This window comes from Siphateles boraxobius, unplaced genomic scaffold (genome assembly GCF_051911475.1).
Source record: "Siphateles boraxobius isolate OS27281-9 unplaced genomic scaffold, OSU_SipBor_1 130, whole genome shotgun sequence".
Taxonomy (NCBI): domain Eukaryota; kingdom Metazoa; phylum Chordata; class Actinopteri; order Cypriniformes; family Leuciscidae; genus Siphateles; species Siphateles boraxobius.
Window position 1 is genome coordinate 18395943 of NW_027508734.1, and position 144179 is coordinate 18540121.

The 144179-nt window shown below is 37.4% G+C and overlaps 5 protein-coding genes across 10 annotated transcripts in view; 3 read left to right on the plus strand and 2 right to left on the minus strand.

Moving 5' to 3' along the window:
- Nucleotides 1-570: 570 nt before the first annotated feature.
- tspan18a (tetraspanin 18a) lies at nt 571-33855 on the plus strand. 5 transcript variants are annotated; one of them, XM_077228348.1, is made up of 10 exons: nt 630-813; nt 2371-2426; nt 16788-16872; nt 30406-30501; nt 31031-31225; nt 32032-32106; nt 32192-32290; nt 32377-32538; nt 32883-32966; nt 33196-33855. In XM_077228348.1, exons 3-10 carry the CDS (start codon nt 16870-16872, stop codon nt 33241-33243), a joined length of 762 nt encoding a protein of 253 aa, XP_077084463.1. In that variant the 5' UTR covers nt 630-813; nt 2371-2426; nt 16788-16869; the 3' UTR covers nt 33244-33855. The 5 variants fall into 5 exon arrangements, with proteins under 5 accessions (XP_077084466.1, XP_077084464.1, XP_077084463.1 ...); XM_077228350.1 differs by having other exon boundaries at nt 16788-16863; XM_077228349.1 differs by lacking the exon at nt 2371-2426 and having other exon boundaries at nt 614-813; nt 16788-16863.
- Nucleotides 33856-37064: 3209 nt separating this feature from the next.
- On the minus strand, nt 37065-39665 carry LOC143737241 (uncharacterized). 2 transcript variants are annotated; one of them, XM_077228357.1, is made up of 6 exons: nt 39057-39663; nt 38830-38900; nt 37908-38090; nt 37761-37822; nt 37382-37522; nt 37065-37105 (listed from the first exon to the last, which is right to left on the minus strand). In XM_077228357.1, exons 1-6 carry the CDS (start codon nt 39218-39220, stop codon nt 37094-37096), a joined length of 633 nt encoding a protein of 210 aa, XP_077084472.1. In that variant the 5' UTR covers nt 39221-39663; the 3' UTR covers nt 37065-37093. The 2 variants fall into 2 exon arrangements, with proteins under 2 accessions (XP_077084472.1, XP_077084471.1); XM_077228356.1 differs by lacking the exon at nt 37065-37105 and having other exon boundaries at nt 37331-37522; nt 39057-39665.
- A 109-nt stretch (nt 39666-39774) lies between these two features.
- Nucleotides 39775-66233, plus strand: ext2 (exostosin glycosyltransferase 2). Its single transcript, XM_077228352.1, has 15 exons — nt 39775-39955; nt 40710-41050; nt 41145-41368; nt 41599-41688; nt 43785-43901; nt 43985-44180; nt 45894-46033; nt 46449-46542; nt 50798-50929; nt 55722-55911; nt 59985-60151; nt 61473-61616; nt 61904-62032; nt 64345-64427; nt 65217-66233. The coding sequence occupies exons 2-15, from the start codon at nt 40736-40738 to the stop codon at nt 65353-65355; spliced, it is 2160 nt and encodes a 719-aa protein (XP_077084467.1). The 5' UTR covers nt 39775-39955; nt 40710-40735; the 3' UTR covers nt 65356-66233.
- A 1038-nt stretch (nt 66234-67271) lies between these two features.
- alx4a (ALX homeobox 4a) lies at nt 67272-90349 on the minus strand. Its single transcript, XM_077228353.1, has 4 exons — nt 89693-90349; nt 76164-76477; nt 72398-72526; nt 67272-71183 (listed from the first exon to the last, which is right to left on the minus strand). The coding sequence occupies exons 1-4, from the start codon at nt 90036-90038 to the stop codon at nt 70866-70868; spliced, it is 1107 nt and encodes a 368-aa protein (XP_077084468.1). The 5' UTR covers nt 90039-90349; the 3' UTR covers nt 67272-70865.
- A 47913-nt stretch (nt 90350-138262) lies between these two features.
- The window catches only part of caprin1a (cell cycle associated protein 1a), a 14554-nt gene continuing 8637 nt past the window's right edge, over nt 138263-144179 (plus strand). The window contains exons 1-6 of the mRNA XM_077228359.1: nt 138263-138423; nt 139116-139247; nt 140565-140627; nt 140729-140815; nt 141010-141248; nt 141319-141401. Coding sequence (XP_077084474.1) covers nt 139116-139247; nt 140565-140627; nt 140729-140815; nt 141010-141248; nt 141319-141401 — 604 coding nt within the window. The 5' untranslated portion in view covers nt 138263-138423. The remainder of the gene's footprint in view (nt 138424-139115; nt 139248-140564; nt 140628-140728; nt 140816-141009; nt 141249-141318; nt 141402-144179) is intronic.

Here is a 144179-nt window from a genome sequence, read left to right on the forward strand (position 1 = left end):
TTTTTTTGACGAACTGATGCTGAAGTAGGCCCTACGTGCGCTAGTATCTTATGTTTTATATTTGGGGACTAGATGAGGAGCTGAGAACCAATAGAAAAGTGCAATTGCAGAGATTGTACATTCTTTATTAAGGAGAGACAATTTGGTCTCTCGTCTTTTCTGGACTTTATGATTTGCTCACCTGCTGTTCATGTAATATGTGACTCATCTGTCTACAGGTTCATAAAAATAAAATCAACAGTGTGAATCTTTACTCTGAGAAAAATAGTTTTTCACAAACCATGTAGGCTACAAATATGCCATAAACATTAGACACCTGATAAGGTGGTCTAGGGGGTTGGGTCTTAACTGGAGATTTAATGACTTGATTTAGAGACCACATAAATAGGCTATAGCTACACATTAAATCACTGTCAGATATATATATATATATATATATATATATATATATATATATATATATATATAAAACATGATAGGATATAGGTAAAGCCATATAACAGCCTCTTGATTTTGTGTGATTTGCAGGGCAATTCGTCACCATTATATGGAATATAAAGAATTAATGACAGGAGGCGTGAAGGTCTAGTAGCAAAACGCCCCTGGCCAATGTATGTCTGAGCAGAATCACACAGCGAGCTGCAGTAAAGTGTTGAGTGGAGTCATGATTCAGTGCTGTCGAAAAGAATGAATAAACGGGGCGAGACATTCACAGAGCAATTGAATGAATCCTAAGAACGTTTTCACCCTCTTGGATAGCGGAGTTTGATTTAAGTTCGCTTGTACCTAAACGCGAGGATACCACAAATCACGGTAGGTGTTTTAAACTGGACGCTGAGAGCATCAGATCACTGTGGAGACGCGTGTGTATTTCTGACGATCTGAAAGTTTTGCGATGACATAGCCTACTGTTGATAAACAAATACGTTTGTTAATTTTTAATTAGCGAGTTGCATCTGGCAAATTTAACTATAATACTGTCAAAGAGAAGATCGTTTGAAGACCCCAAATATTACTAAGGATTTTGTATTGGACGTGAAGTTCTGTTTTACTGTAGGGTAGTTTAAATCGACGACCTTACTGTAAGGGGACATTTCACGTTGCCCCATAGGTGTATGTGCATATTGTTTGGATAACAATTACAGTAGGATTGTTTACATGTTTAATCACCTGTAAATATTACAGCTATCTGTTTGCACTGAACACATACATTGAACAAGGTGGGAGTGGCCACGTGATGTTTGGGTGTAAGTAACCAAGTCATTTGTAATCTTGTAGATGGAGCTATTTTGTTCTTTGGAAGGAAGGATGTGTTTGTGGCTGAAATGACTTGCAATCATAGCGGGAGGTATACTTCTGCCTTGGTTAAGTTGTATAATCATATTTGGCACTGGCAGCTGCCAAACCTAATTTCATGTTGTGCATTTGAATTCAAACCAGCCATGTTTCTCCTTTTTTATACTATTCCCATTGCTTATATTTTCAGGTAAAGTGGGACAGATAAAATACAAAATCATCAGCAGGGATTTTAAGTTTATACCAAGTTTGATCACTGCAATTTTAGAAGTGAAATATTTATTATATATTATACAAATTTTTTATATAATAAGTGACAAAAGTGAGATTGAATAGGTACTGTATAGGTATATGCCAAAAGAAAATAATACACAGTATGGTTTTGTGGAAGATAAGCTGGTTTGTTACTGGTGCAAGGTCTAACCCATTTTATGAAAGTCTTTCTGGTCAATCTGCCTTTCCAGCTGGTAGTCACTGATTAATTATCTGGATAATCTTGGACCAGCTAATGGCCATAAATGTTCAGCTTGATCCTACTAGAGATCTAAAACAGGCTACCATCAGAAGTCTTACTCTAGCTGGCATGTGATCTCATATTTGTACAGCTCAACTACATTAGACTATTATGAATTATTCAAGCATTAACTGTTTTATGACAATGATCGTAATCCCTTTGATCAATTTTATTTATACAAATTACTATAGTACTTGGTGATTGTTGCTTGACAGATTCTACAGACATGATCCCTGCTGTAAGCCATGTCACACTGTAGGATCTCAGTTGTCTTTAATGTCAGACTATATGACAATCAACATTAGTTAAAAACGGTTGCACGCAAGAAGACTCGTCCAGAGTTTTATATTGTCAATCCGTGACACGTTCAGTGACATTGAGAGAGATGTGGGATCGAAATGGTGGCTAGCAAACCAAAATGATCTCTAGCGTTAATTTTGATCATGGCTTGTCTTGAAAAGAAAAATAGAATAGAAAATGTGTGTGGAGTTTGTTGTCACACTAATTGTGTCTTCAGGTTCTTTGCTCCTATTATTTTTTTTATTTGATGGTTGTCGTAGGAGAAGCCACTACAGGACTGTGCCTCAACTTCTGACATGGCAGAATTTCATCAGCGGTAAAATTTTATCGCAATGGTCATTAATCAGCTGTCAGCGAACATGTCAAACTAGCAATCAAAGACTACAGATTTTAGCCTACGATCAGAGGAATCGTTTAGGATTTGCAAAACTAGTCTCAGACGGCCAAAATCATACAGTGTGCACCAGGCTTAACATGTTAAGGCAAAGTACTTATGTAATTGACCATTAATTCATCATTTAAACCCCATCATAAAAGATGATGTCCCATTTCTGGCGTACACACTACACAATTTCAGACACCCATTCTTCAGTACTCCTAATACCTCTGCAATATGTTTTCATTCATGACACTTCTGTCACAAATCCCTGCTTCCAGAGATTCAGTGGCCATTTAAACTTAAGGTAGATGTCAGGAAAAAATCCCTTTTACAGCAGCAAGAGCCGTCATCCCCTTGATATCTATTGCTATTCATCCTCTGGCTTTAGTTAAGTCAGGGAAAGCCACTTTAAAGAAGCAGTCACACTGGGGAGGAGCTGATTGGCAGGTGAGGGACTGATTTGGAGGCAGCGGGATTAGAGAAGTGTCTGAAAGAGAGGAGACGAGAAGCTAGGTCAGGACCTGATTCCCCTTCAGTGATTAAACCGATTAAATGCAGAGAAAAAGAGGGGCGTGGAAGGGTTGACGTGCCAACACAAAGACTTTTCTCGCTGTGTATTTGCTGTTTACAGCATAAAACCTAATTCACGTATGTCCATCAGAAACAATTGCACTTTAAAAGGGGCTCAAACAGTTTAAGCCAATTATTAAAAACTGTCAGTGTCGAAAGCTGTTGGGTTTAGTCGGGCTTCATGGCTGGCAGTGGGAAAAGAAGAGCAGATCAGCACCGCAGGCGCAGCGGTATACCTGTGATGCTAGTTACTGTACGAAATAGGTTATAATGCCTACTGTCTTTTTTCTTTATCTTGTTTGCAAACATTCTGTTAATGCTAGTTTTCCTCTGTCATATAATTGTGGTTAAATGTCTGACTAAAAAGAACATAGCATTACTGAACCATATTGGTAGGGTCTGTTATTTTGTATTCAAGATGATAAATAAAATATTGGGTAAATCATAAAATATTTATTAAGGGATTATTAAGCATGATGGGTGATACTGAGGAAGCATTTCTGACCACATAAAGTCAGCAGAATTGTACATCCATTTTTTTATGTTCTAAATAAAAAAAATATTTAGTTGTGCAATTTCCCACATGGAAATTCTCTTATGTGTTGGATAAAGCTCTTTTTCTGGACCAATTAAAGGGACAATCTGTAATTTACTCAGCTTAATGTAAGTTGTAATGTATATAATGTAATGAAAGTTGACATTAGGTAGAATTAGAGCCTCAATCACCATTCCATTTTCATTGGATCTGCATTATTCTAATGAAAGTGAACGGTGACTGAAGCTGTCATTCTATCTGACATCCCCCTTTGTGTTTCATTGACGTCCATGTTTGGAACAATGTAAGGATGTGTAAATGACAGAATTTTCATTTTCAAACATTCAAATGCTGGCCACCACGCTAGGGTTGAGCAATATTCAGAATTTAAGAATTGGAAGTGGAATTTAATGAACTACAATTCAACAGAAATGTAACAGGTTATGTCATTGGCAACTGTTTTTCCTCCCTGGTCCATAAATTTGTCAAAAATAAAGTAGTGTATTTGAAAAATTAAGGACAAATTTCTATAGAAATAGATTTATCTGTCTGCATGTAGGGCTTTTTTTTTTAAATATTCCAACAATGTCATCATTCAAAGTTTGTCTTGATGAGCACTCTCTACACTTATTACAGTTATATTTCAGTTCATTTTAATATTCCTTTCTTACGATTTAAAGAACAATTCTGCATCCTTTTTGCTTCCTCAATTTAAATTCAGGAATTAAATTGGAATTGAAAGCATTCTCAACCGTACAACCCAGCACCATGCAACATGTCAGAGCACATGCCCTTCCCACCAGGCCACGTCTCAACAAAAAATAATTCCTTTGTCCGCGACTCCACCTGTGAGCATTTGTGATGTTTCTTCCCCTGCCATGATCAATGGCGACCCAGGAGATCCCAGATTTCAGCTTGTAAAGGCTGTACATTGAGGCCGCGTCTGGGCCCATCTGAAAAGCTTTTGAAGCTTCCGTATGTGGTTGAGAATGTGGATAAAGCGCACAGGTGTCTGCGCTCATTTCTACTTTCTGATGCGAGTCAGGGACCTGCACCATGCAGTGCAATGGCTAATTAGAAAGCAAAAGAGAGACAACATTTTATTTCACAAGGCAGTTCTATCATTCCACGCTGCATGTATGTGTAGACTGCTGTCTTTGTGAGGAGTCATGGTGAAATGTCCAGGAACAAACAGAAGTCCCATCTGTACCTGTTTTTCATCTGCAGTCAAAGCCTTGCTGCCTTACAGAGGCAAAGTATTTGACTGCATTCCGGTGTTACTTTTGTTCCAGAGCTGTATGTATATAAAATGTATTTGTGTACACACACACACACACACACACACAGACACACACACACACACACACACACACACACACACACACACACACACACACACACACACACACACACACACACACACACACACACACACACACACACACACACACACACACACACACACACACACACACACACACATTAGGACCTCAATTATATTTTACATGTGCTGTACACTCTTCTGTAGGGTTGGGTATCGGTTGGGCTTTATCCGATACCAGTACCCACTCGGTATTTTTTAAACGGTTCCGGTGCTTAAACGGTTCTTGAAACGGTAGTTAAGAAAACGAAACCGCACACACTTTGTCAAAAATAATACCCTTTTAATTACAGGGCCAAACTGGACACAATATTAACTTAAATCTTTAAACAATATAAATACAAGTAACATATGGTAATAGTAAATAAACCAATATATAATAAAATTCACATTTACATAATATCAAATAAAACAATATTGTATCAAACAATGTAATAATACTGGAGATTAATAGAGATTACTACCAGGGTAATCTAATCTCGACATGGCTACAGGTTCCCATGTTTTGTCTGCAACCAGTCATGTAAGTTTGGTATTTCGTTCCCACTGCGTCTTAAGGCTGATTTATACTTCTGCGTCGGACATACGCCGGAGCTTCTACGCCGTAGACTACGCATTGGTTTTAATTTATCCTTCTGCGTCGTTGTCCGCGTTGACGCACGCAGAGGGAGCATGTGAAACCCGAGGGAGTGGTTTGAGCAGACCAATCACAGCGGTTGCGTCCGCGTAAAATTGACGCGTTGTTAAATTTTTGGAGAAGTGCACGTCAGGGTACGGCGGAGGGTACGCGTGCTACGCACAGCCTACGGCGTAGCTACGGCGTAAGTTCGACGCCCAATTTATACTTCTGCGTCGAACTGACATCCAACGCGAATAGAGCGTCAAATACGCGTCTATCGCGTCTAGTTAGACGCTTGAACATTCGCTGGAGTTAAATTTTTTCAACTTGCGTGGAAGACGTTCGCGGCAAACGCGTCGCCCAATTCGCGTCATTCGCGACGCCCGGCGCGAATGATGCTTCTATTCGCGTCTTTGCATTGACTTTGTATTTAATCTACTCACGCAAATAATTAAATTCACGCTCGGTGTGAACACACCATAAGGCTGCGCTCACATATAGCGCCTAAAAACGCGTAGAAAATGCTAAAGGCTCATTTATACTTCTGCGTCGGACCTACGCCGGAGCCTCTGCGCTATACACTACGCGTTGGTTTTCATTTATACTTCTGCGTCGTTGTCTGCGTTGACGCGCAATTACACATGCAGAGGGAACATGTGAAACCCGAGGGAGGGGTTCTAGCAGACCAATCACAGCGCTTGCGTCCGCGTAGAATTGACACGTTGTTACATTTTTGGAGAGGTGCACGTCAGGGTACGCGCGCTACGCACAGCCTACGGCGTAGCTGCGGCGTAAGTTCGACGCAGAAGTATAAATTTAGGCTTTAGGTGCACCGCGTTCTCCTTTTTCCAAAGCGCTTCCGCTCTGGAGGCGTCTGTCGTTGCTTAGCAACCATCAGCTGCGCTCTCCGTTACAGCAAGGAAAACGCTTGCGGCATTCTGAAAAGTTCTGATGTTTTTATCTCGATGCGGCGCAGACGCGCTTGGAAAAAACCGAGCGTGTCGCTTCCATTATGAGTGCGCATACCGTGTGCCTACATTTGAAATAACGAACTTGAGCGCGCAAAAGACGCGATATGTGAACAGGCCCTAGCGTCGAGGCGGCGCCTGCGCCATCAGCCAATGGATTGGCTTGATTCTATATGGGCTTCAGACAATCGACACTGTTACCCCTTTTCCACTAAAAAAAGAACTGGTTCGGAACTGGTGCTGGTTCAAAGTTTGTTCGGAGTTGGTTCAACTTGCGAACCTTCTCAGAACCTGTTTGTTTTTCCACTGACTAGAGCGCCCCCAGCAAACGACGTCATTACGTCACCATACGTCTTAGCTAGAAACGCTTGCAAGTACAACATTACTTGGGATTATCTCTAACTTGTGTACCAAGAAGGCTTTAAAAACAATTGAAATATGTCATGTGGGTGACGGATGAACCCAGGTGCAGACAGTATGCAATCACTGAACGTTTATTGTAGACAGAAAACAGGGGAAAACAAAACCCACTAGGGTGTAAAACAAGGGCAACTGACGAGGGAAGGCTAAACTAGACTAACACTTGACAAACTAGACTATAAACTAACAACAGAAACAGGATCAGTAATACACTAGACAAAAATTCACAAGGTAAGTTAGCAATGACTCACACAACGTATGACAAAGTCAAACAATGAACCGACCCAGGACAGCAAACACAAAGGGATTATAAAGGGAACACTAATGACAAGGACAGGTGAAACTGACTAGACTATAATGACAAGACGAGGATAAGGGGGCGGGGTTACGTGACGAGACAACACAAGCACATGGCCCAAGCAGAGGCCATGTGCTTGTACACAAAACATGGGTCTGTCATGATTCTGCCACTAGACCAGAGAAATCAAAAAACATGGCAGGATCATGACAGAAATATGTAAGCCGTTTAATATTTTCTTTTGATATCTTTTTGATTAGTTATATGCCCCTTCTTGTCTTTTTTCTTTCCGTTTATTTGTTCTATAATGTGACTGTTTTATTCTTTACTTACATAATGTTTTCAATAAAAAAAAAAAAATATATATATATATTTAAAAAAAAGCTAGAAACGCTTGCGCCAACTTCAAGCATAACAATTACAATGGCGGACTACATCGTGTTTCTGCAAATGTTTCTCCTGGCTTTGCGATCCGATATGGTCAGAAAAGATTTTTAGAGCACATCTAAACCCACCCCCAGCCCCCGCCGTAAGCATGACGTGGTAAAAGAACGGTTCTAGTCCAGCAAAGAGTTGGTGCCGCTTTGGAACCAGTTTTCCTGGCCGAGAACCGGTTCTTTGACTGTCGAAACATAGAACTGTTTCGCGAGTAGGCACCGTCTCCGAACCGGCTCTCAAAATGCTTTGGTGGAAAAGGGGTAAGAGAGGGCGTTCTTCTGACCATGGTTCTGACGCGTAATTTTACACGTGAAATGCAGCCAAACCTTGGAGCGTTTTGTCTTCGGTATCTTCATTAATCCCCTCGCTATTAGCAGACGTTCGTTCCGGGACTCTCCCGCATATTGATAACGTCTCCCTGATGCCCGCAAATTAGATAAAATCTCCCGGAATCTAGAGCGAGCGAGCAAGAGCGCGCATGCGAGACAGAACAGACAGTGCCCCAAACCAAGGAGAGGGAGAGAGCGAGAGACCTTGCGTGTGTGCGCCTCATGACACATAAAGTCAGGCACCGAAATCAGGCACCGAAATTTTCGTTCTTATTCGGTCTGGTTACTACCGTTTATGTCGGAACCTGTTCCCTATTGGAACCGCGTTTCGGTACCCAACCCTACTCTTCTGCTTGTCAATCAAGTTTTAAAATTAATGTGGCTGGACTAAAAGTCTTGTTTTATTTAAAAAAGGAAAAAGGACCATTAACTGCACATTCTGAAGTCAGTTGTTATGGTTCTTTGTCGATGTCTGCGGCATAATGAACCATGGCCAGGTGGTGCCAGAAAACCTTCTTTCAAAAACACTTTGATACGGCAGGATATTTAGCTTGTAATATTAGTAAGCCATGTCCCTCCCTAATTGTTTTCCCTGACAGACCTTTTTTGGTATGCACAAAATTAATTCCCAAGTTAAATGAGTTTTGTACATCAATGTACATCTCCCAAAGCTTAGAATTAATATATTAAATTTATTACAGTGATGGTGTATTATTGGTGTTGAAAACAGTTGCGCTGCTCAAAAATTTGGTGACAACCAGGATTCTTTGATGAATAGAAAGTGTCATATCAAGTCGCAGCAGTTTAATGATTTGACATCTTTCGTTTTCTCGCTTTGACTGGACTTTATTTGGTCCCGTTACCTGACAACTATAATAGAGACTCATGTTTGCTTTCAGATGATCTAGTCTATTATGGATATAACGCAACATTAAAAATTCTGTACTCTTTTGTCTGAAAAAATTATAAATAACAACACTGACCTAAAGTGCAAAGAGGCAATTACACATAAAATTAAATTATTTTAAAGTTAATGCAGGCATCACAACTATAATTTACAATATGAAAATGGATGTTCATTTTTAGATTTACTAAAGAACCATGAACATTACCATTAATAATGTCCATAGCCTGGGCTATTATGGCTCTCAGTATTTTTTAGTGATGCATTGAAAGTTTTGGCTGAACAAATTAAAATATTTTTGGAAGGCCAAAATCATTGACTGGAAATTGAAATGAAAGATGATTCTGTCTCATTTGAGATATAAACAAGACTTTATTTTAAACCAAATATAAACCAAACTTTAAATAAACCAAACTTTTATTTTTATTTTTGTGCATCGCTACTTCCTATTCTTACTGCATCCCTTTATCACTAATCAGTCAGTTTCACAAATCGACATCATAAGTCTCTCCACAAACCTCTGCCCTGGCTCGGTAATGGTCCCAGTCTCCATAATTGTCCACTTTTATGTAACCTGGAAATTTGAAAATGGCAGCACTCATGTTATCCCACAAGAATATTTCAGCAGCAGCATATTTCCGTCTCTTTTTTTTGCACACTTGCCTTTTTATCTGCTCTTGTTTTTGTTTTTACACCATTGTTCTCAATATGCATATAGACATCTTGTTTATATCTCCAATGAAACAGAATCATCTTTAACCCTTAAACAGGCAAGAGTGGAAAATGCTAAGCAAAAATAATTTCATGTCATTTTTTATATCATCTGGACTTAAATTAAACATATCCAAAAGAATTTTTAAAAAATTTGATATATTTTGGATTTTATGAGTTGTGTCTCCTGAGACACGTTGCCTGATTAGGGTATAAAAAAGGACCAAGTCATTAATCTGTTAACTGTTACTGCCACTGCATGTTTAAAACAACTATATCCCATACTTCACCTGATCTAATGTTGAGAAATGATATATGATTCGAAAGCTTACAAACTCAAGATTCAGCCTGTGGAACCCGTTTTGAAATTGGACGTTGCGTTACCATAGAAACGGTACTCTAAATTATTTTATCGGGCTCCTCCCCTTTTGGGCATCGTCATTTTTCATAATTTGAGATCAAAACCTTTTCTAATCTTGACAAAACACATCTTGTCTGAAAGGTCTGAGTCTCAAGGTTCCATATTTTGTGACAGAATTGATATTTGGACAGAAATGTATTAATTTGTTATGGCAGAATGCATACAATTAAATTCAATGGAATGTAAGTCACCCGGTGGCTATATTTAGTATTATGCCTAAACAAAATCTTATGGGAACTTCAATTTTTGTGACATCAACTTCAAATTTGGAACACAACTTGGTTAGATATATGGCTTTGATTTTATAGTAATTTTATAGTAAAAAATATTTAGTAAAATACATATTTTATAAAAAAGAAAAAATATTAAGTACAGTATATTTGATTTAATGTAAGTTTAAACTTCCATAACTTTTTCATACTTTCATTTTTTGAAGTGCTTTCACTTCAACAATAATCTGCTGACTGTTTTGTTTAAAACAAGAACAAACTTAGGTCTATATTCCAAAGCATTCTTGAATTACAATCATTTAAGTTTGAATAGTGCATTTTAAATAGAGCTAGTTTAATCCCTTTTTTATACCCTAAACAGGCAACGTGTCTCAGGAGTTACATACATTTCAAAACGTGCTAAATAACAACATGAACAACAAATTACTTAATTTTCTCCTTCAGCACCTTAAGACAATGTTCACAATTAATGTTAGCAGTATTCTTTTTTTCAGAAGAAAAGTAAGTTTAATATATATTTACTTATCTCAAAATCTGAATGTTCTGCACAACTGGCAGCCATGTTGGATTTAGGTCAGGCTGACTAATTGATCACAAAAAATTTGAAGCAAATTATGTGACCAGCATACTCAAGACAGACCAGGCTGTCATAAGTGATAAAAGGATTTGATGAAAAAATCGTTCTTATGCCCCAAAAAAAGACAATAAAAACGATGTATCTCGTGAGTCACGTTGCCTGTTTTAGGGTTAATTCCAACTTGGCTCCCCTTGTGGACTTAAGTGATGTTAAAATTAAAAAATAGCACATCCATTAACCATAAGCTTGAAGTAAAAGCAGAAAGAAAAGGATTAGGGGTGAGGAACGGCTTTCCACAATTCATTAGACATGCTGCTTTACTGCTGTTCACTGTGTCCTACTGTGCTCTTATAAAAGGATTCATGTTGGTGAAGAGAAACTCTTTGTAATGATCGTGAGGCCCAGATGGCTTGATTGAGAGGGACATGTTCACCTTAGAATTTCAACTTGTCCCGACCACATGCTATATTATACACCAATCCTTCATGAATCCTGTAGAAATGGAAGCGGTGGTCCAATGTCCTCCTTGTAATTTCAGTTGTGTTTTGTGATGATGATTATTGATTGTTATGGTACTGCAACCTTCAGTTACGTACCTATTCTAATGATTTAATTTTCCATTCATGAAGTGGCTTGAACTCTCTCCCAGGGGCCGTTTATTGGGTAAATGCTGTTTACTGTGAGGCTGGGCGGAGTGAAGTCAGAGCCACTGCCTTTTGGCCAGTGCAGTAATAAACCACATCGACTCCCTCTGGAAGTTTAAATGTCTCAGAAAATGAAATACGGTGAAGAAATCTGGCCATGCAGTAAATAAGTCTAAGAATCCGTGTCTGCGCCTTTTCCTTTTAGGTATTGCTTCTTTGTCTTTATTATTGTCTCATGGCTGCTAGTTTAGTCTTTCATACTGGCATCAATCGAGTTGTAGTAAGTAGAAAATGAAAAGTCTGTAAATAACAAGATTTTCATCCTCTTTCTCCTTCATTGCTGTTCTGCAACCTTTTGACCATTTTATGTGTATCCTCTCATGATATAAGCTTAATATGCATACAAATATCTTTAGTGTAGGAAAGTTATGCACTTTGAGAGCTTGATGGACCATTGACTGCTGTTATGTCCCTATGTGTTTAGGGGATTGGACGCAACATAAAGAAAGTGGAAATGTAGTGAAGAGATTAAGTTTTTGTTTGATATATTTTTGTTAATTCAATAATACTGAAGGATGCTTAAGAATGTGGTGCTCTCACTCCATTTTACACATTTTACTGTTTAAATCCATTCTACTGAATGATTTTCTTCTGAAGTCAGTGCAGAAAATGTGAAAAATGAGTTCTGTAATACGGTCACGGACTCAGCCGTACCATCAGCGCCAGATCCTGCAACTCCTTCACTACATGTGTTAGACTTACCCGACTCTTTACCTGTGTTCCTGGCAATCTTCACCTTCTCTTCTGCCCCGCAACCATCCTCTTCAGTCCCACAATTGGCTTCCTCTTCAGTCAGTTCACCTGCTGAAAGAAAAAAGAGACTATTATATCCAGCTAAGTTACCTGCCTGAATTCCATACAGTGCCTTATGTTCCTTCGTTATCTGTTGGTGAAGTTTGCTTCACAGACTCACTCATTCCGTTGTCTGTTCCCCATCTGTGACAAATACCTGTACATTATCGACAGTAACCGTAATGGGAATTGTACTGCTAAATGGTAATGGGATATGAATGTTCAAAGTCTCATTACTATTTTCAGAGGAGTGATATACATTTTAAAATTGTATTTATTTATTTGCACACAATATATTGTTATGCCTGTTCTGGGTTTGAGTTTGGTTTGAGTTAGTTTTGCACTGTTCCCAGTTCTGTTTCCTTTGTCTTTGTTCATCTGTTGCTATGGTTTTTATTTACCCACCTGGGTCTAGTTAATTATCTTGTTTAATCCCTAGTGTTTGTCTGTGTATTTATAGCCCTGTGTTTCAGTCTTTTTCAGCTCTTCTCATTATTACTGTGGTTGTTCTGCTTATCGTGTTTTTGTTTCCTTTGAACCTGATAAGTTTTTACCTGAGTTTATTTTGATTAAAAAAACTGCTTGCAAATAGATCCAGCACTTTTATTTACGTCTTCATTCAACCCCAGAATGACATGTATAACAGCCCCCATTTTTACATTTATATTGGTTTGTAAAGCCTTCAGTTTGCATATTGTTTGCAGCAGAAAATTTGCCAAGTTGTTCTACAAAATTTATAGAAATAATTGAAAAAATAAAGTTGAAACCGCTGCTAATTAAATCACAGCCTTTTGCTTTCTAAGGCCATATTTTGACTTTGATTTAGTGAATATTTAGATCAAAATTATTAGATGAATTGATTTAATTGTGCAATAGTTGGGTTATTTGGATGGGGGAATGTAACTGCACCGGGCCTGCAAGAAGATGTTGCACATTTTTCTCCCTTTAAATTTTTGTATATTTTAATGAACCGATTTCAACAGCTGGCCAACAAGTTGATTGCCCCATTGGGAAAGCCATGGTCCTGGTGCTTTGACTTGTCCATCCTTGAAATGTTTTTAAGTCTCTTTTATAATAGCACACCACCCACACTGAACCACTGCAGTATCCAGTGACTTCATGCCAAAGGAATTGTTGAGCCGGTCATTGTTATTGAAACATCCAAGAGACTGATGAACTTAATCATCATTATAGCTACTTGTGTTTTATTTGTTCACATGCTGTTGAGTGGATTTAATAAATATAAAGAGCATTGTAGGGGTGTTATGTCTGAGGGAGGGGATTAAGAGAAGATTTGTGTGTATTAAGACCTTGCAGGTGTAATAAGTTATAAAATATTACCTAAATAAAATATACACAAGATTTTAGCTATACGTATAAAAAATGTTATCAGCCATGCATTCCTTCATAGGTTTGGTTTGAAGATCAAAAGGTATCCCATTCCTAATACAAAAATGATAACATAAAAAAAGAGACTAGTCTTTTCTACGGCAAAGCTGGACAAATGGCCTGATTCTGTCTCGTCAGGAGTGTTTCTCAAACAGTAAGCTTCGGTTTTGTGTATGGGACCCCAGGTACTGTATAGTAGCCGAATAGCTTTGTGCTCAGTAAGTGGAAGGATATGGGTCATGATTGATTCCGTTTGCCCCTGCAATACTGGAACGGACTCTGGAGACCGATAGAGAAGCCAGGCCCCTCAGTGTTTTTGCCATGTTCTTTGAAGGTACTGCACATAATTGAGTCCTTGGGGTATAGAGCTTTGCCTTCAGTGCCCCCCTTTCTTGCTTAAGGTTTTCTCTGATATAGCTGTCATCTGAAATAGCAGACACTGAGCTTCTCAAAACCTGATCTGCATTTGACCATGTATTGTTTTACCATGTATCCCACTTGTATGGGAAAGGAATCCTTACAAGAAATCTAGTGGTATCGGTTTAAAAAAAAAACTTTTCTCTACTATTTTTTTCTTCATTGAGGTCGACCTGACCAAGGACAACTCGTTCCCAGAAAACCTTTGGGAGGCCTTACCTAAATGCTAGATATTTAAGCTTGCGTTAAAGTGCAAACAGTTTCTAGTTGCAGAATAGTGTTCAGACAGATTGAATGTCTGTCAGATCTGTCCATCAAATGACACTGAATGGTGCTGGCGTAAAGCAAAGCACATGATGTGATTCCCAGTGCACATAATATCAAACTCTTAATGGGTAGGCTGTTAGTAATCTCATTTATTTCTCTTAATCAGTAGAGGTAACATTTACTTTTTGCACTTTTGCAGTCAAGCTGGTTAGAGTGGCACAGGAAGAGTCTAGAGATGAAGATGGAACGCTGGAGGTGTTGGTTGATCCTAAACAGTGTTGTTATAGTGAACTAAAACTACTGAAATATTTTATGAAATAAAATATAAATATTTGAAGAAAATACTTAAACTTAAAAAATCTTGAATAAATATTGCATTGGCAAATAGCTGAAATAAATTTAATTTGAAGTACTAAAATAAAAACTGAAAAATAAAAATAAAGCTATATAGAAATATAAAAAATAAAAGTTACTGACAAAACCACATAACAAAATGTAATTTATAATTATAATTATAAAAAATATATAAAAATAAAAGCTAATTAAAAAAATATGAATAAATACTATAATAGTACATGAATAATCCTAAAATAGCATTGGTCTTGAGGGCATTGGTAGAATATGAGTTGCTTTCTGTTGCACAAGGATGATTCACCTTCCTTCTATCCTATTTATCTTTACTATCTAAAAGTTCCATACTGGCCATTAACAGTTTGCTCTATTTTGTCACATTGTTCTAGGCCATAGCCTGAATCTGTCACATGGTGTGACAGGTCATGTTGCATAAGAAATCTAACAAGTGCCTATTTTTTGGAGTTTGCCAGTGTATGCTATTTTTCTGGTTGTAGCATAGTACACTTCAGCATGTTCATCTCTTGTACATAAGTTAATTTTCAAAAAACAAACTATAACACATTAATTTCACAATTAGTGACATCACTTATCTTTTTTTATTTTTAGATATGGTAATGGTTTTATTAATCAATAAATTAAAATTAAATTAAAACGTACAATGACCCAAATAACTGTGTTACGGTAATATTGTTAAAGTTCCCAACCATCTGTAGTGATGTGTTTTATGCTAAAATAAAAAGTCATATCCCAAATGCACATTTATATAAGGGTTAAATACCTGTGTAGATTAACAGACACTCGTCATTTGAGCTACTGACATGTTTTCTGCCCAGTTGAGCTGAATCAAAACAGTCTGACTCGCTTTTAATATATTATGCTATTTTTTAAAATTGCCAATGTAGCCCTAATGGCAGCTGTACAAGTCTTAGTAATGAGTGCTGGTTTGTTTATTACATTTGTGATGAGTTAGTCATCACACTGTGCTCCAACCATGGTAAAGTCAATGTCAATGTGCCACTCTTTCTCAATCATCGTTTCTCACAGTTTGTGAAGCATGGCAGGCTGTGAAGCCAGCAGAATTGAACGGCTCCTGGAGGATGTAACTCCACTGTGCAACAGCTGGAAAGTTACAACAGGCAAAGATCGAAATGGCTGTGGAGCAGAATTAATGTTCAGGAAAAAGCACGTTTCTTTTTCAAGTATCTTTTATTAGATTTTTTTTTTTTTTACAGGATATAGATCTTAAGCTTGTTCTTTTGCCTCCCTATTCTAGTTCTTCTAAACATTTCATTATAACCCAATTTGATGTGATCTTGTCGACTCTGCACCTCAGACAGTTTTCTGCGACATTTTATTAGGACTCCATTTTCCTCTCTGTTTGTATCCATGGAAACAGATGAACATTTCAGTCCCTTAGTGCCGAACTCCCCACCATGGCTAATATGCTCTTGATGCTCTGTGCTCAGAGGGTACAGGTTGACAAAGAGTGTTCTACAGTGCATTAAGTACCCGAGACATAAGTGCCTTATATTGTTTCAGTTGTGTGGCCTCCTGGCTGATAATCAATGTGGTAATGATATTTTGTTCCTTAGAAGAATTGGTCATGTGAAGCATCTTTAAGCTTGAAGGTTAAACTGAATAAACTGATTGTGATGGCCTCTGGAGAAATAATTATTTCTGTGAGTGCAGTCTTTTTTCATATTAGCCACCAATGGTCTCAAGGTCACTGGTCAGATTATAAGCATGAGGCCTCTGTCTTAGTTGGATGCCCTTGTTGTTGCAAAAGTGATCCAAGCAGACATCTAGCTGATCACACTTAAAGCACTAAAAGGATGCATGAATACTAATAGCAAGATGGTTGCAAGATTTCAAGAGAGTTGAAAGTATGAGGTCTCAGTAACAGTGTTTGCTTGTCATGTATTTCATGCCATATGAAATAATGATTATCTTCATTTTATGCACATTTATTCACAGTTTCAAAGAAGAAGTGTGTAGCAGATTTCTGAAAAGCAGTACGCTTGCCATCAGCTGAAAGGAGAGACATATACAGGTACATATGGTATGGTGATTTTTGATAATTTTTAATCATGCCATCAAAATCCGGCTCTTGTTACTAAGGTCAGCATGAAAAGGAATATTCACTTGGTTCTTAATTTTAACCTCACATTTAAACCTGTGAATGCATCCTGTTTGTGTATCCCAACCACTAATGCTACAACTAGGGTTGTCAAAAGAACCGGTGTGGTAACAAGTCGATCCTGACATTTTAAAAACGTAACGACACCCGCCTTTCTGCAGTACTGGAAGAATCATGTGCTGGGTTAATCTGGTACCCGCTGATAGGAAGCTGTTTTCAAATGTCCCCGTCTATATTTGTGTTAGCACTTTGTGAAGAAGGTCAAAGGTCTCTATTTACAACGTGTTTTTCCAGTGTTGAGAATCACTATAAAAAAAATTGCTCTTTGGCTGTTCATGATCCAATCAAGGACAGTGGTTCCACGTGGCTGAAACAAGTAAAACCCAATAAATCTTGATAAATCCTGTGATCTACAGAACAAACTAAATATAACTTTTCTTTACACATGTGATGTTCAGTGTTGGCAGTCTAGAAGTGATGCAGGTTTCATCCAGAGAACTACCATATAGTCGGGGAGCTAAAGTCTCAAAAGCTCAATAAAATGGGTTGAACCTGACATGGTCTGCCATACTTTTTATTTGTGTTTTTTCTGTTAACTTTGACCCTAAGAACCAATAATTGGAGAGTCTGCTCTGCCGGAAATATCGCGAATTTTTTTTTTGGCCATTTTAGTGTTTGCACCCTTTATTTTTTATCAGAAAAATGTGAAAAATGATTTTTTTCCTTAAATCCTCAGTGGATTGGGTAGGCTGTCAATAAATGCATTCCAGATACGCAGAACACATGTGCTGACAACATCCACTGAATAAATAACTCTTAAAACACATTTATACTTGATTTTGCATCAATTTAATGCAAAAAAAGTAGGCGTTTTCTCACTTTTTTCCAATATTTTCATCTTTACTTCATTAGCAATCAACTATTACCCTAAGTTATGACATCAGTCAATATGCCATTCTTTTCTCCAAACAGTATACTCATTCCACAGAAAAAATTATAAAAATCCAACCAAAATCAATAGATCTGTGATGATTTTACTACTAGTTGGCGATCAACAGGCTCAGAATCTCAATAGAATTTTAGGCTACTCTCAAAATTTTGAAAGACATACTGGATATTTAAAATCGTCATGAAACGGAAGTTGAGATTGTCCTTTTTTCCTTATTGTGACGTATATCCGAGTGAAACGGCTTCTGAAATTTGAAAAAAAATGTAGGGCGGGGCTTGATTTCGTCCTTCTGGAATTAATTGGATCGTTGGAGGTTGGGCGTTGCTAACAAAATGGAGGCAGATTTGAATGCCAGTTTACAGTCTGTTGTGGAGGATTTCTCTCCACCGGACTCATCCCCGTTACCCTACCATGAAGCATTTTTAATTGAGGAAACCGACGATGAGAACGAGGACGAGCAGCCAAATTTTCCGTAAGGAATCACCCCATATTTATATGAGCCTCCTGTGAACCAAGATGAGGCGGCTGATAGTCATGCCCTCTAGTAATAGATTTTGACCAGAAGAGAAGAGAAGTCGTTTCAAGGGGGGAGGGAAGGGTAACGTATTTGATTAAAGATTATAAGGGTACATGAATATATAAGGGTTTATTTCAACAACTCTCAATTTAACATGAAGCAATCACATTTGAACCAGAAATCTGATACAATGGTGATAAATAAAAATTAATTGTTTAAATAACAATTTCTCTGTGAAATTGTACTGGTATTGATACCAACTACTGAAATTTTGGTAAAGTGACAACCCTTGCTACAACTATCCATCTAAGTATTCATCTTTTAATAAAACCCTCATCCTCCATCGGTTGTTATTTTAATCTTGGTTTCACAGTGTTCCCCAATGTAATTTAGCACACTTTCCATCTCCCTCAACAGTTTCTTGGAAAAATCAATTGTTTGTCTCTAATGCTTGTCATGCCATATTGACAATATAATAGCAAATGCTCCTCCTAATCTTTTAAAGTTGGCATGAAACTTACCATTGTCTTTTCTTCCCTGTTGTGACGTATATCCGTGTGGAATTGCTTCTCGGACGATAACAAAATGTAGGGTGGGACTTGATTGGAATTGATTGGATCGTTGTCGTTTTCTACTTGCAATCATTTTGTGTGAGTGAAAGGTTGGAGGGGAAGGATTGAAACTTATCTGGCTATTGGACAACTTATAACATAAAAAAAAAGATTTGTTCATTTTGATTTCATGGTGACTGAAGGTTTTACATGCAATTTTTCCTAGTTACATACAATATGCAACAAAGTGGAATTTGCTTTCAGCCTACAATCTTGAAAAAGAAAATTACAGCTAAGAGAGAACACACTCTGATCTTGTGTGTCTAATTCTGAGCAATCTGAAAAGATGTTTTCAAGGGATACTGCCATGGTTTCTGCTATCAGCAACTTCAGACATTCCCACAGTGAAAAAAAAATATTGTTCTTATGCTGGGTATATTGTGGCGTCTTCCTAAATTCAGCCGCTCTTAAAATTTACAAGAATACAAGAAGGGTAAATTTAATCTATTGATTTGTATGACATAAAATGTCCTTTTTCCTTTTTTAACAATTGTTTTGTCTATAGTGCTTTCTGCCCCTTCCTTGCTTTGCAAGTGCAAAACTTTCTCAAAACAAAGGCTCGGTCTGAAGTGTTGTAACACTCTTCTGCATTGTTTCATTCATGTTATTGTTAACATGCAAGAAGGTGTCATGCTGACTATTTTCTAATGTTTTTTTTTTAATCAATACTTCTCCCTCTTGCTTTGCTCTTTTTTTCTCTCTGGGTCCCTGTGTCCATCACCTTATCTCAACAGGGTGTTAACAGACATTCAATAACGCTAATGCTAAATGTTTTCCATCAGCTTCACAGTTGTCATGGCTAAAAACATTTATTTTTGAGGTTCCATGCCAGAAAGTGTCATGGCAATCTGAAAGTTTAATGTGGAAATTTTGTAAACCTAGAATTATCTTGTTTTTAAGGGAACCAGACACCCACCCTATCTCACGTACATGTTTATATCATTCGCAGCATGTCGTTAAAAGTATAGATGTCTTCTGGCAGATGCCTTGCTCTCAGATTGTGACTGGTATCCTCCAGAGACAGAGAAGAACAGCATAGTTCAATGTCTATCAGTTAGAAGATAGCACTCAGTTGCCTTCCAACACTAACAGCTTCCTTTCCTTTTAGAATAATTAGAGCTGGGAACATTATGGTAACACCCAGAGGATATGTTAATGCACTGTCCTTTTCGCATGGTTTTCAGACTTATTACTTGTTGTCTCCATTGTCATAGACAAAGTTAGAAATAATGAGAGGGTTTAATTTATAATGCACCTAAATTATACTATTGTCACGGTTGATCAATTCACTGTCTCTCTCTCGTCCTGCGTGCTGTTGCGTGTGTGTGGGTGTGGCCGCTGATTATCCTTGTTGCCCACCGAGGTCCCTGCGTCACCTCCCATCCAGCGCTGGTGTCCGCTCGACCATTCCTCTGTGTTGTGTCCCGTGTGTGTGTTACCTTTCTGACAGTTTGAGATATTAAACAGCGTTCTTTGCAATTGCATCCTGCTTCTGTCATTCCTTAACAACTATATATTGTTTTTCCAAACATATTTTAAGTTCATTTTTCCATAATTACTTTATTAGCAGGTTTCTCAGGCACTAATCAAGTCTAGTCCTTGACATTTCAATGGAGAACCACCATTAAAGAGCCTAATTTAGGAATATAAATATTTATTTGTGTGTGCTGGGGAAATTGCTCAAGTGTCAGGGTTCTGTCACTTCTGTCTGGTTCAATTCTTGGTTTTGTGACAGAGCTCTAACACTCCTGGTTTTGTCTCATCTTTGTCTGAGTGTGCGGTTTGGAGCGTGCTCGCGCCGTGCACTCACTTGTCTACGTACCTTGTTACATGTGCGGGGCATAGTGTTAGGATCCTGGCACGTCGGTCTAGTTTGGTTTCGGTTCGTGTGAGCGTGTGGGTTCGAGTTCGCTCTGGCAGTATGCTCTTCTGTACACGTGTGTTGTGTTTTGTGTAGCATGCCTTCGTGTTTACATCGGCCGCGTGCTTTCATGTCATGTTTTGTGTGAACACGTGGCTTAAGAGTGTTCTCATTGGCTGCGTGTTCATGCCTCGTTTTATGTGAGCACATTGCTTGTGATTTGTTTTACTGGCCACGTGCTTGTGTTTTTTTCATGTTTGGTGTGAGCACATGCTTGTCATGTGTTTTCCTTGTGCCATGTGCTCTCCTGTCATTGTCTAACCCGTCCCACCTTGTTTCCTGATTATTGGTTCATTTGCCCCACCAGTCCTCCCTCCTTACCTGCCTTGTTTGCTCCCTATTTATTCTCCTTGTGTTTGCAGTTCTGTGCTGGAATTTACCCTTGTGTGTTCTTCCTGCTGTCTAGTCTAGTCATGTCAAGTTTTCCTTCTGGGGTAGTTTTTGTTTGTTTTTCTTTTATTTTTATTATTAGTAAAAGCCTTATTTCTTCTGCGTTTGAGTCCTCGCCTCATCTCCTCTACCCCAAACCCTGATACTCAATAGCCTAATATTTATTTATATACTGATATTAACCTTGAAATAACCATCTCTAATGACCCGTTGCATGTGTTTTATAAAATTGTTACATTTCATAATTTCCTAATGTTTCAAAAATCCTATTAGTTGTCTGAATTTGTGTCACATTGTCTGAAATGTATTGATTCTGTCCATATGTAATGATGCCTGGTCCTGACATCCTGTTTTGTCCCTCACAGCATTATGCTATGGACTTCTACTAAGAGGACTGTCCAATACATAGATCTCTAGTGTATTTTAGGGTCAGCGTTTTCATTTTCTTAAAAAAATAAAAAAATAAAATCTGTTTTGGTTGTCTGACCTTACGTCTGAGTCAAAACACATCATTTGAAGGTCATAGCATTTTGTGTGGAACAGAGTAATGGCTCCTGAATACCAATGGGGCCATGCTAGATAAAACATCTCATACAAAAAACTGTGATGAATTAATTTACATAGTTAAAATTGGCATTAAATACACCCTATCTGTTTTCTAAATGCATCTAATTGTGAACAATTCATCCACGTATAAGTTCTAAAATGTCAAAATCTCTATATGCCAGACGTTTCCAATCATTTCAGATTAATCCCCAGCACCTTTTATTTTTACAATCTAATGCAAGCTCAAATCTATAAATTATGTCTATGCCCTGATTTTTTCGATAATCTGTTTAACTCATTTCGTCACAATATGAAAGAAAAAATCACTTTTGTTACATTGCAACTCACTTTAGTGTTGCTGTTTGAGCATACAAAAAGCTCTGCAAAGTTACAAAGCTCTCCAAAGGTAGTTATTCTCTACGAGTAAGCACTGTTTCTGAACTCCCTCAATTGTAGTGTTGAGTTTACTTCTGGGATACACTTCACAATATTCCTCATTTAAATAATTCCCACCCAAGCCATACATATAAAACAACGAGGCCTGGTTGAGTTGGGTGAGTAGTGTGTTGAACCACTGCATTGGCTCCCTATTAAACATTGTATACATTTTTAAATATTGCTGATTACTTACAAAGCACTAAATGGTTTAACTCCCCAGTACTTGAGTGAGCTCTTAACGCATTATAGTCCTTCACGTCTATTGCGATCTCAAAATTCCGGCCAGTTGATAATACCTAGAATATCAAAATCTTCTGCTGGGGGTTGATCCTTTTCTATTTAGCACCAAAACTTTGGAACAGTCTTCCTAACATTGTCCGGGAAGCAGACACACTCTGTCAGTTCAAATCAAGACTAAAAACACATCTCTTTGACCTAGCATATACATAACACGTTATAAACTTCTATAATTCAATGTTAGGCTGCATAGTTTAGATCAGCTGGAACCGGGAACACTTCGCATAAATCCTGGTGTACTTGTTACATCTTAAGAAGGATGGTGTCGACCCTAATATTAGTCTCTCTGTCTATCCCGAGGTTTACCGCAGTCTGCCGGATCCGAACCATATCCGGATCTGATGAAGGTCCTGCGCCTGGAAACGACAACAAAGCAGTCCTAAAGTGTCAACTAGTCTCTCCTCTGTGAAGGCCTCCTTCCCTTTACCTCTGTACTGATAAAATGTTTTTGGGATAATTTCGGTTCATGTGGCTACGCAGAAGTGATAAAAAATTCTATATTATACATTTTTCAAGGCTTGTACCTTGGAACCTATTTCATGGTTTGCATTCTTGAGCCACCAGGCACTGTTTTGTGCAAATGAGCGGCCAGATCGCATTAAGGGTTTTCTGTTAGAACGGTGTCGTGTTAGCGGCCCCGAAGTTAATAACTAATGATCGTTGTGACGGAAGTGAATCAATCAAAACTAACTTAAGCTAGACAATAACTTTATTCTAGAGCTGCTGTAAAGACAAAACAATCTCATTTACTTTAATATCCTATTATCACTGTAAATCTGCTTTGAAACAATCTATATTGTTAAAAGCGCTAAATAAATGAAGGTGACTTGACTTGACCTGAAACTCGCGGTCACGGATGGTAAGGGATGTGACATTTCCGAAACATTTCCATCAGAGCACATTGCGCTTTTCGAAAGGAAGGGCTTCATAGACACAGGAACTAAACAGAGCATCACAGACAGACTGGGAAGAGAGGTGCTGCAACAATGTAAATTATGTGGCGGAATAAGGCGTTTTTGAAGATTCAAGCATGAAAACCTATTGTAGAAGACCCCAATAACAAAATCAAGGCTTTGTAAAACGGCATAATATGATACCATTAAGTACAATAATACCAGTCTATATAGGTGATTAAAAGTCTAAACTAGTAAAAAGAATCACTGTTTCTACTGTGTAAGTGGTATGAACTTCGAAAGATTCTGAGCCTTATCTCCAAGGAGAGGCGGTGAGAATATTGGTGTAACTAATCGATCCTTAGCCTAAATGCATTGATGGCCTCTAGCACGGGTTGTAAGCATCTCTCCTGGTTAGGTTGAGGTTCTGACATAATTAGATATGCAGGCATTTCTCTTAATAAACAACCTCCTCAGACACATCATACTCAAGAATGCAGATAGCCATGGATGATTGAAGGCGTCGGGCTGAGAAGGGAAATACATAAATAATGGCTTGTGTTTACTGATGCATGCTATGAAAATAAATACCAGTAATGCATTAGCATGTGTTCGTGTTGCATCGTTCACAGAATGCTATCAAATGAAAAGGCAACCCTCTTTTCTTCTAAAAGATTACCTTTAAGTGTTGCCATTTTGCTTAGCATTCATTGACTGAGTTCTGCGCCTGAGAGCGGTTCATTAATACAGAGGTTATGATGTATGTGTTGATGCCAGATGAGATGGTAAGTCAGACAGCCATTTCCCAAGGGCTTCAGTAACTGTCTAAAGAGAAGCGTCAAGTCCTATAAATTCACTTTATGTGTCTGCTTAGCATTCAGCTCACCTCGAAAAGCAGCCATTGACTCCTTGCTCTTTAATATGGATCTTTCCTCTACCCTCCTCCACATTTTTTCTCTTTCCTATCAATTGAGAGCCATAAGAAGAAAATAATATATTTTTGTATGTATTTGATATTTTGTCATGCCATTCATTTGAGGTTATTTGGTGCAGTGACTTATCATCAAAGATAAAAGCAAGAGCTGTTTGACCTGAGTATCAGGTGCTTGGAAATGAAGATCTGGAAGAAAAAGAAAGACCCCTCATGGGTAAAATACAATCTTTACTAGATCATTCTCAGTTCAGGAATGCATGCCAAATATATCAAGGTTCCAGTAAAGCGGACAAGATACAGAGAGGTCCATACATCTTTTACAATAGATCTTCTTTTTACAGTACAGTAAGACTTTTTATTTGGCTTATTAATATTAGTGTCTGATCATTGCGTAGCAAATCATTTAACAGTCTTTCAATATTGCCGTTTCTACCTCCTTTTCATCGTTGTGAATAATATGAAAACTGTTGAGGGAAGTTTTAATTTTAAAGTCTAAAGAAGTTTGGAAGCATTGATGGGTCCATTAATCAGGCTTTAACTTTGACTCATATCTCTCTTTGTATTTTTAAATGCAAAAGAGAGAAAGCTTTCAGTGCTGAAGCGTTTGAAGTTCAATACATTCCACTGAAATCCCCCCCATGCTGGCACAGTGATGAGAAAAGTTAAAAGCATGCTGTCTGGTTTATATCACTCAGTAGAATGCAAATCTTTTAAATGGTTGTCTTTTACAATATGGCTTATTTATTATTATTATTATTTTGTTTTTATTATAGTAAACGTTAGTCTAATAGTAGCCAGTGTAGTGCATGTCTGTAAGTCATCCAATTTCTCAGCAAATACACATGTCCATATAGCAACAACACTTAAAGAAATAGTTCACCCATAAATGAAAAATCTGTCAGCATATACCCAACCTTATGTTGTAATGTATGAAAAAACATCATTGGACAATACATTTTTCAATCAAAAAATATTTTTTCAGAATATATCCTTTTGTTTTCCACTGGAAAAAAAGAAAGTCATACAGATTTGAAGCGACTTGAGAGTGAGTAAATTATTAACTATCACTTTAAATGGCTAATGATATAAGAAAGTGGTGCCAGAACAGTCCATATATATTTATTTATTCTCACTGAAGCTGCCAGTAAAAATTTACACTGTTGCATCTGAATTCAGGCAATACTTTGTTCATGTGGTATTCTTTCACTGAGCTTCAGATTGATTTGCTGCCAAAAGGGGCGTTGCAATTTGTGAGAGGGAATGGGAGAGAAATGTCAGAGGCAGGCAGGCATTTAGTCTGACACCCTTCTTCCATTTTTAATCGGTGAGTGTGACAGACCTCTGACAAAGACAGCAAAACTTCACCAAAAGCAGTCAGTAGGCTAGGTGTGACATCCTTTACCAAAATAGAGTTGTCACTGTTTTTAGTTAGAAAACATGATAATCCATCAGTCAGAAACATCTTTTCCCAATGCTATTATTTGTTAAGCAGTTTGTACTTAGCAACCAGAAGAAACCGACCAGATGGAAAGATCTTACACCAAAGCTGGATCTCATAGGCCAGCTGAGACAAACATGCACAGATGGTTTGAAGAGCAATGTCCTCACGTCGCACTCAAAAAGCTTGTAACGAGTGTTTACTTGCAGTGTAAGGAGTGGATGAAGAAGATCCTCCATAATGTTTGTCTTTGAGCTGTACCTCCCAGTTGGAGGCTGTCTCGTGATGGATGAGGGCAATGTACTCTGTGAAAATACTTCATGTGTATTCTACGATTCTTCCAGGGAGCTGTGACAGATTGATTTATCTAGAGTAAGAGGCAGTGTGTGATTGGTTCTCTTCTAGCTGGATGCAGAAATCGCAGTTCAATCCTGCTCCACTATCTCCTCGGTCATTAACTTTCATCTACTGCTCTAACAGTGCAGTGTTTTCTCCTCTACAGTTCAAGAGGCCCCTTTGCATTAAGAAGACGGATCAGATTTTGGGGTGCTTTTTGAGTTCAGTGAGCAAAAAAACAACCCAAGACCGTGAAATGTTGATATTTGACTTTTAACAGAACAGAAGACAAATGACTTTTTTATTTGACAAATTGTAGAATCACTGGATTAAGAAGCACTTTAGTTCTTTTTTTATGTAGTGATTCTTGTTTTATTTGTGCCATATATATATATATATATATATATATATATATATATATATATATATATATATATATATGTATGTATGTATAATGTCAGTCTGGTTTGTTAGATAATTTCTGCTTTTATCTGTTAATTTCTGTTGATAATAATTCCAATATGTCACCATGTCCCTTTAGGAGTAAAAATGGAAGGTATCCAGTTTTACTCCCAAAGGTGCTCTTACAATTCAAAAATTGGACCTTACTATGCAAATTACCAATAATATTTACTTGTGAAAAAGTGTACTGTTTTGTTTTGAATATCATTTATTACAACAAAATTTGATTATGTATCTTTAATTACAAGAGACAGTTCCCCATTAATTTCTAACTGGATATAACCCGGAAAATGACTGTCACAATCTGGTCCAATGATGAGGAAGACAGATCAGTTCAATAACATTAAGTATTTATTAAATAAAAAGAAACAAGTAATTCACAGAAGAGAATGGTCAGCGTAACGGCGTGTAAAACAACAAAATTGGCCAAAGACTGAGACTGGTACTTAAATACACAGTGTGCCTGTTAAATGAATGTCCATGTCAATTGATAGGTGGCGGGAAACTAGAACAAAGGAAACGGGTAACAATAAATGACAAACTAAAAGTCCATAATGGACATAATGGTGACAATGACTTGTTGCATTAATTATGTTTACATTCACTAATTTTCATAAATCCGAATGAATCCAATTGAATTTCATTTTCTGAAATTTCTTTTTATATGTACCCTAAACATTGTTACCCGATTAATGTACTTGTTTACGTGTGTATTACATAATTCCGAACAAAAATTGGTGCATCCAGAAAAAAACATTGCAAGACTGTCACAGCATAACTGTTGTTTTTGCCTGGATGACCGATATTTTTCAGTCCGATTGAGCCATCAATTCGTTTATTAACTGATTATTAGATTGCATGTTAACTTACCTTTGAATGAAATGTGAAGTTCGAAGCTCACTGGTTTTCATGGTGCATAGTGGAATTTTTTAGGGAGCGAACGTTTCAGTACACTGGTAGGATTTTGCGATTGAGACCCTTAAAATGTCTGACTCCCTGATCAGTGCCCTGATTACTGAACAAGAGAGTTGATTGAGACACACCTGTAGACAGTCACCCAGCGGCGCAAACACATTTTACAGTTCCTCCTGAACCAAAACAATGAGCTTATGCTGCGTTCACACCATAACTACCATAATTAAGAGATGGCAATCTGTGACGTTTTCTACCCGGAGCTGTTCACGTCCTCAGACATGGAATTATGCATTTCTATGGCAACACTATCAATGCCAAAATTAATTTGCAGCAGTCAGGTGGTACAAGTCAGAGCTCTGTAAGTTATGTGCTTTGAGACGTTTGTGTAATTTAAGGCCGTCTCTCGTGGCGCTTTACAAACTCTGCTCTGCTGTGCGCATTCATATGTTTTGGAGGCGTGGCTTTTGAGAGCGCTCTGAAGGGAGGGTGAGATCTTATGATGTCAAAGCTAGCTTGCTATTGCTAACCTCTCTGAAATTGCCTACCCTACCTTTAATTGCACAACCTCACAGAATAATGACAAAATGACTGCTGTCAGCGGTGACTAGATTTTAAATAATTTTTGCAAATTAGTGTTGTGTAGAATCTGTGACCATTTTGAACAGAGCCTGTGGCCCTTCAGAGGAGGTTTAAGCAAAACAGCACAGATGACCAAAGTAAATTAGATGCATGGGGCCAGATTTACTAACAGTTTGCGCCAGCGCAAACCCTCTTTTGGCATTAAAAAACTGACAGGATTTACTAAAGACACGCATTGAAAAATTAGCATTGAAAATTCGTGGACATTTATTTTTGCGCCCGACCTTATTGCATATGCATTTGTAGGAGTTTCATTTTCAGATGCAAAATCTATGGGAGGAGAGTATGTAAATAAATGAATCGTGCAAGATGATTTTCTAAGGTTTGCGCTAGTCAAATTACTGTTATTCGCGTCATTATTTACCACCCAAAAAAAGCATGTCTTAAACCAGATCCTAATTTGTGCTGCTCTTGGTAGATTGCGTTTGTCATTATGGAAATTATCTGGCTTCATCTGTGTTCTTAAATTTAACTCTCCACTGCCATCAGTGCTTTTGTGGAATTGCGCTCTCACGCTAATTTGCCCAGTTTAGTAAATCTGGCCCAGAGTGTAAAGAGACAAAATAATCAACCAGGGTCCATGTAATATAACCCTTTTGCCCATTACTGGAGTGTCTAGATTGTTGTGGTTCGGTTTAAAGACCTTAGAGAAAAAGGCAGCTGTGGCTCTGTGGTAATGGCCTTGAGATTTGTGGGCTGAGCGTTCTAACCTTCTGAGGCTGGTGGTCTTAATCTAAGAAGACTGATATGGCCAACCACCCACCTTTCCACACACACATACAAATAAAATTGCTCACCCACCTGTAAGTTAACCGAGTTTAGCGGGGCTCTTCTGCCAATTATAACACCTGACTGACTCGCAGTGTTGCACAGGAAATTACTTTGGGAAAACCAGGCTGGACGGATTATTGAATTATGCCAGAACTGTTCCGTGAGAGGAGAGGTGGAATTATTTGCTGCCACGGCATCTACAGTCAGCTCCCGTGAAATCGGCCAGCTGTTCGGAGCTATTTTTACAGGGACCACAGCTGCAGAAGGCTAGCCGAGAGACTGGCTGGTCATTGCAAGCATAAAATATCAGAGTCCCTATGTTATTATACGCACTACTGCTCCACTTGATCCCAAGGGCCAGTTTTTGAGGCAGTAGATCAATCAAAGCTACCTGAGGGAGGTGAGCTCCGGACCCAGTGCACTAATGAAGAACTGTACCATCATTAACCTAAATTCCCCTAATGGCCTGTAATTATAGAGAGTGCACTGTCAGCGAGGGACACTTTAGCTTTGCACGGAGGGAGCACTTACCATCAACCTTATTCCTCTAAAAAAGCATCAAACATAATATTCTTTATCACACAGCTGAAAAGCAGGACACAGTATAAATGGAGGGCAGGCTAAAAATGATCTTTAATTTCAGGTAACCAGAAGCTAATTCGACCTCTCATTATGTTGTATTATCACCCTCTAATAGTGTTTTTGTACAGCGTGCACCCTCTATTTTCTCGTAGCGGAGCAAAGGGAAATTTGCATCATTAAAGAAGTGCAGGTGATGGAGCACCATTTGAAAACACCTGGAGCATATCAGCAGAAAAGAGCCGAGAGTGCTTAGATGAATTTAGAGAAGGTTTGGGGCACACAGCTTGAGGTCTGGAGTGCTGAAAGGACATGTTTATTTAGCTGGCTGGTGTGAAGATGAACAAATGTGCTCCAGCAGTCCTGATGGTGTTTTTTTAAAGTCATGCTGCCCGTTTCAGTATTCCTCCTCCATATTTCCTTTTCGCGAACAACTCATCGCGTACGTCGAGTCAGCTTGTGACATGCATGACCAGTCGGTGTGAAATGTTTTTTATTGAGAGAATGTTTTACATCCATCTTTGTGTTACATTTCCAGGAATATGATTACAGGAGATGCCAGTCATTCTGTGAACGACATAATGCAGCATTATTCATCTGGAACGCCTGAACACAATATGTCAGTCAATGTGTGTTTTGTCAATGCCAATGTATTATTTAAGATGACAAATTCACGAAATGATCTCACTGAATGAGCTTCCAAACACAAAAGTCCAGCAGTCACTAACAACGCTGACTCATGGACTCATCTTTAAACGGAACATGTGACTTTTGCGTCTTCAGTAATGTCTTCCTTTGTTTCTCATGATGTTTATTCAGGGGCAGGGAGAAGCTTCAGCAAGAGGCACAAGTATGGAGGGGGACTGTCTAAGTTGCATCAAGTACCTCATGTTCATCTTTAACTTCTTAATTTTTGTGAGTGCTCTCTTTTACTTTCTCTTAAATGGCACAGGAGTACCGCTGTTAAACGCTGTTGTTGTAGGCTCACTGTAGCCTGAGAAGTTTTGCCTGTGACATCATGCTAGTTGTTTTTTTTGTGATTTGATTTGGTTGAAAGTGTGTGAAGTATCTGTTTTAGTAAACAATGTCTGATGATATGCAGGTGTAGATTCCTGATAGCTTTCCTAACAAAATACGTAATTTAAAAGAGTCTGAATGATCCAAGGTGCCACTTTGAACAAATATTAATGTTAAGGTATGAAAAAGTGCATTGATCTTGCGCCAACTTGTCTTCGTTTTGCTCATGAACCACATTGCACTTCCTTTGTTTAAAAAGTGTTTTGTTAGCAGCCTCATGAACTTCCTACTGCCACACTAGTGCTGTGGGGAAATGGGCAGTTCCATAGAAAAGCTGAGCATCAATATAGCTATATCATAAAATCATATTTTGTGTTGGCTATATATTGTGCAGGGGTCTTTACTAAGCCCTTTTCTCCTCCTTTAGCTTGGAGGTGCATTCCTTCTAGGGGTGGGAATCTGGGTGCTGGTGGATCCGACAGGTTTCCGGGAGATTGTGGCAGCAAACCCTCTTCTGTTTACTGGAGTCTATGCAATTTTGATCTTGGGCGGGATGCTGTTCCTACTGGGATTTCTTGGCTGCTGCGGAGCCATACGAGAAAATAAATGTCTCCTACTGTTTGTATGGGCTTTTCTTTCTTTCTAGATATAATTTATTGGTATGGGTCAATATGCAATGTGTATGCAATGCCAATATTGTATATTTATTGTTTAATGCTCATTTCCCACATTTGTACATTTTAATTTACCTTGGCTGTCATCTAGTGCTCACTTAAATTTAATGTAACCCCCCCAAATAATTTAATAACACAAATTTAGTAACACTAAATGTAATTTTTAGCAAATATCCAAATAAATATAATATCGTATTATATCATTATATTATTGTTGTTATGCTTAAATTCACATGTAGCATCTTAAATGTTTCTTTTTTTCTTTAGTGTTTTATTTTTTATTTAATTTATTTCGACAATTTTTTTTTTTACATTTTAATGTCGTATCGGTGATAACATGAATTGGCTTATCAGTATCAGCCAAAATCATATTAATGTTCTGCATCCCTATTTAGCATTAAAAAGCATTGTGTGTAACACTTAATCATTTTTAGATATAATATATATATATATATATATATAGTTTAATTTATTTAGACAAAATAATATACATTTTTTAAATCGGCCATAACATAATAATTATTGCCTCATCAATATCAGCAAGAATTATATTAATATTGTGCTTTTCTATTTAGCATCAAAAAGCAAATCTTTATTTAAATAGCACTTTATATATATATATATATATATATATATATATATTTTTTTTTTATAGTGATCAACAGGAAAAAACACTTAATACGTATTTGTTGCATATTTAGGCCTGGACTACTGGACTAATCAAATATCTCAGAATCCTGTTTTTCTCCTACAGTTCTTCATGCTCATACTCGTCATATTCCTGGCAGAGCTGGCGGTGGCCATTCTGGCGTTCATATTCCGGGAGCATGTGAGTATTATTATAGCTGGATATCATCAAGCCACCTGTAATATACCTCTGCTCTCACTACTCTTGTCTATCCTTGGATCAACAGCTCACCAGAGATTACTTCACCAAGGAGCTGAAAACACATTACCAAGGCATCAATAGCACTGATGTCTTCACCTCCACATGGAACGCCATTATGACCTCAGTACAATAATACTGAATAGCTCTACCCAGCTCTACTACACAATAATGGCATTCAGGACGTTTAACTGACTATTGGTGTCTCCACAGTTTGATTGCTGTGGGGTTAACAGTGCTGAAGACTTTGAGGATCAGAGCCTCTTCAGAAGGCTGAACCCCAGCAGACTAGTGCCAGAGGTCTGTTGTCAGAGGAACGATCTGATGATGAGCAAAGAGGACTGTCTCAAGGGAATTATGCCAATCCGGAACAAGGTCAGCGATGAGTTTACAGATTAGTAAATTTGATATATTCTTCTTGTTATTTCCCTATAAATCGGAAGTCTCGCACATTCATAGAAAACACCTTACTTCGCGTTGAAAAATTAGGTGGATATAACCGTCTGTATAAAAGCTCTCAAACTGAATGTGAATTTCAGTCATATATGACAATATGACATGTAAAGTAATGTGTAGCTACTCTTCTAACAATATAGATATATTGATTCTAACCATTTAGAATGACAACACTATGAGCGATGAATAAATGAGAAATTCTATATCCATTGAAGCAGCAACCTTTTGTTCTCTCATACTGAAATTCACACTTTTTCTAACAGGGCTGTTATTCAGCAGTGGTGGACTATTTTGAGACATACATCTATATGGCTGGAGCCCTTGCTATTGTGGTGCTGACTATTGAAGTAAGGTTATGATTTTTATTTTTATAATGAAAGTCAAAAGTATGATGTGATCAATTTACACTTGGAATGTTTTGGCAAAAAAGAACTGTGAGTTGTGATCGCCACCTAGTGGAGAGAGTATGAGTAGCTTCGCCTTGAAATGTTGTTGAAATGTAGAATATTTTTAAAACCTTTTTTTAGTTTTAAAACTCTTTACTAATTTTATTTGTTTTTCTTTCTCTTTCATCAGCTCTTTGCCATGGTGTTTGCTATGTGTTTGTTTAGAGGAATCCAGTAATTTTCACACTCAGTAAGGACATTTTGATGAGGAAGAACATAGCATGACATGGACAACAATTTTTAAATAAGAAAAAAAGAAGAAAACACTTATATATTTGCCATCTCTGTGTTGTTATGTAACGAATTATGTTATATATTATGTTATGAATATTTAAAAAATTGCCCAAAATGTATCATACTTCACACCTGGGACTTTGAGGAACTTGTTTGTGAAAATGTAAAAACGTAAAAGTAATTTGTACACTAAAGTTGGTATCAATGGAGGAATGCCTTGCACTGATATTTGGTGGAATATTTATAGATGACAAAATACTGATTCCTACTAAGATGTTTTACCTCTTATCTACAGTAGATTGTTCATCACTGATCCAGAGCCATGCTTAAAAAAACCTACACCGTGTGAATGGAAGTGTGTCTGTGAAACAGAAAAGTTTGGTTTGTGTGTGTGTGCTTGTGTTTCTTAAAAAATCCGAGAGGCCAGCAGCTTCTATAAAATAATGTTTTGTGAGTTACAGTCCTGAATATTTTATGTCATTTAGCAAAACTGTGGTGTATTTGTGTTGTATCTATTGTACACGAAATTGAATGATATTAAAAAAGAAAAAAAGAACATCTGGAGTGAATGTTTGCATGTTTCCCATCATAGGTGGAATTTAGCTTTTCCAATAGCTAATATAACCATTGTAGATGAAAGCTTTCAGTACATTCATTTTGAAGCACATACTGAATACTACATGAACCAAACATGGTTTTAAGGAATATGTCTAGGGAATAGACAGGGAATGGTAATGTACAATTCAAGTGTAACTCATATCTTCAGAGTGGAGCATAAATATTGCATAAAGAAAATGAAAATATTATCTAGGAAGCTGGATTTTAAAACCAACTGGTTTACAGTTCAGAGAAGAAGAAAAAAACATTACAATCTGCTTTCCCTGCCTCCAGCTATACAATATAAATAGCCTGGGCAGTGGATTGATTCATTGATTTTCACGACTGCAAGAGACGCACACACAAGCAGGTGAAGAAGCCTAAACTGCACGTTCTCTGAAATAACACTTTCGCCTAAATGTTGGACAAAGCACGGATTCTTGAATTAAATGCAATTTTGCATTAAACTTTTTTTTTTTTTTTTTGCATTTTCCCATGCTTGTCATTAGATTTGCTGCAAGAATGAGTTTGTATTTTCCAAGTGCTAAACATAATTATTATTTTTCTGAATGCTAACTGCCTATGTTTAATTTTGTTTGTTTGCTTGCTTAATGCTTATGGCAAGCATTGTTACATATGATTTAATAAATAAGATGTAAGGGGTAGTTCACCCAAAAACGAAAGTTCTGTCATAATTTATTCACCGTTATGTTGTTCCAAACCTGTATGAGTTTCTTTCTTCTGCTGAACACAAAATATGATATTTTGAAGATTGTTGGTAACCAGAAAGTTGACAGTAGCCATTGACTTTCAAATAGGGATAAAAATACTATGGGAGTCAATGGCTGCCATCAACTGTTTGTTACCAACATTCTTCAAAATATCTTCTTTCATGTTCAGAAGAAAGAAACTAATACAGGTTTAAAACAACATAGGGGAAACTAAATGATGTTATAATTAATTTAATTATTGGGTGAACTATCCCTTAGCACTTTTATGTACTAATGTACTTTTAAAAGTCTGTCACCGTCCTGCTATACAGGTCCTTCTAAAAAAACGTTCATTACTTTCCATAATGTAATGATAAAAATTAAACTTTCATATATTTTAGTTTCAGTGCACACCAACTGAAATATTTAAGTTATTTTATTGTTTTAATACTGATGACTTTGGCATACAGCTCATGAAAACCCAAAATTCCTATCTCAAAAAATTAGCATATCATGAAAAGGGTCTCTAAACGAGCTATTAACCTAATCATCTGAATCAACTAATCAATTATAAACACCTGCAAAAGATTCCTTAGGCTTTTAAAAACTCCCAGCCTGTTTCATTACTCAAAACCGCAATCATGGGTACGACTGCCGACCTTACTGCTGTCCAGAAGGCCATCATTGACACCCTCAAGCAAGAGGGTAAGACACAGAAAGACATTTCTTTACAAATAAGCTGTTCCCAGAGTGCTGTATCAAGGCACCTCAGTGGGAAGTCTGTGGGAAGGAAAAAGTGTGGCAAAAAACGCTGCACAACGAGAAGAGGTGACCGGACCCTGAGGAAGATTGTGGAGAAGGACCGATTCCAGACCTTGGGGGACCTGCGGAAGCAGTGGACTGAGTCTGGAGTAGAAACATCCAGAGCCACCGTGCACAGGTGTGTGCAGGAAATGGGCTACAGGTGCCGCATTCCCCAGGTCAAGCCACTTTTGAACCAGAAACAGCAGCAGAAACGCCTGACCTGGGCTACAGAGCAGCAACACTGGACTGTTGCTTAGTGGTCCAAAGTACTTTTTTCGGATGAAAGCAAATTTTGCATGTCATTCGGACATCAAGGTGCCAGAGTCTGGAGGAAGACTGGGGAGAAGGAAATGCCAAAATGCCTGAAGTCCAGTGTCAAGTACCCACAGTCAGTGATGGTCTGGGGTGCCATGTCAGCTGCTGGTGTTGGTCCACTGTGTTTTATCAAGGGCAGGGTAAATGCAGCTTGCTATCAGGAGATTTTGGAGCACTTCATGCTTCCATCTGCTGAAAAGCTTTATGGAGATGAAGTTTTCATTTTTCAGCACGACCTGGCACCTGCTCACAGTGCCAAAACCACTGGTAAATGGTTTACTGACCATGGTATTACTGTGCTCAATTGGCCTGCCAACTCTCCTGACCTGAACCCCATAGAGAATCTGTGGGATATTGTGAAGAGAAAGTTGAGAGACGCAAGACCCAACACTCTGGATGAGCTTAAGGCCGCTATCGAAGCATCCTGGGCCTCCATAACAGCTGAAGTCATTTCTGCAAAAGGATTCCCGACCAAGTATTGAGTGCATAACTGAACATAATTATTTGAAGGTTGACTTTTTTTGTTTAAAAAAACACTTATTTTATTGGTCAGATGAAATATGCTAATTATTAGAGATTTTTTGAGAATTTTGGGTTTTCATGAGCTGTATGGCAAAATCATTAAAACAATAAAAGATCTGAAATATTTCAGTTGGTGTGTAATGAATCTAAAATATATGAAAGTTAAATTTTTATCATTACATTATGGAAAATAATGAACTTTATCACAATATGCTAATTTTTTTAGAAGGACCTGTAGTGGGATGCTTGGCATTTATTTCTAATGCCTTTTTTGCATATCACATATTTTAGTAAAAATAAATTCAACATAAATTAGGTATCATTCAAAAGCTCACAAACTTTAAATTCTGTGAAAACCAATTTGAAATTGGGGGTTGGGTTATCACGGAAACGGTACTCTAAACTTCAAGGAACTTCAATTTTGTGATATCAACTTCAAATTTGGAACACAACTTGGTTAGATATACTGTATAGCTTTGATTTTATAGTAATCATTAAAACAAGATCAAACATAGGTCTATATTCCAAGGATTCTTGAATTACAACCATTTAAGTTTGGATAGTACATGTCCGTATTGTTGAGTTCAAATGTGCTAGGGTCAACTCCATTATATCCATCATGGAGTCAGCTTCATGTCAGAGATTTTAGCAAGGTGAAATGCCAACCCATTAGGATTCAGACTGATGACAAATGAATGTCAGCCTTTTCTCATGTCACTACCTTGCACCTTGACAAGAACCTCAGTTTAATAGCGTTCTTGCTACGCACAAATGCTGTGACTTGTAAATTTTTAAATGTAGTAAGGAAAACAGTAGGTTTATATAAAAATGCTTTATTGATGCATATCAAAGATCATCCTGTAATGAGAAAAAAAGCAGATTTACACTAGTTTCAGACACAGAAAACAATTAATAAATATTCAGGTAAGTACACCTATTCAGCCCACTCAACTTTGAAATAAAACACACACAAAAATTGCAATTACATTTTTAGTTTACACTTTAAAATTGCACAGAAAACAAATATTTATATTTCATTTTGTCCATTTATTGACTAAACTAATAAAAATGTCTGAAAACAGATTTTAGTGGTTCTTAAGGGACACTTTTCCTTTTATTTTGACTATCACTTACATCCAACTTTCTGTCCAACAACTGTATTTCCTTCTCCACTTTGCGCATTTTTAAGGCTCTGTATGCCATTTCTTGCTTTCTGTTGTAGATCTCGACTTGGAGATACTTTTTGTACAGGGTCTTAACATCTTCCAAAGGTTCCTTTAAACAAAAGTGAGCATTAAAACATCTTCCAGCATTTTATATCAACAAATAGTACTGTTATGCCCTGCCACATGCTCTGTTAAATATTGTATTAATAACAATTTGTAAATATTTTTTTACATTTTTATTAAGCATTTAGTATTAAATATTATACTATTTATTTAATACTATGATAATTGACATCCCATTACCCCCCCGAAAAAAATAAAAATAAAAATCAGAGCTGCAAACTTACTGAGTCCAGTTCATCATCTGATAATATAGGTGGCGGAAGGAGGTTCAAACCATGTTCAGTCACTGAAATTATGTGATATGAATGATGTAGCCTATATTTACTGCAGTATTGATTTAAATAGACAAAGAAAGACAGAGGTGCGGATACCTTTGACATAACTGCTGCAGCCAGCCACATCTCCTGGATCAGAGCAACAGCCGCCAACTATGTGCTCTATGATAGGACCCTCCACATCGTTCTCAGGGGCCAGCTCCTCCTCATCTATGTACTCCTCTTTTGTTGGGACTGGAAGTAGTCCCATCGTCTTCAGGGCAGCCCTTCTCTTGTTAGCTAAATTATGTGCATCCTTGAAGTTATTCAATTCAAAAACACTTCAAAACACATTGAGTATTTTATATAGACCGGAGGGTTTGCAAACTGGGGCCGGGCCACAGGGGGGTGCTAGGGGGTCTGCAGAAAATGTCAGGGTACAAGATAAAGGTTTGGTTACAATTTCAATCTGCTTTTAAAGACTGAGTAAAGATAATAAGATTTATCCATTTATATTGAAAGCTATAGTTTTTCAATAAAAAAACCCCAGAAATTTAACCAACAAATCTGTGTTGTACTCAAAGAGTTGTTTGTGAGAGTTTCTCCACACCTCTTGCAACCCATTGGTTTTAAGACCTTATTACCTTAAAAGCTGTGTGGGAAAATATTTATTATATTATAATTATGTTATAGTGCAATATATCACTTTGAAAAAGTGTTTCTCTTCATATTTATACTTCAGGTTTATACACCTGACATTACTCAAATAGTGACTAAAAAAAGAGATAGGCCTATGCTGAACTTAGTAGAACTTACCACTTATCCAGATAATATTTGAGAACATTGTAAAAGCAAGTTATTTAATTTAGCAAATAACATGTTGTATTTATAATATTATTCTTACTATTTTTCACACACAGTAGCCTATAACCTATTGATGGGCCTTTATAGATAGGAAGGGAGTCCCTAACAAAGGGGAATATCATATTAACATGGCCCGTGGGCTGGCATCACCAAAATCGAAAAACCTACGACCTACCACTTTGAACGATGTTCTTGTATTTCGTCTTCACTTGCTGCCACGTTCGTCTAGGTCCCATAGGGTTGGATCTGTAATTGAAATGTGGGCGTGACAAAGAGCAGAATGAGAGAGAAAGCAGCTGAGTTTAGACATTTGATTCATACACTAACTGTAACTGTAGTGTAGCGCATGCTTCATGTTTGCATAATTAACTCTCCCAGACTAATTATGTAGAATATACTTACGCATTTAATTTGACAGATATTTTTCGCCACGCATCCTGACGGACTTTTGCAGCCGCTATTGTATTCCCTTTGGTTTTTATTAAATGTTTAACTTCGTTATATCCTTCAATTAGAAGTTGCAATTCAGTCGGGCTGAAATATGCAGCACGCTGTTGTTTAGCCATGATGTTAGTTGGGGAACTGTTCAATCTTCACAGGAACGCTCAGTTACCTTAATAAACAGTCTTCTTGAAATTAGCTAGATACTTAAATCCAAGATATGTGTTGGAAGAATCGGAAAGAACTCAATTTCAGATAGCCCATCGAGCCAGCTCAATCCGGGATATGTAAACTAATCCGGGCTTTGTTAAACCACAGTCGAAGAACAGGACCCAGAGGATTGTTTCTTGTCTAAAAACACCAGACATATATAAATGTTTGCCCTAATGTTCAAACCAATGAACAACAATAACGTTTAAAGTTATTTACGCCGTAAGAAAAAAATGGTGGCTGCCTGAAACCATAAGCTGATTAGCTCTTGTGTATGGTTGCGTCTAAAAACGCGTGAGCTGACTATCTATACACATAAGAAACGAGGCTTGACCACTCCAAAATGCTGTCTAGGTAGGCGGCTCACTAGGTTTCGAGACGCAGCCTATGGCGCACAGTCGTTCTCCCTCTACAGCAGATGGCGCTACACGACCCGAATTAAAACAAGACTGTATGGCACTTACACGTGAAGGAGAGACGAATTTCTTTTTTCCTGTCAGCTGTCCCTTTAGCGTAAGGAATGTGTTGTGAGATAATAAACAAAATTCAGTGAAAATTTCACTTTCAGTCTTTACACCATACTGGACTAACAATTGAGATTATGGTTGAGGCGTGCTGAGATTTGAGGCCATAAACTGGATACCGTGAAGGTTAGTTCATAAATTTGAGTGGCTAGCTTACCTGCTATCGTTAGCGAGTGTGTTTTGGATTTAACGTACAACTCGAGGCGGGCATGTTTTTAGTAAGACGACGAAATATGGCCTGCTTTTACTAATAAATATAAATCATAAAGAAATCAGAAGGAGTGGTCATAAGAAATTAACTGAAATTTGAGTGATTGATTATATGATAGGTTCATTGGAATTAATCAGTCGTATAATGAATCAATTAGAATCAGCCGAATCAGTCATAAAATAAGTTATTTGTAAGTAAATTCATCAATAATATGACAGAACACGAACGAACAGTTATATGCATCAGGCATATAATAAATTAGAATTACAATCCATCACATAATAAATTATTTGGAGTTTGATGAATAAGTCATACAACAGATTATTTGGAGTTTAGTGGAGAAATTATATGTAATACCAATTAATCCATTAAAATCGGAATAATTTATTTTCATGTACAATAAATGTATTGGAATCATGAATTGAATAGATTAGTTGGATCAATCATATAGCAAATATCAATTAGAACAAACAATCATACATGACGTGATTAGATGGATCAGTCATATAATAAATTAAAATAATCAATAATCTAATCTAAGTTAATTTGTAGTTAGATGCATCAGTCATATAGTAAATTAATTGGTAAAGATCATGTGCAGTTATTATATGTCCTTGATATTCTCTGACATGTGTAGATGTTCATCAGTGGCGTTTGTGTCTTCTGCAGTGGTTTTGGCTCTGGACGGGCTCATCATGTGTGCAGCAGTGAAGTATGGTTCCCGGGGCCCTGCTCTCATTCCCCGCATGAAGACTAAACACCGAATCTACTACATCACCCTCTTCTCTGTGGTCCTGCTGGGGTTGATCGCAACGGGGATGTTCCAGTTCTGGCCTCACTCTATTGAGTCCTCTGCAGAATGGAGTCTGGACCGCCGTAGTGTGCATGACGCTCCTTTGGTCAGGATACCTGTGAGCAGCCCTATTCCTGAGAGGGGTGACCTGAGCTGTCGGATGCACACTTGCTTTGATGTGTATCGCTGTGGATATAATCCCAAGAATAAAATCAAGGTGATGCGATTGAAGAATAAACGATTTGTATTAATGATTGATGCTTATTGGGTTCGATTTCATTCCTTGATCTATGAATCATATTTGTCCACAGGTGTACATCTATCCTCTTCAGAGATTTGTGGATGAGGTAGGGGTGCCCATCAGTAGCACTGGCCTCTCTCGTGAATACAACGACCTGCTGAGCGCCATCTCAGACAGTGATTTTTACACTGACGATGTGACTAGAGCGTGCCTGTTCATACCCTCCGTTGATGTGATGAATCAGAACTCTCTGCGGATTCGTGAAACAGCTCAGGCACTGGCCATGCTGCCCAGGTACATATCCTTCAATATCTGCAAATCAACCCACTTCTGCTGTAGAAGGACCTCTGTATTTTAATTAAAGTTGCACCTCTCTGTTGTTCTCTGTTATGGTGTCACCTCTGGTTCTCTTGTGAGCTATTATTTATATAACTCTTATATTTGATATTTTAGGTACTGTATTTTGAAGTCATAACTGACCATATCAAGCTATATATTCAGCATGTTTATGATACTTTTTTCAGGTGGGACAAAGGCATGAACCACCTGCTGTTTAACATGCTTCCCGGAGGACCCCCTGACTACAATACAGCTCTGGATGTGCCCAGAGACAGGTGAGATTTAGGAGTAATTAACAGGCACACAAAATTGTTAAACTTGATTGGAAGTCTGAATGTTCACAAATCATATTGACATTGTGTACTATATAATTCAGAAGATTGGGGTCAGTGAGAGTTTTTAAATTAGATACTTTAATTGGATATTAAAGTAATCAAAAGTGACTGTAAAGACTTTCACATTGTTACAAACATTAATAAGTATTATGACTTTTTTTATCACCGTTTCCACAAAAATATTAAGCAGCACAACTGTTTTCAACTTTGCTAATACGTGTATATTTTGAATAAGATGATAATAATTGTTTCTTGAGTACCAAATCTGCATATGAATGATTATGAATAAGAATGGCTTCTAAAAGTTCAGCTTTGCCATCACAGGAATAAACCACATTTTAAAATAAATGAAAACACAAAACATTTATTTAAAAAAAATGTTTTTATGTTTTTTTGGTCAAATAAATGCAGCCTTGAGAGACCTCTTTTTGGAACATTAAAAAAAAATCTTACCGACCCCAAACTTTTGAACCGGTAATGTTGTTCTCAAACAATCTCTATACTCTATCTTTATACTTGATTAGGTATTATGCATATTGTAAGGACTGTGTTAATCCTCATATGAATTTATTTTTAACTTTTCAATTCAGATCACAAACCGAACTATTTTGTATAACTGTTTCTCGTTCTGATATTTTGTTCTCATTCTGGTATGGTGCAACCTAGGAAAGATTTGTTCTCTCACATGTCATTATTCACATTATTGTCATTTCATTTTGTTTCAGAAGCAAGTGGTGTTGAATGTGTAGCTAATATGAAATTATTTCTTCATTAAAATCGGGCCTGAAAACACTGAACATGCCCAGATTTGATACCAAGACTAAAGTTCTTTACATCTACTTTTGTATTTGATGTTGATTGATTTTTATAATTGGCAGCCGTAATTGTTCAAATTAATCTCAGTTAAGTTCCAGTCTTTGACATAAATTCCAGAGGTCAAAAATTGTGCTGAAAACAATGGTTAACTTCTGATAGAGTTCAGATGTTATGTCTGCCAGTTGAGGGCAGTGTTGTCTCTATGATTGACCTAATGGAGCAGCATTGTCACCTGACTGAGAAGCAATAAATGCTCCCACATCCTCTCTTATATTTTTCTGTCTCAAGATAGTTGTTCACAGAAGTTTACAACATGGCACTATTTTACCTCTGTACTATTGAGAGTGGATTGATACATGGATGTCCACAATGACATTGAACCTCAGCACTATCAGGTTGATGCCTTGTTTAAGCAGTCCAAAAAATTTGGATTTAAGTATATTTTTGGTGTTTCAACAATTTTGATATTGAGAGAAATTGGAATGCTTGCAATATATAATTAAAATAGACAACTATCCCAACAAATCCATTCACACAGATCAGTGTTACAGAACTGTCCTTTTCAGATGTAAACCCAAACTGTCATCTTGACTTTTTAACAATTACATTTCCTAATATGTATTTGTATCTACATATGTATGATCATCCTAGTTTGTTCCTTAGATCAAGAGATCAAAGATGCAGTGAGAGTGATCATGAAAGAGAAGGACACGCTACCGCCTAGAGCAGGCAGACAAACATAATCTTCTGGTATTTACTGCAACATAGGCCATGTTTCTCAGCCTATTACTTGGCTGATCTTTTGCTTTGGGTGGAAAAGGTGAGTTTTATGTACTAGAAAGCTCTGAAATGATGAACACTTATTTGGAGCTGTTGAGAATTTCCTGGGCTCATCCAGCTGTGCTCCATTTGGCGTGCAGCCTCATCAGAACCAGCTGCCCGTATGTGCATATGTGTGGGGTGAGATAAAAAGACAGTGTATGTTGCGTGGCCATATTTGCAGCTCTCCCTATACTCTCTCTGTTCCCTCAAACCGAGCGGTGTTTGAAGTTTTATTGACTCATATAACTTGGACGCGAAGGCAAATCTGTTAAATGCTTCGGAGTGGCATGTTCGCACATTTGTTATGTAAAACCAGATTAGGGACGTGTTTTATCTTCAGCGCATTTGCAGATGCTCGCGGCGACAGAGTTGTCATCTTCATTGCGTTTGTTTCACAGAGCCCTGCTGGCTGGGGGAGGCTTCTCCACATGGACATACAGGCAGGGTTATGATGTCAGCATCCCCGTGTATAGCCCCTTATCTGCTGAGGTGGACCTTCCTGAAAGACAACCAGGGTGAGATCCTGCTCATTGACATTGATTAGCCGGATTAGATTCAATGATGGAAAATGGCATCAAATAATAAGTGCTTTCTACAGGCCTCGGCGGTACTTCATTCTATCATCTCAGACGTCCATCCATCGGGAATACCGTGTGGAACTGGAGAGGCTGAAGGAGGAGAATGGGGAGGCCCTGCTCCTCCTCGACAAATGCAGTAACCTCTCTCAGGGTTTGGCCTCAGTCAGAAAGCGCTGCTATAAAGGACAGGTCTACGACTACCCACAAATCTTACAGGTTGGTGTCTCTGAACATCCATTCATATTAAACATCATTCAATTCACTTAGAATTTTTACATAATAAATATACTACAGTATATATTTTAAATGGCACCAATTACATTGCATATATTATCAACTACTGGACTAACATCTGATTGAAATTTTTTATAATAAACAAATTATTAGTTTTTTTCCTTTTTATTATTATTTATTTTCCTGATGACTGAAACTCCATGAGTTTTGTCATAAATGATAGATTATCAGTGTAAATAAAGCCCATCCCGCCTTTGAGGGATAATGTTCCTAGATGCTTTAAAGGGTTTGTTCACCCAAAAATGAAAATTCGGTCATTAATTACTCACCCTCATGTCATTCCAAATAAGATCATCAGAACACAGATGAAGATCTTTTTGATGAAATCTGAGAGTCTTCTGTCTCTCCATTGACAGCCTACCCGACTACCACTTTCAAGCCCCAGAAAGGTAGTAAAGACATCATTAGAGTAATCCATGTTACTCCAGTGGTTTAACCTCAATTTTATAAATTGATGCGAGTGCTTTGTTTGAGCAAAAAAAATTAATTTACCACTTTATTTGCAAAAAATAATCTCTTTTTACTCAAAGCACTCACGTCACTTCATAAAATTGAGGTTAAACCACTGGAGTCACATGGATTACTTTAATAATGTCTTTACTACCTTCGTTGGGCTTGACAGTGGTAGTTGAGTAGGCTGTCAATGGAGAGACCGAAAGCTCTCAGACTTCATTAAATAAATCTTAATTTGTGTTCCGAAGATAAACGAAATTCTTAGGGGTTTGGAACGACATGAGGGTGAGTAATTAATGACAGTTTTTTGTGGGGTGAACGAACCCTTTAAAGGGTCATGAGAAATCTAATTTTTCTTGATCTTCAACTTGTAATGTCTTTGTGCCATTAAAGCATCCTGCAAGTTTCATGAAAACTACCTCCCCATTAAAGACACTTCCTCTAGAGCAAGACTTTGATGAAAAGTTATATATCATTGCACCATAAACCCCACCCACTGGCACAAAGTCATTTAATGGCTAACAACTGCTTTGTCGTGTTTAAACTGCTCATTTGCCCCTCTGGACTTGAAGCACACCCATGTCAGGAACAAGTGGATGGTATATTTTTAATGCCGTCTCTGAGCATGTTGTTGGATTATATGTTTGTTCAAAGCACCAAATTGCTATTTTGCATAATATATATATATATATATATATATATATATATATATATATACTTAAAATTTTACAAATACATTTTATTACCTCAAGGAATATATTAAAATAACAAAAAATGTTGTCATGACCCCTGTAAATCTTTAACCCATTCAGAAACTATCTTTACCACCGCAACACATTTCTCCATCAGTGTAAGCAATAGAAACAAATGCTGTTCCGGTCCACCACGCTCATCTCCCGTCCTGCCCTGTCTAGACAGGAAGTATGCTTATCATCTGGGCTGGGTGCTGCAGCACATCTGGGAGACGTTCCACAGTGAGGAGGAGGCCAAATCCCTGTGAGAGCCGTCACCCCCCTTTCAACACAAAGCCCCTGGACTCTGATCCTAGAACCTTTCATTACAACCCCTTAATTTACACCACACACCTAGATCACACTACTGTCTATGTTACAGCATCACTGAAGAGGTCTGGGGGTGTATCGTTATCAGAGGTAACTAATGTATCCCCCGTGTGTTCTGTAGGAGTCGTCGTTCTGTGTGGTTCTGCGTGGGGCCCGGCTCGGACAGGCCACTCTCAGTGACGTGCTGCAGGCCGGGTGTGTCCCTGTCATCATGGCTGATTCTTACATTTTGCCTTTCTCTGAAGTACTGGACTGGAAAAGGTAAATGCCAAAATTCCAGTGTTGTCAGCCAATTTCATCATGAATAAAGTTAATATGGTCAATTACCTGATTTGCTAATCACCTTATTGAATATCTAATGAAAAAAATCATATTAAACACTTAATTATAGCTTCTGAAAATCATGAGCTAACATTGAATATGTAATGCTTAAGAGATCAGAAGTTCATGAACATTCAGATATGGCAATATTACAAACACAAGCATATGCACAACAAACAAAAGACAAAGATAGCGGCATGTCCTTTGTTTGCTTTGTTTGTTGTGCGTGTGCTTGTCATATTTCAATATCTAATCTAGTTCTGGTTATGTGTTTTCATACACGGTAATATTCAGTTGGTCACATGAAAATCAAGCGCATGGAAAACAGTGGCTTTTGTGTTTGTGTACTTTGCAGGGCATCCGTTGTCATTCCAGAAGAAAAGTTGCCTGAGATGTACACTATTTTGAAGAGCATCCCTCACAGACAGGTGGAGGAGATGCAGAGACAGGTAAGAATGCTATTACAGCGTTGTAATTGCGGTCCGGATGTGAATTCATTTGTTGTGTTTGATGGGTAATTTTCAGTATTGAGTCAGTCCAAGGCCTTAAAGTTGAAGTGAAGACACTTTTTGTACAATTCACTCTTGTCTTTTACTGCGAAATTGAGCACAAGTACAAAATATACTTGGAGGGTTTTGTCAAAAACGGTCCAACAACGGTCCAATAACCCTTAACCGGCTGTGACAGTTGCTAAACAGTACCAAATGCTGTCAAAACTGATGGCAGAGTTCAATAACAGCTGAGCTGAGTCATTCTCAACTAAATGCAAGCAACCCTCTCAGGTTTAAAACAGGGTGAAGGCAAGGTTAAAGGAGTCACAACCTCTCTTATTCTCCACTACATTCTTTCTTCCTTTCAATGGAGTGCTAGCTCCACTATGAAAATAAATGTTAGACAGGTGGATTAATGCCAAAAACAATATTCCTTCAAGTGTGTGCTTCTGATTCTCTGAAGATGAAATTTCTCTCGCCGTATTAAATCATGATGAAAGCTAATTTTAAGTATTACTGATGTATCTTTATCCAAACAAATTGTTAACCGCACACTTTTGCTTTTAATTTTTTCCCTTCAGCTTTTTCAGCTGTACACTTGGCTAAACCACATGGAATACATGTTAAGAGATATTTTATTTAAAGAGATATTTTACTAAAGAGAAACCACTACAGAGTTGTTTCACTCTGTAGTAATTATATGTTGTCATGTAGAATACTATAAGTTAGCCATAATTGATAATAATTGCATCCTGCTTCCATTGGCTTCTTGAACAATCTCAAGTTCTTCATCTCGATGTTGAATATTTTGTGTGAGGAGAATGTTGTTGTTTAGTTCCACGGGTTTCTGGGTGGTGTTAAGACTTGATGTGCAGAAACACATCTTGTGCTGGAATTATGACATGGCACGAAGCCAGTGAGATATCAGCCCACACTTGAACACATCTTGATCCACTCCTTTCTCACTAACCTATACCACCTCTAGACAGCAGAGCGATTGTATGGCTGCCATTGTACAAAAGAACCGGATCTTTATATATACCTTACTTGGATTAAAAAAAAAAAATCCTTTGTTCTTGCTCTTGCCAGAAAACACCCCCCTTGAACTTTCAGTGTCGGACTGCATATAATGCAGAAGTTATGTAGACAGTTGTGTGGATTGGAATAAGTGTAGTGTAACTTCTCTGCATTTTGACCAATAGAGGGGGCAGCCATCTACAGTACTGTACTTCATGGTGTGATCTCCAAGTCTTCCAGCCTCCAGTTTGTGTGCATGTTTTACTGAGCGCTAATTACTTTTGCCTAATGGTTATTTTGTATAATTAGCACATTGAATGATGTTATTTGTTATATTGGCAGTGATTTAGGACAAAATAATGCACTAAACTACTCTGACAGTCTTTGCTGTGCGGCACCACTCCTGAATCTATAGCATGAAATTTACAGCGGGACCAGTTTAGTCAGATTCCCAGAACAAAGGACTCTGAGCTGGTTCTATTCAGTGAATCAAAAAAACCATGCACTGCAAACTGTGTAGTCCAACTGATTCTCCATAATGAATGACTCTTATGATATGAACCTATTCTTCCTAGTGAGTCAAAACAATGATGTGCAAGCTCTGTTATCCAACAGCTTCCAGAACTAATACTTTTTTTCCCTTCTTTTTGCTGAATCTCAACTTTCCAGTGCAATCAGTAAAGTCAAGACTATTCCTCAACTAGTGACTCATGAGCTGAACTTCTTTTTAAATCATGTATATGAACTGTTTTTGCGTTAAGGCTTGTGAGACATAAAGCATTACTGGCTGGTTGTTCATATGACATTGTGTAGTGAAAGATACTTTATGCCAGTAGTGTCTATATAAATAAATAAATTAAATGTTACATATTTTTTGTTTAATATAATTAATATAGGTAAGGCCTATTTTTGTATTGCTTTTATGCCACCTTTGAAAGTCAGTGAAAATTTTCACAAAAAGAAAATGTTCTTTTATTGAAATTACCTAATCATTTGGCAATAGAATTGCTTTTCTTTTTTTCTATATATTTTTTCCTTAAAAGCACTAAAGGAATCGTTTATGGAGTCATTGAGTCATTGAGATAAATTGGAACCGGAATCATTAAATCCTTTTTGATTCCAATCCGCAGTTATTATAGCAACAGTTATGTTTTATATAGAACAGTGTCCTATAAAAGCACAGAGGAAGGAATGTTTCTTGTATGTTCAAGAGTGTATTGTACGAAGGAACCTTAAGTGTGTGAGAAGAGCAGCCAATGTTTTCTCCTCTCATGAGAATCCGTCTCTTCCCTCCTCATAAAAATTCTTGCAAGCGTTCAAATGGGGCGGGTTCAGCACTTGGTGGGTGCGGTTTTCTCTCTGCCTTCTCCTGGACGGAAAGGAAACTTTCATCACGAGCTGATTTATGGGCGGCTGTGCTCCCCTTGGGATCAGAAAGTCTTTTTGAATCCTCTTCCCCTCTCCATAAAAAGAAAAGCTGTTTTTGTGTAGTTGTATTTTTTTAAGGTTTAAGGGCCAGGCCCTTGGGGGCCGGTGGAAGAGGGAGTGACAGCGCTCTTCTAATGTGCTGAACTGAGTTCTGGGTTGGGAAAATTACAACAAACACACCAACCAATGAAGTGATGAGCAACTAAAGACCCTCAGAAGCAAATAAATAATTAAATAAATATTTACTTAAGTGAGAGTAATGGCCAGAGTGTTCTCGGTTTTTAATGTTTCGCAAACCTGTTTCATCAATTTCTTTTAAAAGAAGGACCATTAGAGCGGTGACGTTGTTCAGTAATTGGCCCAGGTAAGTGTAGGAAAGCCATTATTCTTTTTTTTTCTCCCCCCCCAATATTCACCCTGGTCTCATTTGACTCTTTGTAGTTGGACCTAATCTGACACTGTTTGCGGTCAGGCCAGGTAATGAGGCTGCCCCCAGCCTGCACTTGGTTGGGCCTGTTAAAGAGAACAGGGTCAAACAGGACCAGGAAGGGTGGAGCTGGGTCACTGCGGCATGGCGCCTCCTAGCAGGAGATAGCACTGTTTTATGGGTAATTAACTCTTATGTGCTCCTCAGCCCTCTCTGCTGGAGCCTTGGGTTTGTTAATGGAGCGGCAGCGGTGGGTAAAGAGTGTGTGTTCTTGTATTGACAGATTATTTATAGATTTTTATTTCTATTTAAAGACCGGGGTTTTAAGTTGGGATTGAATTTATGCAAGCTGCCAGACTGGTAAAAGTATTTTGGCTATTTTATTTTCTAATGGTAATATGGAAATTATTTCTTATTTTAGTTAATATGTACAGTACTGTTCAAAAGTTTGGGGTCGGTAAGGTTTTTAAAAATGTTTTAAAGTCTCTTATCCTCAAGGCTGTATTTATTATTAAAAATACAGTAAAAACACTAATATTCTGAAATATTATTATAATTTAATATATATCTTTTCTATATTCATATATTTTAACAGTTTGTTTATTCCCGTGATGGCAAAGCTGATTTATCAGCATCATTACTCCAGTTTTTGGTGTAACATGATCCTTCAGAAATCATTCTAATATGCTGATTTGGTGCATAAGAAACATTTTGTTACCTTTCATCAAACGGTTTTTGGGGAATCCCTTATAAATTTCTTTTTATTTTAGGATTCTTTTACTAGAAAGTTAAAAAATAATTCTTTGACTTTTTAAATATATATTTTCGCCAATGTAAAATTCATTACTGTCACATTTAATCAATTTAATTAACCATTTCCTCGTGTACAAAAGAACTATCCTTTTTCTGTATCACATCGGCATTATAGCAGCATGGCAAATGTGATTACATTGCAGCATGTCCCTGTGCTGATGTGGAGTAAAATGAACTGACCTCTGCTCTTAAACTTTAGCTGCAGTCTCAGTGCCACTTGAGTGGAAAAGTTAAAAGACTGATAGTCTAAAGGGCTCATAACCACCTGGAATGGTCCCTGCAGTCATGTCACCAGTGTTTTAATGGGCTGTTTTGCCTTTGAAAGTGTGTAGGGGTCATAAAGGCATGAGCAGGATGTGGGAGTAAAGGGATGTCAGAGGCCTTATCTTATGCCTTTGGTTTGTATCTTTCACATGGTTTTTGTGTGTGTATATAATATGTGCGTATATATTTCTGTTTATCAGTTGGTCTGTGCTTTGCTGCTCTTCCCACAAATATTTGAATGCAATGCCATTTATTGTTTCCTAGGCCCGCTGGTTCTGGGACGCCTACTTCAGCTCCATGAAGGCTATTGGCATGACAACTCTCCAGATAATTAATGATCGCATCTACCCATATGCAGCTCGTACCTACGAAGAGTGGAACAATCCTCCTGTAGTTGTAAGTAACATTTTTGGTCTTTTTAAAAAAATTGCATATTATTCGCAATGGATTTTTAAATGTAAAATGAGTTTCTCCAAACAGGCAACATGCTATTTTGAGCTGTTTCTTGGTGAATAATCAGATTGAAGACTGTTCTAATTTAGTGTAATTTTTGTTTTATTTGTTCATTTATTTGTTTGTTTGTATGTATGTATGTATGTGTGTGTGTGTGTGTGTATGTATGTGTGTATATATTTATATATATATATTTTTTTATAATTAACTACCAGGTAAATGGCAGTACTATATTTTGTTGTAGATGTCAAGTAGTTAATTGAGATGTATTGTTTCATTTTAATATCTTGTCCTTCATGTTTTCATTTAACATATTTAGACTAAGTGTAAATAGGCCTTTACCACAAGCAAAGTGTTAAATCAGTTTCAAAGACGTTGTTTTTTTTTCTCCAGTCCTTGTGCTTTTATAGGCAACGATCCTTGTGGTCTGTAAAGGACATTCTATGTTTTTGCATAAAATTATCCATGTTCTTCTCTAAACCGAATTTAAAGCCTAAATTGTAGGTTAGATAAAGATACAATGTATGGATAAGTGAGAGTGTGCTTGCGAAAAAAAAGGAGTGGGCCTGTATTTTTCAGCTTCATGTAATTTCACATGGCTTCACTCTAGTAGTGGCAACAGACAACTTCTAAAGATAACATCAAGATTGCATATTGGTGTGAGCTTCAGATTAGTGTCGCATCACATGAAGGACACTTGTCTGTCTGTCAGTCAGTCCTCTATTGAGCATAATTGCCAGCTTGTAACTTGCGGTGTGCCGAAAAACAAACATCTCTCTGATTTTATGCACAGTCATAACTTAGAACAGAAATGAGAGAAGCGTGGAGTTCATTAGGGGTTTTGTTCATTGTTGTTGTTGTCGTTCTTCACTAGTTCTCGCAAGTTCTCATGGTCTCGCTACCATTCAGATCAGATGGAGGGATCCAGTCCCCCAGGAGGCTAATAGTCCTGTCTCTGTATTTTGACTGCTAGCATTACGGGAAATCTTAAATACTTTCTGAATGTTCAGTAAAACATTCTGAGCAAAATCGGAGCAGTACATAAATCGAGTGCATTTCTTGTTCTGCTTCCCTATATCCACCGGGACCTAATTGAAAGCACATTTCTTCAGCTCTGCCTTAGGAGACGTCATCAAGACAGGCAGCTTTTTCTGCCTGACTTCTGAGGGAACTCACATTCAGTCTCTGCTAACCAAAGAATGCTTTATGTTCAATCATACATTTATTATCTGTGAATAATTCTTAACATCAACCGTTTTTGGGATGCCAGGTTGAAATTTTTAATGCTGAAATAACTGGAAAGGTTAATATTGCTGAAAAAATAAGCTCGTATTTCATATGTGTGATTTGTAAATGTACATCTTATCATGTGCCCCAATGATATACATTTTTCATCCTATTTTTCCCTTGCTTTGAAAAGAGTACAGGCACTGTTTATCTGTTTGAGGGACAAAAACTAAAGAAACGTGACCGCTGCCTGTTCTCGACAATTCGAATATGCAGAAAGCCGCTGCCACTTAGAATGCAGCTCTTATTTTAGGCCAGTCTCTGTGATGTTAGCAATCGCTGCCCATCAGCTTCAATGAGAATCTGGAGGTAAATGTTCTGCACACTGAGCCTTTGCGATTGAACAGGCGTCCATGCTTTCATCTGGGTTCCATTTTCGACTAATCCCAAAGCTGTACTAGTATGATCCCAGCTGCAAGACTTGCCAATCCCCTTCGGCCCACATGAAACGGCCTACAATCTCTCACTGTCACTCGAGCCGCCTGTAACCTCCTCTTCACGTATGACAAAAAGAATACTGTTGCCCAATAACAAGCTCTTCATGAGTAATTGTACCTAAACCCACACTCTTGCGTATCCAAGATGATAATAGTGGCTTTGTCTTTAGGGGGTGAAATTGCTCTTCGTACCATGTATTTCGAAGTGTAAATGAAGAGATTCAAATGGGACTTTTGCCATGGAATTTCAGACTTTGGAGAGTCTAGTTGGCTTTGGTTTGAGCAAATCTGCATTTACAGAAACAAGCCAAAAGTTGAGAACCCGGTCATTTACGGCTTGTTCCAAATAGCAGGTGAACGCTGACTAACCGCAAGCAAATATTCTGGCATTGACTGTCGGAATAAAAAATTAGTCTTGTTTTCCTGCTTACTTTAACAAATCACAAAGACTTGACATACGCCAAACCGCTTTGGAGCCTGCCCAATTAGATCAGAGCGTTCTGACCGAGCTAATATGCACCACACCCCAGTGTTCTTCTTTATTCTTCTTACCACTTATATGTCATAGTGGTACTTTAATTATTTCCCCTCTGCTTTTGGTGTCCGTGTTAGGCACCTCAAAGAAATTTCCATTGGCATATAAAGTTTGTTTTTTATTAGCAGGATGGTTGACTGATGTTGTATGAAGGACGGCTGTGTCCATGGTGACAGACCGTGGCGGACGCTGCGAGGGAGCTGGTTAACCACCACTCTCTATTTGCGGGCACCTTCAGCAGCTGCTGTATGGGCGGGTGAAATGGGCCCACAGCCTTGCTGTAGGCTATCAGTCCCATAGAGTCTCTTCTTGTGGGTCGCATTTTGTGAGCCCTTTGAGTTTTATTTTTATTTTTTATCAAATTCACGTTTTGATTAAAGGAAGTGTTATTAGTACTGTTATGAGGAAAATTTAAGTAAACTTAAATGAAGGCCTCACTACAATAGTGAGAATTTTACATAGACGAATTTAAAGATTTAGGGGTTTTTTTTAGTTAGTTTTTTTGGTTCTTTCTCTCTTGGAAGAAATAAAAACCTAATTGGATTCTGGCCAAAAAGATGCAAATAATCTTCAAATGTTGAAGTCCAATGCTGAATTTTCCTTATGCATTGGTGAGTTTTTGAAAAATATAAATTGAATGAGTCTTCCTATTAAAAGTGAAGCTGTCATTTTTTGTTGTTGCTGGAGTTGCACCAAGCTTTTCGTTATTTGTTGCTTTGTTTTGTGTCTCTTCTCCACTGACAAAGTAGAAGAGACCATGAAACGGCAAAGAAAGTTTGTGTACTCTGTCTGTGTTCAGTCCTTATCCTTCAGGCCAATAAACAGCAGTCTTCGTGACCGCATCAGAGGCCCTTTAAGCACTCGCAATATTTACTTTACAGCGTCACTTGATCTGGGCTCCAGTCCGTGCATCTTTGGGAGTTTACAGGCTGTTTTAAAGCAGGCCAGGAAGATGAGCCAAGCCCCACACTGGCAGGAGACAGCCACTGACGCCGATAGCGTCCCAGCACCCCTGCTTCACCCCGGTCCTGCCAGGACTCATCTGCACCCCTGCTGCAGCAGAGTTCACTGGAGTGCAGTCATAAAATTCTACTCTCGACAAAATGGCTCAGGATAAATGGCAACATAAGAGAACCAAATTAGAATCGGAATTGTGCTCATTATTAGGTGTATCACTTTACATTAAAACTTGAGCTTGCGTTGGTGGTGGTCTAATGGATTAACAGCTGCTGTAAACAAGTTTTATACATACATAAACTGCTGAAGAAGCATACGGAATAAAGCAGGAATTGATATAAAATAAAAATATGAGACTGAATACAGTTACCACATTTAGATCTTATATCTAACTATTTTACAGCTCATGGCTTGGTATTTCCATAATTCAGAATGTAATAAATTGATGAGGTATTTTTGCATCTGAAAAACAATGTCTGTAATAGAGATCTCTCATTTGGAGCTGTGTAGATCTAGTTCATCAGTCATAAACAACTAATGTTGATGGTCTCTTGATAAGATTAAACGTGTTGAGGTTTTGTTGACTACACATAACGGTAATGACAATTGCTGTTATATAAATTGTTTGCACGTGTATTAAGTTCTGTTTCTATACTTATTTTGTAGGAAGGGAAATCTTAAGAGCGTTTTTGTTTTGACCAAGCTTCAGAGGATACCATATGTTTGCATTTTATTTCAAGAAGAACACCAGGAAGTTTAACATTCAAATCAAATTCAGATACATAACAGTTAACAGGAAAAGGATGGATGGATGCCATGGAATGACAAAGAGCCCGAGGCAAGGAAGTATTAATTTAGCTCTTAATATCTGACCAAAGTGTATTGGATCTTCACATTGTCATCTTTGGTCTCCGCCAGATTTCACTCAGGTCAGCTAAGGAAAACATGTCTCCTGAATCCATCCACTTTTTAAAATTTAGTCTACCAGAAGGAATGTAGCACCTATGCACACAAAGCCTTTAGTGGATTAAACTGCGATAGGAGTTTTACAGGACTGTCATGATAGAAATGCTTTATTGGGTAGCTTCAAGTCCTAGGTTATAGAGTAAAACTCTGGCTGAAAGACAGTGCTTAATCTTTTTATTTTTTGCCAAAGACTGAAGGAGAAGGTTTAGACGAATACTTTGGCACAATGAAAGGTCATGGCATGCTGCTCCAGCTGTTTGTTAACTCTACTCTTAACTTTGTTGGTTGTGCGCTCGACATTCCATGCCACTTTTAATCGCCTACCCACCACTGCTGGTTATTTGCATTCTCAGTAATCTTTAAATTTTATAGCCCATGCGTGTTTCCAAATAAAGCCATGTTTTGGCTGAGGCTGCTGATTATCTTACTGCACTTCAAGTCATTAAAAAAGTCATGGAAAGTGCTTGCATTTATTGTAAAGATAAGAAAACTGGTACATTGAAATGAGTTTCCCACTGATTTATTTATATTGGTTGTTTTTTCCCCCCCACAGAAATGGTCAAGTGTGAACAGCCCACTTTTCCTTCCTCTCATACCACCACGCTCTCCTGGGTTCACGGCTGTGGTGTTGACATATGATCGAATCGAAAGCCTCTTTAGGGTCATCACTGAGATCTCCAAGGTGCCAAGCTTGGCAAAACTGCTGGTGGTGTGGAACAACCAGAACAAGAGCCCCCCTGAAGGTTAGTGTCATGAAGGGGGTAAAATGTAATGTGATGTTAAATCACTGAAATGGAGACATATTTCAATCTCTGCTTTTATATTATAAAATAGAAATATTATTAGGGATCTTTTAGTTACTATTTGTAAATGTTTTAACTTATCCCTTTTTCTTTGTGTTATGTTTTGATGAGTTGTATGTGTGCAGTGATGTCTGTATGTTTGGATGTCCTCCAGCAGATTGTTGTACTCCTGCCAGGCTGTTGTAAATTAGACAAATAAAATAACAAACAATGTGATAGCCCATATTGGCAGAGATTAGATATTGCTTATGTCCCCTATTTTTACTACTTTTTGCCATTATGTAATACTCACTGAAGTTAATCTTTTAAACACTCATAACTTAAAATTGTTAAATGTAATCTTTAGCAAATATAAAAATGAATATCCCTTTTTCACACTGTATATAAAAATGTTTTGCTGACTAAATTCACTTTCAGCATTTAAAATGATTGATTTTAGTTTGTATCGTTGATAATTCTCTTAGACAATATAGAACATTAGCCTGGATGCCAGCCCGAACCCCGCCCACAAAATTTTTAGGTCGGGAAGTTCGGTCTGGACTCGATCCGTTGAGGAGCTATTATGCCCGAACAAAAATAGTTCGGACCAATCAAATTGTCAGGGCGGGCTTTATACGATGATGGACAGATGAGCAACGGTAACGTAACCATCCACGTCATCAAAGAGCGCTTGGGTTGAATTCGTTTAGGCAAGGCAAGGCAAGTTTATTTATATAGCACATTTCATACACAATGGTAATTCAAAGTGCTTTACATAGAAGAAATTAAAATAATCAAAAGAAATCAGAATAATTAAAACAGTTTAGAATAAAAGATAAAATACAGAAATCAGAATAATTAAAACATAAAATAAAATACAGTACAAACAGTCGGACGAACAGTGGCACAGTGCTCATTCAGTAAATGCACAGTTAAACAGATGTGTTTTGAGTCTGGATTTGAATGTGACTACTGTAGGAGCACATCTGATCTCTTCTGGAAGCTGGTTCCAGCTGCGGCTGGCATAGTAGCTAAAAGCAGACTCGCCGTGCTTAGAGTGAACCCTTGGTATTTCTAGCCGATGTGATCCTAATGATCTGAGTGTCTGTTGGGTTTATATTCACTGAGCATATCTGCAATGTATTGAGGTCCTAGGCCATTGAATGATTTATATACCAGTAATAATACTTTAAAATCAATCCTAAATGTAACTGGCAGCCAGTGTAAAGACCTGAGGACTGGTGTGATGTGTTCATATTTTCTGGTTCTGCTCAGAATCCTAGCAGCAGCGTTCTGTATGAGCTGCAACTGTCTTATGGTCTTTTTGGGAAGGCCAGTGAGAAGTCCATTACAATAATCCACCCTACTGGTTATGAAAGCATGCACAAGTTTTTCTAAGTCTTGACTGGAAACAAAGCATCTAATTCTTGCAATATTTTTCAGGTGATAATATGCTGATTTAGTTATTGCTTTGACATGACTACTGAAACTAAGGTCTGACTCCAGAGACACACCCAGATTCCTGACTTGATTTTTAGTTGTTTGACCCCTAGACTTTGTTTACAACAAAGAATGGCTGCCGCTGGAGAATTTGTGTAGATTCAGCCATCGCGTCTGTTATAGAAGATGTAGACAGCGCATTCATTTTAAAAGAGGAACAGAGAACCGCGATCAAGGCATTTGTCGATCGGAAAGAAGTTTTAGCGGTCCTTCCTACGGGATTCGGTCTAACCGATTGGCATTTTCCGGGTGCATTTTTTTCCTGGTTCGGATGAAACACGCCCCATAATCACAGCCCAATGGAGCAGTATCAGACTCACATTCTGACTAGAATCTGAGTATGACGACGTCAGGCTAATAGACCATAGAAACAGTACAGCATTTTAATATCATCTATCTATCTATCTATCTATCTATCTATTTATTTATTTATTTATTTATTTATTGGCCAAAGCATGAAGTCAATTATTGACATTAAAATTATTATTGATATCTGCCAGAACTTCAATATCAGTGCCATACACTGTCAGGCTAATAAAGCTTATTTTGTTATATTAATATTTTATTTATTTTAGTAATTATTTTATTTGAAAAGAGATAACTAAATCTACACTGCTGTACTGACAGCTTTAGTTATTAAAGAATGTGACACCAGTATGAAATGCTGCCGTGTGGCTCTCACAGAAGACATGAAACCCCTGATATGGAACAGATGAATGATAAGCTAGTGAGTTGCCAAATCGTGTTCCTCTTGAGGTTGGAGAATTGAAAGCATGATGGGCCTTGGTCTGGGGCCAAACCTCTCTGGATTATCTTCAAGATATGGAGTGAGAACCCGAGCGTTTGGTCCATCCACTAGCATATAGCGTTTGGTCCATCCACTGCACGTGAGAAGACAGCATAAATGTTGCTTTTCTCATCGACTGTCTACACGCTGTTGATGTCTATGAGTCCTCTTACTCCAGAGTAGACGAATTAAGTGTATTTTAATTAATTTTGATAAATGGCCTGTTTTCACCAGACGTCCACCCTTAAACTTTATTGTCAAACCGAAAGGATCGTTTCAATAACGGTCTTCCTTTTCTACAGCTGTGGTCAAATTTATGGCCCAATAGACATGTCAAAATAAGCTGATATTAGTAGTTATTTATTGTGGCTCTGCCTCTAATGATACTGCTTAACAAGGCGATTAGGTATGCGTTCATTTATGAAGTCCCTGGGAAAAAAAAGAGGAATGGGGAATTAAATATCTCTATACCTCTCTATAGATTTGAGTAATGCCTTTATGAAGGGAAATACTTTGAAGTAGACTAATGGTTCTGTGTTGCCTTTGATTAGAGGCGTCGGTGAACCCGGGCTCAAGCTTTGTGACCCATTAGAATTAATAAGGTCTGTTCACGGGTCAACCTGGGGCTCAGGACCTGATGAGGATGGATTTCCTCCACACCCTTTTCCATCGCTGATTATGTTTGTTTATTTCGAGCAGCCTTAGCTGCCCAAATCTTGACTGTTTGTCATTTTAATGAGGTGCTGGAGAACTCTGACAAAAGGATTGCGTCTAGCAAGTTTCTCAATTGGCTTAATACACTCGGAGGGGAGGAGAAATTTTATATGGTGGTGTCACAGGGGATATAATTTGCTGAAGCAAATTAAAGCAAATGTTCATACATAAAGTACAGCCCAAGTGAAATTTCAGTACTGGGCAAGGAAGTGATTATTGGCCATTAAAAAAAAGCTTTCGCACAAGTTGTTCAGTGTAGTTGAGATTGCTGGTTGTTCGGTGCAAATTTATGATGTGTGAACATTTAAGTTTGTGCATTGTGCTGCTCTGGATCACGCCGGTTTGGTTTAGTTTTTAAAATGTTACTTGTCTTTGTAGTCCATCTTGTCTGTGTTTGTCTTTGAAAACACTGTGCCAGGCTTGGATGTGGTGACAGTATCAGTTTACTTGCATGTGAAGATCTGGCTCTTCTTTCAGCCTTCGTCTGGGGCCAGGGAGGTTTTCCGGCAGTTTGGAAAATACTTTTTTCTTTTCTTTTTCCCCCTCTTTCATAGTTTGTTGTGTGATCTTGTGGAAGCACACTGTAGGCTGAAGTGCGTCATCCTAACGGAGATGAGCTCATTCCAGATCTCCGGAGATTTCGAGGGTCTATACCCTGGCTTTGGGGTACCAGTATAATTGCAGACTCTCCTAGTCTTAGGGTCTCTGTGTTTGAGTTCCAGTAGACTCTCTCTTCAGTTTTATTAGGTGACACTGTGTGCCATCTGTCTTCTGCGTGCTCTGAACTCCTCCCAAGCCCTTACACAACTGAAAATAAAGAGCGTTGTCTCTTCTGCCCTGAGAAGAATGTAAGTGTGGTCAGATTCATATGTGCTTTTACTCAGTGATGTGTTTAGATTTATCCACCCACGCTATTTTTTCCACAGTTGCTGCCATCGCTCATAGTTTTTCATCTTCTCTGAAACTGACAGTGTATTATGAATTTTATTATTATTAGCTCACTGTTTTCTTTTTCTCCTTCTCTCTGTAACAGAGACACTGTGGCCCAAAGTCGCAGTACCTCTTAAAGTGGTCCGCACCAAAGAAAACAAGCTCAGCAATCGCTTCTTCCCGTTCGATGAGATCGAGACGGAAGCTGTTCTGGCCATTGATGATGACATCATCATGTTGACCTCAGATGAGCTGCAGTTTGGATATGAGGTAGTGGAAGCACCAAATCCCTGTTTGCATACTTCTACTTGCTATTAAAGCATGTACTACACTGATGAAGGTTTAGTACATACTGGTAGCTTGAAGCAAGTCAGCACATCAGTATTGGGTGTTGAAGCTGCATCAAGTCACAAACCAGTACTGTCCTCTAACATATCACATGCAATATCCCTTAAAAGTTTGGGGCCAGTAAGATTATTATTATTTTTTTAGAAATTAATACAGCAAGGAATTATTATTCATTTTTCCAGCAAGGATGCATTAAATTGATTAAAATGGACAGTAAATACAACAAAAAATATCAATTTCAAATAAATCCTGCTCTTGAAAAAAGGTATCATGGTTTCCACAAAAATTGCATTCAGGGAGAAATAAATACATTTCGCCCTAGATGCTTAGAGTCTGTTTGGAGCATTTGATGTTTGCTTCAAAACTTGGTGCATTTTCCCTTTAGTTTGGTTTGTGTGTAGGAACAAAGCAAACCCATTCAGGTCTGAAAATGCCCTGAAATTGGGTAGACTGAAAGAAATGTTAGTGCTCTTGTGTTAAAGAAAACCATTCCTTCTAGCTTTATCATTCTCCTTACTATGACTTGGAAGATTATCACACCGGATGAACACCTTTTATTTTGATAGTTAAATTCTATTGAAGTAATTGCTTTTAAACCAAATTCACAGAATCTGGAGCAACTAAGAGTTAATTGACGTCTCCACATGCACGATGATGATCGAGCAGAACTGTGATCCCAGAACCTCTTTGGGTCACTCCTATTTAAAATTGAGTTTACATGCATCACAGGATTTTTTAACTATCCTCTGTTTCCTAAATCTGTGCTCGGCACCTCAAAAGCATTCCTTACAGTTGAAGTCTCTATTTTTTATAATTTAGCTTTTTATATGTGAAGGATGACAGGACAGGCATTCCCTATCCATGGCTACAGACTTGCCTTCAGCTCACCTGCAGGCATTTATACACTATTGAGCGAATGATGTGTAATTTATGGATAATTGTATGAAATGGAACACAGCTTTAGACATGGCTGCCTGGCTTAAACACTAGCTGCTTATGCCACTCGAGAATGACATTCAAGATTCTACATCATATCCTGTAGGCCTGCCTGTCATTTTTTCGGATTAATGAACCATTATACTTAAACTTCATTGATTTAACCTTTGAAATCCATGGTTTAGCATCCTTTGAAGCCAGTATTATCTAAAATGACGCTAATTGTTGAACAGTTTACTGATCTTTTATGGTCTTTGCATTTGTGAAGGTTTATATTATGTCTCAGATATACTGTGTCTGTGTTTAGGTATGGCGTGAGTTCCCAGATAGGCTGGTTGGATATCCCGGACGGCTCCACTTATGGGACCACGAGATGGGCAAGTGGAAATATGAATCTGAGTGGACCAATGAAGTGTCAATGGTCTTGACTGGAGCTGCGTTCTACCATAAGGTAAAACACAAAACCGTCATGGACTCAGTCACCTCCATCCAGGGTTGTGTTCTGCCAAAATAATTTTCTCAGTGTCTCCATCATCCCCCAGAGGTGTCCGTCAGAGATCAAGAAAGGTTATATCATTTGTAATTCAAAACTTCATTGATTTTCAGCTTCCTCTTCCACTAACCATTTGTTCACTCATCTCTACTGTGATCCCCCCCCCCCCTACCCCCATCAAAATGGCTGAGTGTTTCTTGTGTTGTCAAAAAACGTGTTGACATAAGTTTATTTTTCCTTTCCAGTACTTCAACTATCTCTACACGTATAAAATGCCTGGAGACATCAAGAACTGGGTGGATGCTCATATGAACTGTGAGGATATTGCCATGAATTTCCTTGTTGCCAACATTACTGGCAAAGCCCCAATAAAGGTAACAAAAACCTCAGAGTACGATATTGTTGACTGTGTTAATGCCGGTTTGTTTTAGTTCTGCAACAAAGTGACTTTATATGTCACAGATGTATAATGCTTTTTTGAAATAAGAGTACACAAAGTTTTGGTAATATGTTAAAACGCGTCACTAATGGAAACGAATCGCAAAAACCATAATCTTCACTGTATTTTCCTACATATACTCCCATTCAAAATTTAGGGATCGGTAGTATGTTTTTGAAAAGTCTCTTATGCGCAGTAGGGCTGCATTTATTTGATCAAAACACAGTAAAAACATTAATTTTGTGGAAAATTAAAAAGTTAAAACAAAGGGTTAGGGTTATTTAAAACTACAATCATCAGCCATTACTTCAGTCTTCAGGGTCACATGATACTTCAGAAATCATTCGAATATGCTGATTTAGTCCTCAAGAAACATTTCACATTGCCAATGTTGAGAAAAGTTTTTGGATGTGTAAAAAAAAAAAAAGTATGATCACTTAAAAATGAATGCGGGCATTCCCTAAAAGAATGCGGACATTCTGACAACGTGCTCTGTCTCTGATCAGCCTTAGCCCTTCTCCCCCAGTCTCTACAGTCTGTAGTCTACAGTGACTCTGTCCAGGTGCTGTTCGGCCTGTAAAGCCCTGGCCTTAACCTCTGTTATCTGGGTGTCACTGTCTGCCTCTCTCCTGCTCGCTCTGTTTTCCTTAACTCACTGGGGCACATTCATTCTGCAGTCAGTTACACCGTGAACCTTCTCCCCTCTCTCCTCCACATCCCCACATCACCCACACCTCCTAGTGCCCCAACCCCAGGCTCCCTCTGTGGAGAGTGTCAGTCAAGTGTGTATGTGTTGTTGGAGAAGGAATGGGGCAGAGGGGTCGTACATCATTCGTCTAATGAGCGCGGCAGATACGGTCGTTTAGCTAGGCCACGGGCACGGACGGCTCTCTCATTACATCTGACTTATATGACCTGTCATCAAGTCATCTCCTCCCACCCAGCTCCTAAACACACACACACACACACACACACACACACACACACACACACACACACACACACACACACACACACACACACACACACACACACTCTCTTTACGGAGGCCCATCATTGCAGCCCCAGCTCATTACAAAACAACCTTATCGACGTTGTGTCAGATTGTGTTGTTTTTTTAATATAAGGAGTGTGTCATGATTTCTCAACATTAAATTGGGAGCTATAGACTCATGTAGGTCAGATAATTTTGTTAATGAACTTTGGTGAATGAACCGATAAACCACTTTTTGTTTGTTTTATGCAGTATGTAAAATAGGAAAGTATCTGCTTTCTTATAATATAAAAGTCAACTTGTTCCTCTAAATATTCCAAACAATTTTCAGGCATTTTTTTGACAGATTTATTCAAACATACATTAGATAATTTAAGACATCAGTAACAATTTGAATAAAAATGTATTGCATTTATAATATAGTCTATTTAACATATTTACAATTTTAGCTTTATACTGTTCAAATGTTTTGTTTCTAGCTAACCAGCTTTCCTGAGATAAATGTTTCGTTGGTGCCTTGATTAGGCAATTACAGTACAACTTACTTGAAATATGTTCTCTCATGTATATTTAATCATTCCTTCGGATGGTTAAATATGTTTTTTCATGCTATAACTAGTGAAAAAGTGGAAGAGTTGATCTGGCATTTGATCTGTCGCACCACGTTAATGAGCATCAAAACGAAATTTATTATTTGGTTTTTAATAATAAAATTCCAAAAAGAGGCTCTTACAAAGATTGCTCACTGCCAGCTTCTGGCATCTAGCCCTTAAATAACTATTTTATTTGAGATAAATGACAAGCAGAATAAGAAGAATAAATACCTAATTATTTTAAAATAAATCCTGTGGTGGTTGAAATGTGTATATCATTTCATCTGTATTTTATAGCCTATTTATTTTAAATGGCATACCAGACTAACTCATAGTATTTATTGAAGAACCACCAAATGTCAATATTGTAGCACTTCCTTGACTGAAAAACATATATTTGGTCTGCCCAATTTTTAATGTCATGAGGCTATGATTTTTATCAGGACAAAAACTTTAACTTTTTATATATAATTTTTATTATATAGTTATGTACAATTTGTATTTCTTGTATTTGTGTTTCTTAAATGCTAAATCTGTATCTGCCACCAAATAGCCTGTGAAGCAGCTGTGGCAATAAACTGAAATACAACATGCACAAAAATAAACTCATTGTGACTTCCACAAAATGAGTGTTACAATTGTTTTTTTCTCTTTCTCTAGGTTACACCTCGAAAGAAATTCAAATGCCCGGAGTGCACAGCGATTGACGGGTTGTCCCTGGACCAGACGCACATGGTGGAGAGGTACAGTATAACCAGGGATTCCCTGTATTTGTGCCGAGGGGGCTCTGGCAGCATTCTTGGCATCTGAAACGCATTGTGGGTTTCACCAACAATTGGCTCATTGTAGCTCAGTACAGGACATACTTTCCTGTGCTCTGAGATCAAAACATTCAAATTCACTGGACCTTAAGAAAAACTTTCATTCTCAAAGAACTGTGACTTTCCTCTCTGTCAGAGGTTCACCACAAATCATTAATTCATTCCGAGTTTTCAATTTAAAAGTATGAACCAAGCGAAGCACGCATCAGAAAGGCTTGAATTGATTTTCCTTGAAAATCACAACCGTTTCCTCATCCGCTGAAGCAAAGTCTTGATGATTGGTTTCATACTTCCAAGCTGTGTTTGAGGAATTAAAGCAGGAGTCTGGTTGACTGTGAAGCAGGCTGCAAGAGAGTGTTTGACCTTGAAGTGAATACGGAGTGGTTGCAGCCAATCAAGGGCTCTGTTGACTGCTGAACCTTTCCAGGGGTCACACTTGTTTAGATTGATGAAGGATTTCCTGCCTCTGGTTATGCTTCTCTCTGATATGTGTCCTGGGAATGCTAGGCATTTTGAAAATATCTGATCCCCATTGTTTTATTTTGTGCATGTATCTCATGATTCAGATGACTCTAAAACACTACCATTTATTTTCTACCATGTATGTTTTTTTTCTCAACAGAGCCATTTTTGGAAGGTATTTTCTTTGATGTATTATCCAAGTTGCCCGTCTTACTCCACTCTTTCAGCCTCTTTCTTTTTCCTTTCCAGGTCTGAGTGCATAAACAAATTCGCCTCTGTGTTCGGCACCATGCCTCTGAAGGTTGTGGAGCACCGTGCCGATCCTGTACTCTATAAAGACGACTTCCCAGAAAAACTCAAAAGTTTCCCCAACATTGGTAGTCTGTGACACTACCGCAATGACTCTTTCCCATCACTTTTATCTATCAAACAGGCTATGGGCACTCCAGGATTTATCTTTCTTTTTCTGTATCTGACCTAATGACTTTTGAGGAGTGCCTTTCCAATGGTGGTGTGATGGGAGCTGATGCACTGTATAACTTATTACCATATTTTCATTCTTGAGGACAGTTGGTGGAACAGAACGACACATCAAAACGGTTGATGATTTCTGTGAGGTCGGGTCAGAGCTTGGGTCTGTCTGTCAATCACAAGCTGAAACCTTCCTTGTGGTTGACAGTATATCTGTGTGAGGAAAGTGAACACACAGAGGAGTATAACAGCTCCCTGCGAAACAGCATAGGATATATTAATGTAATTTTACATTTATAGTTTAACTTTTTCATAATATGCATCACGCTGAAAAAATTGTAGCATAACTTCAACTGAATATCTGGGGTGTTGGGATGGAGATATTAGTTTGTTCATGGAACATTGTTTTGCACAGTCACTGATAGTGATTTTATTACTACAGTTTGAGTAATATCAGTTTGACATTTTATTTTATATTCTGTTGCTGACTTTTTGAATGTTGCTGGATAAAAAAGTATTTTATGTAAATGTTCCCTATTTAGTTAAACTCTTATGTCTGCCTAATTAAAGCATATTTTGTGTATTAATAGATATCAAAAGACACTATTTGCAGAGTTGTATATAGTGTACAGCTGATAACAACATGGTTATATACCATGATATTGCAAAGAACTCATTCATTCATAATGTATTCTAGTCAGTTTCTTTTTGGTATCTTCATTTCTTCCTTTACATTTTTTGTTTGTTTTTTACATTATGATGTATTATATGTAATAAACAGTGTGAAAAAACAAATACTCAATGTATGGATGTGCATTTTGGCCATTTTGAATATGATAGTTCTTTTTGAACTGGTATGCATGCATCTTTGGCCTTTACATTGCATCATGACGACTTGACAAACCATCTCACCATTGTGATTTGCTGTAAAGTTAAGAATAGTTTGATTTAAAAAACTGTTATTAGACCATTCATTTGGTTTCAACAGTTGTGCTTCACCTTGCTGAAACAAGTTAGCATCCTTTTCTAACCTCAGAATTAAAAAAAATAGGCCAGATTTTGGCATGGTTGTGCATAGTTGGTATGAAATATTCTGATGTTTTCATTCCTATCACTTCCTAGTATTCGGGTTCTCATGCTCATCCCAAATTCAATGGTATGTTGACTTAGTGTAGATTTTAGATGAATTGTCTTCTTCTTTTTCCCCCAGCTGCCTGTGTTGTCTGGGCCCAGAAGCAGATGTCTATGCGCTTTGAGTGATTTAGGTTCAGGAGCCTGCACGTCTGAGATAAATTCATTTCATCTCCAAGGGGAGTGAACTTGTAAAGAGAAATCTATTCTTGTTCTGACTCTTTCTGTCTAAAGAAAATGAAAATCTGGTAAGGAAGTTTCAGCAACATGTTAAGTATTGGAAATGTCACTGAATGACCAATTACACGCAGAGAGCCAAATTGTCTGCAGCTTGTGAAGCTTTTTATATACCACAGGCAAAACTGTCATATGAGTATAGCAGTCACTTTTACAAAATGTCTACTTTATCTCAGTACTTATCTCTGAGCTCAGCATCAAAGTGAAGTATCCAGGCCTATCCAAGAGCCCTCGGTTAGTGATCAAGCACTGTCTGATTGGTCAAACTTTTGCAGTACCATTATGAAGGCATTTAACATATTACAAATGTTAAATATCAACAGTAAAATAAGGTGCTTTCAGAATTTTTGCCTACTTTCATGCTGTTTTTTATTTATAAACTTTATGGATTGAACTTTATGAATACAGCTATTAATATATTGCACAGGAACATTTTGTATGATTAGTTTTTTTTATTCATCTGGATTTAGAGAAACAAAAAATGAGCACACAGAAAATGTCAAATGAAATGAAACATCCATAGTAGAATATCCAGCACTTGTAATGTTAAACTTTTAAATGTAGCCTAGTAATGGCAGTCTCTATCCAACAGGAACTTCATGTCTTCAATATGTCTTTAATGTAAAATGGCTTTTATATCATGTTCTGAGAACAGTGTGTCTGATGTCCTGGAGCAGAGTGACTCTCAAAATCAGCATTTGTGTGTGTTTTTTTTTTTTAAAGGCTTACATTTTTTTTTTTTTTAAACAAAATATACAACTTGTAACAACAACAAATCTGAAAATGCACATGAACAATTAATTTACCAGCCCTCGGTACGTTCTCAGAGTACTTGATAGTTGATTGAGTGTACACACATTTTATAGTGATATTCCACTTGAATCAGATGTTCTCAAAGCAATTCCAACAATAAAAAAAATTGTAAGTGCAATTACTTCTCTTACGGTTGTAAATCACACAATATATATAGACCGTAAACAAGCTTGGAAGTAAATAATTATTCGAAATGATTCAAAAGCCATATGTTTAGCTTAAAGCCATCACATCTATTTTAGGTTCATTTACATACCAAAAACCCAAATTAATCGCATTTTATACCTAGACCCACAATACAACAAAAGCCCTTAGTCACACATAAAATAATATATTTCTAATAAGGATTTTTTTTTTTTTTTTACAAAAGAACGGGTCCAATGGTATTTTATGCCAGAAAGGAATCCAAGAAAACCGTACATGCGACTACACACAAAACAAAGAATTATATTATTCTAGTACTTGGATATGCCTACTTCAGTAGTATAAGTTTTGAGAGATGGGACAGAGATTTAAGCATCTCTGTAACTCGTAGGCATCTGCAAGGTACTGTCAATTGTACTGTACAATTAACATTTCCTTCAAGAAATTTCTGTTCTTATCTTGTACAATCTCTACAGAACTGTCTTGACCTTTTTACATATTTAGTTATGATTTACCTTTGTATGAAATACAAGAGTATGAAAAGCAAATGCAATGAGTTGTGTTCTGTTGTGCATATTAGCTCATTTAATGGTAAGTGTGCTGATACTACATAAACTAATGATAGTGTTGACCTGAGCTTCATCGACGCCCCTCCCGGCTCCAGAATAGTTAAAGATAGAACAGAGCAGCCTGGGCTTTGTGTTAGCCTGTCACAGAATCCCTCTCTGCAGATGTCTCGGTGTTAATTAAAAAGACTGCCTGAGAGCAGTGCTGTGCATGGACTCAGAGTCACTGAGGGCTGATGCTTTGGCTGGGGTAGCAGGCCGGGCCCTGTTCAGCATGGGGCTTTGAAAGAAGAGCCATGACAGCTGAGGGGAAGCATGTGCGAAGCATGTTTGTTTTGCATTACCCCGCACACAGCTGTGTGGATTGTCCTTTCCCAGAACACCGGAACACTATAGTCGCTTCACCCTCTCAGTAACCCCTTAAAGGCCAAAAGTGACAATGTCAGGACTCACAATTCTGCTCTGGCAGAACTTCTCATGGCTTTTAATGAGGACTGGAGATTGAACTGCCACTGGTGAATGGGATCAGTGCAAGAAGGGTCTGCTTTGGTAAAAAGTGCCAGTTTTAGTCCTACTAAAGAGCATATTAACATTTATCATTGATTTTTTTTTCAATAGGTCCCTTGCTAGGCTCGGTGATGAGATGCTCAGTCTTGAGATGAACACACACTTTATATATCCAGACCTTGGAGCACAAGACTGAGCAGATATAAGGAGGTGATCTCTAATTAACTTCATGTAATGAGGTTCCTTTACAAAGTGATTTTAACATGATATTGTCCAATCCATTATGCATTTTGTTTAAAAACATTAAGTAATGAAGCCTAGTTTCTGTCGGTCTGAAAAATACCTCAATATGGAACACGATTCCATGTTGTACCCCCCCCAGCCCCCCCCAAACCAGGTAAGTCACTGCTCTGGTATTATATTGAAAAAGTTGTGTGTATAAACATATCTCCAGGGATCCAGATAAGCTGCACAGCAGAATGAAGGAAAGGAAATGTGGTTCTCATTTACAAATTAGAAATGGCTTCTCCGAAGGGCAGAACGTATCAGCTTCAGCTCCAGATTTCAAACAGCTTTGTTTTACCTGATCTAAATCTGACTTGGGAAAAGTAGAAAGCTCAGTACCTTGAAATGGTGCTCGCTTTATATTTCTGTCGCCAAACCCAGTAATGGTTCCATTCAATCAGAGCCATAGTGGATAATGTGGCAAGTTGATAGTTTCATTTGAGATGGTGCAATGAGGACTTCTGCCAAAAAAAGAATGAAGCATGGCTCAAATTTCAGGCAGCAATTTCATGGAGAATGAGGGGAGAGTAGCCAAGGCACCAAAGTTCACTGAAAGATGCAAAAATATTGTAATTTGCAAAACACAAATAGCAAAGCAAAAGTTTCTCATCCTTTTTGTAGATTGTTGTTCTTAGTTAAGTTTGACATTCAACTTGAAAGTTGGTATGACGGAATCAAGGTTTGTGTCTCAGAGCCAGCTGCTGTCAAATCTTGCCAAACAGCTTTATTACAACTCTTTCCTGCAGAGAAATTGAAATGAGACCGCAAATAATAGAAAGATAGATTGCAGTGTGGACAGAAAGCACCACCTGTTTATTTTATGTCTTTATCTGTATTGCTTTGGCTTTGCACTGGCAGATTGCACTTGTAGTACGGACACAATTCATTAAGGCAAGAGGAAGCCTGCTACGAGCGCCTAGTTACCTGCAGGAGAGGTATGCTTTTCTTTTCTGCCTGCTGTCTGTCACCCCCAGGCCCTGTTAACATTTATCTGTTATCATGCCCGATGTCCCACTCCCAACAGACTTTTGTTCCAGTATTCAACCTAATTTTCAGACTGCTGCATGTGTAGTACATATCAAATAGCTGAATTCTACTAGGACAAATGAAATATGAACAAATGAATCAATGTAGCACTAGTGATTTTTCACTGAGGGATTTTGTCAGATTTTATATTAGGAACTAGTGATTACTACTGTATAATTGTTTAGATAAAGGCTGCAATGGGAAAGTTTTTACTGTGAGAAACTGTATTGTTTTTCCTTTGGAACTGTCAAGGCAGGCATATTTAGAAAAAGGAGTCTGTGACAGAACAAGAATTTAACAGGTTTTGATTATGCTGAGATTAAAAAGAGGCCAGATGCGTTTTGATAAATTTACATGTTTACAAATGGGACACTAGTGGCGGATAAGTGCAGGGTATTCTTTCCATTCGTTTTTTTTTTCTTTTTTCTTTTTCATTTAATTCTTGTATGCATTCAAATGTCAAGTTTCTGTCGTCTTGTATTTCTTGTCTTAAAGCCAGAACATTCTCAGTTTTATGATCTCTGATTTTCCCTAGTCTCTCTGGACTTCAAATCGAAAAAAAATCTCATGGTTTCTCAATTACTTTTTCTTGTCTTTGTCAATCCACACACTTCTTGATCCCAGGTCATGCTTTGGTGGCTAACTGATGTTCACATTTGCTGCTCCTTCTCTTGTTTGTTGAGGGACTTCAGAGATAACCTCCAAAAGTTGGGGGGAGTCATGTAGCCCAAGAGATGGCTGCACTGTGTTCTTTAGCTTTCATTCGCAGTGTGGCGATACTGGAGGATTTCCTGTCGGGGTCCATGTTTAGATCGTACCCATTAATGCCAGTGCTCATCCCTGGACTCCCAAACAAGCTGCCCATGTGTGTCTGTCCCATGTGACCTCCAGGACTGGGCACACCCAAGAAGTCAGACACTCCGCTAGCAGCATGTGGATGAGGTGGCATGCAGGAATTGACCGAGTCGCAGGGTACGACGCAGCCCGGCACAGGAGATGCCGCACTGCTGCTGCCTATCCAAGAAGGGTTCTGAATCTGCAACAAAGTCAAATGCAGAAGGTTAAGGTATATTGCATTTACATTCTGCAATCTCAGCATCAATAACATTAATGTAACTTCTAGTCTTGAGAGCATTTCTCAAGTCTGACTCTTTGTTTTGAAATATTGCATCGGCGAAGGTGCAGAATCCTCAGTGGTACTCGATGTGGAGATATATCAAGAGCTGTGGGGCATTCATCTGGTCTGAGTGGGAGCTGCTTGACTAGTGTGGAGGAGGAATGCCTGTCTCTGTGCGCTCCTTCAACACCCAGAGTAACCTCCTCTGCTGAGCGGAGGGAGCACAGAGTGAATTGATAGGGCTGTATTCTCCTCGGGGCCTGGGGAGGTGGGGGTCTGAGGGAGGGCTGTAGAGGGAGATGAAAGCCCTCTCAGGGAGATGCCCCAGATGTGAGCAAAGCTGCATTCCACAGCTGCAGGCGTGCTCCCCAAAGAGCCACCCCTGCCCTCCGACCCGGCCACATATTCATAATAAATCCAGGAGATTCTTTGGCTATCCTGTGAAGGCGTGTCGTCCTCGGCCACAGCTCTGGTCTGACCTGACCTCGACATTGTGTTTCCTTAGGTCTCGAAATTGTCAGTTGTCTGCCTTCCTACCGTTTTTCATTTGAAATTCATCACCAATCTTCACTCTTTTTAGGTTTTAAAAAGTGAACTTAATAATCATAAAGATAACTTAAAAAAAAAAAAACGACTATGACAGTCCGTCCTGTCTAAACAGTCTTAATAACACACTCTGACAGGGCTGCCTGCGCTACTTAAGTGGCGCCGCAACATCAGTACTGAATCTGCAGTACAAAACAGAAAGTACGACCAGTGTATTATACTTTTTACTGAATCAAAAACATAAAGCACAATCAGTTCCTGAACAAATGATTCAAATTAGTGAATCAAACACAAACAAAACTTAATTCAGGTCTTATTTCAGTGAAGTTCCTGGTTCTTTATATGATAATGAATGTATAGAAAGATAAACGTTTTCAGTTTTTCCTATGTAAGTCTGTATAAACGCATCTTTTGTAAGAATATTTTCCTAATATATATATATATACTAAAACAACTGATAATGGAATGAAACTTTTTTTCTTAACATTTTTTACAATTTCCATCAGTAATCAGCATTATTAATAACTATTAATATTCATTTCTGATATTTCCTTGACTTTCATTTATTACTGGAGCCAGCACTATACCTGAGCATAGTTTTCAGGCCGAGTGAGAAGAGGCAGTTCATAGGCCGTGGAAAAATGTGTCCGGACCTGCTGCATCTGTCCGAAACGCTCTCTTTTCCGCCACTTGGCTCTTCGGTTTTGGAACCACACCTGCAAGCAAGACATCAACCCTTAATCATGAGGATTATCCCATTAGTAAGTGATTAAGTGACCTCATGCAAACTGGCCACTTGTGGTGTTACATCATAGAGAGGAAATGTTTTCTTAGTGGAGATTTATTGACGGAGTAATAAACATCTATTATCAAACTTCCTATTTTGAAAACATTTTGTAACTCATTTGGTATCAAATGACTAGTTGCACTTTTTTGGTGCCTAGAGAGTCTGCCACTTTAGTTGTAAGTCTAGATCTCATGTAGGAAGCCTTTTGGCTGTATTATAGATCAGCATCTTTTCCTGGAAACAGTTTGGGGAGACCTGGCCATTGTTTGATGTTGTGGGAGCTGACAGATTGTGATGGCCTCCTCCGAGTTTCTTTTCTATCAGAGCTAGCAGCAGCAGCAGGGGGCAGGGAGGGGAAAGCAGGAACCCACCGGGTCCAGAGGCTTCGAATAACTGTTTCACTCCTCCTCCTGCTCTACCACCACACGCTTGCTTTGATGGATTAGGAGATTGCTGCTCAGCTTTTAGTAAGGAAAAGGTGAATTGAAAATGAAAATCATTTACTCACCCTTGTGTCATTCCAGACCTGCATGACTTTAATTTCTGTGCTGAACACAAAGGAATATATTTTGATCATGCAATGAAATTAAGTGGGCTCCAATGTTGTTTTGCACCCCCAAAGCATCTGAAAATGCATTTAAAATATCTTCTTTTGTGTTCCACAGAAGAATGAAATTCACACATGCTTGAATGAATTGAGAGTGAGTAAATGATATAATGATAATTTTGGGGTAAACCATCCTTTTAACAAACCGTTAGTACTGGATTTTATCTGGCAAGCTACACTTTTTCACATTTCACATTTGCTTTTCTATAGAAATATGCATTGTGTCACTGAATAGAGATGATTATTTAGAGATCTGGGAATTGGAGAACAAATTACACAAAGTGATTTCTCATGGTTCGCAGTCTGAAGAGCTGCCAAAAATTCCATTCTTTTAATCCCTGATCTTCTCTGTTTGGAAGTATCTGTTTATTGATTTGTGGAGTGGAAAGTTTTTTTTTTTCAAGCCGAGTTTTTCTTTTGTATTGCAATCTCAATTCGTCACGGAGCTTGAACTTGGATCTGGGGATGGCCCTTTGGTCAATCAGTTTGTGGTTATTGCATCCATTGCCAGTAAGATGTCAGCCTATCTCTAACTGTAACTTGATAGCACCTTAGCTCTGTTTGCACTTAATTTGATTGTGGACATCAATGTCCCTTGGCTCCACATCATATGTTTGTAGAGCTTAACTGCCTGGAGAAAAAAAGAACATTTGTTCTGCTCAGTTTTTTCAGAGAGCATCATCACTCTTGTGGCTCTCCGCTTGCATCCTTGTGTTTTGAAATAATGCAAGGTTTTGATACCGTCTGGGCATCTAAGAATGCAAAGACGTCCGTTTGATATGATTGTCTGCACAGCATTTTTATTCCCGTTTTTATATTTATCTTTTTCTCAGACTGTCTTTCCTTTCATAAATCTAAGCATGGAAGTTGGGAGATCGAAAAGAAAGATGGAAGAAAGTACAAAATGGAGTTTGTTTTCATTCTATGTTTAATTTCCTGACTCTTAAGCCCCTGGCTTTCCATATCTGACTCTCCAACCCAGTAGAGGCGCGTAGACGAGTGGTGGAAAGATTGCCTTGCATCTCTCATACTGATGAGCCAATACTGAGGTGTGTTGTATAATGCTTACACCAAAAGTTCACTTTGAACTATAGACTGACAGGGAGCAAGAGAGACCATAGATGGAGAGTTATTTGGATCTGTATTTTGGTCAAAAGTGGTTGTTGCAACCTTGAGCTTGCTTTTTGGTTTCTTTAAAATATTTCCAATCGTTCTTCCCTTAGTGGTTGCTGGTGAATAAGTTCAAAGCTGCCAACATTAACAAGTCAACTAATTTTGACCAGCACCTGTTAGAAACGTAGTAGAAAAAGTATTTTTTAATCTTTTGTAAGTTGTCCATGCGGGCTAGTAACACAGTAATTGGTAAAGATGTTGACAGCTAAAGCAGCTTAGAGGCTTATTACGGAGCTTTATTTATGTTCCAGCACCAGGGGAGAAAGAACAGAAACACTGAACTAAACCTAGCAGAAAAAACAGCTTTGAAGTCCAGAGTAGCTTTTAGGATTGATGGTCTGACTCTGCTGTCACTCAAACTCACCTCTTCTACTTCAGAATCATTCATTTTTTTGTTTCTTGACCTCCAGAACTGTAATTATACTAAAATGCTATTTATAGCATATTAAGCCCTTAATCTTTTACCAGATGTATAAATTTTTTTGTTTCTTGACCTCCAGAACTGTTATTATACTAAAATGCTCTTTATAGCATATTAAGCCCTTTTTACCATATGTATCCAGACATGTAAGTATATTAATATTATCAGATATTTTTCTTAGAAAGGCAAAGAAAAAACAATCTACGCCAATTTTTGGAGAAATTAATTTACACTCCTGCATTTGAATAAGTCTGATTGTACATAACTACTGTTTCTTTATTGACTTTTTATTATTATTATGTGGGACTTTTTGCCTTCAATAAGAGGAGAGTAAAGAAGCAACAGGAATTGATGGGGAAAAGAAAGGGTGGAGTGGTTGGTTCAGCAAATGACCGAGCCAGACACTAACTCTAGTTGCTTGCACAAATGCATCACTGTCGGAGCACATGCAATTACCTAAGCTTGCTTTTCGCCATATGAGTCATTTGTTTTTTCATGTTGCTGTAAAAAATGTTATGGTTGGCATCAGGGTAATGTGCAGTAAAAATAGGTATCTTTGTGTGCTGTCCCAAAGTAGAGAGTAGATGAGAAAAGGCTTCACTTGTAAGTTCCAGAAAGGTTTGACAGTGTTCATAGTCTCTGGAACTGAACCATTGTGGTTCTTTAGATGTTTCCCATTATTCTTTAGTTCTAGCCAGTCGTGTACATGGATATAAGTCATAAGCATCCCTCACCATGTGAAGGAACTTCAGGCCAGATTGTCTCACCTACCCTTGAGAGCAGGGAGGGACACATTCTTTCCTGAGTGGGACATTAATGAAAGACAAACAGTGTAAATCCAGGGCTTCTAAGTAAAGCACACATTTGGGGTCGGGTAAAGGGATCTCCCGGTCTGTCTGTTGATGCAGGAATGCAGCAGTAGTGTTGGAGAGATTATATGCAAATGTAGGGGTAGGGGTGGGTCACATAAAGGTTCTGGTTTTCCAGACCTAGGCTGATTTTAATACAGCTGGCCTCAGAGGTTCAGGTAGAGGCTCGAGATGAAAGCAGACCCTGACATGTCTAATCTGAAAGCCCCTTTTTACTTTATGATCTCTTGTGACGGCCAACTTCAACAGCTTTTTCTCTGTATTCTCTATTTACATTTAATATTCTTTGCACTGAGTGTAATCACTCTTCCTCCTAGTGTCGCTGTTCTTTTACCAACTTTGGAAAATACCTCTTGGTCTATATTAACAGGACTTCCATTTTCAAAGCTCAAATGGACTAAAATTAGTAGAGAGAGACTTAATTGTTGATCTAGCCTCATTGTACATGGTTATTCAAAACATGTTTTGAATTTGGTAATGTAAATGTGGCTCACACCTGTACACGAGCTTCTGTCAGGTCAGTCCTCAGTGCGAGTTGTTCCCGAGCGTAGACGTCGGGATAGTGTGTTTTCTGAAAGACTTTCTCCAGCTCCTCTAGCTGATAGCTTGTGAAGGTGGTACGGTTGCGTCTTTTCTTGCCCTTGTTGCTCTCTCCCTCGGCCTTGTCCAACAACGGAGAAGCCAAATCTGAGTTTGGCTGCTGAGGGCTCTTCACTCCTGACTCCTTTATGCTGAGGTAGCTGCCATCCATCCCTGCAGGATCACTGTTTTGGGGCAACTCAGAATCTGTCAGCCCTGTGCTGTCTTTACCTGTAGACAGAAAAAGAGACATTTGTGAAGGGTCATTGTGTGCATTACTTGAATACAAATGATTAGGAAAATGATGTGAGGGAAGCAATTCTGTAGAATCATTTGATCACCAAAATATTGTGTGCAATTATTTAATTGACCTGAATTGAATTTGATTTTATTTCATTTGAGGCTTGGTTTAACAGCAATTCTTCTCCTATCATCAGTAGTCATTCAAACCTGGTGTAATTTCATGTTTAATACCATCCCTATTTTTTACAGTGATGTTTGGAAATTAAAAAAATATATATATAGGTAATACTTTAATACTTTTGGGTGTCATGATCTGACAATGAACAATCCCAATATCTTGATTGTTCTTTATTTGGTCTGTAGTGAGTGTGTGGAATGAGAATCTGTAAGACCCGTGAATGTAGTAACGATTGCCAGTCTCGGCTCATAAATCAGCTACTCATGTGTAACAGACACCATGGCTGTAATTGCAGACTGATAGAAAATTACCGGTTTCCCACTTGGGCACAATTTGAAGACTACTACCCTGCTTGATGAGTGTAGCCTCTAACATACACACAGTCTGTGGCAAGGGTGCAAAATGGAGCTTGGCTCGTAATGAGGCCGCACTACCGGCCCTAGAGTAGTAATTTTCTGTGTCAAGCCACTGGAAACACACAGCAGCTCAGCTGTGAAACCCCAGTCAGCATGCCGGTCATAAATTCAGTCAGATCAATGAATGTGAGGATTCCAGTACATTAGGTCATTTCTTCAGCTCTCTCTCAGTGCTCATTACCTGTCTGTGCTTTGTGGAAAAGACTGGCATGCTCACTCAAATAATATTGCTTACAAACTTGATGGCTGTATTGGCAGACTTTAGGCTGTGTCTCCCTGTTTCACTCATTTAGCTGCAAGGAGGAATAGGGTGTAAAGCTGGATTAGAGTTCCTTTGGGAATGTTCCCTTCTTATGTGATCCAGTGACGACCCTGAGCTTTATGTCTTACTTTAGCTCAGCGCTCAGTGACAGACGGTTATTTTAGGTGATGCAGTGTTGAGGTGTGTTCATTTTCTAATGTGAGACTTGATTAAAGCCTTCTCGGGTTTGAGCTGAGGGGCAGATGGGTAAATGCTACTCGCACACATGCTTTTCTCACCTCCTCACAGGACCATGTAGGGTAATGTACAGAGCCAGATTTGGGTATTGTGGTACCCCGTGAGAGAGATTGTCAATGGCTTGTAACTGGCGCAGTACCCTCAGAAGTAAAAATAAGCATATGATTTGCTCACCCTAAAGTCATCCTAGGTGTATATGACATTCTTCTTTCAGACAAATACAATCTGAGTTATATTAAAAAATGTCCTGGCTCTTCAAGGCTTTATAATAGCAGTTAATGGTTGTGTCTGTTTTGAAGTCCAAAAAAGTGCATCTATCCATCATAAAAGTGCTCCACACGGCTCCGGGGGGTTAATTCATACTTTGCAGTCACGTGACTACCATGGATACCTGGCGGGCAACAAACGCTGAAAAAACTGCAAATTTCCAATACTAGCCTACAATCAATTATATAGTGAGGCTATTTTGTTTCCATAGCATATTAACAGAACGTTTAATGACACTAATAACACTAAAAACAATACAATTACTAAATATTAATAACATCACTAAAATGACGAAACCAGCCCGTGCTCTAAATCATTTAAGTGATATTATTAATATTTAGTAATTGTATTGTTTTTAGTGTTATTAGTGTCATTAAATGTTTTGTTAATGTGATATGGAAACAAAATAGCAGTCTTTAGTTCACGAACAGCACAACTCTGCCATCTGTGAAAATAAAAAGCAGCTTCAAAAACTTGTTTAAAAAGAAATATTATTCTAATTTTTTACTGTCATTAATGTAGGTCCACAAGAGAAATATTAAGCCAGTTAATTAATATAGTCGCTATGCCGTTATATATCCATCGTCGTCGCTGAGAGAATGTGGCGTTAATGCAGTGACAGAGGCTGAAAGCTCAGTCCGTTTCTACTTTCACTTTAAGGGAATGAGCGCGTTTACATTCACGGTCTTAACCCGATTATGTTGAATAGTAGTGCATCCAATCCTACAACAACTACCTGGCATGTCGTTTACCCCTCAAAACACCAACTTTTGTATATTAAAACTGGCGACGTCCTGGCAAGATCCTTCATTAGTTTACTGGGTTTCATTGCTAGAGAACGACGTTCTTGCCCGCCAGCCAGCACTTGTTACGTCACGTGCAAAGTATGAATAAAGGCCTTCTAAAGCGATCCGGTTTGTGTAAGAAAAATATCCAAATGTAAAACTTTATAAAGTAAAATAACTACCTTCCGGCCACACGCAGTCTACTTGCGCCTAATGCATAACTTATATTGTGCTTACGTTTAGAAAATCTGGGGCTAATTTTCCTTTTTGGGTGAACTATCCCTTTAAGGCCATCGAAACAAAAATTCTGGCATCTGACAACCTGTATGACTTTCTTTCTCCTGTGGAACACAAAACAAGGTATTTTTAAATGACATGTCAGTCAACAGGGTCTAAAGTTGTTTTGGACCCCATTGACTTTCATTGTATGGTTAAAACATTCTTCAAATATCCTCTTTCGTGTTCATACAGGTTTGGAACATTGGAACACAATAATAACAGAATTTTAACTTTTGGGTAAACAATTAATTTAGGGGTAGATAAGCCACACATCTGTACCGTTTGAAGGCACTGCCCCAGTAACAAGCTAAAAGTAAAATTTTTGCACTCTTTTCACTCTTTCACATCTCCCACTATTTGAAACCATTTGTACAGCCCTGATTTATACACGCTCTAAACATGTTGTCCCTGGGCGCATGCTCAAATGCCCATGGGGTTATTCCAGCCCTGGTAATGTGTGCAACAAGAACATATTGGCACAACCAGCCTTTCATTCCTCCATCAAGTTTTAATCTTTCAGTTGCCAATAACCATGTGAACTGTGATCAAGACAACAGTTTGTGGGTTTGTGAATCTCCTGTGGTGTCAGTGATTTGAAAATTGATTCTGCCACAGGGAAAAAAAACATGATCTTAATCTATAATACACTCCATAAAATAAAAAGCTTTTTTAAATGGCATTTGACTTTTGGTTGAATCTCTCTCTTAAAGGCATAGTTCACTATAAAATGAAATGAATCACTCTCGTGACATTCTTCTATGAAAGACAAAATATATTTTGAAGAACCTTGGGTACGGAACTATTTTGGTGACTGTTGACTTCCATTGTATGGACAAAAAAAATCTAGGTATGTTTACAAGCGCTAATTTTCCTCAATCCAAATAAATCCAATTTGATTTCAGATCATAAAGTTCTGTTTATAGGAATCTATAAACTTTCCTAAACTTTGTAACTCGATTCACATTTTCATTTACGTTTGTATTTATATTTGATCCTCATTCAGAACTAGAGAAAGCCACCGCTGTAATGTCACCGGAGCTACTGTGAGTATAAATATAATTTTTGCCTTGATGACATACCTTAATGGAAAGTTAACAAATATGCCAAAAAAGCTTTTTTTTTTAGCAAATATTTTGTAAATATTCGTTTTCCTCCACTGACCAGTTCCTTATTTTTTAATCCGATTGGGAAAATACTATTGATCGTATTATTTCAGGTCTACACCACCACTTTCAATGTGATCAATTTATTTGGGTCAAGTTCAATCTGATTGATTGGGATGTTTATATGAAGGCCTTTCAGTCTAATTGAGCCATTAATCCATTTACAAACAGATTGTTTGGGTGCACATAAACTTAGCTACTGAGATATTTCTCTTTATGTTGCACAGAAAAAAAGTCATGGTTTTGGATCAATATTAGTGTGAGTAAATGACAATTTTCATTTTGTGTGAACTATCCTTTTGTTTAACTCTATATTGTTTCGTTTTAGCTTTAGAGACTTTCAGCTTGATAAATATAGCATTTTTGTCTTTACCTTTTGTAGGTATATGCCTTAGGAACTGCTCCTGTTCTTGACCGCGTAGCACATTGTATATGCTTCCTTTTGGTTATCTCCCTATTTGCCTTTTGCAGGCACCATGGGCACAACCATGACAGACATGGAGCCAGGCCTGGGGGTATAATGGTTCCCACATTGCCTCTTGCCCACGACTGACACATCTTGTTAAGCAAGAGGGAGCAGCGAATTTACTCAAACATAAATATTTTCAGCTTGTCCCTTCAGATGCCTCACGCCTTTTGCCCCCACACGGAAAAGCTGACAGCCTGTTTGAAATCGGGGCCTAGCGATCAAAGGCTCTTGTTTATACCCCGTGTCACTGATGGCTTTTGGCAGACCTAGAGTATTGTGACAGTCTCATAGTCCACCAAGGGTTCAACCCACTGCTCAAGGTGAACAGAGACTTGGCTGCCCCGTAGCTCCACCATATGGGCGAGTAACATGACCTGCCTTCTGGGCAAGAAATCTCACGGCAAAATGTTTCTGTCAGAATAGAAAAAGTCTTGAACTGGAGCTCTGAGGGGGGTAGTGGTTGAAGATTGCAACAAAAAAATGCAGAGCAGAACATGGTCATGCTGTTTTACCCTGGTTGTGGTGCTGTTAGACACACTGAAGATTCAAGAGATCATATCTGGCTTTAGGAAAAATGTCTACCACAGATAATACCAGAAAAATCACCTATTTTTTTCAGTCAATTGCAAATGAGAACATTATTTTAGCAGAATTGAAGAAATAAAATGTTTTGAATTTTGGCACTGCCTACAAAAGCTTAAATTGACTGAACAAGGGATCTATTCACTGTCCATTTTCTTTTTTACACATATCTTTAGGCTACTTGCTTTTTCATTGCTATTGATCACTGATTTCTCTGATTTATTCATTACATATTTTAAATATTTTGCTTGGTGTTTTTGAAGGTCTAACCTACATTACCATTCAAATGTGTGGCGTTGGTAAGATTTATAAATGTTTTTGAAAGAAGTCCCTTATGTTTAACAAGTCTACATTTATTTGATTAAAATACATTCAAACATATTTTGAAAAAAATATTACAATTTGAAATAACTGTTTTCTATTTTAATACATATTCTGAAATAAAAACATATTCAAATATAAAACAGTTATTTTAAATTGTAATATTTTAAAATGTAATTCATTCCTGTGATGGGATCATTACTCCAGTCTTCAGTTTTTCATGATACTGCAGAAATCATTGTAATATGCTGATTTTGTACACAAGAAACATGCTCCGTTGAGCTGCTTAATATTTTTGTGGAAACTGAGATACATTTTTTTTTATGTAAAGAACAGCAATTGAAATGGAAATCCTTTGTAACATCATGTCTTTACTGTCACTTTTGATCAATTTAGTATCTTTGCAGAGTAAAAAAAGACTTCTGATCCCAAACTTTAGAACTGTATTTGCGTTGAACATATTATGCATGTTATGTAGTATGTTTTTGTGTTAAGTCTTTGACTTTTTCCGTTTAGTGAGGTAAGAGAGTCATTGCATCATTTACCAGGGCAGGACAAGAAGTTCAGGTCTAGGTTAGGAGACGGTGAGGTTCAGGAAAAAGACTAATTGGCATTTTAACCCGAGTAGGTTCACACCTGTATGCGTAACAAGAATGGGGCTTGTAAACCTACTTTACAGCATCTACTTTTACCTCTGACTCCAGAGTAAAATATCTTCAAATGGGTCGCCATTTGATATATCCTATAAATCAAGAGGAAAGGGCACCACTATATATTTTCATAAAATATGCATGAATGGCTAGCACAGTGGTTCCAGATCCACTTGTACTAAAAAGGTGCCTTGCCTTCGATGGGAGACGCCAGTGGTTCCTGGCTTTGTAGGATGTCGGTGCTCGACCCCGTGAGTTAGCAAGGGTCAGATCTTTACAAGGGGCAGTCATTTAGTACCAGCTGAAAACGGGGGAACACATCAAAGTGTAATTTAACTAGCTGTAAAGCGGCAGGGCATCCTCTATGCTTTTTTACAGAATCTGATTGTTAGGGTCAGCAGCAGGCAAATAAAAGAAACACTATAAATTAGGCTACCTGGGGTCTCTGTGAAGGGTTAATGGTGAAATATGCCAAAATTAAAAGGCATAAATAAGACGTAGTGAGGCCGGGTTTCATCGTTATTATGACTGAAAGCAAATGGTAAAGGAAATCGAGAAAGAATGTTTGCTCATCTAAGCTTTTATTTATATCAGTAATTAGATTTGTTTTCTGTGCTTAAAATATGGATTGAATTGTAATAGGCAGCTTTGTGCTCTGAAGACAGGCCAACAGTCTGAACTTCCCTTCCACCATCTAATTATTTCAGGCTCTTACAGACGGACACGGCAAGAGATTGATAGGTTGTGATATGAAGAATGACTCTGGCTGGTGGCATATGGAAATGGTGAAAGATTTTTTTTTATTGGTGATTGTGAGCGTGACACCACAAGATATTAGTAGAGAAGGAGCCTCATTAGTAAACGTCTACTCGTGAAGCCATTTGCAAAACCAGAGCAAATCACATACTCAAAGGCAGATGTGACAACAGCAGCTCGATTCTAAACTCAGCCCAACCAAACCACAGAGACTGTCTCCTTCTATAACTTGCTTTATGTTTTAGGGGTCACCTCTCGTTCTTGAAGTTGCGTAGGCCTACTTCTGAGAAAACTGTATGACTCTATTCAACAGACATATACACACACAAGACAGCAGTTGTTTCAGAGGGAGAGTTGCGTCTCAGCTGGTGCAGACTGAAAAAAAAACGCCCGGTAGTGAGACTGATGGGTATCCTCAGAGAAGTCCAAACGCACAGCTAGTCCTGAAGGACGATTTATCCCAGCAGGCTGCAGCAAAGAGCACATGCTGGGCAAGAAAACACAGCATTTCCTTTAAGTGGCTTCTCGCGATAAATCACAGCTCGCTCCGCTCCTCCGGCTCCCTTGGAGTGTCGGTACAAAAAGTATTTGAACTCAAGACTGCTTAAACCTGAGGATGTTTATCAAATGCAGTTTGAATCTATATGCACCGTCAAAAAGAAAACATGGGGTGTCAGATCAAAACTCTTTGAGCTGGTTTTACTAACACTACTTGGTTTGGTTAATGCCTTTCTTACAGGTATGTTTAGAGTTTAGATTTGGTGGTTTTCTGAAAAAATATAGCGAGTTAAAGTACTCTGTGTAAGTGCAGTATTTTAGTGATTTCGGCTGTGAACGTCCTTGGGCACAAATATATCTCAGTTGTCTCTGGTGCAAGGGTTACATAATTAAATCCGTTTAAATATGTTGCAACAACTTTCCTTGTATTATTCTCTTTTTTTATTGTACTGTTCTGTTTGTTAAGCAGTTGACATTGCATTTCCCAAACCCTCAGTAAAGTTTGGAATCTCCTGGATGGCATTAGAAACCACATTGGAGCGGTGCTCTAGTTAACAAGCACTATGGAATGCTGTAAAAACCTAACTAATCACTGTCTTGTAAGATGATAATGTCAAGAAAAAATACAGAAGACCCAAACGCTGAAGTAGCATAAAAGCAAACATTACAGTATTAGAAACTTTAGAAAAACCTAAATGTATTCACTTTTAAACTCATGACTTATTGTATGCTTTCTTCTGCATAAAAAAAACAGAAGATATTATGAAAAATGTCCATTCAATGAAAGTCAACAGTGTTCGGTGGCGTTACCACAACATTCTTCAAAATATCCTACTTTGCAATTCACAGAGTCCAGAAAAACTCAAAGGTGAGTAAAAAACAGTGTCTTCCTTTTTTTGTAAACTATCCCTTTCAAAAAAAGAAAGAATGTGTCTACATTTCTTTTCATATTATCAATAAGTTCCAAATCAATAGTATAGATCTGAAACAACACATTTCAATTTGCTCACATAAAAATTGCTTTCACCTTTGATTAAATGCTCAGCCGTTCACTAGTAGTTGAAGACCCATTAGAGGGAATCTATTTGGGTTAGATTATGCTGTTTAAATAAAGGCCTTGTCTTTGAAGCCTACTGCCGACTTGCCGCACTCAGGCAAGCACACTGAGGCTAAAGTAAACTGCAAAGCCAAATTTTTAACTGGTAAAATGATCCCAAGTCCTTGTCACCTCTCCTTAGATCAACAGACTGGGAATATGCTTTCCCCCCCTCTTTGTGCAGTACTTCTGTTCCACTATGACTATTTCCATGTTTATGTTATAATTTTTTCAAATTACAATAGTGTAGTAATACAGACATTGCAAACTATTACCAATGTAAATTCATATAATACATGGTGATAATTCATACAGTTGATATCATTAAAAGTATATACTTCAGATGTTGTGTAAATTAAATGTCGTTCATTAGAAATTATAATATTTCAGTACAACAAATCAAACTATTATTTCTTTATAGCAGAGTATGTCATTATATGCATGTGATATCTCATTAATAATGTACTTTTATTGATATGGTTTTCTATTTATTTTTATATGATAAAAGTGGCTTTTTTTTACTTTTCAATTTTTCGAACTTTTCTTATCCCTACCTGCAGAATTTGTGTTTTACAACCGGAAAAAGGTATTTCTGCTTGTGAATGCTCATTAAATAAATTCAGCTGAGCTACTTCCTATCATATAGTTATTCATCATATCAGCCAAACGCTCTTATAAATTATAGTTTGCTATTTAGTAAGAGTGCTTAAAAAAGATTTGCAAGCAGGGAGAATGTATGAAAGCGTACGAACACAACCTAGGAATTTAAAAGGCTTTTAAACTAAAAAGTCACCATCATTAAAATGTAATCTCCAACTATTATTTTACGCAGTTTTGACTATTTGGTATGTTTTAGTTTTTTCAGACTATGAGTTTTTCTGAATGATAAACTGAGAGCACAAAAGTCCACTGAATTAGGATCAGGTCTGATTTGTTTGTAGTTGTCTCAAACACTGATTGGAGTAAAGACTTTAAACTCTGCCATTCCCCCACCTACTATGAAGAATATTTTGCTTTTTGCTGTTGCACTCAGCAGAGCCAGTAAAAACAAACTATGAGCAAGCTTAAGCCTAAATGATTCACACAAACCACCACAAAAGTACAAAATAATACTGAAAAAGTATTTTTTTCAAACCTTACAGTAAAACTATAAGTTTTGTCTGTTGTGCTATAGGTTGTTAATCAAACTAACATAATTTCTTATCTGATTATCTCCACTGTAAACACTAAATGATTTAGCCCATGAATACAGTTTAGCCTATTAATTTCAAATATCAATATTCTATAATGCTCAATAGCTTAAATACCTTGTTCATCATGACCTGATCTAAAGCATGTACTTGCATTGTGAGTGCATCCTTAATTGTTGCCTTTTAATGCTGATATTACCAAAAGTTTGTGATCTCATCCATCAACATCTCATGCCAACTGCAAAGGCAGTGATGGTGACATGTTGTGTATTTGTACAGGGCATTTGTTTTACAAGGTTTTATGAAGTCATCATCCTTTGACATTTCATGGGCTCCATGAGTAACAGGGACCTTGTCAATGTACATCTGACCTATAGTGATCTAATTTTTTTTTTTTTTTTGGTAAGGACATTTCTAGTGTTCATGTTCACTAATATTAGGGTTTCACTGACGAGGTGATGAAGGGCTCCTTTTTAATAGTGTCGTTTCTTTGTGTTATTACTGCTGACCACAAAGGAGGAATTAGTCAAAAGCTTGTTTTGAAAACCACATCCCCTCTTCGGCATATAATAATCATGCCCGGGGGAAATGTGAAGTTGATGCAAGTGTTAGTCTGTGACTGCAGAATTATGTAAGCCACATTCGATTTGGTAAGTATCGTGGTTTAAATAGGCATTTATGTATTCATTCAATCACTAACTTATTATAATTCCTCTATGTAGGCATCACACATTATAAATTACGTAGCAACTTTTTTTTTGGCCCGAATAATTTCTCTGGCAGGACACTTTGTATGTTGTACTTTTTGAGTTGCTGTAATGATGTCTATTGAGAGCAGAATGAATCATTACATTTTAACAAGCTCTTGTTTTAAATGCACATCTGAATATTAAATTGTGATTTACTATTTGACAATCAAAGTGTTTTTTCAAATTAGAACACATGTTGTAATTTCATTGCCCTAATGAACGGTAGTTATCTGTATCGGCCAATCTCGTCAGAATGCATAGTTATTCTTTGCTTTTTCCTAATTATATGGCTGACATACTGTCTCAAAAGAGTTCCATTTGTGGCAACGTTCATTGGAAATATATTAATATCGTAAAAATAGCACACAAACAGTCATTAACCCATTCATCTGTGTAGATATAAATGGATAAAATGTGTTTTCAGTTTAAGTCAGTTAATCAGAGTTCACTAACCTCTAGATCAATTACATTTATGCATTCATTATCCCTTATTAAACAAATAAGCTATCCCTTTGAACTGAAACTCTGGAGATTCTGTTGTTTACAGGATGCCACCAAATGCATGCATTCCTCAGCAACCTATTTACACGGACAAGAATGTGTTTTTCAATTTCTGTTTTCTATTGTGATGCTTTTTGCTATTTTTCATGAATGAGATATGTCAAAGCCAGCTGCTGATGGTAAATCCATCACTTTACCACTGACACTTTCAGCATATTACATGGAGGATTAATTGGAACGTTTTTTCTTACCATCACAAAGTAAAACTTTATAATAACTTTAATTTATGAACAAACAGTAATATATAATGTAACATGTCTTTTGTTAATGTAGCCTACATTTATATATTTTGCAATGTCATAACACTTTGGTTCATATAAGATTCAATTAGGCCTTTATTAATCAAATCAACTTCTAGTCGGTTACATCATGTCATATTAAAAATGGAATAATAAAACATATAGGCTAAGTTCAAATTAAACTGGATAAATTTGCTATTTAGCCTAGTTGTAAGGTTCGGTTAATCAACTCCTATGGTCTTTTTTTCTGTCAGAGAGGTTTTAATTATAGTTTTGGAAATAGGACTTTTATTTGAAAACATCTGCACAACAGACCATTATTAAATCTAATGTAGCCTATGTCTATATCTCGTTGCGTCATCCGTTTATTATGCAGCGCGTTCCCGAAAGCTGCAGATGTAAACGAATCATGGCTTTTGTAGGCTATATTTTGTCGTATTAAAGTGTAAATCACAATTGTAATACGGCTATATTATCTCTAAAAGTGTTATTATTAATGACGTTGTTATTGTGTTACTGCTGCTTCTGTTAATTTATTTTCTTTTTTTTTTCCCCTCTCTTCGATGTTGCAACTCAAAATAATATCGCCATGTTCTTATATTTATATACGGTCTCTTTTGCACGCTCTTCCTCCGATCTTTATGACAACTAAAGCTAAGAGATGAACCCGTTTGGCATTCTGCCCCATATAAAATTGTCGTAGGTCATGTCTTGTAGTTTTCAGAGGACACAAGTTTCTTAGGCCTATAACAGATTGAGATGCATCCTATTCGTTTTGCCCTTTCTTATTGCAACCAGTGTTATGTTTTTCTTTCTGGTAGACTATTGAATGATTATCATGTCCTGCTATATATAGCCTATTTAGTCTATTGCAAGCTTTGGTAATTTCAGGTGGGGAAAATACCAAGTCATTGTAGACAATGTCTGAAGATGCATTTTTGATTTACTCTTGAAAGTCGAATCATGTTTAAAGGTTGTTTATGATATTTTAGGCTAGTTCATGAATGACTATCGGTAGGCTATATTTTCTATTTTCCAAAGATTTTCCTCTTAATTTTTTCTTAAATTGGTCAATATATTTCCGCTTTCGAATAATCCAAAAACAATACAGTCTTAAACTACTTATTTTGTGATTTTTAAGCCTTTTTTCTTCTTTTATGTTAAACTCCAGACAGTTCATACAGCGTTAATAGCCTGGTCGCTCAGCACACCTGACATTTTTCTTGTTATGTCGAAAAAATCGTTTAATCTCAAACACATTAGTGTCACTTTAAAATATGTGCATTGTTAAAAATGCATTAACTAAAACAAACATTTGCCAAAGACATTTATGGACACATTGAAACATTTTTCCAACCTCATTATGGGCTACCGCTACCAACTCTTAAGATAGTTTGAAAGAGAAATTTGGCTTCCGTATCCGGAAATATTATTAAATGTTTGTCCCTCCTGTTCTAGAATTTATATGTTTATAACATGGTCATTCTTATTGTATTATTATTATTATTATTATTATTGGAAGACGGGAATCCTGAGAAAATCTCTCGTGTAGCTAATTATTTTGTTTCCATCCACGAACAGCTTTGTACACAGATTGCTAGAACGTGTTGAAAGAAATATTATAGTTACATTTGTTGAAAATTAAATGCCTTTACAGTTTATAATTGAAGCTGCACATGACTGTACCAATTTCAGTAGCCACCCTCATTTTACAGGTTATGGTTAAAGAAGCGTTTTGATTTAGTTGCTCTTGATTTTTTTTTAAAGTGTTTTATTTTGTGCCATCTCGCGGCAGTTTCTTTTAACTAATTCCAAATAAAAACACAACACTTAATTCGCCGAATGCACGAGCTAGCCTATATTATAACCTATAGTTATGCAACATGTTCACCAAGTCTCGACTTTGTTAGCCCAGTGGGCTTTCATATTGCGTAGCCTATTGCTACAGATCCGAGCATGCGGTCATATAGAGTGAGAGAATTTGTCAAAATCCTTAATGTGTCGTCGCCAACTTGTAAAAGTGTTTAAAATAACTTTCGTTTGCCTTCCAAAATGTGTTAATTCAATTGTCTGCCTCAGATCCAGTATTAAGAATTGTAATTCAGATTATCGCATTAAATATAATTTGATTCAGTCTTCAAAGGTAAAATGTAATAACGGGGGAGGTTATGCCTTATCCTAATTGTGTTACTGTAAGAGCTGAGCCAGTTATATTGGTAGTAAGTTGTGAAGTCAATTGCATGTGCTTTGTAAATATTAGCCTACTGATGGACTTCATTCTGATGTGATTATCAATATGAATCTCAAGTAAAATAACCTGGTCTAATTGTAGCTTTTTATTAGAGGGATTTGCAGATTATCCCTGTCTGAACAGAGTCATAAAAACATTAATGTCATTGCAGTTGAACGTTACGATGGGCATTTATTTGAAACGAGAAAGTAGACATCTTGAGTTGCTTCTCTTCATACTAAGACTATTTTACAAATGCTTGATTTTAAACTCACCATAACAGGCGATGAGCCCTCCGTTGTGTCCGCTGTTCTGCTGGAGTTTGCTGCTGTCTGGGGGAGTTTTGCAGGAGGACCTCTGCATGAAGAGGTGGTATTTGTTAAAGGTGCCTTCCCCAGCAGTGGCATCCAATGACTGGCATTCCTGTTGGAACGGGCTCCCAGCTTTTTCCCCGTACGCCTGACCTTTGTTGGTCAGAAAAGCGGGGCTGTATTTGGTGTCACTCGTCTGGAATGTCCTGAAAGGGTTCGCCTGGTGATCCCTACCTTGCGGTGCAGATGTGCTATAATATGAATCCATGGATGTCATGTCGCAGTATGAAACGCACGTCTCGGCGTTCATTCCTAAAAAAAAAGTTTCTGGAAGAAAAAGACGTCCAATTGATTTTTTTTCCTTTCTTTTCCTTTTTGGAGAGCAAAGCGAGCAGATACGCTCACACTCTCTCCCTCTTCCTCGTACAAACCAAAACACACATACACACTCACACACGCACGCATAGACTTGTGCAGCAGCTGGCTTTGGTTATACAATGATTCAGATGTTTTCCAGAAACGGATAGCTAACCAAAAGCTAAAAAGCCCCCTTAAGGTTAGAGGAGTAACGAAAAATGCGTCTTCTGAAGATGCAGTCCAGATCTCCTCGGTATAGACCACTACGCACGTCAAGACATCTCCTCGGTTATTATGTAGATGAAATGAATGGGTGAGGTCAGACCTTTGCTAAGAAGAAGAAAAAAATGTTTTGTTGGAAATATGTGGGGGGACTTAACACATGACATTAATGTCATTAGGATATGAACTGTATAACTGATTGAATGTGAAGGGCAGAACGGAGGGAGCAATTTAATGGTTGATTCGCAATGCTTTTTAACTAAGACTTTATCCTGCAATGCAACAAAGAAACAAGTTTGAGCTCTATATGGGATTATATGTTTGTTGTGTTTAAACCACTGATGTGTTTCACTGATAGAATCTTATGGTTTTCTTTTCTGTTAGATATATTTTCACATTTTTACGTTTAAAAAAAAAATCTGATCAAGCCTTTGCCACCATCATGAACGACTTCGTATGCCTTTTTGTGCATTTAAATATTGTAATACAATTTGAAAGCAATACTATTAAACCCGAATAAATTCGAATAAAATATCTTAAATCTACATATTGCTGTAAAACGTTTTCTAGATAGAAAGATTCAGGCCACAGTAACCTCACTGAATTAATTCTCATTTATTGTAATGAAGGTGTTCTTGCAAACACTAGCTTTAGCGTTGTTGGTATGGTCTGCCAGGTATTTTTATTTAAAAAGAAAAATTATGTAGTTTTAATTAATTTCAGCAGTTTACAATATAAAAATGACGAATGTTTTTAGCTTTTACATTTTTATTGGAATAACAAAGCTTGCTGAAGAAACATGTTTGGTGGAGGTGGCAGTGAAATCTGACGCAGTAGCCTAAAACATGATGGAACTATGAAACTCATCATTTGCATCAATTATGCTAATTTAACATTTAATAAGTACATGTGCGTACAAAATCTTTTTGATTTCATAGGTTCATGTTATAAAAGTGTATGTCGTTTTTAAGTGTGGCCTATTCTCTTTTTTCTTTTTCTCTTTTATTCTGCTAGCCTACATTGTAACAATTATTTGCGGTCCTCACTCTTGTTTATTTGAAGTTTCCACTAAGCATGCATTTACAACAACACCTGTGACCTTTGCAGGTTCTCAATTTTATCTGGAGTTAGAGGTTAAGACCCAATTTATCCAAATCCACAGAAAAGAGCAGTCCCGGTGCCTATTCTGGTGAGCATTTTGTTTTTGAGATGTGAGATGTCTATTAATTTGTATGCGATAACCAAAACGTATATATATATATATATTTTATATATAGGCTGTCCAAGTTTCTTTTCAAAACAACACAGCCATACAATTACGAGCCATCATTTTAAGTTGGTTAAATAACGGTTAAATCTAATTTATTGTGTGATTTTGCGCAGCCCAACATACCTTATTGTCTTTCTCTAGCCTGGTCAAGATAACACACCTGTCTAAATTACACACATTTCCAGCAATGGGGATATGCAGGGCCCTGTTTAATGCAGAACTGATACAGCAAAGTGAAACCCCTGTGAGTAATTCGATAAAAGTGCATATCTCACAGCAATTTGTGTCAAAATATGATTCATTTTTCGAATGTTTTTATTTGGAGTGTTTTGCGATGGCTTGATTATCAATTATTTTGACGCCTTGATTATTTAAAGTAATAGGTTACACAAGTGTTTGTATTCAGTGCCATTGGAAGGCAGCACTTTAGCTGAAAACGTTAGTGAGGGGAAATAAGAAAGTCATAAAACGGTGTCAGCTAAAGCTGCCTTCCTTAAAAATTTCAATAGAGCATTTATTTCTGGTGCTGCATTGAAGTTCTTTCGTACATCAATTGTTGCGATATCCATATCGTCTGAAACTAAGTGACCATTCAGTCCAGCGCAACCAGATATTTGAATTAATAAAGGAAATATGAGCTTAATTGGATTTCTGACTGCAATGCACCACATTGGTTGCTTGCAGTTGTAACAATACTGAAATGAGCATTTCTACTGCTAATATCAGCCTACCTGTCTGCCACTGTTATTGCGACTTATTGTTTTTTATTTTATTTTATGTTTTAATTTAATCGCTCATTTACAGTTAAACTTTAACGAGTGTAATTAAATGCCAACGAAATGATTTTTTCACTTAAATCATTTTTGTGCTTTATTTACTAAACATTTCAAAGTTCCCATAGCTTATTTTATAATATTTTCCGCTTTGCAATTACGGATTTTTTAAGCCCATGTTGACGACTCTTTCACTGGTCAGATTGTTTGAATGTAAATTTACCAGCGCAGTGTACAATCGAATGTGGAATCATTTTTGTTTGTTTGTTTTTTACTCTCTAGTTCATGTGCAAAAGTTCACTTTCAGAGAAAAGTGCATTGATTAAATTCGTTTCAAACCCAGGGCAAAATGTAGCCTAATTGAATTAACTCGGGTTTAAGGTCTCGATTTTCAGACTGCCCTCGTGAATGATAAACATAGAACCGTTAGAACCGTCTCAATTTTCATGTTGAACACTCTTTTTTTTAACATGTTTGGTCTATTGTCTCTTGAGTTATTTATGGCTATCAAATGTTTCACTACGCACGTGTCTAGGATCATTTCATTAAAGTGGGCTATTTTTGAAATAGCCTGATGTATGATTTGTTGCTATATTTAAATGTCATTCTTTTTAATATGCTTTGTATTACATTTTCATGTTTTTAATTTTTTTCATGTATTTTCATGTACTCTGAATTACTTAATTTTTATTTAAGTGAAAACAGTATTTGACTCCAAATATAAATCTTTGCTAATTTGCTAAAGTGTTTGAAATATTAATATTTTAAATATTTTCACTGCTTTTTAAGATAGGTATAGGCTAATCATATATCATACCAAACTATTGTCAATTTTAATTAATACATTGAAAACATGCAGTAACATAATAGAAAAGTGTATATGAAATGGGGTTTTTTTCCCACATAATATACAGACAAAAAAGACCGCCTCTTCATGTTACTCGATATATGCTAATTAATTTACCGAATCTAATATGCATCATCCTTATGAATGAGTAGTTGTGAACGTCCTGCGATCATAATAATTAACGCAATGCAATAGGTCGGCTGCATACAAGCGCGACTCACAAGCTGAAGCACCAGAGGCCTCCCTTTTTATTGTCCGCGCATCATGTTAACAATCATTTACACGCTGAATAAAAAGCAAACAGATTTAGCCCTCTTTGTACTTTTTTTTTATTTTTTATTTTATCTAGTCTCTCATACCCTGCAGAAAATTAAAGCACAGCTGCGCTGGCCCAAACAAAACTGGCATCAGATGTAGAATAAAACAGTCGCCTCAAATGAGTGGCGCATCTCTCTGAACCATGCCTCCACAGATGGCTCTTGGGCAAGATGACTAGAAATAGAAAGTCTAAGGAGGGTGTGCAGGAATAATGCTGTGTTTGCGCCACATGATGGCTTTAAGGATGCTTGCAGGATGTGGTTGCCCCTGTGGACAGGTATAGCAGACATGATGTCAGATGTGTATTTTTACATCAGGTTGGGTTCCAGTGGCCTGACATTTATTGTGGTAGATTTCAGTCGCTCAACAGAGCTGCTTCTCATATCCTGCATGTAGAGCACATGCCACAGCAGAACAAATGTGAACCAGCCCCATGCAGTTTGTTTCCAGCACTCTCTCCTTCTGATTGGATATGAAGGGCAGTTAGTCCACTGAAAAGATGCCTGTAAATTTATATATCTCTGTCTGCATATGTCAGGTCAGATTATTCTGAGCACAGTCTGCCCTCACCTTTCACAAGTCATTCCACCCATTCAACTGATTAATTATTGCAGAATTTACAATCAAACTACATTAAGGGATGATTAATGTTGGGTTTTCAAATTAATTGTCTTAGACCGTATACAAGTGACTGTTAAAACTGCAGCTTTTTATTTATCTTATCTTTTTATTTCCTACTTTACTACAGAGTAAATGTGATTTCACTATATGATACTATTAACATTATTTATTTGTTAATAGTATCATCTAGTGGAATCACATTTACTCTGTAGTAAAGTAGTAAATCATGAAGTCTGAAGTGATGTTAAAAAGTTATTCTCTGTCTACTTTACATTTTAACTTGTATATGGCTCCTTTCTAATGATTGGCATTTCATTCAGAATTCTTTCTTTTTGCAGGAGAGAAGTTACTAGAATTACATGTCTTTGCTTGTTAATGTGTTTTACAAGCTTTATTTCACACTTTTGAAAATCTGGCTGCTCATTCTTTGTGAAATTGTAACATATAGACAATGCAAATATATTTAATCTAGGTAAATAGCATTTATATTTACCATATCTGTGTGTTTCACATCATTTTACATACATATCTGTCCAATAGGCTATATGTATAAATAGACCATAAATAGCCTATATGTAGTGCTAAACTCAGGGTGGTTTGTTTTGCTCTCATGCCCAGCTTCATTCTCTGTAATGTTTTTTAAGTACCATTCTCTATAAATGCGAGTTATAGCAGAATAGAAATGTGGCAAATGGCTATAGTGAAAGATAACACTCACTGTTTAAAAAGTTTCAGCTTTCTGGAAAGCTTAGGCTAAACCACATATCCACCTGCATGCCTTTAATAATTCAGCGCATTGAGCATGGCATTTTAGTGACACAAAATATATTTACAGGCGAAATCATTTTTGTAACAGTTTTTCAGTGGCATTTTATGGAAAATTTGAAATGTGTACAATATGCATAATCCATCAAAAGCTTAAGTGAATGATTGGTGCATGTTAATTTTGGACTTCATTGTTTCTTGTTGTCCAATCCAATGTTTTACGTAGATTCCTTTAAATCAAATACATTTTGTGTAAAACATTCAACCATTTGCTGTTCTCTTTTCCCTTAATTGGTCATTTGTATTTTTTCTCAATTTTATTCGCCTTTATTTGTCTTTAAGTCTTTGATTAACTGCATCTGTTTTTAAGTGTCAAATTATTTGTTCGGAAACAATAGAAGATTTTCAGCATTAATTATGCGTAACAATAAAAGGACTGCTTGGTAGAAATGTTGTCAAATTTGCTGATATATTAAAACTAGATACTCCTTTGTTTGAGCCACAAAAGTGAAATACCATACCACTGTGGTAGTACACAAACTCATGAAAGCCTTGATCCTGTAATTTCACTGTTTTCTGTGGAATTCTTTGACAAAAGGGGTTAAATATCAAAGAATGAAAACCTTTTATCAGCCTTTGCAAAGAGAGTGAAAATGCATGTTTATTAGATTAATCACAGTTCGGTCTGACAGCAGCACAGGAATGTTAACACATTTGTTTCATTAAGATGATGATATTAAAATCATTGTATCACTAGAAAAATTAAATAATTGAGTGACTCATTCTGCCAGATTAATCATATTCATATTTTGCTCCAAATAATTGCAGTGAACTTGTTCTCTCTTAATTCTTCATGCCTTGAGTGCTTTTTTATATCCTATTCAAGCCATGGTCCATATAAATGTTACATTTTATTATGGTGCAACATGTGCTTTCGTAAGCTTGCACAATATACTCAAATACTGAGCCTAAAGTCTCAGTTTAAAGAATGTTTTAAGTAGGCCTATAGATAATCACAAATTGACTGTTTCCAGGATACCTGACAATGAAATGTGACAGTTTTAATGACAAAAACCACAAGCTGGAAAAAAAGTGTTTGCTCCACCAAAGGTAGGGTCAAGAATTTCATAATAAAAAGTCAGCCTTGTGACATAAAGATAAAGAATGGATTCAGGCCATGTTATGAATCTTGTATTTACAGACTGTGCTCTGGAAAACCTTACCATATGTGTACTAGAACTTTTAACTTGCATATAAAGCATAACAGATTTGCTTCTCATTGTTTGGTTTGCATTGAGTTAAAATAGTCTAGTATGTTGAGATGCCATGTGTTATTATATTATATGCTCTGCTCTCATCTGAACGTCTCTTTTACAACATTAAATTTATGACAGATGAGCTCAAAATCTGACAAATTGATGTCTAAATTTAATGCTTGTTACACCTATTTTTATAAAATTTATGTTTTCACTCTGTCATTAAGTCCTCACATATCCTCACTCTGATACAAGAGGGGTCACCATGTCACCAAATGACCTTTGACAGTGTTTTCAATAGGACTTAAGTAAATTTGGGGGTCATCTATTTCTGTATTTTTCCAAACATATTAACAAAAGTTATGGAAGCACTTTCAAGTTGACCATTGATGAAAATACATTATCGGTCACAGGGGGCACTGGCCTGTGGCAAAGGCAGTAGATGCTTCCGTTCGAAGATGTTAATTTGGTGTGACAAGCAAGTCATAATTGATGGTTTTGTTCAGTAACAGCATTTCACAATAACTCTCAGTGCAGATGCAGCGAAGAAAGACAGCAGAAAAAACAAGCAAGGAAATGATCTTTGTCTTTTTATCTGGAAGTCACTTCACGCTTTATTAATTGATTTGGTTGATAACATTAAAGCAGTTTCTCACTTTATTTTAGTACTTGCGAAACAATCTGAGTAATGTGCCGAGGGCAGAGGAAATAGGATGCCATTGTGCTTAAATTGCCCCTATCCCTGCTCTACCAGAGTGCTCAGTACATCCTAGAGTACTCTCTACCAGAGTCCAAACATGCATTAATTCCGAGGCAATAAACAACACTAATTGGCCATCAAACAAACTTGACACGCGTTTCAATGTTCAGATGAAGTGCAGGCCCCGGTTTAGTTTTTCATCTGTGCATGTGCATATGTGCAATACGTATCATGCATTCATTCAGAACATGACCCAATTTTGCTCTGATCATTTGTGCCTGCTCTGACAGCATATACTGCTGTGTGCCGTTTGATTTGTCATTTATCCTAGTTTCCTAATCACAGTTAACACCAACAGTGCACACAGCAACACTGAAAGCTGCAATGTCAATGTGTTGTGCAGCCCTCTGTGTTATTGGATAATATCAAACAGTACAATGCAAAAATGTGTAACTTATTTCACTTTTTTTAAAGAGTGTCTTTATATTTGTCTGTTTTACCAGCTAGTTGTTAAATATAAGATTCTATTTTAGTATATGCTTTTTCAACCTTAACTTTAATAGAATATTTTAAAGTAAAAAAAATCCAAACAAAATGTTTTACAGACTGAATTAAGGTAAGCGGTGATTGTGTTTTGTCTGTCATATAAGTAAAATGTGTGAATTTTATAATTTAAAGGCAACTTTTTATGTTGTTGCTTTTCACACTGTTTAACGGCTCCCGTAACTTTGTTTCAATGGGTGACAGCAGCTTTTGAGGTGATGGACCTGAATGCATGTTAAAAAATCCTTTTATTTTATTTTTCTCATTGAGGTAACATATGTTATAGTCTTTCAAGTGCTCAAAATGATCTCCCTTCACTTTCTATTAAATTTCATATGTCTTAAAAGTCCATAGGAGCTACATGGGCTAAAGCATGCATTATATGCAGTTTGATTGATATACACTATAGTTCAAAAGTTTTGGGTCAGTAAGATTTTTAAAATTATATTGATACTTTTATTCAGCAAAGATGCATTCAATTGATCAAAAAAGACAGTAAAGACATTTATAAAGTTACTAAATATGCTATTTAGAAAATAAATGCTGTTCTTTTGAATTTTCTGTTCATCAAGAATTTTTTTAAAAATGCATCACGATTTCCACAAAAATGTTAAGCCGCACAACTTTTTTCAACATTGATAATAAAAAGAAATTTTTAGCAGCAAATTAGAACATTAAAATGATTTCTGATGGATCATGTGACTGAAGACTGGAGAAATGTCTCCCAAGATTAAATTGTTAAAATTATATATTCAATTATTTTACATTTAAAATATTTAAATAATTTTTACATTTATGCAGTTGACAGACGCTTTTATCCAAAGCGACTTACATTGCATTTCATGGTACACATTTACATTCTTATCAGTTTTTTGCTTTCCCTGGGAATCAAACCCATGACCTTGGCATTTAAAGCGGCAACGATCTACTGTTTGAGCTACAGGTGAACATGAGAGATTTAAAAAACATGAACAAATCTTACTGTACAAAATGCTATCTAGAGGATACAAAAACGTTGAATTACATTGCCTTGATGCAAAGTTTACATGTATTAAAGAGCTAGTTAACCCAAAAATGAACATTCTGTCATTTAGTCACTCTCAAGTCCTTCCAAACCTATATTACTGATAGAAGATAGATTGATAGTGTGATGTTTAGTGTTGTTTTGGTCTACATCGACTCATTGTATGGACAATTTATTTTTTTAATTCTTCATAATATTTTTGTTTTCTTATGTCGTTCCAAACCTGTATGACCTAGAGCACAATGAGGGCAGTTAATTTAGGTATGAACTGTCCCTTTACCTGTGTGACATTATCAGAGGAAAACAGGTTAGAGCAGATGTTCAACAACATTTAACAGTGACTTATATGATCAGTTACTGCATTTCCCTGGAATTATTCGAAAGGGAATCTTTTTCCCATCAGAATTATTCCTTTGTGTGAGGCGAAGAGAATGCTTGGGAGAGAGGAGTGGAATCCCTGCCATCAGCTCTCCATGGTAACCAGATGGTGTTCTTCCACCACAGTCATGCTGTGGTCCTGATCGTATGCAACATGACGCACAGACTTGGCTGTAGTCTTGTTTATTTCATTGTGTGTTTTGTGGTGGTGTCTGTGCACTCTAAGATGCAACCCCACAAATGCTGAACCCAATCCTGCTCCGGGTCTGGTTCCTGACCTCCGCACGGTCACACGGGTATGGAGCTCTCCGACTCACCCAGACATGAGAACATCTTCATGGGCGAGGATGAGCCATGTCTATTTGGAGCTCTGCTCCAGATTTTTATGTGTTGCTGAAATTGGTTTCACATGAGTTGGGGGCAGCCTGCATCAGCAGATTTTCTGATCAAATTAAACAGAGAAAGAGAAGGGGAAAGGCCGCGGTTGTACTGATCTTTAATTGAATAAACAGGACTTGAGGAAGGGAGCCGAGAGAGTCATCACAACCCCTTCTCACTGTCCTCTTGGTCAAAGATAGTTTAACACCCAGAGGCCGATCAGGCCTTCAGTACTCCATAACCGGCTTCAGCCAGACTTTAAAAAGTTGTGGTTAAGACCGAAGAGCCATCAGATGTATGCACGATAAGTGTCATCTTTCATCAGAGAAGAGAAATTCAGGAATTCAATTTTTCCCTTTCAATTTTTAGACCCAGTTTTGGCTGTTCAGTATCCTTCACTGGGGCACATGCTGGAGTACACAGAATCAAACCGTTATGATTTCCTCATCATTTATCCAAAACCAGGCGTGTTTTTGTGACACCTCACTGGATTCGGATCTGCTAATCACACTGGAGGTCTTGTGCTTGTGCCCGGGACCCCCTTAATCTGTAGATGAAAGTTTATTAAGATTTATAAAAATGATTCCCATATGTGACTGATGCTGGAATCTGGTTTTGATCTTACAATTGCTCCTTTAGTGATATGATCAGTTGGGTGAATTATGCCACTTCATCAAATTCAGAGCACACCCGAAATGAGCCGTACGGCAGTTAAAAGAGAGGAAAAAAGCACGAGAAATGAAGAGCGATGGAAACGAGAAAAAAGAAGCGGGAGGGATTATTCTCATCATTCCGAAGCAGGATAAGAGAAGCACCGCAGTTTCTTCTGGGTTATTATTGATCAAAATAATTACTTCCAGTGTTCCGAAGAAATGGAATGAAAGTCATCAATGCTATGGTCAAAAAATAGACGCATTCAATGAGTCAGTGTCACTGCAATTATTTGTCAATCTAACATGTTTGGTTCAAAACAGAGTATGTTATTGTATTAGCAGTTATCTTGCGAAAGATGCACAGTAAGACTCCAGTTATAATCAAGGAACATCAATCATACCAAAAGTATCCAACAATTGACCACTGGTATGTAAATAACTGGCGTTTCTCAAGCTTGGGCAGAATTATGAGTGCTGTGAGTGTCTTGCGTTTAATTTTTATCCCATGGCAGCCACTTCATCATCATGGGTTAGATGACTTTTACCAGTATGTGAAAGCAGAAGAATGCCAAGCCAAATATTTAGCATGCCTTTTTATATTTGTGTTATATTCATTTATATTTATATTCATTTTCATTATTTATATCTTGCATTTTAAGAGTGCATGCTACAATTTCCGTTCTACTGCTCTCTGAAAGAAATCATAATAATTAAAAACATTTATATTAAAGTCTGTATGAGTGCATGACACCCTAAAAGGCATTCTGAGCCTGTAGCAGAGGGAATCTCCAAACATTTCTCAGAGATAATGCTGTGCAAATGGCTTGCAGACAGCAATTTTGGTAGCAATTTCTTCTGAATAAATTACACAAATGTCCAGCAATTGTCTTTTTTTTCTTCTCTTCCCTCATTCCTTTGGGAAAAGCCAGATGTGGGAGTGTTGGGTGCTGTGGTTGGTTCTATTATGTTTGAGCGTCTGATAATAAAACAACAGTTGTGCTTCTGTAGACATTTATTATGTTGATTTGGTAGCTATTCATATTGTAAAAAGATCTCTTGCTTTGTGTTCCGCTTATGTTGACTATAGGATCATAATTCATTATGATCTGCATTGAATTATCTTTAAGATATAACCAATCAGAACCAGTCCAGTCTGCTATGTGTGGAGTTGTGAAATGCGTAGTTGGGAAATGAAGAGTCAATGATGCCTTTTATGATAGTCATAGGACAAGGCTTGGCTAACCTCTGGAGCACCAGGATTTGAATTTTCTTTAAATACAGATTCAATCCCAAGGACAGCTAATTGGTTTTAATTTGAAAACGGGACACATGGCTCTCTGAGCTCTATCTATACATTATAGAAATTGTGAAAGAAATCCATCTGTTGTCTTTCCTGTAATTTTATACTGTATTTTCATCTTTTCAAATGAACACTGATCTAAATCTGACTTGATTCCTCCAGATCTATCCATACCAATAATGGCTTTATATTTATACTTATTGTTTGTATTTATGAGCAATGATTTCAAATGCCTAGATTGCTGCCATTGTCACACTCATGTTATTGAGGTTCTGGAGGAAGGAACTATTGTTATTTTTTTCTCCATTTAACCCTATAATGAGAAGAATAATGATCCATTTGACTTAAACCATGTTGACAATGGCACTTTCAGTCTTACTATTAAACTATTCGAAGCATTTTATGTGAGCATATGAGACAAAATCTGTTGGTATGTATTTTTGTCTATGCTTTTGTCACAGGAGTTGTTTAGCTGAAGGATACAGGGCTAGAGCTTCTAATAAAGTTTTTAGCTCCTTATTCTTCAGTAATATACTTGTCACTGTGCTCATGTGAGCCTGTTACTGTCTGAAGTTTATTAGTGTTCTGCAAAAGTTTTGCCAATTCCCTCCGTTTGAGAAAGAAAAACAAGCCCATAATGTTCAAATGAGCCCAAATTTGGTTCAGATTGTGTGGAATTAGGTGTGTAAAAGGGAAATGCTATGAAGACACTGACTGTTTTTTATAAAAGATGGAATGCCAGTTTATTGGAAAATAGGTTTATTGGAATCAAGAACCTAAATGTTTAAGTAAACTTCATTTAGTCTCATGAAGTAGGCTAGTTCAAATGGGTGCGTGGCCTAATGGACGCCTAGCAGTTTAACTGTAACCTCACTATAACTTAGAATTTTTTTTTAGTTGAAGTAAAAATTTAGATAAATGTTGGTTCATTTTCTATTATGAGCTGTTATTTTTTACACTTGGCGAAAAACCGAAAAAAAAAAACATCATTAAGTGCCTCATGCTGAACACTATTGAACAACATGAAATTTGGTGTAAATAAGGTTCATGTGCCATTTTCTGGAAATGATAGGCCCCATATCTATGTTACATACAGACAAAAGTTTATAATTATTATTATAATTTAATAAAAATCCAAGTCCCCCATAAAAAAAACTTAAAAAAACGACGAAATCTATATTTTATAGCTGCTTGTCATATTTGATAATAGAGTTGTTATACAATATTTTGGTATTTTGAACACAAAAATTATACCATTTCCAGGCTGCTCTGATGTGTCTTCACATCTGCTCCGTAACGCAATATAAAACCTCATTGGAGAGGAGGAATTCTGGCACAAAATTACATTACCCTGCTATTTCCATGACCACCAATCGGACTTTCTTTTTCAGTACGAAAACAATTTGTCTTTGGGTCATGAGCGTCATTATAGAATTGCCTTTCAAGAATTCTGGTTCAACCGTAACCGACTGTGACTATGTTAAGAATTAAACTTTTTTTTACATTTTTCATTTACCCCATTAATTGCTAATATACCATATAATTTGAGTGGTATCATGCAAAAACATTGTCCATTGAGCTGCCAATAATGATGGGTGTGTATAACATTGTGCAAGTGCTTTTATTGTGTGCTAACCTCAGGGAGATTATGGATTTGATTGATGGATTTCACATAGTAGAACTGCCACTGCTTTTGAGACCACATATTCAGGGCATTTCTGTCACAATTAGGGACTTATCCTCAAACTTTCGTACATGAGTTTATAGAACTTGATTTTATCTGACCTTTTTTTCTTGAATGACTCCCTCATAGATTTGATGTTAAAAATCTAGCTGTGGGTGGAGAATCATAGACTTGGCTAAGCTTTAGTACCTTTTTATATGTATCCCAAGACTATATTACATCCGTGGCACTCTCACTGCAGTCTTGCCCATTGAACATCTATAAATCCTTAAGAACCCTGGGCTTTTGGAAGAGTTCAACTAAACAAACATTGGCTTTGATTTGCTGTTTATAGTTGCAGGAGGACACGCAGTATAATATGCATTGAGATTTGTTTGAAATCCCAATTAAACAATGTCAGTGAAAGAAGGTAAAAATGTGATGGCCATTTCATTTTGAATCACAATATCAGTTCAAGATCATTTTCTCTTTTTAGTCTTTCAAATGGGAAGTTTAATGAATTTGGCGAATGCAGGATAATGTTGTGAAGTGAAGAATAAATAATTTGTTTCTGCCAGTGTCAAACATGATTCTATTGCAAGAAAAACAGTGTCTCTCCAGGCCTGGCTGAGGCAGCTTTCCTTCTCCGTGCATTTGGAAGGGATGAAAGCTCAGTGTGATCTCAAAGGTCATCTGGTGACCCTGTCTCTGTTTTCTCAAGCGCAGGCCTGATCCTCTTGGAAGTTGGTGAGCAGATCGGCTGCTGTTGTCTTAGTGAGGTGGGCCACACTCTCACAGTGAGGTGCCCGCTGTCATCACTGTGACCTCTGAACTCACTGATGGGCAGACCCAGGACTCCTGAGGCTGAAGGCAGCATTACAGATGACCAATGACTGATATTCATATAGGGGTCAAAGATCACGATCTGTGGACATATTTGTATTTATTTACTCTTATTTTAGCTCTCTGTAACTTCTATTAGGGTGGAACAACATATTATTTTTGGCACATTTTCTCACTATCTCAAATTCTTTCTCACAATTTTTTTTTCCTTTTTTTCTCACAGCCTTTGATGGTGGCCTTTTGATGGTGTTTAAATCTACACTGGTGTTCAAAGGTTTTGGGGCGGTAAGATTTTTTAAATGTTTTTGATAAGCTGAAAATAAGCCTATTTTGCAAGGCTGCATTTCACAAATACAATATACTGTTGTGAAATATTATTACAATTTCAAATATTTTTTAATTTTTTAGCAGTCATTACTCCAGTCTTCAATGTCACATAATCCTTCAGAAATCATTCTAATATTCTGATTTGGTGTTTAAAAGAACAGCATTTTTTGTAACATTATAAATGTCTTTACTGTCACTTTTGATTGAATTAATGTTTTGTTTTTTTAGGCTAAATTAAAGCATTATTCTTAAAAAAAAATAAAAAAAAATCTTACCTCAAATTTTTGAATGGTGCTGTATTTTAGCTAAAATAGTACAATTTCCTCATATTTGAAGTATTTTCGTTTCTGGTTTCTGCTGAAATGAAAATCTGAGACTTTCGCTTAAAGTAAACCTGTAATCTGTCTTTGTAATCATTGAATCAGGTGAAAAGGTAAAAGTAGCAAGGAATCTGTGCTGCATGTGTGGTTATGAAGGATTTTACTTCATTCACCCCCTGTAGAATTTTGGTCAAACTTTTAAGTCAGTCACAGAGCTTTAAGCCAATGCCTAGATGGATAACTTCCGAACAGACCTATCTGAGACCGGTCACTCACCTGCCGTTTGGCAATTAGACATAAACTAGATTACACTTTCTCTTCCTTTCTGTGCCCTTCTCATGCCTCTACTGCCACCGGGGCTGCAAGTCGAAATGTTATCATTGGGGTTTGTGTCTCCCCTTTGTCCTTGCCTTCCCCTCGGGCACTTGACCATAATTTAATTAAACATTCGTTTAAGAGGATCACGCAGGAAGAGACAGGCTGGTCACAGACAGGTCAGGGCAAAAGAATGTAGCCAAACTGAACTTCCTCTGTGTAGAGGAATTCAGCTTTTTTTTGTTTGTTTTTTTGCAATTGCACAATATTTTATATATAAATACATGTTACTTGAATACATGCTTTTGTCTGGTAAATGATAATAACCCGCCTTGTAAGAAGATAATTTTTTTCATATACATTTTATATTACATTAATGTATTTGACAGATGGGCATTATTTCAATGACTTCAACCCACACACATTTATCCTGTATATTGTGGTCACTCACTCTTCATGTATTTTACAGTATAGTTTGTATCTATGATATGGTAACGATAATCACTGACCATTTCATACCAAAATGTACAAGTTACAGGGGGCAGAAAATTATAGTATCCAGAATATTATAGATCATTAATTTCAAGAAAAAAATAATTCCTAATATGCTTCATCGTAGTAGGTTCAGGCTGTTAAGAAATCAATTGATAATCTTATTCAATGTTGGTGATGATAAGACAACATTAAGAACCAGTGTCAATTACAGTCGTCCAAAAAAAAAGGAAAAAAAAGAAATGTTACTCAGCAATGTAATTTTGTTGTATTAATGTCAATTTGTACTTTTATTCTTTAATTGTATTCTTTTATTTCTATAAAGATAGAATTCAAAGCAAGAGCAAAGTTATGTCCAGTGGAATAGATGCAGGGTCTGAAAGATGTCCAGTGGAATAGATGCAGGGTCTGAAAGGGTTAAAGCAACATAAGTCAGTAAAGAGTCCTTTTTTTTTTTTTTTTGGCTGTATTCTTGTGGGAGAGAGTAAAAACCATCTATAGTTTATTGAATCTGACTTTAGGCTGTCTTTAAAATCTTGTCTTTCTACACTGAGTCTTTTACAAAAATCTGAATTCTGCCATGGAATTCTGGCTATGATAGTTCATTTCCAGTCATTTCCAGACTTTAGTCTCAAGCAGGTTTCCAATGACCTCAATAATTTTTTGAAAACAGCAATTTTCTAAGGGACATTATTTTTTCCCTCTCGTTTTAAGATTGCCCTGTTGTCTTGATTAATTAGTATCCTCATTACAATAGCCTGTCTTCCATTGTTTTATATTAGTCTACTCTCAATAATACGTTGATCTTGGTAAAAATATTTAATATAGTCTGGTTGCAAAAGAAAAGATTGTTTTAAATTCCTTTGTTTTTGTCCAATGGCATCATGTTCACAAGAACCAATATCTAAAGCTGATGTTTCTTTCTTTCTTTCTTTCTTTCTTTCTTTCTTTCTTTCTTTCTTTCTTTCTTTCTTTCTTTCTTTCTTTCTTTCTTTCTTTCTTTCTTTCTTTCTTTCTTTCTTTCTTTCTTTCTTTCTTTCTTTCTTTCTTTCTTTCTTTCTTTCTTTCTTTCTTGATCCTGTTGAATGTTCATTTTGTGTAGTGGTGAGGAGAGAGACGCCTGTCTGTCTTGTATCTGCAGTAACACTGAAGGGTTGTGCACTCTTTCTTTTGGTCCTGCTGTGGGATAATTACCATGACCAAAAGAACATTTATTTTGAAAAAGAGAAACAGTTGTTAAAAGCTCTCAATGACAATCTCAATTTACATGGCTTTCCACATGAAATATTTCAAAAGTGATGCCAAAGAAAAAAGCTTACAGTATTTGGTGAGGAGTTGGAGATGGAGATTTGGCCAAGTGGCATCAGACTGGGGTGTTTCAATGTGCTCTTACTATGTTCACCAGTTTAACAAGCGTTGGACCACATCACTCACTTGGCCGGGTTAATTTCAGCGGACCAAGTGCAGTGATATTATTGGGTCTAGACTGAGGGAAAGACTAAAAAAAAAAGGTCTTCTCAGAGTGTGGACACAGTGAAATGTCACTACTCCAATTTTAGGAGCTTCTGTAGGAAGCCCAACAAGCTGCAAATTTTATGGATATCTTTGCCTGTGTTTTAATGATAGAGTGGGTGTTTCTGACATAAAACACTGCTATTAAACTCTTCATGATGGTAGAAGCTGTTGGCCATGGTTAGCTGCTGTTTTTATTCTTACAAGCAGTTAAAGTAAACTTTTCTAAGCAAACGTTTTGTTGTTTGTTGGGGTTTCTGGCTGGAGTGAATTTAGTGTGTGACATCAATGTGTTCTGGTGACACAGAATGGACCACAAGTCTCTCTGGTCAGCCACTGCAAACGGTGCTGACATCATTTTGCCATCATGTCATCACGGATTCTTGAAACTTAGCAAAGCGCTGTCTGGATACCCTTTGGGTCTGTATCTACAAGCTCCTCAGCAATTTAACAACATATAGATAGCACATTAAGTATATAGAGTATCTGGATACAACTCACTTAAAAACTTATAACTTTGTTTTCAAAAAATGTTTGATGAATCACAAAACATTTTTTGGTAGTGGAACTTAAGTTATTGCATTGTATCGAATTTCATATATTTTTATATGTGTTTCAAGTTTCCAATCTTTTTTTCGGGATACTATAACATAACCAACCAAAATAAAAACCTAGGGTAGTATAAACTGAATCTTATCTCCATAATGCCTTCAGGTCCATTTCAAACACATTTTGGTTTTCTAATAATGATATATCACTTTTCCAATAATGATATATCACTTAAAATTATATGAATAATATATAAAATAATTTTAAATTATATGAATAATTGTTTACCCAAAAATGAAAATTCTGTCATCATTTACTCACCCCCATGTCGTTCCAAACCCATAAGACTTTCGTTTACCTTTGGAACACAAATGAAGATCTTTTTGATGAAATCTGAGAGATAGATTTCTGTCCCCCCATTGACAGTCTACACAACTACCACTCTGATGCTTCAAAAAGATCATAAAGAGATCGTAAACTAATCCATTAGAATTGAGCGATTTAGTCAAAATTACTTACATTTTAAATTTAAAAAATAATATTTATTGGTATTTTGTGCAGATATATGATATACATAATGAAAATGCAGCTCTTTTCCAGCTGATGAGCAACAAAAACATTGGCAGCCAATCAGAATCCATCTTGCTTTAAAGAGCTTGAGCAGCAGACAGTGCACACTTAGATTAAACAGAACGATTATTTTCCACTGGTGTGGACGCTAGTTATCGTTAGTTATCTTTATAGTTATCGTTTGGTAAGAACAGGCCTTAACAGTAGTTTGAGTACACATCTTATTTACAATTAAGTTTTTCTTTTGTACTGCAACCATACTACAGGTGAACTTATAGATATATGATCGTTTACTAGTTAAATGATTGTAGTTTTTAGTTTATGAAAGTACACTTTGAAGTACTCTTAGTAAACTACTAGTTTAAGTTTTCTTAAGTGAACCTGGCATCATACTTAGTTTACTATTTATATATTAATTTTGCATTTTAAGTATACTATATGTTCCTATTTAGGTATTCATTTTTATATACCTGTACTTAAAAAAGTAATTTAAGTAGATTTAACCAGTGAACTACACAAAAATTCAGATACTCAGAATTAGGATCATATCTGCTTTCTTTATAAATCAATATTTTCAAATAATGTACGTTTAAAATATAGTATGTAAAACTATGTGGAAAAAGTATTTAATAGGCTACTCCATCAAAAGAGTAAACGCAACTACAAGCCAAGTATGCTTAAAATACTTAATTATAATTTTAAGTATATCTCGATCAAAAGTTTGAGTACAACTTTTTGTACTTTATTTATAGACCAAATATACTTAAATTCGTCTGTCAATATAAGTCAAGTATACTTGAGTATATATATGTATACAATATATGTATTTTTAGTTTGAAAGAAAACTTTTTTTGAAAGGGTTCTTGGTGCAAACCGACCTTAGTACTAATAATTTTTAGTGTTATTATTATAAAACTTCATTAATAAATTGAATTGTTTAATTTCCCAGCTTTTTACATTTTGAAGCTCATAGCAATGTTAATTAGTTTTGGTCTTAGACAGACATAAGGCAAGAACAAAAGCATTAATAATATACGATAGATATAATTATGGATGGATGGATCAAATTATTTGTATTTTTTGTTTGTGTCAATACAGTCGTTTAAACAATGATCCCAGGAAATTCCATCTCTGCTCTGAATTTTAGACTGTGTGACATGGATCACCTGCACCTGAGTCAAGTTAAACCAGAATGTTTTGAAATGCTGTTGTTCGGAAGCTCGCCTGGACCACGTTGTGCAGCTCATGTTATTGTGGGCTCGGTTGCCAAAGTTTTACCGGAGCTGTCGGGCTTGCAATAGCGCCAGCTCCCATGGCAGAGGTCATCCAAAGCAGGAAACAAAGGGAGTCTGTCTGCCACTAACATACCAGAATGTCCTAGAATGGACAGAAAGAAGCTCTTTCAAATAGGGTCCTAATCAGAGTCATGTTCCTTATTTAATTTAGGAGGACACTTGCATGGAAGAACTCGTCCTTTCTTCACAGCTCCATTCATTCACAGAGGATGGCAATAATGAACACTTGGGGTTTTACTACACCCATCTACCATAAAGCTATATTCATCCCCAATGGTACATATTTTTCACATGCGCATACATATTTATTTTAATTTGTTCTCATTCATTTTCAGCCTTTGCTTTATTTTATTCTTAATGTTTCGAGTTCAGTGTAAGAGCGAGTGTCAGGTGAGAGCTGCTTAAAATAAATGTATTTTAATCCTCATTTTTGTTTTCTAAAATAGCATCCTGTATTTTAAAACAGCAGAACCTGAATCTTAGTGATAGTTCACTCAAAAATTAAAATTTTGTCATTCTTTACTCACTCATACTCGTATGAATAAAATTGCAATAAATAAAAATAAGAAAGTCCCACAGATTTGCATTGATGTGAGGGTGAGTACTGTTTAAAAATAAAGGTTAATTATTGTCTTTAATGGTTCTGTGAAGAACCTTTAACATCCATGGAACCTTTCCATTCCACAAAAGGTTATTTATACGGTTTATGACGTTTTTTTAGATTATTTAAATTATCTCCACACTAAGAAAAAAAAATGGTTCTGCACCCTTAAAAATAAAGGTTCCAAAAGGGGGGGTTTCACAGCGATGCCATATGTGACCCTGGATGACAAAACCAGTCATATGGGAAATTTTTTTGGAAATTGAGATCACATGAAAGCTGAATAAGTAAGCTTTCCATTGATGTATGGTTTGTTAGGATAGGACAATATTTGGCCGTGATACAACTCGGTGCAAAAAAATCGAAACATTGAGAAAATCGCCTTTAAAGTTGTCCATTTATGTTCGCGATTGTGCTGCATTCACTCACAAAAATAAATGTTTTATACATTTACGGTAGGAAATTTACAAAATATCTTCATGGAACATGATCTTTACTTAATATCCTAATGATTTTTGGCATAAAATAAAAAAATGATAATTTTAACCCATACAATGTATTGTTGGCTATTCCCACAAATATACCCGTGCTACTTAAGACTGGTTTTGTGATCCAGGGTCACATATAAGAAACAGTTTTTGTTCCCCAAATGAACCTTCCAGTGAACAGTTCTTAAACTAGCAGCCCAGTGTGAAGAACATAAATAACCTTTTGTGGAATGGAAATTGATGCTAAAGGTTATTCGTGGAATGCCAATAAAGAACCTTTAAAGAATGAAAAGAGTTCCAAAACCCCCTTTGTAAATAAGGACAGAATTAGTATTTTTGTTTGAACTATTAATTATAAAATGCAACAAACATAATTTGTCCTTTCACAATGTGAACAGTTGGAGTACATAATGTTTTTTTCTTCTCTCTTTATGATATGATAAAAATAGCCTTTAATGCATCCTGCTGAAATGATGCAGGTAGTGAAGAGAGAGATTGCTCTCAACAATGCTCACTTCATCTTGCTTAGGTGCAAGTGATTACAATTATAGCTACAAGTGTTGTTTACTGGCTGAGGTCGAAGGGTCATGTGTGACCATGTCTGATCCTTAAAGTAGCAAAGAGCACTAGAACGGGACCCTTTCTGGAGAAACCGCATATATTGAGTTCTTCAATTAACAGTAATATAGCATTTTGACATTAGATTTTTTTTATTTTTTATAAAAGAAACATAGATACGGATATTTAAGGAAGGAAGGAAGGAAGGATGGATGTTCCACTGTAATTGCTTCAGAGCAACATCGAGTGTATCAGACCACATCCTTCAGAAAAAGAAAAGTTTCAGAGACTGAGATTCAGTTGACCTTTCACCCCTGCTTCCCAAAAGAACTCCAAAACCCACTTCCTCCTCAAAGTATTTTGAAATATAACCAACATTCCCAAAGCGCTAGAAAAATCTCAACCAATTAATTAGATTAATATGTGACTTCAGAGCACAAGAGGCAAGAAAAATCAATTTGTTTTAGCATGCAGAGAGTTCCGCCAGTGAGGCGGGTGAGGTGGGATAGCCTGAGAGAAGAGAGGAGGCCGGGGTAAGGGTCTGCCGTGCCTGAAGGCTACAGGCCTTCCTGTCAACAACGGAATATGATGTGGCATTCGCAGAGGACCCGGGGCATTACAGCGGTAAAGTTTAAAGAACTCCTTCCAGCTTATCCTGTCAACTTAGTGGCCAATATAACAACTTCTCTATGGAGCTATTGTTTGGTGATGTGACGCGTATGCGATGCGTTGATAATCTTTAGGACATTTTAAGGATGATTTTTAGAAATGTTCAAGCTTTGTTTTATGCAGAGTTTTCTTGCAATTGTACATTATTGAGAGTAAAGTCTGGAGCAGACATTTTAGGACACGTTAACACGACAACGTTATCAAACTATCCCCGTTCACACGGATCTGTGAAAACAACTAAAAACGCTCCATTATGCTGCCAGGACAAGCAGTTGGCGATGTCACTTTGTAAAGAAAGACAATGTGCTTGTGCACAAATGCATTCAAACGCGCATGGCATATATACTAAACACGTAATAAACAGGTGCCCGCCACCGTTTACACAGATTTGCGTTTTTGTACTTTACACGGAAACAATAACAATATCACAATGTAACTTTGTCTCCCAGTGTGACCCCATATCTCACAATCTAGAAATAGTTACGTATAATTGTGAATTGTTGCTTTTTTTTGTTTTGTTGTTTTTTTGCTTTTGCGACTTTATATATCTCAACAGCTTTATATCTTGAAATTGCTAAGTTTTTCTTGTAATATTTCATAATGTAACTATTTCTATAGTCAAAATTACCTTTTTTTGTCTTAAAGATAAAGAGAAAGTTTTTTATTTACTCTGACTCAGAAACAAACGTTCCATAATTTCTCTCTGGCTCAGGAAAGGAAAATTAAACAAAACAGCATGTGGTGCCTAAGCATACTACTTTGCCCTCTTCTTTTCCTCACCAACTGTTGTAACAAGCCCCACTTCCTGCTTGGGAATTAGTGGCAGTGATTTGAAATAAAATTTTACTGCCAGTCAGAAAAGCCAAGCCTTTGCCGTATGCATACAGACACAACAGGCTTTACTTTTCGTGCTGCCTATTACTGTAATGAGCTATACATCTAGAAACACATGTTTTCACTGTACAACTTTATGATTTAGTAAAATAGTGACCAGTAGTTTCGAACTTTACATTGCCATAATGACTGCTTTTTCCCAGAATGTTTTTTTTATTATTAGTGGATTGGTCATGTTTTACACATTGATAAATTCAGGGGCTCCTGTTTGGATCTTGTCAAGATAGGATATTAATTCACCAATTAAAGGCATGTAGGCCTTTACGTTCGTAAGCTGCATGAAAGTTTGGTCAAATGTTAATTTAATACTTTGCACGAGTTAAGTGGACTTTGAAGTATGAAACCCGATAACAGAAATCGCGCTCAGATGAGAGATGTGGGCCGTCTGTGTGTGTACAGCAGCAGAACTATAAGTGGGAGTCATTAGTAGATTAGGCCTGTACAGGGGGTGCAGGGGCTGTGCTCGAGTGTAGCTGGTCATCCTGGCCACGTGCCCATTAAGACTTGTGACTTGTTCTCAAAGGTAACGATTGTGACTGGGAGACAAAGGCTCCACTCAGCACACTTACTTTTATTTTCTCCCTTACATCCATGCACTCTGCCCTTCAATTGCTAATTCAATAACCGCTAATCACACAATTAAAATCACATGCACCCAGCAAGTCAATAAGGCCCTCTCGATGGGCCAGAAACCCGCAGACTGAAAACTATGTTGTTTCTTTCTGCCAGTGGAATGTTAAGGGAATGGCTTCAAGTCATTGTTCTATCTATAGCACCGGTCAAAAACATCCTAATCGGTGCAAAACTATTAAACTTAAAGACATAGTTGCAATGTTCATTAAGCTACCAGAATGTCACACAAGATAACCTTTAGTTTTCAAATGCTTCTCAATGGCATTTCTGCTGTTATTTATTCATTTATTTTTAATTCCGGGTCTCTTATAATTTAGGCACTATGCTACTAGCAGTAAATGTACATTATTGTTCAAAAGTGTTTTTTTAAGACTTTTTTTATGTTTGCCAAGGCTGCATATATTTGATCAAAACTTCAATAAAAGCACTAATATTGTGGCATATTACAATTTAAAATCACTGTTTTCTATTTTAATATATTATAAAATGTAATTTATTACTGTGATTGCAAAGCTGAATTTTCAGCATCCATTACTGCAGTCTTCAAATTTCACATGAACCTTCGAAATCATTGATCCATTGATTGATCCATTGATTTGCTGCGCAAGAAACATGTTATTAAACACTGCTTAATATTTGTATGGAAGCTGTATGTGCCATTTTTTTCAGGATTCTTTGACGAATATAAAGTTCAAAAGAACAGCATGAAATTTTGTAACATTCTAAATGTCTTTACTGACACTCTTTATCAATATAATATGTCCTTGCTTAATAAAAGTATTAATATCTTTTTAAATCTTATACTGACCCCAAATGGTAGTTTAATGTGTGCGTACAGTATATAGACTGTAGGCTAGTGGTATTCACAAATATTTCAAACGCAAAAGTATGACTAAAACTCGCTAAAGGCTCGGACATAAAGCTCACGAAAAGCCATAAACTCCTTAAAAACCGCAGTTCTAGTGAGAGATTGCTGAGAGAAAAAGAGAGGAGGAAAAGGAAATGGGGCTTGGCATGTTGACTCAGGAGAAAATCCCCCAGGACCCCTCAATGGACAGCTATTGAAGTTTAATTGCTTGCCTTGTCTTGTCTTTTTGGAAGTTATCATGTGTTCACGTGAAGTAAATAGCAGTTGCTATGGTAGCAGGCAAAAAGAGGCTGAGCACAAGGTTATCGACACCTGTCTGTAATGAACATCCAGCCCAATCATTGACTTTAACTTCAACAATTACCAGGCAAACTCCTGATGTTTTTCAGGGAACACTGCAGATGACAACAGCGCTGAAAATTTCCACAGTCAGCCCCATTTCCCATTCCCTCAGAGTGTCTGAGCTTTGTAGCATTACCATTTGCATAATTCACTTTGATGGCAATATATTAGCTCTCCATCTTTGCTCTCTCTTGTATCTGAAGATTACAAAGGGACTATTTCCAGCGCCACGCAGACTACCAGGAGGAGACTATCAAAGGAAGTGAGCAGGCTTTCAAGTTAGGACACTTCGATTGTGTTACAGATTGGTTCCAGGTGAGGCAGCTTTGGGAGGCTCAGCCAGAGGAAAATTGCCCTCCACGAAGTACCGGGTGAGAGGCAGAGGGGCTTCACGGTTGGGATGGCATTCCAGAATTCCAAAACTACTCACGTTTGGAGGGATTTGAAAGGATAAAGGCCGGGCTTCAAAAATCTTGTTGTGGTGATTGCCCACATATTAAAACTGAGGGGAGTTTCAAAAGCATGCTCCCTGTGATACTGCTGAACAGATATTTTCCAGATCTGCTCCTCATTTTTGTTGCATGCTTTTTTCATGTGGTTCTCAATAGTGACAATTGTCAGTATAATCCTACAATCTGCTGAAAAACAACTACATATATGGAAATAATGTTGCCTTTCAACTACTTTTTTTTAATGTTACTGAGAGAAAATTAGCTTCATAAATAGATCATTTTACTTCATATATTCAGTCGTCAGAATGCATTGTTAATTTACTAGACGAAAGGTGTGAATTATGGGTGTGATATAGGTGATTTTTTTTTACACAGTGTTTTCAAACATTTCGATAAGTGAGATTGGAAAGTTAGTCAAGGTCAGAATTTTCTTTTGACTGCAACAGTATACTTCCAGGCAATCTTTATTAGGATTTTATTCAGAAATAATAAATCATTGACAAAACATAAATAATTTAATTATTTATCACTTTGTTTTAGATACCACAAAAATATATCATAGAAGACTAAATTGTTTTGTCTTTTAGGCGGTCTGCTTTTTAGTAGCAAAACGCCTTTGTGTGGCACAAGATAACCTTTCTTTAAAGATTTTTTTTAAAGATTTGTAAGATTGCATCTTGAAAATTTGTCAGATAAATTCCAGTAACACTTTACAATAAGGTTTCATTTGTTAACATTAGTTAACTGTATAATTTAACATGAACAATAAAAAATACTACATGTTAATTTCAACATTTACTAATACGTTATTATTTGTTTCTATTATTTGATCAAACTCAGCTAACATTAACTTAAAATTAACAGTTTTATTAACTAACATTAATACATATTGAGATAATTTGTTTGTAAATGTAAGTTAATGCATTGACTAATGTTAACTAATGGAACCTTATTGTAAAATGTTACTCAAATTCCCATAAAGGTCATTGTATAATTTGCTCAGTCATAATATGTCTAACATTCATGTAAACTGAATTTTACAGAACAATAATTATGTAATATTTCATTTACATTGAAGCAATAATGCTTGCCTGGAGGCAGGATGTTCTTGATCATAGCTTTCAAACCCTAGTCATGGCTTTAGTGAAATATGATCGACGGACATCACTTAACATTATTGCTTCTACTGTAATACACTAGCAGCGGTCATCTTCTTTCAATAGGCTGGAGCCTCTCTTGCCAGGTTTCAGAGCCAAATTCGCCTGTGCAGTTAAACGCGTCATAAACCAATTCTCACTCCAACTGTGTGGATTTCTGAATGTGTAGAGATGGGCTCCTGTGGCCGCCGCCGCCGCTCACCGTTCATCATGTCAGGCTGATCTAAAGCAGACCGCCGGTGGTGGGAGACATGTTCCAACCAGCACTGTGCCAAACATAATGAGCCTGCCAAGATCTTTCCCTTCACTCACCTGGTCTTCTAGCTCACTATATGTAAAAGGTATAGTATTATCAAAACAAAGTTAATTAGTCTGAAAATTAAACAAATCTTTGACACAGGTTCTTTTTACAGACTCCGAGCTATAAGAAAAATACTTTTTTTTGTTGTTGTTCACGTTAACTAGTCTATATATACTCTCCTCAACTGTCCTCAAAAATGATTATACTCATCATCAAGTTAAAGTGGACAACTGAGGTTAAATTAGCGCAAACGTGGGCCAGGAAAGATCCGGCCTTTAGGAGTTATTAACGTGGGAAAAAAATGAAATCTTGTAATGGTTGGCTGATTCTCCACTGATTGAGTTTACACTAAGAGGAAAGATTGTTTCCACCTTCAGCAAGGGATGATGCACAGTGAAGTGGATCCGGACGGACCTTAGCACGCCGTCTCGATCCCTCCGCCCTCTGCAGAGGCCACACAGAACAAATAAGCTGTTATTCCACTGTTGTTTGAAAGGCTTGAGGAGGGATTGGTCCTGTAATGAAAAGAAAATAGAGATGATGTTCCCATGACGGACATGATATAGCGAATGGTGCCGGGCCGCACTGCAGTGTTCAGTTCACACCTCTAATTCTCGGAGCCCCTGACAACACTCTTCCAAACTCCCTCACCCCCTCAGCTGAAAACCTCATTGCCTGACTCACTTTCCCAACAACGTGATCCGGCCCAGAGGCCCATGCCATCACTTCCTGTGCCTGATTTGTTTGGGAACTTTAATCCGTGCCCCTGCCCAGCAATGCTTTGTTTGTCTTGCAGAACAACCAGCAAGCTTGAGCTGGAAACCCAGAGGCTTCTAAAACTCTCAAGCAAGATAGCTGGCAATCGTACTTAATGCTCATGCTGTCTGTCTTCTAATGACCTCTTTTAGATATTTTAGTCCGTCTTCAAATGACCTCTTTTAGATATTTTAGTCCGTCTTCAAATTACCTCTTTTAGATATTTTTTTAAAGAAAAATAATTTCTTTGAAGGCCATTTTCTTAAAACATTTGGGTGTTTCTTCAACATTTATGATAATAATTTTAAAATAATTTTCATTTCAATAATAATAATAATAATAATAATAATAATAATAATTTCACTTAAAGGGATAGTTCACCCAAAACTGAAAATTCTGTCAGTAACTATTCACCCTCATGTTGTTCCAACCCTGTAAGACTTTCGTTCATCTTCGGAACACAAATTAATATATTTTTGATTAAATCTTAGAGCTGTCTGACTGCTCAATAGGCTTGCAATTTCATTCTGCCGGTCCAGAAAACTTAGTAAAAACATTGTTAAAATAGTCTAAGTGACTACAGTGGCTCAACCGTAAGTTTATCAAGCGATGAGAATACTTTTTGTGAACAAAAACAAACAAAAATAACGACTTTATTCAACTATTCCTTTTCTTCGGTGTGGGCCTCTGACGTGAGTTCACGAGAGCGCCACGACATATGCGCGAGAGCTGAGATGACGACGCTCACGATCATTTGATGGGAAAGTCAGTGTGAAAGGTAAACCATTCATTTTGCGGCATTGGTAAGGCACTTTTCTCGTTGCTTTCTCACAATTCGGAAATCCAGGAAATGCACACTTTAGAACCATTTTAAACACTACATCGAGACCCATCTGCGTCATCTTTTCAGTTCTCGCGTATGCGTCGTGACACTCTCATGAACACGTCAGAGGCCCACACAGAAGGAAGAAAATAGTTAAATAAAGTCGTTATTTTTGTTTTGCGCACAAAAAGTATTCTAGTCGCTTGATAAACTTAAGATTGAGCCACTGTAGTCACTTGGACTATAACGATGTTTTTACTAACTTTGCTGGGCTGGCAGATGAAATTACCTTACAGCCTATGAAGGAGTCAGACAGCTCTACAGATAACATAACAACCGCTGAAAACAAATAACGCAGGCTCATCTGGGTTTCTGAAGTCAGCAGCGCTATACGCTTGCTATGAACGTTTTTTCTTCGTGGTAATTTTGCATTTGGTGAGCTAATAAAATATTAAAACTCAATATTTTGTTTACAGTTATTTAATCATGCCATCCAGTATTGTGGACTCGCTCTCTCTTGTTTCATACAAATGCAGCTGCTGCCATTTTGTGACTACTGTTTTGTACACTGTTGGATTATAAGATACAAACAGTTATGATTTTAAAACAGTTTAATCTGAATATCTCTTATCTCCATAATTATTTATGTGGTGAAATGCTCTGTAATAAGTGATATGAATGACTGTATACCGTATCTCTTAAATGTCCGTCTAGTTTGAACTTGCCGCGCTGCAAAGCTTTTCATTTAAAGACCTAATAAAATATTTAAACTCAGATCAATATTCCGTGTCTAATTATCTACTTATGTGGCAAGCAGCCGTGTAATAAGCGAGATAATGTAAATCCAGCCGGTTGTTATCTCAGAATAAACCCCCGACAGTGTGATAAAGACCCCGAAGCGAAGCGGAACAACCAGCTGGATGTACATTATCCCTTACATTACATTCCGTTGAATGGCGCGATTGACCAATCAGAATCAAGTATTCCACAGGGCCGTGTAATAATCATTAATATTTATTTCTATCAGTTACAAAGAAGATATAACTGTGCTGTTATTTCCAATAATTCAAGCTCTAATACAAATTTTATTAAGGTAATTTTATTGCAATTTCTTTAATTTTTTTTTATTTCTGTTCCATAACATAATGCTAAAAAATGCTGGGTTGTTTTAACCCAAATTTGGGTCAAATATGGACAAACCCAACAGTTGGGCTAAAAATTTAATGGCTTGTTTGACCAAATTTGACCCAAATTTGGGTTGAAACAACCCATCATTTATAGAGTGTATACTAAACACAAAACATAATTTGAGGTCTGGTGGAAATGACACTGCTGTGGAAATTTCATGACTGAAAAAAATTGACACTGTTGGACATTGTAGACAAATGTTAAAAATGAGTGAGTGTTAAGAAAATGTAAGTCCATGGGGCCGAAATGCCCCAAAAAACTACAGTGGGTATGTATTGTTTATGTGGACAGCCAAAAAACACTTTTTTAAAGGGACACTTGTATGCCTCCTCTATCACGTTTGTTCACAACAGGCCCATCATAAGTTCCGCAAGGGTGCGTATTTGTGTATTTATGTGTCAGAGGTCACTTAACTTCAGTATGCCCTTAAGCTGATCCACATGTCAGAGGACTAGATGCATTGAGAATCAAAACCAGAGTATGAGAGGAAGTACTCTGTTTATGCTTTTCATAGACCTTCTTTTTCACTTTCAAAGGGGAAAAAAATCTCTGCTGGCAAGCGGGTCATCTTGTGCATTCTCTACGCTGAACAGATTGCCGCTGGCCTGGCTGAACAGTGCCATATTTAAAACTCTTCTCCGGTTGCCACTCTTTGGGGTCTTAACTCGGGGGACCTCAAAAGATTTATGTTTTATCTTGGTGTTTGAGCTGAAACTGTAGTGATTAGACATTTACATGCAAATCATCCTTGATCCTCATCAGCATGTTGTAATTGGATTTAGTTCTCATTTGTGTACTCTGATGATTATGTCAATGAAATCCATATGCATATAACCAATATTTTCAGAACAATTAGATATAGAATATGCCTCTCACAACCTCAAGCAATAGCTGAGACAAAACAAGAAAGGCGTGATGCCATTATGTATACATATGGTGAGGATGGTTTGCAGAATTCTGTTTAATGTGAAGAGCCTGTGAGAGTATGTAATGGTTGCTGGCATTTTGTTTCTCTGAGATAATACACACTTTATTTCCTTTTTCCAACATGATCTGGGAGACTGCACTTATGTTTATTTGCTGATTGTTAGTTTTGTGTTGCAATGACAACAGCATGATACATCCTTATGTCTGTTTGGAGACGTCATGTTATTTCCTTTTTTTCTTGTGGAATAGCAAAAAATTTCTCACACACTTATTTATAATTTTGAACATTTTGAATAATATTTTATATTTTTATCATGATGGTCAATAATTTTTAAATACTTGTTATAAATTGTACAGCTGAAGTACGTCACAATAATAAGGATAACCAAGTGATGTAGTAAACATTGTTGTTTCGTTGTTTTCGTATTCTTAAAATTAAAATTTCATCAAAGTAACGTTATCCAGCTGGATATAAAAATGAGGATTTCTCGAAAATGTGAGTGTCTCACAGTTGTGAAAAACATCAGTTAGAAGATTTGAAAAGCATAAACAAATCATTGTTTGTTTATGAGTTTATAACTCTTAAAATTTCAAAGATTTATGTAAATATATATATATATATATATATATATATATATATATATATGTGTGTGTGTGTGTGTGTGTGTGTTAGTATGTATGTATATATACTGTAATAACTGTATAAATCTAAATCTGATCTACTGGCAGAGAAATCTTTCATTTTAATCTGCGAAATATAGAGGGCCTTATTAAAAATGAATATATCTGCACAAGACTACACAAATTGAGGAGACCGAAGCTGTGGATTTTTGCTGAGAAAGAACTGAGTTTTGAATTGCTCTGAAATTTGCTTGCTATTTTCCTGTACCTGTTGGAAACAGCAGGCCACATAATTAATGCACAGTCACAAGCACAGAAGAGTAACAAGACTCTAACCAAAAACCATAATGACATAATTGAGGAAAAGACCTCTGATGTTAAGCCATACGGTTTTCAAGCATGCATTCAAACATGACCTCACAGTACATGCTCCAAACAGTCCTTACTAGACATCAGTGTACAATCCTTTCTCTGGAGAGTAATCAGACCTATATTGTTCTTGCTCTCAAGTAAACCTTGATGCCTGCTGCACTGAGCGGTGTCATGTTCATTTCAACTTTATCAATCTGAAGTAATCTTGACAAGGCATCTCTCAAGATCACCCATGTCGTGTCATACTCAGTGACCCCTGTGGCCTGTGGGGGTGTTCTGCACGTCTGGATCGCTCGGCTCTCTTACCGTGCTGTAACGCAGAGCTCTGTTTGAATCATCATACTCAATCGGCCAGTTGACCCTAGATCGTCTACAGAGCCCTGTCATGTCAAGCCACATCCCCATTAGTAAGCCACAGTCTGCGGCCCTACTTTGCCTGGGCTGGGTGGAGAAGGAGACACGGTTCTTCTCGTCATTTCAACCTTAAACCTACTGGGGAGGATGAAGGGTTTATGCTTTGCCAGGAGTTCAGCAACAGGCCCTGTTGATTCAATTAAACTTGCCTCATTACTGAACTTTCTCTGCTAGTGACAGACTCCAGAGGCTCTTTAGTGACAGACACCACTGTGGGTTTGACTTTTTCCTGAAGCCTGAAGAAAGCATTCACATTTGCCAGTATGGACACTCTCTCGCCAAACAGAGAAAAATTTGGCATCTACATTTGGGGGCCTGTTCTTCAACAGATAGTCAAATAGATATTTACTTATGAGTAAACTAAATATAATGTTTTCGGACATTTAAATGAAACATGCAATTAAATTAACGTATTATAGTTTAAATTTACATTACATTTTTTGACCCACTTAATCAGGACTTAATTGCATCTTTATATGTATGTGATCTTAAATGTAATTTCATGTAATCACCACTATTGTCTTTGAAATGTCAAAAACATTTGTGGTAAACTAAAATACACTTTGTAATTACTATGGAAACTTATAAGTTATATATTTGCCATTAGGCCTACACATTTCTAATGATGAATCTACATTTAAAATGTGAACTAAATGCAATATAGCATAACACCACAGTTTTCATAATCAAATTATAATCAAGCACTTTGTGGTTTATTATGTTAGTCAACACATCAAAATAAGTGTACTTTAGAGCATGACATAAGTGCACATTTAAAAGTATATTTCAAGAAACAGTCAGTAATGTGTCTCTTTAAGTGGCCATTGATTTAATTAATATTATATTATTTGCAATTACAGTGTCCTAAAAATATTTTTTTTATAAGATTTTAAGTAGGCCTACACTAGAAGTGCACATCCAAAAGTACACACATTTATTTTTCCCATGGGAACACAGTGTTGTTGTTTTTTTAAAATCAGATGTGAAGGATACTTATGAATGGCCATCAATGGAAAAAGTTTTTGCCTCATAGTGCTGTAGTTACAGCACTTACCAGCAGGGGCTAACTGGCCCTTACTAACCAACAAAAACTTCCTCCACTGTCATTGCAAAGTGGAAGAATTTATAAACAATGTATTGAATCCATTCCTTTCAATTACATCCCTTTCCCATTTTCTCCTAGATCCTGTAACAAAGATAGATCGGAATTTTGGCTGAAAGCTCATTCTGACGTAATTGTGATTGGCTGATACCATGACATTCAGCAGGAAGGAGGAGACATCTAAACATGTTTCCAGTTTGTGTTGTTTGGATGAAATGTCCATTTCTGTTATCTCTTCATCAGTTCCTATTTTGCTTTTCCAATATGGATAGATTTCACCCTAGGTAACAGTGGGAGCTTAAAACCCTCCATAAAGCCTAAAGACAAACATGTACCTGTAGTGCAAGCGATTTTGCTCCAAGTTTGGGTTTTGATTTCCATCTTAACTGATTTTCATCTGAATTCAGAGTAAACTTGGCGGACTCCATCTGTTTCTATGTAGAGTGGAAAGAGTTTGATGAAATTCTTGAATGCTTTAAAAAAGTCCTTTGTTAACAACTTTTATTTTGACTTATCCTGTCCTCTCAAGCATTGATCTTTGTGTTTGGCTTTTTTTTCTAAACTCTCTGTGCACGTGGCCCTTAACTTTTCAATTAAAAATTACTCTTAACTGTATACGGTATATTCAATATATTTCCATATCACTTTTGGAATGCTTGAGGACAATAACATGAAGACTAGAGGGTTAAATAAGATATATATATATATATATATATATATATATATATATATATATATATATATATATATTCTTATTTTTATATATAATTATTTCATTTTGATTGATTGATTGATTGATTGATTGATTGATTGATTGATTGATTGATTGATTGATTGATTGATTGATTGATTGATTGATTGGTTGATTGATTGATTGATTGATTGATCTAATTATTTCCCCACAAAAGTTTTATCAAATTCCAAGCTTTATTCATAGTCATTATTCATGGTCTTGTGCCTCAGCATAGATTTAATTGCAAAGTTCATGATACAGAAGCTAGCGGTTGATTTTAGAGTAACCCAACCTTGAAGGACATAGTGATCCTGAGTGACAGCTGGCTATGAAAGTTATGTCACATGACTCTAGACATCTGGGAAGCTCCTTGCTCAAGAAAGAGTGTCCCAGGAGTTCCCAGAATGCCCTCTGTGCTTTGGTCTGTTTTAGCAGACTGACGGGTGTGCTCAGGTTTCGTACGGGGAGATAAGATCAGGTTTGTGTGAATTCTGTACAGCAACAAGCGGTGTTCAGTGCTAACCCCCCAGAGTAGATGCAATATCGCACCACATCTGAGGGCCAAGTGCATTACAGTCTAAACTACAGCCAGTCACGCTACACAAAAATAGGACCCAAGGTCAAAGGTTGCACTTCCTTTGAGTCTAAATATTTTCAATGAATCAGTCAAAGGAATAAACAAGACTGTGTGAGACACTTCTTGATTCTGTCTGAATCATTTGAACTGCAGGTAAAGACATTTTCCAAACAAAATAGTGTTGAAATTCTAACAGTATATCCGCATTAGCATGGTTTCCAGTTAATATTTTTTGAAGTAGAATGGTACATAAATACAGTAGTGTTTTTTTACTATTTATAAAAAAAATCAAAAGGTTGCTGAAATGTAGCAAGCTATTTTTGTTTACAGTGTTGTCCAGTTTCAAGTTTAGTTTTTCTATAACTTTCTGTAGATTAACTGGTAACTTAGCTATGTTTTGAGTATAGTTTGTGTAACACTAGGTTCTGAGTAGTTTTTTAACCAGAAAAAAAGCTTATGTTTTGAAAATGTATCATGTCTGAAATTAATTATGGCTGGATGGCCTATTTTAAATAGGCTAATTGCTGAATATGTGAATAATATGCAAAATCATATATTTCATGGTGTCCATTTTGATGGGCAGCTGCTAAATGGTTCTGCTTGAAGTGATGAATCAAAAGTACTTTCTCTCACTCATTCTAGGTCACGAGGAGATGGATGCGCTGCTGCTGTAACTTCACGGCCTCACAGAAGTAGTCTGCTTTCTGTCAGTCTCAGTCCTGAGAGACTACTTCAAAGGAAGAAGATCAGCTGCAGTAACTGAAGGATAGAACGAGTGAGTGCGGGCCTTTGCAGCTCTTTCCCTCGGAGGGGAGGTGTGGTATAGAGAGGAGAGGGAGGTCATGAATGAGGTGCACTGCACACACACATGTGCACAAGCATTAGTAACTCACATCTCCAGCATGTATCAGCTCCATTTTGCATTTGTGAAATTATAGTTTCAATTATAAGAGAAATAAGTAATATAAAACTAAATGTATATGTTATCATAATAACAACAATAATAAAACATTTTGCAGATTCTAAAATTTCTCTGAAAATAATTTTTATCTGTAATATATAGCAAGTGCTCTGCTATCTGGTTAATGTTACAGTGCATGAGCTGTACATAATGTTTTATGCGACTGATCCTTAATGTACAGATGGGCCCATGTGACCCTAGAGAGAAAACAAGGCTTTCACCATGTGCTCTACAATGAAGTGTTCCCTTGTTTAATGTCAGTCGCTCCACTTTTACTGCCAGTGGAAAGTATGCACTCAAGGGCCGTGGATGAAGAGTGCGGGGCATGTGGGGGACTAAGCCAACTCATCTGGCAAACCATGAGTGTCTTAACAGCCTTATCGAGATGAGCACTTTTAAAGCACTGTAGAACTTTTATTTAGGCCTGGAGTCCATGCTCAATGCACATCAAAAGTCCCAAATGGTTCTCGAAGTCTTCAACAACACAGCAACCTAGCTATCTCTAATAAAATAGGTGCTTCTAATAAGAGTGAAAAGCGTTTGGTTCCATCCTCTCCCAGGCTGTAATCTCACCATGTGTGCACGACAAGGAAAGAAAGTGTCATTGAAATTTAGATGACACATGTTGTGAATCATGGCTGTAGGCAAAGACCTTTCATTAAATATCAAATGGGAAATGGCCCTGATTTAAATCAAAGTCTCTTTAAGACTAAATTATATAAAGTCTTTGATTTAAATTGTGCAGTTAGCAGGCATGTAAGTCTACACTTGTGACAAACAGGGCCACCAAGGGAAGAGAGCTGACCAGATTGTTGAGGTGTTGGAAGACCCCTGAGTAGTGTTGAAGAGCAGATCTGCATTCATTGCAGCTGGCGAGCAGACGTCTAGTCAAAACTCCAGCAACCCCCCCCCCCCCCCCCCCCCCCCCCCCCCCCCTTGCGTTCTGTCTCTTTTTCTGGTCCCTCCTGGGGAAAAGAATATTTCTCTCTTTGATTTCAGTCTTGGCACCAAATACAGCTCCTTTATCCCATATGGGTAAACATCCTCACACAGAAAGAGAAATGAGGAGTAAAAAAAGAACCAAAAAGAGCAGCAACAACATCAAAAAAGGTAGCTGACCATTAGCTAACCATCATTTCCACCTGTGCATGGACGGATGTACGTCCTGATGAATGTCCATGTTAATTATGAGAGGTCATAACCCCCACAGCTGGATGCAGTGACATCTGAACACACACAGACTCATAGACCTCTGTAGAATTAATGCACTGCTTATTCAGATCTTGTATCGGATATTGTTATGACTGGCCAGTGTTTTGTAAAAGGTAATGAAAAATAATCTACACGACCTCCAAATGTTTGGGGTCAGTAAAAATGTTTTTAAATATTTTTTGAAAGAAGACTCCTAAGCTCAACAATGCTGCATTTATTTGTTAAAAAACAAGGTAAAAACAGTAATATTGAGAAATTTAAATTTAAATAAATTTATTTTAAAATTAAAATTTTATTTTAATACATTTTAAAATGTTATTTATTCCAGTGATGGAGAAGCTGAATTTTCAGCATCATCACTCCAGTCTTCAGTGTATCATGATCCTTCAGAAATCATTCTAATATTCTGATTGGGTGCTCAAGAAACTTTCTTTATTATTATCACAGTTGAAATTGGTTTTGATGATTAATATTTTGTATTGTATTTTGTATTTTGTATTTTGATTGAAACTTTTTTTTCAGGATTTTTGAGGAGAAGTTTTTTGCTCAGCATTTATTCAAAATAGAAATATTTTGTAACATAAATGTATTTACTGTCATGTATTTACTGACGCTTTTGATCAATTTAATACATCCTTCCTGAATACAGGGATTAAATTCTCTCTCTCTCTCTCTCTCTCTCTCTCTCTCTCTCTCTCTCTCTCTCTCTCTCTCTCTCTCTCTCTGTCCCTCTCTCTCTCTCACTCTCTCTCTCTCTCTCTCTCTCTCTCTCTCTCTCTCTCTCTCTCTCTCTCTCTCTCTCTCTCTCTCTCTCTCTCTCTCTCTCTCTCTCTCTCTCTCTCTAAAAATCTAAAAATCTTACTGACCCCAGTCTTAGTGTTCATTTAATTAATTAGTCTTGGGTTCAAATCCAATCTGTGTAATGTTCTTTTCCTCATTATTTCCTGTTATCGCTTACCTTTTGCCATCAATAAAAGGACAAACAAAGTGATTTTGTAACTAAACATTAGACTTAAACACCATCTGAATATATATATTTTTTTTTAGCTTTAAGGCCATCTATAAACTAGTGTCCTCCAAAGTGCTGGCAACATTTATTTTGGTATTGTATAAGAATAAAGTACAAACTACAGATTATAATTTAACTACAGATTAAGAAACAGAAAAACAAAATAAAACCTATAAATAACCCATTAGATGTGTAGTTAGATGTATAGTTGAAACCAGTCGAGCCGTGTTGCCAGTGATGCGTACAGATAAGGAGACAGCCCCAGATGGATGGCAGGTCAATGAGGGTGAAGTGGACAGACTAAGCGGAAAGATGGAAAAGGAGTGTGAGACGTGGTGGGACGCTGAGAGAGAGAACGGATGAAGAGTGTGCAGAAATCAGAGGGGCATCTGGAGAATTCCAGTGCTGGTCTGCAGTGCAGCGGGAGTGGGGCTTCAGCTGTAGTGTTTCTGGGGCCCCTGTGGCTTTTCAACCAATAAATCCACTGCATGTCTTTAATACAGGCAGAATGTGCAGGCAGAGGAGTGCTGAAGGATGTATGGCCATTACTCAGCGGCCCACATCTGAGAGTAGAGCTTGGCCTGGGACGGCGCAGTCAGCTCCCTCCTCTTTCTCAGTCTGCGAGCAGACTGTCAACTCTGCAGAGGTGTGAAAAGGAATGGATCTCCTGAAGCTCAGGCCACTGACATATAACCTAAATGACAGCCAGTGCTCACAGAGTGTTTTCTGAGTGGGGCTAAGAATGAGGGAGAAAGCATGTGTGTATTATACTGTGAGAAGCTTGATCTCTTGGATTAGTCTATTCAGATGACTAGTTGTTGATTAAGATTTTGTTGTGTTCATTTAGCATTATAGAGCAGTTTAGTTCCGGTGCTGAAGTGACAGACTGTCATGGACTCTATGGACTATATGCATGAATGCTTCCACATTAAGTCTCTGCGGCCACTGATTTGTGAAAATTGTGAGAAAATTAATTCTTGAGGAAATGTCAAACAGGAGACAGCAATCCACCTTGATGCTTAAGGTATTTAAAACTTACGGATCTCAATATAATAAGTTAAAAAATTGTTATATAATAGAACATTACAATATAATTCATTCTAATCGACCATTTTTGCTACTAACACATTTTACATTTCATTTAGCTGACGCTTTTATCCAAAGCGACTTACAATTGCTATATTTCAGAGGTCGCATGCCTCTGGAGCAACTAGGGGTTAAGTGTCTTGCTCAGGGACATATTGGTGTCTCACAGTGGATTCGAACCCAGGTCTCTCACACCAAAGGTATGTGTCTTATCCACTGCGCCATCACCACCCCCTGACACGGTATGCTATTGGAGAATACTATACCAGAAGCTTGTGTAGAACTGAGATTTTGGCAGAAATAAATAGACAGTGTGCGCTCAGAATCTATTGTAGAGGGGATTTATCGCTGACTCTTTCTGCAGGTTACATTGTTATGCCAGAAGGTGTAGATAAGCTGGCCAGCAACTCACTCACACGCAGAGATGGAGGAAACTACTCTTATCCAGGAGGTGGTGAACGCACCGCTCCGTCCCCTGGAGGAGGGCTGAGTGGAGAATCTCTTGTTTCTAAAGGGTTTATTATTTCTGTTCTGAGGAAACTGCTCTTTTATTGAAACTTTGGATACCACTGGCCCTCTGGGTCACATAAGGCAAGGTTTGACGGTAAGCGATGCTGTGCTTCTTCACTCTCAGCCCCCCAGTGCAATGTGTTTCAAGGATGCGATGCCTCCTCACGGTTCCGTGGAGCCAGGTAAGAGTCATAACACACTCAATTAAATAACCTCTAAAGTCCTGTTTACCTTGGTGGCAAACAAAGATGCCCCTGTCCTGCGTGCAGAGATTGTGGTCCTGCTGGCGAAGGACACAATAGAGCCAGCCCCCCCAGCCAAGATGAAGTCAGGGTTTTACAGCCTGTACTTCATTGTACCCTAGAAAAGCGGTGGGTTACAGCCGATCTAGGTTTTGCGAGTCTTGAACCAGGCCCTTCACACTATTCCGTTCAAGATGCTAACACAGAAACATTTCCTGATGTGCGTTCACCACCAAGATTGGTTGGCAGCGATTGACCTAAAGGAAGCGTGCCTCGACACAGACCATTCCCATTATTTGCTTTCGAGGGTCAGGCATACCAGTACAAAGTCCTCCCCTTTGGGCTGTCCCTTTCTTCCTGCTTCTTCCCGAAGGTCGCACTGGGTGCTCTTGCCCCATTAAGAGAAGTGGGCATCCGTATTCTCAACAATCTCGATGACTGGCTTATTCTGGCTCACTAGCAATATCTGTTGTGCAAACAGGTATCTGGTTCGCAAGCACCTCAGCCGTTTGGGGCTTTGGGTCAACTGGGAAAAGAGCAAGCTCTCCCCTGTGCAGAGTATCTCTTTTTTCGGCATGGAGTTGGATTCGGTCAACATGACGGCACGTCTCTCAAACGAGCATGCCCAGTCGGTGCTGAACTGCCTGAACTCATCCAGGGGCAGAACAGCGGTTCCAGTGAAACAGTTTCAGAGCCTCCTTGGGCATATGGCATCCGCAGCCATGGTCACGGCTCTCGGAATGATTCATATGAGACTGCTTCAGCACTGGCCACATGGCCGGGCTCCAGCACACATCCGGTGGTCATCACGTCGATCTGTCACCGCATTTTCAGCCTGTGGTCGACCTTGCATTTCTATGGGCAGGTGTTCCCTTAGAACAAGTGTCCAGGCATGTTGTTGTCACAACAGGTGCCTCCAGATTGGGCTGGGGTGCTGTATGCAACGTGCATGCAGCTTCGGGCTCCTGGACAGGACCTCAACTGCAGTGGCATATCAACTGCCTCGAGGTGCTAGCAATACTTTTGGCCCTGCACTGGTTTTGACCGTTGCTGCTGACGGACAACACTGCGACTGTGGCGTGCATCAACCACCAGGGCGTTTTACGCACACGTCGCATGTCGCACCTCTCCCCCATTTCCTCCTCTGGAGTCAGCAGTGGCTCAGGTTGCTCCGTGCCATTTACATTCCGGGCAATCTCAATTGTGCGGCCAACATGCTCCCACGACAGCTCAAGCTCCTGGGAGAAGGGAGACTCCATCCCCAGGTGGTCCAGCTGATCTTGAATCGTTTCTGTGCAGGTAGACCTGTTTGCCTCTCCAGAATCCCCCCATTGCCAGCTTTTTTACATTGGCACGGATGCAATGGAACAAAGCTGGCCCCTTGAAGTAGCACAACCTGGTCATCAGGTTCCTGAGAGGCGCCATGAGACTAAATCCTATGCATTTACATGGATCGCACGCAGAGTTTTAGGAGCTCAGAGCAGCTCTTTGTCTGCTTTGGAGGTCAGCAGAAAGGAAGAGCTCTCTTCAAACAGAGGCTGCATTGACCTGGAGTACCAAAGTCAAGGCATGCCGTGCCCCTTCAGAGTGTAGCCTCCCCCTGGGTGTTATTGAATGAGTCTGATGCCAGGCCCAGTAATTGTGTGCATGCCCCCGTGGTCAGCCCCTGTACTGTGCTCAGAGCCCATATGTAGTGATTCCCCTTGGGTAATCCCATATGTGTATTTATCCACGGTATGTTTTCCCCATTGGTAAATCCATGTCTTTCCTTTGATAGTGTCTGCTCTGTCATAGCTCTGCATTTGTAGTCGTCCTATCCCTTTCTAGGTAGGTTCTACCACAGAGATTTATTCTATATGTACTGCCCCAAAGGTCAGTCCATATGTGTATTCTTCACATGTTACCTCGCTACGGGCAGGATGTGGCCTCTGTAGCTTCTCTTTCCATCTGGATTCAGCACATTTCCCCAATGTTATCCAACCAGTCATGGCTGAATAGTGTAAAGCAGAAAGGAACAGCACCTATCGACCTTCTCCTCGGAAAGTTCTGTCCTTTCGTCCCACCAGATACAGAGGTCTGTTTGACTTACATGGGACGATGGGAAGGGTCAGCAGTTGTGGTGCTTACTATAGAGACCCCATAACATCAGTATCGACATAACGTCAAACGCGACTGACTGAAAGAGAAGGTCTTGGTTACTCTTGTAACAGAGACGTTACATCCTTCCTGCCACAACTCTGTAACACCAGCTGAATGCTGGGATACCATCTCGGCTCCACAGCACAAACCTGAATGAGTGGATTGCCAGCCAGCTTACCCGTATGTCCATGGGAGTGGCTTGCCATGCAAATCTCACTCGGCAATCTTCATTGGCCCGTTTTCTTACTAACCGAATGTGATTGGGCTCCCAAGTGAGACCCCATAACGTCAGTATTGACATAACATCTCCGTTCCCTCCTTCAGGGAACGAGGGTTACAAGAGTAACCGAGATGTTCTCATCTCATGCAGCCGAAGTAGAAGTGGTTCAATCAAAATATCACATCTGTAACTGCATGAGAGGATAACATATGAGTCCATTTTTTTCCGCTGGAATACTCTTCGGTTTTTAATGCTTTATTTAACATCAGAAACCAACATAACAAGTGGAATACCCTGAATCGGATAAACAAATGATTATCTTTTGACGTCTCTTCCAGGAAATAACCTGATTTCTAAATAAAGTCTTGTAAAGGTGTTATCCGTGTACCGGTTTGCATGTAAACATGCTCATTGAATCGTTTATTCAACCGATTCGTTCAAAACACTGATCATTCAGGAACAAAACACACTTATGCATGTTGCTCGGAAACATCACTGAACGACTTTACTGTCACCAAAGACTTTTTGAAAGTGACTTGACTGTCACTGTTTTGACTTTTCTTTTTCAGTGCAAAAACACTCAAAGTAGCCTAACTAGCAATACTGTGCTTAAAATGTAAGTTACTCAATATTAATTTAGTGTTTATTTAACTGTTCTATTAAAACGCTATCACTCTTGCAATGTAACGTTGGTCTAAAATCAGCACAGCTGTCATTACCTGAACCCAATCACATATGCAGGAAGTTATTACTACTTTCCGGGTCATGACTCGTGACCGACAGGTCGTGTTCTGTTATCTGCTTCTCGTCATATATAGTCACTGTTAAGCACAAGTATCTTCCGTTTGCCTTTTTTGCTGGTTGCCTACCAGCTGGTGCTAGCAATGCCGAGGTAACAGGTTTGATATCCATGGAGTCTGATATAATGTATATCTTAAATACAAAGTAATTTGTTTGGGCTAAAAGTGTATACCAAATGCATTTTTATTAATAAATGCATAAATGTAATGCAGTGATTTTCAACCTTTTTGACTACAACAAGGCCTGACTGTCTACATTATTTAAAGCCTCCTTGAATTAGTTTGAATTTGTTTTAATTGTTCATAGATTAAAATATCTAATAATTATGATTAAAATTTAAATAATTAAATAGTAAAATTACAGTTTATGGGTGAATTAATTTAAGAAATGTCTTAAATTTAAGGTGTTGGATATTTGCTGAGAGTCCCTATTTGGACCTGGTTCAATGATTGAGAACCACTGATGTTATATTAATGTACAATGTACAATGATTTTTCAAGTCATACAGTATGTATGTATTTTCTTATACATTTATTTACTCTCCAAGATCATAGTCATTTTACCCTGTTATCTGTTTACATTCTTCCAAAGTAAATGTCTTTTGAGAGATTAGCGCCATCTTCTGTTTCAGATTACACTTCCCATGCTCTCTGGGTGTGCAACTTCACATCTGAGTATCTTCATGCAGTGAACAACTGCTCACCAATAAATGGATACTGTAATGGGACTGGTACTACAAGAGGTCTGTCTTTGATATGATTAAGGGGATACCGAGGGAATGGAACAGGCATTGAAACCAGACGTTCATACAGTTTATTAAAGGTTTCTTCTCTGTTTACATTCAGGTTGCTAAGTTGCTAACAGCTCTCACATGGCTGCATATTAGTTTGATGAACTCCAGTGATTATTGTATTCAAGCAAATCCGTGTTTGGCTTGCACATTTGTTTTGTGTTCAGATTTGAGGCCAGTGTTTTCAAGGACACGCTGAAATACAGTATCATCACAGGTGGACACAATTGTAGGCCTGTTGGCAACACTGACAATCTTCAGTGCAATCAAAACAGAGAATAGGTTTATGATTCTATGAATAAACTCACCATTTTTGAACTCGCTATGATGTCTCTGTCATTGTCTGTCTCTTGTCTCCCATGTGAAGCATGAAGCAAACATTTTTGGACACAGTGCTGATTACCATCATAACCCTCTGTCTGGGATGCTGCTCTTGGCTCAGGCTCAGGCTCAGAGTCAGCCTGTTTGTAGCTCCATATGTCAATACGCTGCCTGGAGATTTGTGGGCCATCATCAAGTCTTGCTTGCAAGACGCTTGCTAGGAGTGGCTTCAACGACTTTGCATTTCTTTTCGCTTTTTTCATCCCAGCTTTCACTTTACTTTTTTTTCTGGGCTCATCAACTGTGCAGAGAGACCAGTAATCATGCTCTTTCATGTGGTTGGGATCCTTTCACAATCCAAACGCTTACCATTTGTTTGTGTCTTTTGCTGCCATCTCTCCCACTCCTGACAGATTTAAATACTCTCTGGGACCTCACACGCAAATGAAACAACATGGCGGCGATAGAAGCCATGGATGCAATTATCCTTCTCTTCAGTATTCCAGTCTGCAGATCTCTCCCATCAGCTAACATTGGTGAAAATGAGATAACAGAGTGAAAGAAAATTATGAAGTTTATCCTTATGTCTATGGGCCACAGTGCCACTCTGTTATCACAGTGGTCCTCCAATTATTGTTTGATTTTAAACAATTATTTAAAAAAAAATACAATTATAACATGCAAAATACAACATAAACTTATATTGAATGAATTAATTCAATTTTCATTCATTTTAAAATGTCATTTATTTCAGTGATGGCAAAGCTTAATTTTCAGCAGTCATTACTCTTCACATGATCTTTCAGAAATCATTCTTATATGGTGATTTGGTGCTCAAGAATCATTTCATATTATGTTATAATCAAAGTTGAAAACGGTTGTGATGCTTAACATTTTTGAGGAAACCGTGATACATTTTTTTTGGTGTCTGTGATTACAGTTTTTCTCAGTCGCTTTGGTGCATTTAAAAACAAATTTGTTCAGTGTACTTAATTCAATTGTGCAAACTCGTTGCCTTAATTTAATTAAGTAAACACCACTTAACTATATCAAGTTCTTCTTACTTAATCTATTTAAGTTTTGTCAACTTAAATCTACCTGTGATCTGAGGAAGTGTACTCCCAGAGTGCATTGTGGCATGAATAAATTAATTGCTTTGTTTTACCATTTTTGGCTTTATTTTACCATTAAAATTGTATTTGCTATCGTTATTGGGATAATACTGACAAGAGACAGCAAATAAAATTGTAATAGTCTAATTAACTAAATTAATTTAAAAAAACTTGTTACCATTGTTGTGGTTTGCATGCTGAATGTTGAATATGTGTGTGACTCAAGCAAAATTGCAAGATCGCTCCCATCACGTGCTGTGCGTAGGGCACCAAGTACTGAGGGGGCACCAAAAATAGCCTAATGAAAAATCCATCATATCATATCATAGTCATAATAATTATAATGCAGACATCCCAAGTGTACCGGAAGTTCTGGGAGTCTCCTGCATATTGATAGCGGCTCCCTGATGCCCACAAATTAGTTCAAATCTACTGGAATCTGCGCCTCATGCACCGCATGTAAGATCCTTAATTATTAATACATTCATTAAGAACATGGAAATAATTTAAATATAAATATATATATATAATATTTATGACTTCACTTCCTTTGAAATCAAATAACTGTGATTTCATGTGGCATCACTGCATCAATTGGAAGAGAAACACAATAATATAAATGAAGTTCCAAGTGCCGAACCAAAGGGAACACTAATCACAATAATGGTGAACATTTTTGGAAATCAACATGAATTTATGAAGTCAACTTATTTGACGTTCTCCTAAAATGTTTAGTTCTATTGACAATAACATTCAAGATGACTTGAAAATGAGCGCATGCAACTAAGAAGAACGATGACTGCAGAAGTGGAAGAAATGAGTAAAAAGTCTATTAAGAATTGCCCCGCATCAAAAACCATTTGCCCCGCCTGCTTTTTTTTTTTGGCAAGTTGGTACTCAAACCAGTCAAGTAATGTTTACTAGGGTTTTCTGAGTAATGAAGGCATAGCATGCAAACAGTACAGATTACTAAATTGTTTTAAGTAAGTTCAACACATTATTGGATATTAAGTAAAGTTAACTATAATTTTTTTAGTAAGAGCAATATTAGATTTTACAGTGCAGATCATAAATTAAATTCTCAAAACTACTTGTTCAACCACATCATCTAGTCACTTATGCACATCATAAAAGCAGTTTCTCATTCTTTTGAATAAGTTGCGATTGCTTTGGTACATTCATGCAATTGATTGTGCACAATTGTCTGCAGTTTCCTACATTATCAGTTGCTAATGCCATGTTTCTCAAAATGTATTAAATAGTTATCTGTGCAATAGTCTTACCCCTCATAACATCTAGTCATTAGTTCATCGTATAAATATATTTAAATGCAAAATGGTTAATCTAGTTGTCATAAACTGTCAAGCATATTTTCTACACATTTCTATTAGACTTTTTGTAAATGTGCCATGAATTGATGAATTGTGCAGGTGAATCTTGACTTTCACTAATGAAGAGAATGTGGATCAAACAATGAGAAACCAGTTATTTGAAATAGCTCAAAGTTGCATCTCATGAACCTTCATTTGGCAAGCATAAATACAGTGCTGCATGCAAAAGCAAAGTTCTGCCTAAGGGGTCTTTCCTGTGTTTGCCTTTTTAATGTTGTATTTTCTCCTTTGTGCCCCTATTTCTTTTTTTTTCTATATCACAATAATATTGTAATGTTTTTTTTTCAGACCACTAGTAAAAGTTTAACTGTGAATCCTATCCAGTCTCTTTCAATCAATAACTCACGTACAGTAGTGTGTAAATTTGTACTTTTGAAATGGATATATGGGATACAGAAGAAGTGCAGCTTTGTACATTTCAATACACTAACTGTCATCCAAACTGTTGCTATAGTTTACATCTGGTAATACTAACAGTGCAATGTTTTATTGACAACATGACTAAGCATTTTTACTATCTTGTTTGTGAACAATGACACAAGGACTTTTCATTCTGATGGCACTGATATGTTCATTGACATAAATACTTACTTTTGAGAGATGAACTAAAGATTGTGTGGTGACTTTTTGTACAAATGTGAGAATGCACATATTTCTTTGCAAATATTAAGGATGATTTGAGAAATGCACCAAAGCGACTGAGAAAAACTGTAATAGAATGTATAAAAGAACAGCATTTGTTTGAAAAACATTTTTTGTAACAATGTAAAAATCCTTGCTGAATAAAAGTTAATAAATAAAATTATTTTAATACTATATCTATCTTATTGCAACCTTAACAACCTTCACTTGTTACAATATGGCACTTATTTGTCTCTCTAATGAGTCCTTGAAAAAAGTACCATTGTCTTAGAATCTTATCTCCTACAAAATATCTAAAATGAGTCGACCCATTTATAAATAAAAAATATAGTTTATAATATAGGCTATACGTTTTGGTTTGTTGTCTGTGCCTACAGTAATGTTTACATAAGGCCTTAGAGGCAGTTTTCTTCACCACTCACTAAATTCCTAAATCACTTAAAATACATGCCTTGCTGCATAATGCCAAAATTGCAATCGAGTTTATCTACAAATGTTATTTGTACGGTCTTACCATAAATAACGTGTTGATGTCAATAATGACAGTAGATCCCACCTACAGCTCTTTATATCTCAAGCAGTCTTCTTCAGAGATGAGACGGTAAGAAATGGTGAGCCAAAACCAGACCATATTGAAGAATAACAAAAACATAAATTACTGAATCATGGAAGAGACACAGAGCTATTCAAATCCCCTTATGGGATCAGCTTTAAGCTCAATGGGAGATGGATTTATAGCATTATAAACATTTCACATTGGTAGGACAGTTTTCTCTTTGTCAATTCATATGATTCACCAAAAACAATATCTGTGAGTGATATCACTACTAGAGAACTCTGAGGACATCAGTACAACCACTCGTATGGAACAGATGCAGACACAGACAGAGCTGTTAAATGACCTGTGGTCCAGAAAGAAGCTCACCAGCTCTTCGCTAAAACACCATTGAACTTTATGGTGCCAAACTCTGTATAAAAATGTGGCCTGATATAGCTGAGTGATTTTTGAAGTTGGTCTGAGCTTTTTACTAATAAAACAATGATAATTATTAAAAAAAAAAAAAACATCCACATAAAAGCTTCAGTTCAGGAGGACATACATGCAAGACACATGCATGTGTGCAGCCTTGTGTGTTTGTGGGTGGCTACATCACTCTCAGTTGTCATTTTTCTACATGCTCAAAAAAAAGTCTTCTTTTCCCGTCAGTGCAAATAAATTCCTTACCCCTCAGACGAAAGGGTTCTCTTACCACTCCACTTTTGCGGTGAGACTATAGCACACTAAATGGTGGGGCAACTTAAGCTTGTGGCCGTCAGACATACCGAAAATAGGAAAGAGAGTATCCCTGAAAATAAAGCAAGACATGATTTTCATAGAAGATTTCTAATATTTCAAGCCACTGAACTATCATCTCTGAACACTGATATCATAATAATATATGTTTTGTGTTATCCTTAGACACTAAAATGATGATAATGTATATTTATTATTAGTGTCCATGTGAAGGAGATTGCTTTGGTGGAAAGTGAGAGAGTACACCCTTTTTCACTTACACTCCAAATTGATCATTTGTCTCTGTACTAGTTTGTAGCCATCAATGAGAAATGTTCACTAGAGGAGCTCTTGCCTGGAGTGCCACTTTACAGCTCAAGTCTGGCCGCTAGTGGAGGAAGCTTATACTACAGGCTGAGAACAGCCTACAACTGAATTGAGCTGGATGATGACATCACTGTTCTGCAGAGCGGCTTTACTGTATAGCTGAATTGAACTCATAGGCTTATTGATTACTGTAACTTTACAGTTACTGAACTGAACTAAATCAACACTGAACGGAATTGAGCTGAATAATGGCAATACTATTGTCTTTTTAGATAGGCCTATCTTTCCTATCACTGTAAAGCTGCTAATAACGAGTTAAAGAGCCCAAATGAAGGTGACTTAGATAGATAGATAGATAGATAGATAGATAGATAGATAGATAGATAGATAGATAGATAGATAGATAGACAGACAGACAGACAGACAGACAGACAGACAGACAAACAGACAGACATTTTAGTCAAGTTTGGAAGCACTTGGTTCTGGTTTTATTTTACTTATATCCTTTTTTCAATCATGTTCACTGTAGAAGTATTTAATCGGTCAAAACTAAGAGAACCGTCAAGAGATCAATATATTTTTGGACGGACAGGCCCAGTATACAGAGTGGAGATAAATATCTGACACAATATCTATAAAATATTTTAACAAAATAATTACCTTGTTTATAAATAAGGGGTTTGTTTAAATGATACCTTCTTATGGATATGAGTTCAGGCACAGTCACAGACACCTATAAGGGTCCTTCAGCGCTTCTGCATTGTTAAGACGAAACTCGCGGAGCTGCTGGAGTTGCCGGGGAGCGTCTGATATACTTGTAGAAAATAACATCTAAAACACTGAAATCCAACTGTATTATACAAATAAATCTTTCAAAAAATTGAAAGTAAAGGTAAGACGCCACGGTTATAAGAATTGTCAATGTTCTGCATCCACGAAAGCGATGACCAGCTCAAGCTAGCGGCTAACGCTCAAAATCCGCTAAGTCAGAGAATCTAATAGCACACGATTAAAGTTTAAACTTCTAACTGCAGTTTTGTGTGTATATGTTTACATTTATGTGTTATATGACGTATGATTGCTCATTCATTCTGTTGTGTGTTAATACGTATAGCTAATAGAGCTGAAGGGGTGTGCTTTTGCCAACAGTCGGACCATCCGGCCAAGAAGAAAGATTTGAGTCTGCTAGACTTTAAAGCGTTTTAGGATCACGTTATACTATATATAATTATACTATAGTTGCTGCAAGGATAACAATCTCCTTCTGCTCTGTTGTAGATGATTGGCAGTTTGTTTATATAAGAATTGATGGATTTGGAAAATTGGGGGTTCATCCCAGACAAGTGGGGGTTTCAGTGTCTTCAGTTGGGATACATGATACCTGCTCTCTTGACCAAAAATGCAGGCTTAAATGTTGAGTTTTAAATTAGCTGAATCTCGTTTCTTTTTGACATGTAAACATGTATTATTGAATATCTTCAAATACAATTATACATTTTCATGCATACTTTTTTTTTTTTTACTGTTAGTGATTTGGCATCTGAAATATATGACAACAAATCATCATTGGCTTTATCTTTACAGATGCCATCAGTGACCACTGGCGACAATGCTGTTCACTCCTCCAGTCCGGATTTAGGCTCTGCGCCATCTGATGCCCTCAAGCAAGTTCTTGGTGTAATTGACAAGAAGGTTCGCAACATGGAAAAGAAAAAGGTAACTTAATTTTAAGATGATATTTAACTGGACCCTATTTATTTACTTCATACACACTCCTCATATTATTGTGCACTATTTATCAATGCATGTAATTCCAAAGAAATTGTTTGTCTTTGTAATTTTTCATCAAAAATTTCACAGAAATCTTGCTAGTTATCTAATGCAGATTAACATAAATACAGTTAATGTTTTTGCAACATTGGCTTCATTTGTTGTATGGAATGGCCATATTTTATAATCAAATCAGTTTGCAATGGGAAAAATCCTTTCCTCTCCTATTCATTTTTTCTCCTCATTGAACATCGTGTTTTACTTGAAATCTGCCACAATTCTGTCTTAATACTGATGTAGCATCTTACATGTCACGTAAGGGATAATGTACATCCAGCCAGTGGTTCTTTCTAAATAACCCCCGACAGGATGATGGTCAGCCTGAAGGGGGTTATTTTGAGAGAACCACCGGCTGGATGTACTTTATCCTACTTGCCACATAAGTAATTAATCAAATATGAAATAAGGATCTGTGTTGAAATATTATAGTACTTTAAACACAAATCTTCCGCAGAAAGAGCAATGGCAGCGCGTCATGGTACACACTCATTCATATCACTTATTACGCAGCATTTCACCACATAAATAATTATGGGGATAAGATATATTGATTTCAGATTAAACTGTTTTAAAATTCTACCTGTTTGTATCTCATAATCCAATAGTGTACAAAATAATTTTCACAAAATGGCAGCCGCTGCATTTGTATGAAACGAGAGAGCGAGTCCAAAATCCTGGATGGCATAATTAAATAGCTGTACACAAAATATTGATTCGACTGAGTTTTAATATTTTATCAGCTCACCAAACGCAAAACTTGCACAAAGATAAACCGTTCCTAGCAGGCGTATAGCACTGTTGACTTCAGTGACCCGGATGAGCCTGGTTATCTATGAGCGGTTGTTATCGGGGAATAATTTACTGTTGGATGGCGCTATTGACCAATCAGAATCAAGTATTCCACAGGGCCGTGTAATAAATGTCTTCAACTGCATTACTGACAAGAATATATTTGTTTCGGACTTTTCAGACAGCGTTGGCTTTCTGAAATGTACATGACTGATGAATATTAATTTACTATGAACCTCAACCAATAATATAGTGTGAAAACAGACTGCTCTGTGGTATTAATTTAATGGTATAAAATATGATGACAACTTTACAAAAAAGATACTCGTATCTGATTGGTTTTATGGAATTTGCATTTTAATCTGCATGTGCATTCCACTCCTCACCATTAATATGAGCAAACTCTCTGTTAAGGGCAAGCTGGATGATTACCAGACAAGGAAGAACAAAGGAGAACGTCTGAACCAGGATCAGCTGGTATGTGGCCTATTATTCAACGCTTGTTTTCTGTGCTCCAATATATCAGCAGGTATTGTTTTATATATTAAATGCATAGCTACTTTGTTTTATATGTGTAGGAGGCTTTATCTAAAGCTCCGGAGGTGGCTCACAACTTGGACTTTGCCCGTGAGTTGCAGAAGAACTTCCTTGCTTTAAATGTGGAGGTAAGTGTGTTTTTGATTAAAGTTTGCCTCAGTGTCATCTCAGCATTTACATCCACTCTCACTCCTACCATCTAAGCGAAAACCTTTGATGCAAAAAATGCTGCGGGACACAACAAAATCAGTGTGACCTCAGCACAGAGTTCCAGTTTGTTTCGACCAGTTGATATTAAAATTTGTTGTTTGTTCTTTTGTAGATGCAGAAAACAGTGAAAAAGGCGACCCGAAGGGAGCAGTTGAAGAGGGAGGAGGCAGAGCGCAAGAGACTGAAGGCAGTGCTGGAGGTGCAGTACCTGCTGGAGCAGCTGGGGGAGGAGAGTGTGAGGCAGGACTTGACTCAGTCTAGTGCGGAAGCCCCCTTGCTAACAGAGTCAGAACTCGCGGGCCTGGACGAGTTCTACAAGCTGATTGGGCCTGAGCGGGACTCCAGCGTAAGGTGAGGACAGTTAATTTGTGTTAAATTCGGCATGTTGGGATCTCTTTATCATAATGACTTTTGATTCCAGGTTGGCTGAGCAGTTTGAGGCAGCATCCGTGCATTTGTGGGAGCTTTTGGAAGGAAGGGATAAAGCTGTGGCTGGAACCACATGTAAGTAATGTTTTCTGACAGTGTTTGCCACACTAGTATCATTCTGGGGGTACATTTTATATACACACACACATATATATATATATATATTAGGGGTGGTTAATCTGTCTGATTTCCCGATTCGATTACGATTATTGAAGTCCCGATTCGATTACAGTCAATTTTCGATTATTAACGATTCTCGATTAGCGATTATTGATTTTCCATTTCACATCAGTAAACGAAAATACAGTATTAAAAAAAGTCAGCTGCTGAATTACTTAACTCTTTTATTGAGTAACAACAACTCAAAGCACTTTCTGTGTCGTGTAGTTATAACTTAAGAATTATTTGTATGTAGCTTATGTTCTGTAGAACACAGAAATGAATACATCACATTGTGTTGTGACTCATCAAGTTGAACTAAACAATAACAAATAAATGAAAGGCTTATTTCCTTTAGGAAGTAGATCAGAACCAACATACTGTAGAAATTGGACAATTTTCTTCTAGAAAGACAAGGTGTTGTTCAGGTGGAGGAAGACTGTAGGTTGCAGTCGAAACATATCAAGGTAAAGAAAAGGTTTTCTCTCCACCTGAACACCTTTCTAGAAGAAAATTGTCCAATTTAATCATTAAGAAGACAAAATGAACATTTTTGAACAACTTACTGTAACTTCAGTAACACCTATAGGCCTGTCATGATAACAAATCTTGCTGGGCGATAAATTGTCCAAGAAATGATTGCGATAAACGATAATATTGATAATAAAGTCGTTCTGAGACCATTTTCTTCTAAAATAATGATAATGGCATAATAATGAAGGTACACCTTTTCAAAGATCAATAAACTTTTATTTCTAAAGACTATTTAAATGAACAAAACAACCAAAAACAATAAAAGCAATGGACTCTGTCTCTGTTAACAAAAAATGCACTTACCAATGTGTGATTTCTGTTCACACTGAGAATCATATCATGTACTGTGTGAGCATGCGTCTCAGATGAGTATGTGCACTAGTTTGTGTGTGTGTGTGTGTGTGTGTGTGTGTGTGTGTGTGTGTGTGTGTGTGTGTGTGTGTGTGTGTGTGTGTGTGTGTGTGTGTGTGTGTGTGTGTGTGTGCTCGCGTCTCATATGAGTATGTGCAAGGAGAGTTTGTGTGTGTTCCGTCTCATTGAGTTTGTGTCTCCGTCTCATTGAGTTTGTGCGCAAGTTTATGTGTGTGTGTGCTTGCGTCAGTATGTGCGTGGAGAGTTTATGTGCGCGCGTGCGCGTCTAATATGCGTGTGTGCGCGCATGTCTCATATGTGCGTGGAGAGTTTGTGTGTGCCACGCGTGTCTCATATGAGTAGGCTATGTGCGTGGAGAGTTTGTATGTGCGCGCATCTCGTGTGTGTAGAGTTTGCGTGTATGTGCGTGAGCGACTTTAGGTGTGTCGCTGTGTATTTCATATGTATTTGTTTGAGCATTCAGCAGTATACATGTATGTTTGATTACTTAATATATGTGTATGCAAGTGTTTCATATATGTGTGCGTGAATCAAGTTTGATATAAGCCCTAAACGGCGCCTCATATGAGGGTAAGAGAGCGCGCGCGAGAGAGAGAGGAACGAGCGAGAAGTAGTGCTTGCGCTACGGCGCTCTGCAATCAAATACGATTGTAAATAGGCTCAAACAGGCTTTTACACACCTGCTCTAACTCGCTCTGGCTGGTTACACCATAGACAGTGCGTTACACGCGCTTGCTAACTGGAACTGGGCGCGTTCGTGAAGTTCAACTTGCGGTATAAATTTTTTTACAAAATAAAATAATGCATTTTTTTTTTTTAAATAAATAAAAAATCGATTTTTGAAGATTTAATAATCGATTCATACTCGTCCATAACATATTCGCGATTAATCAATAATCGATTTTTTTCACTACCCCTAATATATATATATATATATATATATATATATATATATATATATATATATATATATATTAGGGGAGTAGCAGGAGATCTGGCGAGACTAAATTGTGACGAGATTTCCTGTCGAGTGAAAAGCTGTCTCGCGATATCGCCATGACGTAGCGTCAGGGTGATATAAGCATAGAATATTCCAACGCTACTGTATGTATATACATATATATATATATATATACCCAGGTCCTTCTCAAAAAATTAGCATATTGTGATAAAGTTCATTATTTTCCATAATGTAATGATAAAAATTAAACTTTCATATATTTTAGATTCATTGCACACCAACTGAAATATTTCAGGTCTTTTATTGTTTTAATACTGATGATTTTGGCATTCAGCTCATGAAACCCCAAAATTCCTATCTCAAAAAATTAGCATATCATGAAAAGGGTCTCTAAACGATCTATTAACTTAACCATCTGAATCAACTAATTAACTCTAAACACCTGCAAAAGATTCCTGAGGCTTTTAAAAACTCCCAGCCTGTTTCATTACTCAAAACCGCAATCATGGGTACGACTGCCGACCTTACTGCTGTCCAGAAGGCCATCATTGACACCCTCAAGCAAGAGGGTAAGACACAGCAAGAAATTTCTGAACAAATAGGCTGCCAGAAACAGCGGCAGAAGCGCCTGACCTGGGCTACAGAGAAGCACCACTGGACTGTTGCTCAGTGGTCCAAAGTACTTTTTTCGGATGAAAGCAAATTTTGCATGTCATTCGGAAATCAAGGTGCCAGAGTCTGGAGGAAGACTGGGGAGAAGGAAATGCCAAAATGCCTGAAGTCCAGTGCTGCTTCTCTGTAGCCCAGGTCTGGCGCTTCTGTCTGAA

Bases quoted from the DNA above. Each gene is read 5' to 3' on its own strand.
- ext2 (XM_077228352.1), top strand. From the start codon at position 40,736: ATGTGTGCAGCAGTGAAGTATGGTTCCCGGGGCCCTGCTCTCATTCCC. The intron at 62,033-64,344 runs GTAACAAAAACC...CTCTTTCTCTAG, and splicing joins CTGGCAAAGCCCCAATAAAG to GTTACACCTCGAAAGAAATT. The intron at 64,428-65,216 runs GTACAGTATAAC...TTTCCTTTCCAG, and splicing joins CAGACGCACATGGTGGAGAG to GTCTGAGTGCATAAACAAAT.
- alx4a (XM_077228353.1), bottom strand. From the start codon at position 90,038: ATGAACGCCGAGACGTGCGTTTCATACTGCGACATGACATCCATGGAT. The intron at 76,478-89,692 runs GTGAGTTTAAAA...TTCTGTCTACAG, and splicing joins AGGGCTCATCGCCTGTTATG to GTAAAGACAGCACAGGGCTG. The intron at 71,184-72,397 runs GTATAGTGCTGG...ACTTTGTTGCAG, and splicing joins GGCCTGAAAACTATGCTCAG to ATTCAGAACCCTTCTTGGAT.
- tspan18a (XM_077228348.1), top strand. The intron at 30,502-31,030 runs GTGAGTGCTCTC...CTCCTCCTTTAG, and splicing joins TCTTTAACTTCTTAATTTTT to CTTGGAGGTGCATTCCTTCT. The intron at 32,107-32,191 runs GTGAGTATTATT...TTGGATCAACAG, and splicing joins CGTTCATATTCCGGGAGCAT to CTCACCAGAGATTACTTCAC.
- LOC143737241 (XM_077228356.1), bottom strand. From the start codon at position 39,220: ATGGCTAAACAACAGCGTGCTGCATATTTCAGCCCGACTGAATTGCAA. The intron at 38,901-39,056 runs GTAAGTATATTC...TTTCAATTACAG, and splicing joins ATATCTGTCAAATTAAATGC to ATCCAACCCTATGGGACCTA. The intron at 37,523-37,760 runs GTAAGTTTGCAG...TTTTGTTTAAAG, and splicing joins CAGATGATGAACTGGACTCA to GAACCTTTGGAAGATGTTAA.